The following is a 121,896-nucleotide window of genomic DNA, read 5'->3' on the forward strand; positions in this document are numbered from 1 at the left end:
TAAAATCCCACCAAGTGGGTGAATTGCTGTTTGTTTTTTCCAGACTTTGGTAAAGCATCCAGAAACCGAGACCGTCCTCTGTCTAGTCCAGACCTTTCGCACGTTGTCTAGATTTTCCAGATTAAAAAATATCTGCAATCACATTTGACTCTTTTGAGTTGGTTTGGAAAGCTAGTTTGTGCTAGTTTTATTGAAACAGTTACTTAGAGGCGAATGAACTGAAAAGTTTAAAGCTTCTTTAATCCAACATCATCATCATGAAACAGTTATTCAAAATGGCATCACTGATTTCACCGAAGAGATTGGGAGGCTAGACTGAGCTGGCTTTCTCAGAGCACCGATAAGCATGCTGGTTTCTACAAAATATGCAGTAAAGACATGAAGTGTCTAGGAGGATTGAAGGATTTTTTGAAGCATACTGCGACTTAGAAGCCCAGAAGCGACTGCTGTGATCACGATTGTTCTCGGAGTTGATCAGCACGAGGAGCCCATTAGTCATTTGCGAAACAATCCGTTCAGTTTGATTGCCAATGAATCAGGCAACTCACTTGGCTCTTTGCTTAAAAGAGATTGTACATCCTTTTTCATTATGAAGTGTATTTGCTATAGTTTTGCCTTTTGTTCTTCGGATGCGTGTAGTCATATTTCAGATGAGATTGAGCAAACCAATAGTTGTCTTAGCTGCAGTCCCTTGCGGACTAGTAAGTGTGATGAGATTTAGGAAATTTTTGAATTGAAACCCTTGAAATTGCTGCCCCCATGCGCGATTAGATGGCTTTCACTGGAAGCAGTGGCGCGAAGAGTGCTTAACAGATGAACCACTCCGAATCTACTTTGGATTTGTGAAACATAATCACCATGTTGAGAACGCCAAAGTAGTAGACTGATATTTATTTGACATTTTTGTCATACATACTCAAAGTGATTAACAACATGAAAAAGCTATTTCAAAGTAAGAGTCCTACTGATTTTTCATTCGAGCATTTCACGACTTTTCAGCACGGTATTGGATTTTTTTTTCACGAATGCGTTCATGCAAACGCTGAAAGTCTTGAATAAAGTTGCGTTTGATCGACAAAATTATGAAAGCTTGGAAAATGTGTAGATTCGGACAACGGCTGAACTACTCATTAAGGAGTACGTAATTGATGGAAAAATATCTGTTGACACTTTTTTATTGAAGAAAATGCATGAAGTTACAAAGCAGATCCTAAATAGAACGCTTACAGTGAAAAACTTATCAACTTGATGTTCAAAGAATTTTTTGCCGGCGCTCTGTAATCGCGTTTTTTCCACATAAAATAAACTCCCAAATTAATTTTGTACATTTTTAGCAGCCCTAAAAAAATTGGAGTATTGTCAGATACTTTCAGAAGTCTTTGGTTAAGGGAGTATTCTAGTCTAGAAATTTGAAAGAAATCAAAAATTGTTTTGCTTCATATTTCTGTAGTTTACGTATTCAAGAATATACCCTACAAAGGACTTATCGAATACTCCTAATATTTACCGAGTTAGAGCCATTTTAGTGATGATGAACTAGTTTTTCCAAACTGGTGTATATCGCAAATTCTACTGAACCGATTCATGTCGAATTCATAGGAATACAATCTGCATGCATCTCTCTATCGCATTAACCACTGAAAAATTATAATTTTTAAATTTCACTATTTTACCGCATTTTGTTTTTAAAACGGCCGCCATTTTGTCAAAAAAAGATGTTTTTGGCTTGTCCGAGGTTCATGCGATAGCGGTATCTTTACTGTTTCAGAATCTGTTCGATTTTTCTGTTTCAGATAACCAGAAGGGCTGGAATCTTATACGCCATGGCAAATCTTTTTTTGAACCCCATCACTTCATCAGCTTGTAGCTATTCTAGTTAAGAATATTTTTTCACCGTTCAATTTTCGTTTTATTGTTAAAAGATAGATGAACAAATAATGATATAATGGATAGTAAACATAATTTTCGTTGAATTTTTGCGGGGTTCGAAAAAACATCCGAAATTCGTGTATGAATAATACAAAAACTAGAAATAGATTTTTTAATTTAAAACATTGGCCATAGGGGTCTGAGGTATCACTGAATTCAGGAAAAGGGGTCTATTGCCCAAAATAGTTTGAGAACCCCTGATTTAAAGCAACTGTATTCTTCTGTTCCGCCTTTATCTTCAGAAATTGTTTCACGGCTAAACTAGTATTACATAAGCAATGTATGTTTCCAACTGTGTGCTCCCGTGGCCGAGTGGTTAGCGTCAAACCTAACATGCCGGGGGTTCGGGTTCGATTCCCGTTCTGGTCGGGGAAATTTTTCGTCAAAGAAATTTCCTCTGACTTGCACTGTGGTCACGCGTATTCTAGAGCTTGCCACTCAGAATGCATTCAAGGCGTGTTATTTGGCATAGAAATCTCAACAAATGAAAATGAACAACTAATGAAAATGACGCAAGTAATACTACGTTGAGACGGCGAAGTTCCTCTAGGAACGTTAGTGCCATATAAGAAGAAGAAGAAGAAGATGTTTCCAACTGCAATCATCAAATTCAATTCAGTGATTGCAAGATTTTTTACAGATTTTCAAATGGGCCTTTTCCAAACAACACAACCAAATGTAATCATATCGAACTCATCCAGGGATGCCAGATGACTGTGTTGTATATATTGACACGTCACGAAAAGTGTCTTCATATTGAACCAAAATGAGTAATTCAAAACAATCACTTTATTGGAAATATATGCTATATGCATTTAAAACTTTTCTTGATAAATCGTTGATTAGGTGAACAAACATTTCTCCCAATAAATCCATAATAACAAAACGTCTGGGTTATGAAACCATATGAACGAGAAATCAATGAATCAATGAAACCAAAGGATATATGAAACATATTCCATTTTGTTATGTTTTTTAATATTTTGGCACTGAACAAAGAGTATCGATTTATCAATTTCAAAAATGTTTGTTGATTTCTCAAAAAAAAAAAAAAGGGAATGAAGTCTCTCCAGTCTACCAAATAAAACATTTCAATGAAATTCGTGTACTGGAATAGGATATTTGCTCGTCTCGTTTTCTGGAATAGGGGCCTATGATCGCCAACACTTTTGAATATTTCGATAGAACTAATTTGATCATATTTCATCGAATTTCTTCACAATTTTGAATGAGGTAACCCTATTTGGGCGAATCCATTTGGCAGCTCCTAAAGACTCCTAAAGTTTCTACAGGCGTTCTCCTCAGAATTGAACCTGGTTCAGCTTTTATATTGCTGATTTTTCAAATAGTTTTATATGACATATTGTTGGATATGGGTACTTCCGGAACGGAACTCCAAATTATTTTGATTGGTTTATTTACTGGAGCCGCCTTTTAGTCTACCGTGAATTTACTCATGTTTCTGAACATGGTTTGTTTGCAAAAAAAATAGCTGACTCTCATCATTTACACTCATCTATTTGTGATTTAATTTTGCAGAGAGAATCTACGATGTTTACGATAACCTAACGCATGTGTTGAAGAAGTACCGACAGCTTATTCCATCGGCGCAGCAAGCTTCCACAAAGCCGCGGGTATCAGTGAACTCAACTACGGCACTGCAATCCAAAGTTTCAACGGAAACTTCCCAGTCAACAAACATAAGCGGATCCGACCCGCTTGACACTTTGTTCGATGTTTCTACCATTCCGTCAAGCAGCGAAGCACCCAGGAGTGCCTACGATGACCTGAGTGAAATATTCTCCACCACTGTTAGCACAGATGAGATTCAAAATGTAAAATCCGATTCGGCCAAATCGCTAATGTCAGCAATCAACACCGATACTATTTTGACCCCCTTGGTAATGAGCAGCCAGTCAAGTGCAATCGAGGCGCCTCGGGTGCCCACAGCTAACGCTCTGGATAAGTATAACGATGTACGACATCTACTGCGTAACATAAAGGGGAATGATCAGAATCAATCGAAGTAAGTATAATTCATCCTATTAATCTCATATCATGTTTCCTAGATAATCGTGTCGTGCAGAAATGTACCTACCAACGGAGAAATGAATAAAAAGTCTCCCAACACGAGCACCAATTCAACGCAAGTGAACGTCTCAACGACAGCGAAGTCAATTCCGGACCTTGATGTCATAGTGAACGGGATGAAGTCAACACTCCTCTCGCAACATTCTGACGAAATTCAAGACCAACAGTGCTGCGTCTCTTCCAGCGAAGAGGATGAAATAATGCTTAAACCCACGACCCCTGAGGAAGAAGAAACTCCCGAGTCATTAGCTCTAGCACCCACAGTGTCTTCTCCGGCAGTAGTTGTACCTAAGAAGGAGTTTAAATCTCTGGCAGAAATTGTTATCGATTTGGACAACATTCAACCCAGCAAGGAACCCTCGCGGACCGTTTTGGACGAAAAGGATGGTCTGCAAATAACGCTTAACTTCGCGAGCGATCATCCGAGGGCGGATGTGGCGGTGATAGTGATTTCCACTATCAATCAGGGACGCATCGGGATTCCCAGCTTCTATTTCGATGCTAGTGTACGAAAACCGGGTAAGCTACGACTACTGCCGGCGTCTGGTACAAGCCTACCAGGGACGAAGCCGTTCCGACCGCCAGCGGAAGGCATAACGCAGGTGCTGCTGCTGGCGAATCCTTCCGGCGAACCGGTCGATTTGACGTGCATTCTAACCTACTGTATCGGGGACGATCCGGATCCCATCAAGGAATCAATTGTTATGGAACGTATTCCATTTGTGAGAGAATAGAGATTGCGCTGGCATCTTAGTCGTATGATTAGTGTTTTGTTTGCATGTGAGGAACAGTTGGTCTGTGATGCGTTGAGTATGTTGTTTCGATTTCCTATCTGGCAGCTTCAAATAAAACTATTTTTGGCAGTTTTCCTCGAATAATAAAAAAATATGTTTTCACAATTAACCATTGAACTCTCAAATAGTGCAGGTGCTATTGAGCGGAAAACAAAACAAAAATTCTAGATCTTATCTCATTATTTTTTTTTCAAACAGTTTTATCCCCTAACGAAATGTAAACATAGATAAAATATAAAAATATTAGTAATATGCACTGAGAAAATAGTATTTATTATAAGAGAAAATTCCGCTGTCTTTATTTTCGCCGCTAATGAGGACTACATTCTGTCAGGTTACACAACCTTGTGACATCGATGCAAATTCGACCCTGACAATTTATTCCATTTCCGCACATGTCGTCTACACACATACTCGTTGCAATCGATACGATCATAGGACCCTATTCTATATGATGAGACGAGCAATTCGATCAGATCAAAATTCCATTACACGAATTTCAGTGAAATGTTTTGTTTGGTAGACTGGAAAGACTGATGTAATTTTTTCTCGGTATGATCAGTGATGTCAGATGTGAAGACATGTTTTTATTTTGAGAAAAACAACAAATATTTCTGAAATTGATCAATCGAGACTCTTTTCTCATAGCGAATTGTTTTTTTTTCAGTTTCAACCCCAGTTCCAAACTCACTGCTGTCAAAACGTTTTTTATTCACTCAGTTTCATCCTGGTTTCGCACTAAAGCCTGTCCATGTTGAATTTCGGACACCGAGATGATGCCAGTAAAACAAAAATTCACGTAATACAAACAAAACGATTGTTTATTTCAGTAAAATAGACTTATATCTAAAACAAGGAAAGCTTACTTCGATGTTAATTACGTTGTCTGTAAAATTCGCGAACTTTCTTGGGAACATCTGCCATTAGGTTCCGTACAGTAACCTCAGATATGCTGGCGGGAGCGCTTTTCCATCTCCTCTTGAAATCATTAATGCCATTCTCTTTCTTCTTAGTTTCGAATAGTTTTCGCTTAATCAGAGCCCAGTACTTTTCCACTGGACGAAGTTCTGGACAGTTCGGTGGATTTGGCACATATTTGACCTCATGAGCATTATACCATTCCAGGATGGATTTGCATAGTGACAAGAGGCGAAATCTGGCCAAAACAACGCTGGAGAGTCGTGGCTTCTTATGAATGGTAGCAACCGCTTCTGGAGACATTCCTTCTCGTAAACATCTTTGTTGATAGTGCCGGTAGAGACGAAAGATTTGGATTTTCGGCCACAACTGCATATGGCCTGCCAAACCTAGTACTTTTTGGTGAATTTAGACTGCTTCTTGGTCCGGAAACACTCAGCTACGGCATTCCTTCGCATTGCACTATAAAAAGCGAGACCCGGAATCTGTTTGAAGTCTTCGAGAACATAAGTTTCATCGTCCATTACAGTGCATGAACATTTTTGCAAAAACTGGGTGTAGAGCACCTTAGCACGGCTTTTTGCAGTGAAATTTTGCTTATCATCACGATTGGGCAGCTTTTTCACTTTGTACGCCTTCAGTCCATGCCTCTGCTTCACTTTTTGTACATATCATTTTGATTTTCCAACCTTTCGAGCCACATTTCTAACTGAAAGGCTGGAATGAACCACCTTTCGGTCCTTCTGTCGGGAGCATACTTTTCGATTTGTTCCGCTTCCAACCTTCCGATCCACAGTTAAGCGCTGGTCAAACGATTTGCACACACTAAACACGATACTCTTCGGCAGTTTTAGCTTTTTGGCGAGATCGCGTACCGACAGTGTTGGATTTTGCTATCGTTCGCGCAAAATGCGTTTGCGTACTTCCACTTGATTCGACGCCATTTTACCAAACTGAAGAAGAATGTAAACATGTTGGACATCGAAATAAACAGGAGGGTTTCAGCTGTCATGTAAGTGAAATATTTCACTGATTAGTGAAATATTTCATAAACAGCACTGAAAGAAAAGTGTCCGAAATTTAATGTGGACAGGCTTTAGGTTCAACCCTAGAGCTGTTGGGTTCGCACTGAAATGTTTCACGGGTTCGTACTCGGGTTCACCAATACAACTATACTGAAATGTCAAGTTCCGAGTATTGTTTTGTATGCTTTTTGTGCTATTGGAATTGTAATCCAATTCGGATTCTGATTTTGAAGAGTATATTCGCGTAGACGGCATTAAGCTTCGTGTGCTTTCATTGGGAAGTGAAAATAATTATGGATTTTCAGCTTTCAGCTTAAAATCAGCTTTCAGCTTCTAAAATAAAAATTATGAATAAAAATTTACTTTTACGTATCGAATATGTATTTTATGTGATGAAATATGAGGTTTTTTTTCGACATTGCAAAAACATGTTGAACGAAAACTGTGTCTGATGATGATTTTCTATTAACGGGTGTTAAACAAAAAATGAGAATTTTTTCAATACCTTTCAATAACTCAAATAAAGAGCGTAAAATTTTCTTTCTCCAAGAAAATTGCTCTTTGGGCTCCCTAGAAACAGTAGACGTGTTTGGTTTTGCTAGTTTGAATTTAGTCAAAGCAAAGATGGCGTCGAAACAGCACCTGTTCCGCGAACGCATTGTACGGTTCTACGAAACGCATTTCCAGCAAGGAAAAAAGTTCACGGTGGCACATTTTAAGGAAGAAAATGTACCTGTCAGTACGGTATATCGTATCCTGGGTTCCCTGAACGTAGAGCGGAAGGTCGGAAGTGGTCGTCCGGTGACGATAATGACGAAGCAGAGGAAGACATTGTTAAAGAAGCTGTTTGACAACAAGGACGCAACCAGCCTGCGTGATGCCGGTCGGAAATATGACTGCTCCCACGTATTGATCCATCGGACCCTCAAGATGGACGGAATCGTCTGCAGGAAGAAGACGAGGTCGCCGGAGTACACGGAGGAACAGATTGAGACGGTTGAATCAAAGTGTCGGTGGATGACCAAAAAATATCGCGGGACGTCTTTCGTTCTGGACGACGAAAGCTATTTTCCGCTGTCCAAAACGCATATTCCAGGAAATGATAATTACTACTCCAGCGACAAGTCATCCACACCGCCACTACCCCTATCTCTCGACCTGTCAAAAGCACTCAACCGTGCCTGGCGTTTTCCAATCCTCAAATCTCTCGAGGAATGGAGAATCAAAGGCGTATGGATCGATACGTACAAAGCTACCTTGATGACAGAAGATTTAGAGTTATTATCAACAACGGAGTATGATCCAGGCGAACGGTATTCCTCAAGGATCGGTTATTGCTCCTACAAGTTCTGTATGCAGTTCTGCTTCAGTAACTGTTCTGTATGCAATTCTGCTTCAGTAAGATTCCATCTAATGTTCATGTGTTACTATATGCAGTGGATATCACTTACATTTCCTTCCATTACTTCAAATCAGCGGTCAGGAGAAAACTTCAATTCGCTATCAACTCTGTTGCAGAACCCAACTTCTGCATATTAGCAACAATAGAAAAAGTTTAGCATGTAACCAAAACTCATGCTCAAACAAAACAATTGTAGCTAAAGGTACATATCTAAAGATTCCCGGGTTTATATTGATCATACGCTAAGCTTCAATCGCAATCATTAATAACATACCTATGAGGAGTGCTTCGGATGCCTTCAAATATAAAACTAGACAAACGGGAACGGAGCTCTAGATTCATAGAATATCTACCATGCAAGACGTTAACTGCTGGCGTTGACACAGGTAGTCATGTTGATAAGAAGCTATGTTTGTTAGGTTGTATTCAGGACTCCTTCTGGAGTGTTTATAACAAGTCCTATATATGCAGTGATGGCCGAATGTGGTCAGCTACCGTACAAGTGCTATTTGACGGTCTTTGTGATTACAAAAGCTGTGCAATGGCTAAGCCATTTGTTCTCCGAAGTTGTTCCGAAGTTGTTCTCCTGGTACTTCAACATTCCTTCCATAGCTACCTTACCCAGAACCAAATTTCCTAGGAATGAGGATGGTTCAACGCAGTGCCTTGCGGTGAATCAAACCGTTCACATCTGGATGGCCTAACAATCCCGTTCCACAATATCATACAAACCTTTCCCGCCTCATCATTGGACACACATCTTACCATTGTCCCAAATCATCAAACAAGTTCAACTGTGGTATAGCTCGATCCTTCCCTCACATAGAGTAGTGCGGGGCAGAGGTGCGCACGAGGCAAAAGTGCGCATTGGCCTTTTTGAAGCGAACGAGCATAAAAATTCGACAACAGTGTATTCGTTTGATACATTGTTACACCTGCAGCTCAAACATATGAACATGATACATTTCATGAAAGTGGCAAAAAGTTATGAGGTAAAAAGAGTTTTGCGATGTTTTGATCTATTTTGACGTAGGACTACGTCTAACCGGAAGATATAGGGGGTGAAATGGAAATCTAGGCACTGAACAAGTAGGAAAAAATGCAAGATTTGGAACGCTTATAACTCGAGCATTTCTAAATAGATCGCAAAGGTTTTTGCATCAATTGATAGGAAATATATTTACGCATCTATCATAACGAATAACATTTAATTTTTCTTGAGATAAAGAATTGAATAATTGTGAAATATCAAGCATTGTCCAAATGCAATAAGTGCCCATTTTTGATTGGTCCATTTTGTGCTCCTCAAATCGTACCGACCAAAACGGGCAACCAGAGCAGCAGCGAAATAGAATGAAGCACGATTGGAAAGGAAAAAGAAAAAAAAATGAACGAAACATTGGTCGCAGTCTCACACATGCGTAATTCTCGAGCCAGCCAGTCAGCTTAAAAATCCCCGCTCCGCTGCCGTAACGATCATTCTCATTCAAACCGTACACCACATCGGTTCGCATCACAACACATCAACAAACCAACCCAAGCAGCCATGTCTGGACATGGTAAAGGAGGAAAAGTGAAGGGAAAGGCAAAATCCCGCTCGAACCGTGTTGATCTGGAATTCCCCGCAAGGGTAGCTAGGCCGAGCGCGTTAGTACCAGTGCACCAGTCCACCTAGCCGGCGTTATATAGTTTCGGCCGCCGAAGTGATCGAGTTAACTGGCAAAGCTGCTCGCGACGATAAGAAAACCCGCTTTCGGAACAGAACACATTCGGTTCGGTGAACATCAAGACAACAACAGGCAGTTGCAGCGAGTGGCGAGTGGCAAACGCAATCGCAAAACGGCAGCTGGTAGCAGAAGAAAAAAGTTTGTTCTTTATACAATCTGCTTTGGTGGCAAATCCAGAACAAGGCGGCATTCGAGGGCATTCGAAATGGTTTTTTTCCAAAACCACGAGTACTAAGTTTTCTAAATTGGAACCATTCCATAAAACACGGCGCTTATCAGGGCCATTAAACCTTTCAAAAAAGAGTTTACGAAATACAGTTCAATGCTTTCTAAAATAATATCCAAAATAATAATAAAACACAAATTGATATTTCATAATTTGTTTGCCAGGATATGATGAGTATGTGAATTTGGCAGTTGTTCTGAGGTTATTGATTTTCACCAATTCTTAAATCGCTTCTAGATTGAAAGTACAGTAATTTACACTTATCTCGACATTTAGCTAATTGGACGGACCTGTGATGCGACATATTTAGTTGGACATTTTTGTAAACATAGAGTCCGGGGTCCAAATTATGACCCCACATTGAAAGTCGACACTGTACCACTGTCATCGCAAATGTTCAATTACAGGTTAAAATTACCTCCAATCCGACACTTAGTGGTGGTAATACGACGTGCCATTGAATGTAATTTACTGTAAAATATGTCACAAGCTGGATGGGAAGAAATTTTCCAACTGTGAAAGCTGTGGCGAGTGGCAAACGCAATCGCTAAACAGAAAGGTTTAGCCGAACAAGATGGGGATATCGAGTGATAACAAAAAAAAAACTCTTTAGATTGAAGATAATTTTGTGATCCAGAAAAGGACCCTTTTTAGCCTGCATGTGAATCCAACGAGCGAACAAATCGTAATGAATGTATTTTTTTGCCATCGCTGCCTTTTAACGCTCATTCGCTCGTCTCGTTGGACTCGCCCCTCTGGCTGAGTCTGCCGATTTGTCTCTATCCTGTGAGCGTGTACCGCTAGAGTATAAAACGCGCGGATCCCAAAAAAATATCTCATTTTCTTTCAAACCGTAAACCAGTGTGGTTGTACGGCATCGTTTAACATCGCATCACATCATAAAAAGAAAACAAGCAGCAACGTGGACGTGTGGACGTAACAAAGGAGGACATGTTGAGGGAAAGGCAAAGTCTCACTCGAACCGTGCAGGTCTCCAGTTCCCTGTTGGTCTCATTCACTGATTGCTCCGCAAGGGTAACTAGGCCGAACGGATTGGTGCCAGTATACCTAACAGCGATTATAGAGATAACTGATGATAACTGATGTTGAAAATTGACTGACGTTACATCTGCATTGCATAGAGAAATAACTAAGGAGCAACAAGATGAGCTATGTATTTCCTGCTGCTCTGTTCTTATTTTAAAGGACTTTAATCCGAAGGTCATCCGTCCCTGTATTTACTGTTGGTTTTTCAGAACGCTTATAGCTCGTTTATTTCTCGACAGATCGTAGAGTTCGTCTCCAAAATCTCAGTTCTTTTTCATTTTTATTTACTTTGTTTGCGGAGACTACAAATCTTACAATTCATTCGTCTCCGAAACCACAGCTTAATGTACGGTAATGTGCTCAATAGTGAATTATACGATAGTGAACGAGCTGATGACCACCTGTGCATTCCCTATCACAGCCATAAATTTTATTGTACGATATGTGTATACGCCGAAAGATGCCCGACGTTGAACATTTAATAAGTACAAAGCCTTCAGAAAAAAATCAAGAATCAAGTTTGTAAAAAAACGCAAAAACACAACACCAAAGGTTCTTTTCAGAACCCCCAACATGTTCATAAAGAGTAAACAGTAAACTAATCCATTTTTCAGGTAGATAGGTAGGAATTCACGTAGGAGAAGAAAATAAAACAATATATTTAAAATATATATTTAGCAAAAGCTGTCCCCTTTGTCCTACGTCACTCCGGTTATGTCACTGACATTACCCACCCGTCTTTTTTTCAATTTTGGGGATGACGCTTTACTTATCTAAAATAACTGGAAAGTTCGAAACTACACCGTCAAGGAAACCTTCATTCTATAGTAGATGATAGTGCGTATTCGTTTTTGTGAAAAAGTACAAGAGCTATTTCTAAAAACTCGATTAGTTCGAAAATTGCTTGTGGGGCAAAGGTGCGCAGTGGCTGTGGGGCAAAAGTTCGTACCAGCATTTTGCTCTCAAAAAAATTATAAAATGTTTTCAACTAAATTTTTAACGGGATCCACAAGAAGAGAACTGATTTGAAAAAATGCACTCCAGAATTGCTCGAAATGGCCCGACAGAGGCTTCGGGAGGGAGTCTCCAAGCGTCGGATTGCGGCAGACCTTGGTATGTTTGAATCAGCTCTGAGGAAGAGGCTCATATCAGTAAGTGATTTATGATTTGAATCTTCTTCTATTGACATTTCTACTTCTGCTGGGATGTGCCAGCGAGCACCTAGGGCGGTTCAGACCAGTATTTACGAGTGAGCAGTCTGACGATCTGGCGAACCATTGCAGAGCACTGGACAAAGCTTTCTATGATATGCTTTTCAAAGATTTGAGGCATCTGTCGTTTGTTTTTGCGGAAGCCACAACCTTCAGCACGAATTTAACCCTCCTGTACTCGTGTGCAAAATCATAACACGTATACTCGCGCACGGTGTCACAGACCGAAAATTGAACTTCTCTGTAATGTTGCCATTGTGTATTTTTCAGACTTTATTGGCATTTATTTGAAGGATTTGATTGAATGAAAAAATTCAAAAAAATATGTTTTTTCATCTTTATTATGTTTTAATAGTCATCTAATTCAGCCTTCTTTGAAGTAGAGTATTTTTTGATACTCCAACACAAATAACGAAATTCGAATTTTTCACTCTTATTAATTAAAAGTAAGCAACTGAATATAATTCATGGAAGTATAAAGAGCTATAACATAACATAAAAACGTATTAATCGGTTGTGGTTTCATTTGTGTAAGAATCAGAACATAGCATAACTGCATGCTCGAAACAAACATATTTTTTACATTTCATGCAGTTGTTGCGTATTTTTCGGGTCTTTTATCAAAGAGAAGAATGTATAACGACCTAGAATTACCAAATGATAAAGGTTCTGTATTCTTGGTAAACTAAGAATTATTGTCTTTTTTAGATGGGGCATGAAAAGATGATATAAAAGGATTTCTAGGAACTTCTCTTTCTTTTTCTTGTGTTCTTGTCAATATTGTCCATTATAAAAAGTCGCAGGAGGGTTGCGTCCGAAACACGACCGCATAGTTGACGCAGGATTCCGTTAGGATATCTGTGGATTTTGGATATGTTTCGAGAATTACATCGTTAAATCATTTGGTGGCCCTGAAAAGGGTTGGTTGTTGGGTATTGTTTGTTCACTCCACCAGTGTTTACCGACTGATGATGACAGGAGTATGGTAAACAGTCGTTGGGTGGTGCGTATTAGATAGAAGATACTGAAGTGGAAAGAGATAATGTAAACCGCTCTCTGAGGCCTTAGACGAGATGCATCCTGTGTTAAGTATGGATGAAATAAAGAAAAAAATACTCACCAATGTAATTTAAGATAATTACCAATACCGAACACAATTATCAATTTTTCTCATCAGTAAAAACATGTTATTTCAATATAGAGAAAACATATTTGAAATGGAAAAGATAATTTTGTTTTATAATATAATTATAAAAGGATTAACAACACCTATTACTATATGTAGAGCATATGGGAAATCACTTTTTCGAATATTTCTTCACTATTCACTATTCACACAACAAAACAGACAGTTAAACAGAACGACCCGTTCTCGAGCGGGAACACACCTTGGTTTTGATTTATGAAAATTGAAATAAATCGTTTCATATATCAAGTCATATTTAACATAACTGCTACCATATACAATTTCACAATTACACTTGTGCTTACCTTACTTGCAATACAAAAATGCCCCCGACTTGCATATATTTGCAAGGCCGATTTCCCTCGGGCACCTTGGTTTTGATGTCTCTGTTAGGGAACACATTTCGGTGGGAACAAAAGCTCCTATACTTTTATGTATTTGCAATATCGATTCCCTCCAGGCAGCTTGGTTTTGATGCCTCTGTTAGGGAACCGCTGCATGTGTCGTCAATTTCGACCAATTAGAAGCGGATATTTCCGTTATGATAGGGGTTGAGATTTTCCAACTGTTCGATAGTTAGTTTCATGACATATATTCTTTCATTCAATATAAAAAATTGTTATGGAGTGCCGAAATCGATTGACGCGAAAATTTCATCAATCCATGATGAAATGACTGAGCAATAAGCGTTTGAAATTGGACAATTTTCACGATGTTCTCGATTTTCGATTTTCAATTTGTATCCCAATATGTTCCCGAAAGACGTAATCCTACGTCAAAAAATATCCCCGAAAATGTAACTGTTAAAAATTAGCATAAGCCACCTATTAGTTTATAGTTTACTATTTACAATTATTCCACAAGTGTGGATATGTATGACCATTATATTTAGCGAATAACTATATGAAAGTCAAACATTTATATTTTTCTTTTGAACGTATGAATCTAACGACGAATAGTTAATATATGGATCCGGATATGAATCCGTTCAATCCAGTTACAAAAGAGGCTGAAATCAAATAAGAATAGTCAGGTAATGATCTTTTGCATTATATGCAAGAAATATTCCACGCCACTAACATTATTTTATACATTTCATTCAACAATATTCTAGAATATGAAAAAAGACACTTGTCCAAAAAAGTTACTCGCGTCGGTGTGTCAGACCGAAAGTGTTAAAAAAGTGGCACACGTCCCCATTGTACCAACACATGCGATACGCTAAACGATGACGAACGACGAATAACGAAGCTAGAGAGAATCGCAAAGTCGTAGTGTTGATGTTTTCTGAGAAATGAACGAATTATTGATTTCTCGTTCTGACAGACCAACGCGCGAGTATAGGAGCGTTAACCAAGTTGCAAAACTGGCAGGAAAGGATTGGGCTTCTAGCTTCATGAGGAACCATCGTCTGTCTCTTCGAACCCCAAAACAGCGCAACGAAGCAACAGCGCTCCAAGGCAAAGCGTCGGAATCCTCAAAACCAAAATCCAAGTTGAGGAAGAAAAATAGGAAGGAATAGGAAGAAAAACATTGGCTTCAAAATAATTCAAAATAAACTTCAAATGAAAATTGTTTTTATTTTCACCATGAAATTCAATAACGGTTATGTTTCGTTTATGTTTATGTTTCCACAATGAACTTCAAATAAACATTTTTTTTCAACAACGAGTTTCAAATAAATAGTGAAGGAAAATAAAAATGATTTGGTGTCCGTTTCTCACGATTTAACTCAAGAACGGAGCAACGCATTTAAACAGTCAGTATCAGGATTGATGCGTCTTAGTATACATCAGGTTTATATGTCGAAATAGAAATTATATACCGCGATACCGCGAGTACAGATCACGTACATAAAAATAATTTCTGTGGGAACTTGAGTGTTCGAAATGATTTATATCAATACAGTGGAACCCCCATTATCCGCGAATGGATGATCCGCTAACATAGCAAAGTTATAGAATTTCTCGGAGTTTGTCAGTGAGTGATAGGCTCGTGCACTTTTGTCTTGATCATGGCTTCCACATTATCAGACCACTGATGTATACGACCTTGTAGATGGATAGTTTAATGATTTCTGTATAAATAAAACATTGTTTTCACGCTGAAATGTATTTTTTTCGTGTTTGAAACCCATTTTTAGGCCATTATTGCGTTATCCGCGATTTTCATTATTCTAGCTAGCTAGCCAGATTATTTCGCGGATAATCGGGGCTCTACTGTATATCAATTGTGGGTAGGACGGAGTTCGTCGGGTCAGCCAGTTTGTTAATAAAAAGAATTCTGTTTACAATGTTGGACATTTTCAGGTATCTTATATTGGCAGTCTACAACCTCCCAAAAATTTCCAAGTGGTATGTTCGACCATAACACCCATCTCCACCCACAAAACATACATACAAACATACAAACATACAAACAAACATACAACAACAAGTGTATAGATCACGTTGGCCATGCTTCACTGTAAATTTTTCGTAAATTTGGAAAAATGTCGTCGAACGAAAAAGAGCGTCGTGAATTAATCCTGCGCACTCATTTCGAGAATCCGGAGTTGTCACATCGGGACATCGGTAAGATGCTGGGAATCGTCCAATCCACGGTCAGCAGAGTACTAAAACGATACTTCGAGAACCTAACCATCGACCGGAAGGTGAAGAACGGCAAAAATGGATGCTCCGTCAGTGAAAAGGATCACAAGCGCGTAGTTAAGCAGTTTAGACGTGATCCTAGAAGTTCGGTCCGGGATGTCGCCAATAAGCTGAATTTGTCAAGTTCATTCGTCGAGCGGACCAAGCAACGGGAGGGCCTGCGTACATACAAGGTTCAGAAGGCTCCTAACCGCGACGAAAGGCAAAACATGGTGGGTTACATCAAATTGCATCACGGAAAAAACGCTGTAGAAATTCGCCCAATAGACCGATCCTTTTGAAAATTTTAGACAGTAAAATAAAAACTACTAAACAACTTTTGGCATTTTCTTTTTATTCATACTTCGAGCCCAATCCCGTATGCTCGCACCTTTCTCTTTACCCCGTCCATAAGGTTCTGTACAACGTCAGGTTGTAGTTTTTTTTGAACAGAAATCCATTTTCTCTTGAAGTCCGCCTCCGATTTGACAACTTTTGGGTTCTTCCGGAGGGCCTGCTTCATAATCGCCCAATATTTCTCTATTGGGCGAAGCTCCGGCGCGTTGGGCGGGTTCATTTCCTTTGGCACGAAGGTGACCCCGTTGGCTTCGTACCACTCCAACACGTTCTTTGAATAGTGGCACGAAGCGAGATCCGGCCAGAAGATGGTCGGGCCCTCGTGCTGCTTCAATAGTGGTAGTAAGCGCTTCTGTAGGCACTCCTTAAGGTAAACCTGCCCGTTTACCGTGCCGGTCATCACGAAGGGGGCGCTCCGCTTTCCGCAATAGAAGATCGCTTGCCACACCATGTACTTTTTGGCAAACTTGGATAGTTTCTGCTTGCGAATCTCTTCCGGAACGCTGAATTTGTCCTCTGCGGAGAAGAACAACAGGCCCGGCAGCTGACGAAAGTCCGCTTTGACGTAGGTTTCGTCGTCCATTACCAGGCAATGCGGCTTCGTCAGCATTTCGGTGTACAGCTTCCGGGCTCGCGTCTTCCCCACCATGTTTTGCCTTTCGTCGCGGTTAGGAGCCTCCTGAACCTTGTATGTACGCAGGCCCTCCCGCTGCTTGGTCCGCTGGACGAATGAACTTGACAAATTCAGCTTATTGGCGACATCCCGGACCGAACTTCTCGGATCACGTCTAAACTGCTTAACTACGCGCTTGTGAACTTTTTCACTGACGGAGCATCCATTTTTGCCGTTCTTCACCTTCCGGTCGATGGTTAGGTTCTCGAAGTATCGTTTTAGTACTCTGCTGACCGTGGATTGGACGATTCCCAGCATCTTACCGATGTCCCGATGTGACAACTCCGGATTCTCAAAATGAGTGAACAGGATTAATTCACGACGCTCTTTTTCGTTCGACGACATTTTTCCAAATTTACGAAAAATTTACAGTGAAGCATGGCCAGCGTGATCTATACACTCTTATCTGATTATAAGCGAAAGCTGAAGATATAATTCCTAAAAATTAAATTTCTACAGCGTTTTTTCCGTGATGCAATTTGATGTGACACACCCTTTATGCACGTGGAAATTACCTTACCGTTTAACCCCTAAATTTGTATGTAGGGGTTTCTGGAGCCGGGGAGGGTTCTTATGATGGTTCGAGATCCCGACGAGCGTTGTTAGTCCATTTAATGCTTACGCTGACGAAATTGTTCGTTGTTCGAAAGTGGTAATATTTTCAGGGTAAAAACGCACTCCTATATTTTATAACAATATAAATTATATTGGGCCTAATTCTCCTGCGCGAATGGAATGTGACAGTAATGAACTCCTCAAAGTCACATGATCCAAGTCACCGTATCGCTGAAGGCGATTGGCATTACATGAGAGGTTCATTTTAGACTAAAATACCTAATGAACGAAAAATGGTAAAGTGTTCATTGGAATATATGACAAAGCTTGTGTTTTTTTGCAAAGGCTTTATGCATTCAATGTGTTTTATGAATATATATTCTTTTAATTTTAAAAAATTTCATTCCTTGTTACAAATATGTACAGGAAATTATTTCGTTTATCTTTATAATTTTTTTCCTCTTATTATAATTGCTGAAAAATGATATCACAGGGATAAGAAGATAAAAAAATATGTTTTGAAATCTGTTTTTCATAGTCCCTTTGCGTTAATATTATTGTATGTTATTTCAATTGTTTTGATTTTGTATTCATGTTTTGATTCCGCATTCATGGTTTGACTTAGTGTCCGGTGCTAATTCTGTAAAAATTTCGCTAAGTTTGGGTCAAAGCTTGACTATTATTTATAACATTGCAGTGAACATTATTTTATAGTCTCCTCACATAAAAGCCATCAAGGTAAGATATATTTATTGTCACCTTTCAACTATTTTCAAAAGCTAAACTTTATCCATAGACAATGAGCCGATAAAAACGATAAAGCTGTTAAGGATTTTGTAATGCTACTGTTCGAAACTGCGCTGTTATCGTCTGGATTCTCATTGGATGAGCTTGGTGTGAACGCATCTCGCATCTATCGTATGGTCAAGCTGGGTCTTGGAATCGATGAGGACGAAGCTATGAGCACAGATGATACTCCAGCCGCAACTACTTGTGAAAATGTTCCTTCACTAGTGGATGACATCGAGGATGCCTCACACATGGAAGAAGTTGATTAAGCATATACGATTTTCACCTACTGAAGTAGCTTTTCGTAGTTTTTGATAGTCTGATTTGTGTTTTTGGAGGAAGGAAACGGTATGCGGAATTGAGTTTCTCGTATCAGTTAGGGTCAACTATTGTAAACATACATTTTAATTTTGTTCCGCGTTACAGCGGCTGCAGAAGATGTACATTATTGTCATTAGTAATAACATACCAAATACTTGAACTGACTACATGTTAATAATAAATATAAATTATTTCAGAATGCACAGTTTTGTCCGAAAATTTTCACAATGTAGATGATGACTACATCTTTGAATCTGGTGTAGCAATTGCCCGTTAGGAACGGCGAATGATTAGAGATCGTTCAAATCCTTTGGAATTGTCTAATCCTATTTTTGGATTCCATTGCTCGTACTAGTCGATAACAAATGAGGGTACGACTTCAAAAGTCACAAAATGGCAAATTTTTCCACTGCAATCGCCCACGAGAATTGAGTGAGTGTTCATGAGAGTTCATTCAAGGTAAATATCTCACCACAGTCGCCTTCGGAAATTGAGTGAGGCTGTCACTTCTTATTCGCGCATCAGAATCCGCCCTATTTTATATAATGTCTTCATTTTACTATTTTTCTGTATCAAACATGTATTCCATGTAACGGAGAAAAAGGTTATTTGCAAGTGATTGAAAAATCTTGAACGAGCATTGTGTCCGAAAATAATGTGATACTATAATGACGAGTTTTTGTAGAAATACTAGTAAACGTAAGAAAACGTGAATGTTTGAATGTATAAAAAAAATCTTGGGCGGGACGAAGTTGGCTGAGTCAAACAACATTAAGTAGAAATTTTCATTCAAAATTTTATAATTTTACACTGTACTTGGTCCTTCTGATCTGGTAGAGAATAACTTACCTCTCAAGCACTAATATCGCCACCAGACGTCGACACTGTACATTTGTCATCGCAAATATAAACAAATCAGACCAGGGCTCGGCATAGTCATGGTCAACTGAGGATAGTCAGTTATCCTCCTTTTTTTTTTATTCGTATTTTTTTTTTTGAGACTTTCAGCCTCTTGGGCTGGTTCGTCTCAGCCGCCGGAAATGACTTTTGGCTTCTTCACGCAGTTTCTCCGCCAAAACGACTAAACAGTCAGTCGGGCGTTCAGTCGCTATCTCCCTCTACCGACTCGACTATATCATTTCATTCTTCACAGTCAAATTGTCTTCATTGCATTTTGAAGTGACTTCCCCCAAAACGAATTCGTTCTGCTATAAGAAGAACGCTCATTACAAATTTGATCAATTGAAATGTTTATTGCCTTGTTCAAATCTTATTACTGAAACTCAATGTTGACTCGTTCGATATTAATTTTTGCACTGATACAATGATGTACATGTCACATACAAAACAATAATTGACTTTTAACAGTCTATTACATTTACATTTACATTTACATTTATTCATCGAACAGAAAAGTCTACATGAATTTTATAATACATTCTTAATATTATACCATTGATCGAAGTCGATCAGTAAATACATTAACACTAACATTAAAATCAAATAAGTTATAAACTTCGTTAAAAATAGCACACATTGATCTGATTGGTTCGTTCTGGGCATATTCAGTTCTATAAAAGTTCAGCCCAAGGATTTGCCGAGGGCGAAGTTGTCTGGATGGGACGCTGAGGTTGATTCGTGAAAGTATGTTGGGGGTCGTCAATTTCTCCTAGCAGTAGATTCCCAACAAATATGGCTTTCTGGTGGTTTCTCCTTATCTTCAAGGTAGACATTCCAAGTAAACGACATCGACTCTCGTACGGCGGCAGATCGATTGGGTTGTTCCAGGGTAAAAACCGTAGTGCGTATCTAACGAATCTCGCTTGTACTGCTTCAATCCGCTTTATCCAGACTTCATGGTGGGGACTCCATACGACAGCTGCTGATTCACGCCGGAACGCACCAACGTATAGTACAAAGCTCGTAAACAGTAAGGATCACGAAACTCCTTTGAAACACGAAAGATGAAGCCTAGATTCCGGGTAGCCTTAGCGATGATGCTGGAGTAATGGTTCCGAAAAGTCAATTTGTAATCCAGCTCTACTCCTAGATCTCTTATGCTCGAGACTCTTTCCAGCGTTTCTCCGCAGATAGTATTGCATTGTATTGCAGACAGTTTGCGGGTGAAGGATATAATGGCACATTTCTTCACACTTATCACCAGATAATTTCTGTTGCACCAGTCTTCAAAGAGATCAAGATAACCCTGCAGTTGCTTACAGTCCTCTGCTGATCGTACTGTTGAGTAGATTTTTAGGTCATCTGCGTATATAATTTTACACCCTTGGGGGATAACAAAGCACACGTCGTTGAAAAAACAGAGAAAACAGAAGCGGTCCTAAATTACTCCCTTGAGGAACTCCAGAGCTGTTGGTAAAAAGGCATGACTCGTGACAACCAAGCTTTACGCGAAGACGGCAGTTAACAAGGTAGGACTTCAACCACTTGACAACCCGACCTTCGATTCCTAATCGTTCCACTTTTGCAAGTAGAATTCGGTGATTAACACGGTCAAACACATCCTTTAAATCGGTGTATATAGCATCAGTGTGATAACCATCATGCATACTTAATAAGCAATCAGATGTGAACTGTATCAGGTTAGTGGTAGTTGATCTTCCTGGGAAAAATCCATGCTGATCAGGGGATATATACGTTCTAGCGGTGTGTATCAGTAGGGGAAAAGGGGGGAATTTGGACCACCTAAGCAAATCGCCTAATATTTCCAAACCAATACGGTCTAAATAAAAAATGTCACATTGTATACTGAGCTACACTTGTTTTCTCTCAATCAATAATGTTTAATCATTATATCAAGCTTCAAACTACCAAATATATCATAAAATGAAAGAGACGATTTTTGGACATTAAAATTTGATGTAGGGTGATTTGGACCATCTGTGGGGTGATTTGGTCCAGTGTGTGTATCATCGAAAAAAACATTCTTATGTTTATTTAAAGTATTTAGAAATAATGTTACAATCAGTAACAGTGTTCTGGGATCGATACCAGGTGTCTTGGCCAGATTTCAGACCAGAAAAATAGGATTGGGACCATCTCGAATTATGCATGGATCTTTTCACTGTTGTTCGAGCATTTTCAAACACTGTCGATGATTGGTCAAAGAAAATCCGTTCTTGATGACCTGCGTTGGTCTTTCAAGCTCCTCCTTCTTCCAACGTTGTCTGCCCATCCTCTTTTTGTAATTTAGTGGCATCTGGAATCAATTAGACCAAAGAAAAGCCTCAAATCTGTAGGACCAATTCACCCCACAAAAACATGTCCATGTCACCCCACACAACATCCAAAAATTAAAATGCAATTAATTTCATTTATTGTTATCAAACTTACTGTTTCGCTGCATCAAATTGCTCCTCTTCTGTAGGAGAACAGAACTTTACTGCACAATACACGAAAAGTTTGTTTAATCAGCGGGAAAAACCTTAAAACCACGATCGGAAAACTCACATTTTTTGACAATAAAAGTGCTTGCTGTGTTAATGCTACCGTTTCCTTCAACCTGTCGAATTTTACCAAAGTTTTTTTACGTTAGTTATATACGGTTCAACAATAAAAGAAGATGACATTATAAAAAATCCAAGTTGAGCCATACTTTTTGAGATAATGGGGTGGTCCAAATCACCCCATATGTCCAACTCACCCCGTGTTACCCTATATTGTAAACTAGTATTTCCAACAGCTTTGAACAGGCACACAATGATGTAACTCCACGGTAGTTTTCGATGTTTCTCTTGTCTCCTTCTTTAAAAGTTGGGAACATGATAGAATCCTTCCATTTATCCGGAAAAACAGAGTCCGAAAGTGATTTATTGCAGATGAATCTCAGAGGCTCACAGACAGTTTCCGCATAACGTTTTAAAATGATTGCCGGTCCCGCTGAAACCGAGGACTTCATTTTTGTTAAGGCTGTAAGAACGTCCGAAACTGCAATGTCACCAATACGCAAGTTAAAGGCATTCACTGGTACGTTCCTCATAGCATTCCTGACTTCATCCTGACCCACTCTAGTTTCGTCAAATACGCTTGAAAAATGTTCAGCGAAAAATTACTCATGAAATACAGACATAACTTTAGTGGAAGAGCCATCGATAGTTCCAATCATAGAAACAAAAGCATAACCTTTTGCGTATTAGATATGATAATTTAGAAAAAACCATGCTGGTCTATGCGTGAACTTGAAGTGTTTATTGCCTCTTGAGAAGCCTATTTGCAAACAACCAAATTTAACAAGAGCATACAAACAGAAAACAAACGGCGCGTCGAAGATTTACAAAACAAAATGCAAACACGGACACCGTGTTCAAATTTATCATAGCACCTGATGCATGACAAACTCCAGTGTGTCACCAAACTTAAATTGGGCGTAAAAAATCTCACGGCAAGGTGCAAATCAAACACTGGTTCGCTCTTAGGCCCTACCGAAAGTGGGTACAAACAAACAGTAGCTGTAGCAGCCCATCAAGCTCAGGATTGCGTCCCGAAGACTTCATTAGCGCATGCATGTATCAAGTAAACTGATTAATTATTCATTGGCTAAACTAGGTGGCAGGAAGAAAAAAAAGCGAGAGTGTCAATCAAACAACACACTCCACAGTCTATCGAAGTACCGCCATCGCGTGCTATTTTGCATATGTGCGCGTTTGGAAAGATCGTTGTAAGAAAGCTACTGCTGCGGCGTCGGCTTCTCGCGTGGAGGTGTAAATTCGAAAAATTGATCGCATTAGACTTAAGCGTCGGATTATCTTGATAGATCTGATATATTTGAAAGGTACTCCTAGACTATTAGTAGAGTTGTTAAATCATGACAGACACGAACTGTAGAGAGAAGCACGTTACTAACATACATTTTTAAATGATGTATTTGATGCTCGAAATGAGCCAATGAATTTTTAAACACCTTCGATTGATTTAATAGGATATTCGTAAGCTTCTGAGACAGTATATGCCACTGCACCGTAACTCATTAGAATTTCAGGTTCGATGGACGCTCGGAGGAAGAATTCGATGAAGTCTTTTGAATTGCGATATGAATCTAACATTTATTTTTTATTTACAATCATTGCTTTTCGAATTTCGAATTGTATTGAGATTGTTTTTTGTGAAAATGAGAGACCATATGGCAATAGAACAGTGCTGTTCGAAATAATAGAAGTGCAAGTACGTGTTATTTTTTTTATCATTCCGTAACGCATGCAATAAAAATGAACTGATTCCGGTTGGCGATGAGAAAAAACCTACAAAAATATTTCAATGGAACAATTTTTCCTTGAATACTGCGTTTATGAGGCCTTCTACGAATATGTTCCATCTGCGATCGATGCTTTATACTGCCAGTTCCGCCTCGGAGCGAAGAAGTTGGATAACGTGAGCAGCGGCGTAGTGAGAGTAGATAGTGCCCCCGGCAAACTAAGAAAATGGCGCCCCAAAAAGTACCACTTTTTTCGATTTTGTCACTAGTTTTGAGACTATGATATTTTGTGAAAACTACTCACTTCTACCAATGTTCACTTTGAGCAGTTTAATCGTATTTAGAAGACTAGAAATATCATCACCAGCTTCGCTTATTCTATAGTCAAATACTTGCCTTGCGTGCTTTAGCTGAAGCAAAACGATCCACAATTCTATCTAAATCAAGGTATTAGCGATTTTTAGCGATTTTTTCCAATGAATTGCCAAGCCATTGAGTCGGCCTTGGCTTATTTTAGAAGATAATTTTGAATCAATTTAAGCTTGCTGAAACTGCGTTCGCACGATGTCAGGATCGACAGAATACCTGAGAATAATGTTCAAGGCGTCGAAGAGTTCAAGTCAGGTAATAGGTCCTTCATCTGCATCTTGAGCATTTCCAACTCTGATACAAGTTCCTCTGTTTCAACATCTGAAGAATACTTCCGCCCGAAATTTGACGCAACCTGCTTCAATTGATCCATGCTCATAGATGTTAGTCAGTCTCTCGTTATAAATGAAAAAATTGTAAGGGGTTGTATCTAGAACACGACCGCTTATTTTCGACGTAGAACTACGCAATTATATTATGCAATCCACTTGTTTACCACTTCGGATATTATTTTAGAATTCATCGAAATTTTTGTAAAAGATTATGTTCTTCGTAAATTTGATGACCGTCCTTTTACGTTCGATATGATGCCTCGGACTACCAAAATATGTGAACGGAAGAATTGCAAACGATTATTGTATTTTACATTTCCCTCTGAAATGATTGCACATCTCATGTTTATGTAGTTCTCGAACCGCGAAAGTTCATTCACCTCTAGTGTCTGAAATGACGATTTCATGTATATTTGCAAAACGGATTTTCACCGTAAATCGGGCCAATCAACCCTTGGCAGTTAGGGCGTTTAGATAACGCTTGACATTTCACAGTTATTCAATTGTTCATCTCATGAAAAATAACATTTTAATAATTGTGATAGACACGTAGAAATGTTCCCTATTGTTGCAAACATCTTTCCGATCTTGTTCGAGTTATAAGCATTCGAAATACGGTAGGGTTAGCACACAAATTGGCAGAAAAAAGTGTATGAAAAAAAATGAAGTTCTTCCAGTTTTCATGAATTTAAACCGTTTAGAGATTAACGAATTGTAATATATAGCATATCAAACAAATCTTGGAGAATTTCCGATTTGATTGGTATGCAAATCATGAGAATTCGTTCACAGTGAAAATAGTTATTAACGTTAACTATATTTCATAAAAACGTGACCTGTTTTCTGATTCGGCACCCTTCCTGAAAGACGTAGTTCTACGTCAAAATCTGATGCTATATCCGCTCTAGCAGGGTTGGCCAAACTTTTCACCATCACGTAGTGGAAATCAGGGTGAAACCGACACCCTAAGGATTTCCACAGATTTCCAAGATCTACCATGTGTCTTCGACTTCAAATTGGTCGATGTTAAGTCAGACCGGACCATGTAACATTTTTATGATTTCGAGAAAAACGAGTTTGAAGATCGGTGCTATAAGAGGCTGTCCACATACCACGTGAGCAACTTTAGAGGGGGTAGGGGTTATGAAGCTGTCCACGTTTGTCCACGATGAGGGGGTACAGATAATTTCCACGTGGACACATAAAATGATTTTTTTAAAAATACATTACGTCTGATCTGATCTTGTTCCTAATTTATTCAATCAATTCAGCAGTTACTGATACTGTGTAGAGAGGTCAGAATTGTTTTATTCGAAATGCTCGACATTGTTTTCTTAGTTGCAGGTCCCTATTCATTTTCTGTTTGCCATTCTTGTTGCAAATCGTGACAACAAGTTTGAATGGAAAAAATTTGGGAAAATTGACAAAAACCATCAGCTACTCGCAAAGTCGGTCTTTTCTCGAAGAGAGCCATGCTCTGTGTGTGGTGGTATTGGAGTAACGTGCGACCTCATGTCTCTTTGACATTCCGGTAAAAAAAATTTGGAATTTGGCTGGAATGCGCTTTTCCACTCACCATATTCACCGGATAGAGCACCTTCAGATTATTGCTTATTCAGACATGGGTCATGCGGACTCAATTGAATTTATTTTTCAAGTGTATTTTCCTTGAAAAAAAAATTTCTTGCAACTTTTTTCCCCATACTGTCTGTTTTTCCGATGCTGTCAAACGTTTCTCCTATAGAAGAAGCAAACGTTTTCATGACTCGGGCTCTGTTTATTTACCTTTTGTCACCGAACTAGAAATTAAATAAATATTTTAAATTGGGGAACTCATATATTTAAGTTGTTTTAATGAAAGAAAATAGTTCAAATAATATAATCCTAGTGTTCAGAATCATAAAAAAAAACATAAGAAAACATTTGGCTAGAAGTAAAATTGAATTACAATTAAGTTTAGATTTTTTTAGAAGTCAATAATACTGAAATTTCAGTATCAATCAAAATGTCTATTGTGCTTTTGTCATTTTAACGCTAGCATTAATTGATTAAAAAATGTAGCTCATTCATTTTATTTAATTCGATTATTTTTGCCTTTAATAGCAATTTTTTATCTATGTAGTGGATTATTATAAGAAAAGTAACACTTTTTCCCTTCTGATTATTGGACATCTTTTGACATTTCTATTTGATTCTTTTTGACAACCAATTTGATTCTATCCGCATGACGCAGATTCAGACCACTGCCCAATTCTTTCAAGCGCAAGAACTGCGACTCTTCGGATAGGATAAAAAAACACAATGATAGTTTTTGAACGAAAGATTGTAGAACAACCGGTAGAAAATATATATAAATAAGTTTTTCCTTGAAACCGGTGCGAGCTTGCCGACCAAACAAATACCTCCCAAGCAATTACACAGGAAAATCATTGGAGCACTACCCCCCAGCCTAGTTTTGTGTTCTGTAGAGGTGGGGTGTATCTTTGTTTCTAAGATGATACCAAAAAGCAAATATCAATTTCAAACTTATGGGGTGAGGAATCTGCGGATCAGCTGAGTGAATGAGCTCTGAAATTGGCCACTGATTGACGACTTTGAGATTAAGCGACAACTTGGGTGTTGAACGATCCAAAATTACATCACATTACGAAACTTTTACATAACTTGAACAGCGTGATGACAATTTTACAATTGCAACTATATCATCGCTTTCGAGCCAGCAATGCTGTTGGGAAATTGAATTCCTTGCAGAGAATGTGCGTGATGCAGTTTGTTTGAGAGTTGCAATGTAGAACGGCTCGACAAACATGTGAGCGAAGATATCGAAAACACTTACTGTAGCATTTTAGATTATCGACTAGAGTGAGTTAAAAGAAATTGTGTTTTGCGAACGTGGGATCTGATATTGCAATGATGGAAAAACGGGAGTTTCACGCAAACGAGTGTGGAGCAGTTCCCTGCAGACCATTTCGTAAATTCATAACGAAATGACTGAACAACTTTGAGATGCAGGATTCATACCCATTGACAGAAACAATTATAGTACGAGGGTCACTATTTATATTTCGGGAATTGGCAACACTGATGTCATGTGAGTCCATCTGACGGTTCCATCGTAAAGTTTGACACTTTTGACGATATACGAACTCAGAACATTTTGTCATACGGACGCTATTTGTTTATTTTATATTTAAATGAAAGTTTGGTCTCGGCAAAAAAATTGAACTGAATCGTGAACATTTTCGTGCGATGATTTTTTACGACTTTCGACGTGAATTATCACAACAAGAGTGCGTCAATCAACTTAATTTGATTTTTGGCGATGAAGCTCCATCAAAAACCACTGTGTATCGCTGGTATAGTGAATTCAATCGTGGTCGACGCTGTCTGACGAGTTTCGTGAAGGTCGTCCAAAATCGACTGTAGTGCCAGAAAAGATCGATGCTGTGCACGAAATGATTAAGCAAGATCGTCATGTAACCTATTGTGAGATTGAGGCATCCCTGAGCATTAGTTCCACCAGCATATATGCGATTTTACATGAACACTTAGTTGTGCGAAAATTATGTTCACGTTGGATCCCACATAATTTGACAATCGCTCAAAAAAAAGGCTCGTGTCGATTGGAATAAATGCTTTGAAAATTGGTTTAAGCGCATGCAATCGCAAAGCGCATGTGTATCGATCATCGTGGCGAGTACTTTGAAAAACAATAAAAATATATTCGCAGCTTAACTATTTGTTTTTGTTCCTATTCCCGAAATATAAATAGTGACCCTCGTATTTTTTATGTACAAAAGCTAGCCGAAGACAACATAAATGGAATTCGAAAAGAACTGAAGAGCGATAAAAAAAACTTCCCGGGTAATGTTTAAGAGGTAAAAAAATAAAGAACAAATCACTACTATGCCATTGGGCACCAAGGCACCATAAGGCTGAAAAATACCGATCACCTCTCTTCTAATGTAGCGCAAAACATACTCATAAAACATTACAAGTAATATAACCTCGGCCCGTGACTACTTCATTTTTTGAACATCATCAATCATATCTTTACTCATTGAACATCATCAAATATCTTATAGTAATCCTACGTCTGAATAGTTAGTCATGGTTCGGAAACAACCTTTTTTTTTGTTTAAAAAAACATAAAACAGGAAATAGAAATGAAATGATATTCAAACGCAATTCGATTATTTTCTTGAAAATAGAATTGTTCACGTGGACAAAAGGGGAGGGGTATAAGAAAAGTCCACGCTTGTCCACGGAGGGGGAGGGGAGGGAATGAAATCGTGCTTTTTTTGTCCACGTGGTATATGGTCAGCCCCTAAGGGGTTTTCATTGAGCGTTCAAAACAATTTCGATATATTATTCCTCCTGTATGCGTGATTTTCCAAATCTGATCAATGTGGAATGTAACTTACAAAATGTTTTACCTAATGTAAAATAACTCGAAGTTTTTAATTTTGCGAGTTGGTCCGCTCTGACTCAACACCGACCAATTGTTATAGAACCTCTCTTTAACTGTTCATGAACCATTCTACAGTATTTGTTGATCATTTTTGATAGAATAGAAAAATTGATGTTTTCAGGTGAAATAAATGGGAGTGCGGGTGAGATCGACAACCTGTCGGAAAAAACCGACACCATTGAAAAAACGAATGAAAACTTGTTACAATAATTTCAAAGTATCAGGAGTTTATCTACAAACTATGTGGACACTTTAAGATCCCAGCTTAGGTGAGCATCCACGTGAAATGTGCCGAAGGGCGTTGAACGAAGGGATACCATGAGCACTGTCAGGCATTTTTTTTGACATACCAGATTCTACGTTGGTTTTGGCTGTTTTATTAGTTCAGCTCTGTCGTTTTGTCTTTCGAATGTATACACGAGGCATCTACAAAAAGTAAGAACGCATTTTTCCTGTCTATGAAACACAAACCAGGTGTTGGTTTTACCCTGACCGAAAATATCGGTGTTACCCCGAATGGACTCAATATTTCAAAAAAATGTTTTTGAGAATTCATAAGCAACAACACCACCTATCGTCTCACAAACTACATTGAACAATGATCTACGATGGATTAAGCTTATAAAAGTATCGAATTTTCCATAATTTTAACTGAAGAAATCAGGGGGTGTCGGTTTTTCCCTGATTTCCCTACGCCTTCTTTTCAAAAGCAGACGGCGGACTACCAATACAATATGTTTTTTAAGTGACTGTTAATAAGTAGTAGTTTGATTGTAAAATGTTACGTAAAAGGTTGTTTCAGGTAACGAGAATAATGATTTCTTCTCAAAAACTGATTATTCATAATAACAATAGGCTCTTTTATTTCTTTATTTTTTATTTTAAATATATTTTATCCTGAATGTTTGTTTTGTATCTGATAAAACACTGGAAACATTAGGTTGTATATTTTAGTAAAGTTTTTCATATTTTTGTTCAAGTGTACTCTAATTTATTCGCAAACAGGGTGCCTGTTTCGATTGCATTCATAGTAGAATATTTATATTGTTTTCGGGTATAAGTAGAATATATCAGAAAAAAGTTTTCAAATATGCAACACATTTCCTCGCAAACCAAATTACAACAAGTACAGTAAATATGTTTTCGAAATTGAAATGCATTCGAAAACAAGAGTTTCATCTCTCTTGATTTTAAAAATATATCGCTATTAGAATTGAAGATTTCATTTTCAACTAATGCATTTTAATTTCATTGATATTTTTTCTATGTTGATTGCATCATGGATGGAAATAACATGAATTATATTATGTCGTCTATTTTTGAAATATCTTCAAATCTTTTGTCGAACTCATTTCGTAAAGATGAAATTTAATCTGTATAACTGTAATCTGTATAACGATCGTATTCATGTGTTAATCTGCTGATTTAGTCGCAATGTTTTCGAATTGCATCAAATTTTGTCTCCTAAATTGTTGTTATCAGTTTTTTCCTTGATGTTTCAAATTTAATTCCTTTTGCTTCGCTTGGATGACACAATGAAAAACGATCACCCACTTATAATAATTTATTTAGGATATGATTTTTTGACAGTTGTCATTAAATCTTAAAAAAAAACTTGGCACCTAAGGGTGTAATAATAAGAAAAATATTTGATTCACAATCCTCTTGCCCTGAATTTGCGTTTCTGTAACCTGATTTCCATACGTAGTTAATTATTTCCCGCCATATTTTTTCCCGCTCTCTTGATATTTCTCTTAGGTAAGGTAAGGCCATTTCATAATGGAAAGATATACGATCCAACAACAAGTCGAGATTATCAGATTTTACTACCGAAATTCGGAGTCAATGGCCTCAACTTTAAGAGAACTTTCCATCGAAAAATCATCTTCAGCGATGAGGCTCATTTCTGGCTGAATGGCTTCGTAAATAAGCAAAATATGCGTTATTGGTCAGGCAGCAATCCACACGTACTCCATGAGTCACCATTGCATCTCGGAAAAATTACGGTTTGGTGCGGTTTATGGTCCGGCGGCGTCATTAGGCCGCACTTCTCCCGTGATCAAGATCGGCACGTTACTGTGAATGGGAATCGCTACCGCTCAATGATAGCCGAATATTTTTGGCCTGAATTTGATTATATGGACTTGGACAATATGTGATTCCAACAGAACGGCGCCACAAACCACACAGCGAATTTAAAATTGATTTATTGAAAACCAAGTTTGGTGAGCGTGTTATCTCACGAAATGGCCTAGTCATTTGGCCGCCTCGGTCATGCGATTTGATGCCGTTAGACTATTTCCTGTGGGGCTACGTCAAGTCTAGTTTCTATCAATTAGTTTCTATTTATAATTGTGTCTCTTGACAGCGACTTTTTTAATCAAAGCAATTACTTCAGATTCATTGTTAAAATTTGCAAACAAAAATTCTCCTGATGCAACAAAACTCCTTTCCCCGTCTTCAAAAGGCTTCTCATGCTTTAAGAAAATTTCATTTATATCAAATGGTGCAATTGTGGCTGTTTTCTACTTCGATTTCGATCTCGAGAAAGCAAACTCTGCAAAACGTTCATTTGGAGTCAACGATACTTTCTTTTTATTTTAACATTTTTTGTGGAACGACTCCTTTTGTACATGACGAATTTTAGTAATGTGTAAATATCAGACAGGCGATCGATTAGGAACAACTACGCGGACGACCAGTCGCCCGCGGTTTACGCTTTGGTCACTCCTGCGCTATAGCTTCTCCTCGTTGTAGTGCTAAGAGGATTTTTCGTTGAAAAGTTACAGCCAAAAGTATGAGGTCACCTCAAGGGATATACGAGGGTCGTTCAAAAAATAAGTTTCAGTGCCTCAGAAATCGTGGAAAAATAAAGTAAGGACAAAAAAAAAACAAGGAGATTTTCGTAATCTAAAGTATGATTTTTTTGAAAATCGCAAAATCGCCCAAGGAATGAGTAAAGGAAATCGAGGTTTTTCGAAAAAAAATTTCGATGCCAAATGTTTTAAAATTGCATGAAACGTCGAGATCTAGTGTCATCTCGGAAAAAAAAATTGTCAAAAATCTACACTCTGGGACTTAGTTTTTTCTTCGAAACGTATGGTTTTGGGTACCAATAAAAATAGTTACCTCGATTTTTCATTCGGAACTAGTTGCGAAATGTTGATTTGCATGATAATATACCCTATACAAAATATTAGCTCATTCGAACTTCATTTATTAGTGTCGCAATTTTTCGAAAACCCCGATTTCCGGTGATTTTTCGGTTTTCAAAAAACAAAAATTTTAACGTCTGCAACATTTATTTGCAAAAAACTCAGACAGCCAATTTTCGCAAGCCCCCTTTGATGCCAACTTAGTATCACCAAGAGCGTTTTGCATGGACCAGAAGAGATGATAATCACTTGGAGCCAGGTTCGGACTATACGGTGGGTGCAATAGGACATCCCATCCGAGCACCCGTAGCTTCTGGCAGGTCATCAAAGATGTGTGAGGCCGAGCGTTGTCCTGGTGGAAAACAACACCATTCCTATTGATCATTTCTGGCCGCTTCTGGTCAATCGCCTGCTTCAAACGGTCAAGCTGCTCACAGTAGAGAACCGAGTTGAGGATCCGGCCATAGTTGAGCAGCTCATAGTGGATGATTCCCTTCCAATCCCACCAAACACACAGCAAAACCTTCCTTGTCGTCAATACGGGCTTGGCGACCCGATGCGACGATGTACAACACAATATATGTTTAAGTGTTGCCATATATTGACAATATACGACATTTCTTTTTCCCCAACCCAATATAATACGGTGAAAAAAATTGACATTGAAAATTCTTGGATTTTGGCGCCCCAAAAGGTCAGCACCCCCGGCAAATACTGGGTTTGCCGCCCGCACACTACGCTACTGAATGTGAGGTACTTTTTGTTCGCGGGATATATCCGATCCGTCATTTACAGCCAGTCTTCCATGTTTCACAAAAAACACTGCGTCCGGAATAAACATGTCCACGCTGCTGTTCACAGTTTTGTGTTTGAGTACAAACATGATTTTTTCGTACCTATGTTAGAAAATGTGACATGTTTGTATTCGTGGTATGTTTGGACATACGATGTTTAATCCCAATGTTTCACATGATGTTCGAACATGGTGTACAGTTTCTCTTGCATTTTCACCCCAAGCACCGGCAGTTCGTAGAGTAGAAGAAGCGAATCGGACACCACACCACCACCACTCAACGCGTGGTGTGTTGGTATGTTGACATGGAAAAAATGCTTTCCTTTCATGACAATGGGTGCTTCATCAAAAATATTGGGCAAATAAAATAAACCTCTTTTTCTGTTCTGAACAAAATAAACATCGATTGATATGAGAGTTTTTCACATTTGATATCATTATTTAGTGCACGCATCAATTTATATATTGAATTCATTTAACATTCGCTATTATTAGCTATTTGAGCGAGTACTAAAATTGAATTATTCAGCAGTGACATGTTAGGCGTGACGCTAACCACTCGACCACGGGAGCAACAATTTTGGCTAGATCTTTGAATACAAATGGCCAATACTGCTTGTTCGCGACGATCGCGACCCGAGCTATAAAACGAGCGGAGAAAAGGAGAAGAAAGGATGATGCAATCGCATGCACACATAGCATATGTAGTGCAGTGTAAGTGTAGCTTTTAGTTTTTTCCTTCATTCAGTTTGTGATAACATCGAGAAATTAATGGTGTGTTTTAGCCGCTGAAATTTCTCTGCTGGTTCTGCTGTGTGCCGCTGAAGGTTGCATCTAAAACTAATATTTGGGTATTTATTTTTTTGGTCAGCATTTGTACGACGTCGCCCGCTATGCAGTCGGCTCCCCAGACTTTAATTGCCAACATGCACGCAAAAAAAAAATAGAAAGCTTCTTTCTATTCAGAGAATGTTTTCTTTGAACGAAACCAAGGATTATTTAATCAGACTTGCAAAATGTGCATGAACGATCTATAAACTTTTACTTAGTCGCGGCAATACATACACACACTTTTTACAGATACACGGGCCGAAGGTTGTGCAGTCCACAGATGATTCAACAAGAGCCAAAGGTTGTACCGCTCATGACAACTCTACACGAGCTGATGATTGCGCCGGCTAGTGATCATTCTATCCTGGATTCCTCGAGTCGAAAAAGACGCACCACGCTAGATATGGGGTGCAGACTAGGGGGTCGTTGCTGATTAACGGTCAGCTGCATCCCAATAGGAAGTATCCCATGTCGGGCACACGTACAGAGCATTGAAGACTGCAACATCCCAATTATGAGAACACTTGTAATACTAACCTCGAGCCAACCGCGAGTAATCGGTTACATATTACTAACATAGTTGTAAGCAAACATTGTCAAAATATTGAACTCCCGGCCCCGTTAGGCTGACGCCATATGAGCCTTAATAAAAATATATATTTTGGTGCATGAACTTATAGCCTCTTAGTTCGTGCAATTTTTGAAATGCGAACTAAATTTTAAGTTCGTTTCTGTGAAAAAGTATTCTACGAAGAAATCTTTTGGAATGAATAATTTCTTTCCGTGTATGAAAAGAAACGAAACGAAAGCAATGAATACTGCGACATCGGGTGATATGTTTGTACATGATGTTCTTGAATTATAAACATCGTGTTTGCTTTCACATGTCTATGTTTGTGTATCATTGTTCGTGTTGGGGATAGACACTCAACACTAGCGAGAATCATGTTCGAATTCAATCAAAAACATGGAATTTTCACATCGCGTGGACATGTGTAAGTGTTTTTCGGAAGACTGTTTACAGCTATCTCTTCTTTCAAGAGAGAGGTAAAAACAGAGAACGGAAGCCGGATTACGCCGGAAGGTCAGAGCAATCAGCTGAACGATGAAGAGGTATCTGAAAAAAGTGGATAACCGTTTTACGCGGAAGAGGATGTAGCATATTGGCCGGGCCTGGCGCTGGTCCATTATGCTAAGAAATTGCTGGAGGAGATGGACCGGCTGAAGATAAGCATTGTATCGAAGATCATCAACCCTCACAACAGGGGGCCTTCGTAGCCTAATTGGTTACGTGTCCGCTACCAAACGAACGATCACGGGCTCATAACTCAGGGCCCTCAACTGACCATCTTTGCATGCGGAGTATACTCCAAAATAGATTAGTAGTCTATATCTATGAAAATGAATTCCTGTCTGTCTGATTCTTATGGACTCGGAAACTACTGAACCGATCGACATGGAAATTGGTATGTAGGATTTTTTTTGGGACCGGGAAAGGTTTTTACGATAGTTTGAGACCCCACCCCCCTCTCTAAGAGGGGGGTTGCCATACAAATGAAGCATAAATTTCTGTATAGCTCGAAAACTAATCAATCAAATGGAGCCAAATTTGGCATGTGAAGGTTTAAGGGGCACGAAACGTTTCTATGAAGAATAGACACTCCTCCCCCTTCTCTAAGAGGAGGCTGCCATACAAATGAGGCATAAATTTCTCCATAACTCAAGAACTAATTAAGCAAATAGACCCAAATTTGTTATGTGAAGGTTTTAGGGGACAATAAACGTTTCTATGATGAATAGATACTCCTCCCCTCCCCTCCCCTAAGGGGGGGATGCCATACAAATGAAACACAAATTTCTGTATAATTCGAAAACTAATCGAGCAAATGGAACCAAATTTGGCATGTGGAGGTTTTAAGGGTGCAATAAATGTTTCTATGGTGGTTACGTACCCCTTCCCTCCTCTCCAAGTGGAGGGCTGCCATACAAATGAAAAAAAAATCTGCATAACTCATGAACTAATCAATCAAACGGAAACAAAATTGGCATATGGAGAATTTAGGGGGCAATAATTGTTTATATGGTGGAGGGAAGGGTTCCCCTCTCTAAAGGCAAGGAGGCTGCCATACAAATGAAACACAAACTTCTACATAACTCGAGAACTAATCAAGCAAAGGAGCCAAATTTGGGATGTGAGGGTTTTTGGATACGAGGAATGTTTCTATGATGGTATGACACCCCTCTCTCCTCTGAAATGGAGAGGGAGTTCAGTAAAAATAATACACATACAACCAAACATATTCCAACCAAACATGACAACTGAAAATTTTCCGAAAACTCTGAAGGAAAATGGGAAAATAAAGAAAATTCAAATTCGCATATGTTCTACAATTGCATAGTGACAAACGTTGTTAGTCCATTTGATGTTTGCGCTAACGAAATTGATCTTTGTTCGAAAGTGGAAATGGATTTAAATGTGATAAAACGCACTCTTATATCTTCTTCTATCTATATAAAAAATGGATCACCGAATGTGTTGATAATAGCAAAACTCGAGAAAGGAATTGTCCGATTTAGGACTGTCATTGTTCTATCATATTTTCTGTGTCAAACATTTATTCCATGTAACGAAGAAACATGTTATTTTCAAGTGGTTGAAAAATCTTCGAAATTGTGTCTGAAAATAATCTGATATTATAATGAAGAGTTTTGGTAGAAGTACTAGGAAATTTATAGTAAAAGGTAAGAAAGCGTGAATGTGATAACGAAACATAAATTTTGTGCGGGACGAAGTTTGCCGGGCCAGCTAGTATTAGAATGTTTGTGCAACAATTCAATAAAAATCAGACCGAATTGTGTCAATCTCTATCATAACGCATAATTACTTTGGTTGCTAAACAATCACAAAATTCAATATCAACGGTTATCACCTGTGCTATCAATGCAATGATAGCGCCGATCGGTGCTGCTTCCGAGATGTTGCAAGTAAGCAGCGCGTATCATAGCATAGATAGGTCCAATCAAAAAACCCAAAGACAAAACTCTCGAATCTCTCGCTGGGATGCTGCTGAAGTGGAGGAGAACGGACAAAACGAAAAGCAAAAGGTGAACACATATCAAAATTCGGATAACTGCGGCATACATGGACTGGGTCCGTTCGTGCTCTGAGTCCGAGGTGCCGACACCGACGTCTCAGATACATCTTTTATTCGCTTTTCGGTAGCGTTGCGATACGGACGGTCGACGAAGAGCTGCGAGCGCGCTGCGTGCTGATTTGAATTTGACGCGTTTTCTTGGAATTTTGAAAATTTGCTTTTTTTTGCAATCGGCTTTTAAAAAAAATCAAAATCGCATGTTATACTGGGAGTGTTATCAGTGATGGAACAATTAACCCTGAAAATGAATCTATTCACAGCTATATGATATGTTGGATTGCTGCTAGAGTGCATGTTGTTACCTCGATAACGGAAAATTGTACCTTAACAACACACCGGATATTTGAAAGCGGCATTGAGGTGTTTCAAAATTTGGGGTTAATCAATGTGATAACTTCCTAAAACAGTAGTATGAAGTTACCAAATGTTGTAGTGTTTCTGGGTAGTGAATATATCGTGAAAATATTAAAATAAAATTCAAAGATTTGTGAGACGCGAAAGTGTAGTGTTTGTGGTGTACGAATAAAAATGGATATACAGAAATTGTTATATTGATACATCTGTTTTATACTATCGAATATTCGGCTGAAAAGTTCTGCCGTAACTATTAATCATTAATCAGCAGGTAAGATATACATCTACAACTTGTATACATTAATGAAAATTCACACGAATTTTCAACGCAATCAAAATAGCAATTGTAAACATATTTTTATCCGTTTTTTTATTGCTTCGCATTTCCAAGTATTGGAATGAGATCAATTGCTAAGTTTAGAGCACAATCAAATTAGACGTAAGCGATTGCACGTAATTGCGCGCTGTTTTGTTTCTAGCTTTTTGTTTTATGAAATAGTTTCGATAAGTTTACAACATACGGTGAAGTGACGTTCAAATCTTTTCAGAGATTTTTAGCCGATGGCTGGTTCATCTCTTAATCGTACAAATCTGTTATTACAAAACAAAATACTCATAGAAAACGCTGTCTGTGACGTTCTGTAGATCCTCTTACTAAAATTAGTTATACAATCGCTCCACACATCCCGGATCCTTGCGCAGCGTGGCTATTCTGAGTCAGGCATTTTCGAAACATAATTTAGCAGTTCAACCGGAAAGAACAAAGGTTTTGTTTATGATATGCTATGAAATCTCTTCATTAGTTGTGCCTGTGGGGATGAAGATTGATCTCCTATTGACACGTGATTTTTTTCGATACAATTTTTTAGTTTAATATTCTACTTTTCCTTCATTTTCTCTACGTCGTATAACTTGGTTATTTTTTATTATTATTGGTTGAGATGCTGCTGCCGGAATAACTCGTCGCTTGCGAGCCGGAAGAATTTTCTTGGACAAGAAAACAATATTGTTAATCACTGGGCACAGGAAATATTCCCATGTGGTGTTTTTTGCAATTTTTTGAATTTTGAAAATTTTTCCGCCGTCTTTTAGAGAGTACCTATACCCATAGCTAACAGCTCTATCATAAAAAAATTGAATCCCAAAGTTTTTCAGATACATCTTCCAACATACCCTAAACACGTCGCAAGAAAATCGGACACTTGCCTTAATCTCAAACGACCTATTAAATCGACTAAATCACTTCGAATCGGTTGCAACTAGTCTCATTTGTTTGTCTATCTCCAGTATATGGCTACTTTAAAATCTTCGCAATCGGCCGGTCAACGATCTTGGAAATCAAATGTTCAGTTGACGAACATGAGTTTCAGTTTTGGCTCTGAACATTCATGTATTGCTTTTAAACACCGTTTCCCGTACATATTTATACGTTTTATAATTTGTTATCAAGTTTCGCCGTTAAAATAGCATTATTTTTAAATTTTAGCAGTTTCGAGTTTTACATTGTTTTGAATTTATTTTACTGATTTTTTTTTGGCAAAGCTGGTAGAGATGAATTTCTCACGGTATGATTTTCGGCCGAACGGGTCGCTTTTGAAGCGTAAGTTTCAAGTGTGGTCTTTCCATACATCCAAAGTTACAATAAAATTGGTCAGGATGTTCTTCATATTTTGTATTTTGTATAAGACGCCACTGATTGACTGAAAATTTTGAATTGTACTTAACATTACTAGTTGTTCCATCGACCTTTCGCCTCCAAAGTTGCGGGTCGAAAAATGTATGAAGCAACACTAAACAGGTTGAGTTTCTTTTCATCAGAGAATATCACCTGCAATGGTGAATCAGATGTGATTCACATCGACGTTATTTTTAGACTCGCAACTTTGGAGGCGGAAGATCATTAGTTTGAGGATAACTTTCTCGGAGAGAGCTGATTCAGAGTGCTTTTCTACCAAACATAATGAACAGTCAGAAGTACAACGAAGCCCATCAAACATTGAATCATATAACTAACGTATCAGAACTTTCTTTCTGCGCCTAACTAGCATATACGAAGGCAGTCCGATAAGTACTTAGCCTACAAAAAAATACAAAAATTTTAGAAAAGTGACGATTTATTTCTCAACATAGTATCCTTTTAGCTCGATACACTTGACCCAACTTCTTTTATCCATCTGAAAATACGTTTTCTTGAGGTCTGCAAAGTAGGCCTCCGTGGCGGCGATGACCTCCTCATTCGACTCAAATTTCTGTCCGGCGAGTGACTTTTTCAAGTTTGGAAACAAAAAAAAGTCGCACGGGGCCAAATCTAGAGAATACGGTGGATGGGGCAGCAGTTCCTAGTGCAATTCGACCAATTTGGCCGTGTCGACGGCGGAATTTCAATTTTTTTCATTTTTCCATTTTTCCGCTTCCACACACGGTCGAAACAAAACTACGAGTCCGATTCGGCTGAAATTTTGACAGTAGCCGTTTACGAGAATGTACTACACGATAAGTAATCTCTCTCGCGATACTGACACCATCGGGCGATGAGGCTAAGTACTTATCGGACCGCCCTCGTACATGCAAAAGTGGAGGTGATCCCAGCAAACATTAAATCGTATAATTTACAAGTTTAGGACTTCAGGTTCTGTGTTGAATGGTATCATCTTAGAAATTTGAGTTCTATACTAGATTTATTTCACATTGTTTCACATTTTTATATCCAGCAAGAAGTTTTAGTTATTTACCCCTTTCGCCACAAGCGGATTTCCTATATCTCTAATAGTCATGTGCAGCAATAATTGCTAATCCTTTATTTAACCTGCTTCTAATCATTGTCCTTGCTTCGTACCTACCCAGTTAGCAGATCACGTTCGGTGTTACTTCTATGGTTGTATACCTGGCGATGGGTCCGAATGTAGGGATCTCAACTTACATATTCTAAGTCGTATATAAGGTGGTATATCTGAAATCATATAAAATGCGAAATACTCGATTTTACAAATTTAGTCGTAATTCTCTATAGCAAGTGTCGTTTACTGTCGTAAAATCTAACAAATCGACATCATATATGAATATCAGGCAGATGCAATCCGTGAGTCGCATAAGCGTATAATTTTAATTAATGTATTACTGCAAAAAATCGTATTACATGCTGTGGAAAATCTTTCAACGGTAAATCATAAGTATGCAGCCATTCCATGCCACACTGATATAGTGGTTTGAGATTTTCGTGAAAACTGGTATTTTTATTCCTTATCGCAAAATATTGTCTTTTTTATTTTTTTGTCGGGGTGCCCATTTCTATGGTGGCCCTAAAAAATCCATTTTTCCCCTTTTTTTCCCAAAATGACTATTTTCAAAAACTCATAACATTCGGACCACTGCTTCGATTCAGCTGATCGCATATCAAATCAGCATATCAAATTGAAGCCAATGAGCTAGCCTTTTTGAAAAAATAAATGCAAAAAAAAAATGTTTTTGATAATTTATTAGATTTGTTTTTTATAATTTTCATTTTCATTTTCAAGGGCGCTATATTTTTATTATAGCCCCCCGTTATAGAGGGGGTGGGGGGTGGAGTGTCAAACCACCATAGAAACATTTATTGCGTCCTAAAACCACCATATGCCTAATTTGGTTTCATTTGCTTGATTAATTCTCGAGTAATACAAAAAATTGTGTTTCATTTGTATGGCAGCCCCCCCTTAGAGAGGAGGAGGGGTCTCGAACTATCATAAGAACCTTCCCCGACCCCAAAAACCCCTACATACCAATTTCCATGTCGATCGGTTCAGTAGTTTCCGAGTCCACGAGAATCAGACAGACAGACAGAAATACATTTTGATATATATATATATATATATATATATATATATATATATATATATATATATATATATATATATATATATATCGCGTAAAATAAAATCACGTAGAAACATCGCGTAAAAAAGAATCCAGTGTATTGGATTTCACCGCATCAGAAAACTCATTCTTTCGTCCTAGAAATAAACACAGAAAAGTAACTCATATTGACACATACAGCAATACAGCTGGGTATGTGTTTGTCTCTTATGTATATATATATATATATATATATATATATATATATATATATATATATATATAGATAATTTTTCTACAAAACAGCACATCAGAAAACATTGTTCAGTAGATAGCATATCAAGAGTTCAAGAAGAATTAAATAGATCTTGTTTATTCTTCAAAATCTTTCAAATTATGTAACATTGCTCTTTCAAGTAAAAATAATTCCGACTAGTACGACACCCATTTCCAAATTTAATACGACCGCAAAGAGTTAAAATGTCGGTCACTAGAGACTGACGTTGGGCTTTCTTTAGAAAAACGAACACTGAACACTGGGATAGACGGTTACGAAATAGGGAAATATGAAAATAATTGTTTGTTTTCGAATATTTTACAATATGTAATTTTTTCTGGCTATTCTCTTTTCATACAATAAATATCTTTGGGAGCGGGGATCGACACTGATATTATGTAAATGCTCTTGATGCAGGCTGAATGAAAAGCGTAGTAAGAAAAATTCGGGGCTCAACGTGTCAATCATTTCTATATGAATTTCCTGATATTTTCACTAAAACTCAATCGGTAACCAGGAATGAGGTATTCCATAGCATCTCTTCCGTATCATATGTACGAGTTCTGATTGCTCAAGGATTATAGTTCAGATAGCATTGCGTGATGGCTGCTGCTCGATAATCCACACAACCAGAATTCGAATTCCATCAGAGTAATTTTGTTAACCATCACCACGACTCATTTTTAACATTTCCACCCCCTTTCCACTAAAAGTTTAGCGAATTATTCCTAACGTTGTATTTCAGTTGTCTCGTGATATTGATAAAATAATGCAACACTGTCTACATCCCTGTACAGATATTAAAGCCGTAATCCTACGTCAAAAACTTGAGAGAAATAATCGATGTCTCACAAATTTCCGGAAAAAAACAAATTTTCTATACAGACATAATTTTCGTTCAAAAAAATCGTGTTAAAATCGTTTACTATGATTCCATTGCAGAACATATGGTCGGTGTTAAATCAGACCGGACAATGACCACACTAATGTTTCAAATAGCCAGGTTTATGGCATACATTTATTTAGACCAGGGGTTTTCAAACGGTGCTCCGCGGGAAATATGTGCTCCGAGAAGTTATAGCAAATGCTCCCACTTGAAAACCCACCTTGAAAAAAAATAATCTTCAATTCAATTTCACTAGGAATATAGTGATTTATTTTGTTTTCTCTGGGTTAGAAGTCGTGTGACTGATACGCGTAACCAAAATAGAGTTGTCCTAAGTTGAGTAATGTCAATACAGATAGAATTTGTTTTATTGATGAAAACATGCCGGTGCTCCATCATATATTTTTGCTATAAAAAGTGCTCTGCCATAAAAAAAATCTGAAAACCCCTGATTTAGACTAATCAGCAATAACTGATAATACAGGGTAACTTCGATATAACGTACATTTTACCTTCAAAATTGTACGTTGTATCGAATTGTACGTTATATTGAAGCATAATAAAGAACTCAGGAACGTATCTTATATTACTTTATTGTATTGCAGAGTAAGGTTAATGAATAAATTCAACTAGTATTGTGAGTAAGGTTAATGAATAAATTCAACTAGAAGACGAAGCCAACCTTTCTCATGATGTTACCCTTCGTACTGTTGATCAAAGTTTGATTCATTAAGAATCCGGAATCACAAAACAGTTGTATTTCGGGATTGGTTAAAGGTACAAAACAAGCTTTGGTCTCAAAATACAGATAATTTATTGTTGTCAGAAAAAAAGATCAAAACATTATTCCTTTGAACTTTTAAAATGTGTACGTTATATCGAGGAAAAATGTACGTTATATTGAGTGACATTATATTGAGGGTACGTTATATCGAAGTTCCCCTGTACTATGCCATCAGAATGAACCAAGGGCAAACGACCATAGCGACTAGGGAGAAGCCACGTTTTTCTGCCAACCAGAAAATGGAAGAAATTTCAAATGAAATACACTGAATTCTTTTTTTTTATGCGACTAATGCTTGTACGCAAAAAAAATCGCCTGATTTCGAGAGAATCGCGTAAAATAAAATTGTCTTATCATCGATACGCGCTCATCACAACCACACTCGCACACCCTCTCGCAGAATTTCTTTTTTCTCTATCTCTTCCCAACGAAGCGACGGGAAGCAGTGCAAATATAGTCATCAAACAAAATCGCGTTATTTCGGGTAAATCGCGTAAAATAAAATCACGTAGAAACATCGCGTAAAAAAGAATCCAGTGTATTGGATTTCACCGCATCAGAAAACTCATTCTTTCGTCCTAGAAATAAACACAGAAAAGTAACTCATATTGACACACATTGTCAAATACAGCTGGGTATGTGTTTGTCTCTTACACATCTTTCATTTTGAGCCCCTCAATTAATAAACTTTTCATGATTGATTCCAAATCCAACTGTGACCTTTCATGCAAGTACTCTTTATTTTACTAATGGGTGTAAAGATCAAAATTTGATCAAATGAGAACGTAAAATGATTTTTTTTAATCAACCAATAAAATTATTTTTCTCTCTGTAGTTAACACGTTGAGCCCCGCGTCGATCCCTAGGGAGCTGACGTTGAACTTTTTGGAAGGAAAGCGCTAACTGATTGAGACTAACAGTCACAAAATCTATCTATATATATATATATATAAAAATGGAGTGATGTCTGTCTGTCTGTCTGATTCTTATAGACTCGGAAACTACTGAACCGATCGACATGAAAATTGGTATGTAGGGGTTTTTGGGGCCGGGGAAGGTTTTCGTGATATTTTGAGACCCCTCCCCCCTCTCTAAGGGGGGGCTGCCATACAAATGAAATACAAATTTCTGCATTACTCGGAAATTAACCAAGCAAACGAAACCAAAGTTGGTATGTGAAAGATTTAGGGTGCAATAAATGTTTATATGATGGTTAGACAGTCCTTCCCCCACTCAAAGGGGGGGGGGGGCTGCCATACAAATGAAACACAAATTTCTGCATTACTCGAGAATTAATCAAGCAAATGAAACCAAATTTGGCATGTGGAGGTTTTAGGATGCAATAAATATTTCTATGGTGATAAGATACTCCTTCCCCCTCTCTTAAAGGGGGCTGCCATACAAATGAAACACAATTTTTTGCATTACTCGGAAATTAATCAATCAAACGAAACCAAAGTTGGCATGTGAAAGTTTTAGGGTGCAATAAATGTTTCTATGATGGTTAGACAGTCCTTCCCCCACTCAAAGGGGGGGCTGCCATACAAATGAAACACAAATTTCTGCATTACTCGAGAATTAATCAAGCAAATGAAACCAAATTTGGCATGTGGAGGTTTTAGGATGCAATAAATGTTTCTATGGTGTTAAGATACTCCTTCCCCCTCTCTTAGAGGGGGCTGCCGTACAAATGAAACACAAATTTTTGCATTACCCGAGAATTAATCAAGCAAATTAAACCTAATTAGGCATATGGAAACTTTAGGGTGCAATGAATGTTTCTATGGTGGTTAGATACCCCTCACCCCTCTCTTAGGGGTGGCTGCCATACAAATAAAACACAAATTTCTGCATAATTAAGTAAATGGGCGGGACGAAGTTTGCCGGGTTAGCTAGTAAGAAAATAAATATATATCCTGAAGTACCCATATACCGCTCAGCTAAGACAATGTTTAACGTTTGTGTACTCTAAAAGTTACTGCTTACGCGTATGTAATGTTCTAAAATATGCTATATGCTTGGTTTTCGTTCCACTACTGATAAACATACGGATGAGAGCGTTCTGTATTCATATCATCTAAAATGATGGAAAACATTTCGCACCTTTTGGTCTTAATTTCAACATAATTTTCCTAATTCCGTTAATTGGTGTTCCTAATTCCAATAATCAAATTGTTATAATAATGAATCGTTTTGAATAGTAGATTGGATAATGTTTTGTGTTGTAAGCAAGTTAAATGATTCGAAATCAATAATCGAATGAATTACAACAGTAATATGTCGTTTATTTATTGGCAACACAGCTTGTGATGAAGATTTTTCACTGGATTTTCCAATAAGACCTGAGTAATTAACAGCATCAGGATCTAACGGATACAAACCACATTGCTGGAAACCGTGGATTAATGTCCATTGTAGGTTCGTCATACTTTCTACAGCTTTTGAGTGGTCGGAAATAGCTGACGTTCAGTAGGTAAGTGATTTGAGTGGAATTTTGTGGAAGACAAACCAGGATTATGTTTTTTTTCTTCGTGCATAGCAGCATCGTTTCATTAGAGACATATGACTTATGTACATTTTGAAAGAGAATTATAGGGAGCGATGTTTTCTGCTGGACAAACCAAGGCTAAATACATTCCGTTCTTGCTACGGCCCAGCTTTTGGTCAATCTCTGCCAGATATCTTTTGGCATCCTGAATTTGTACGGGTATAGCGTCAACATTGCCGCTAACCGCACGGCTGCGTTTCCACAAAACAGTGCAGTGTAAGATTCTCGATCGATGTTAACTACTTTTGGACAGCGCTTCTCCTTTGAAATACTCATAGACTTCGTGAAACCAGCTCCTTATTTGTTGCTTGGAAACGGCTGCACGATGCTTTGACAATACGCTTGGCACCCGTTTTAATATTTGTGGATGCCGTTTAATGAACCCATTGATCCATTTACCCATTTACCCGGTATCCCATTTTTGAACGGATTGGAACCAGCTGATTTTCTCACTTAATGTGCTACGCTTAACAGTAATCTCTTTGTCCCAACGGGGAATCCAGCTTTTGCTCTGGCTACCAGCCATTCAACTGTTCGTCTTTCTGTGGCATCGAGAACGGTTGCTTTGCCAGGACGTGGTCTGGAATATTTTTCCAAGACCTTCTCGCACAGTGTTGAATATTGTTGAATATACCGTGCAACTTGGCCGCCTTTCGAATGGGAAATTCGGCTCTCACCATTTCCATAGCGTCTGCTACTTTCAAGCGTTTCTGTCCGGCGTTCGTTTTGTTCATCGCAATATAGCAAATGAGATCTGTTGGGTGGAATAAAAAACAAGTAGAAATATTGCTGTTCTCGTACCGTCCATGTTTATTGATCCATGTGATAATCGATCGAATTTGTAATGAAAAGATGTGAAAAAATTAATAAACCAGCGCAGCGTACCTGTATCGTTCAGTTTTTATTACTTTCCGAAAATTTTCAATCATTCACACCCTGTAAATTAAGAAAAACTGCGGCCCTTAACCACTTTGCTAAGGAAAACAACAAATATGGCAAATGACAGATCGACGAACGATATTGGCTGAAATTTATACAGTTAAGCGTAACTAATAGTTTCCAATTTTTCGAATAGTTATAGTTTTGCGAGTGTACACAAATTTAGTTTATCAGAAGAAATAAGATAGCTAGTGAAAAAAACAGTATCTTATGTCAAGTGAGCGGAATTATGCACTGGCTGGTATAAGAGAGCTTCACGGTACACTCAGGTTTTTTTACGCGGGGAATACGTACCTCGTAAAAAACCGCGTTAATTGGAAAATCCGCGAAGAAAACCGCATAAATTCGAAAAACCGCGTAAAAAAACGCGTTAATTGGAAAACCATTTCACCTAATGATAGATATCAAATGGGACTATCCTTACGTAAAACTCAAGTAAAAAGTTGAGTGTTGCTCGCTTCCGAAAATCCGTAGTTTTTTTCCTGCAATTTCGTTGGTTACTGGAAGCTGTAGTTTTACTGTAGAAGCTGTAGGATTTACTCACGAATGAGGTCATCTGTTGTTGCTAGAAGATTTCCTTGTGATTTGTACACTCTACTGTCGATGCACGTACAGTACCACTGTTGGACCGTCCAGAGCTAAGTAGATAGGGAAAGACATTCACGAATCGCTGCCCGTAAAAAGCCCGTCCCGTTGTATAGCCCGGTGAGCTCCCCGTTACCCAACACCTAAAATCCACGTAAGAATCATGATAAGGTACGGCACTAATTTCCTTCATAAGCGCTAAGGTCCGTTAAAGCACTAATTACCGTCATATGCTCTGATGGAGGATAAAAGAGAAATGTGAGCCGAGGGAGAGATGTAATACTGCAAAAACCACGTAAATTGGGAAATCCGCGTAAAAAAACCGCGTTAATTGGGAAATTCACGTAAAAAAACGCGTTAATTGGAAAATCCGCGTAAAAAAACCTCGTAAAAACATGGGTGTATATGATATGTTTTCGATTTTTGTATAAAATGTGACTACTTTCTAGTCGAATTACTAAGTATCTTTGGAAGCTGGGACCGACACTGATATTGTACAAACGCTCTTAATGCGGGCTAAATGGAAAGCGCAGCGAAAAAAAACGAGGCTCAGCGTGTTAAATCTTAAAAATTATCGATCAAAAGTATTATTTTATAGCTAGACATTTATTCAATTATATAACGAAAGGTGACTACAACCCGAATGGAAGTTATGAACTGATCACTCTCGAATTTCAATTCCAAAATGGCATCGGAACACCATATTCCACTTCCACTGTTGAAGCACATTCGCCCAATACTCATATCGTGGAGGTTTTACATAATTTTTTTGGTCATTTAGAGCCATTATCAGCAAACCGAGAGACGAAACAAAATACGAAGGCGGCCCGATAAGAACTTAGCCTCTGTAACGGGAGGAAGGATATCGAAGACAAGGTGACGATACAACCTTCACTTAAGCGCCAGGCAAAATTATGTTCTTGCCATGAAGGAGCGAGATTTGTCTCAAAAGTTTCCCGTGCGCGACAGTGAGACCTCAGAGCGAGTTCCTGCCTACTATCTTCAACCCAAACTTGAATCGTCTTGGCGCTCATCAAGGAATAGAACTCTGAAAAGGCAACTGTTTCAACAAAAAAAATCAGGGATGGAAAGGTTTCCTTCGAAGGTTTTCCTCACTAGAGCCTATGCTACACGAACCGAAAATCGGTAAATTGAAGGGCCTCTCAACAGTCACAAACACAACAATTCAAATTATCAACGAAATATACAATATGTACAATGGTTCATATATCCAATTAAAAATTCGAATTCCCTATTTACAATTCTTTCCTTAATTCTACTACTTGCAAGTTTTGGGCATCCCTCGGTGGTCGAGACAAGTGCACTTGTTGATGCTGGCAGAATGGTGTCTTGGCTTAGCGTAACGCACGTGAGTGTTACTCCGGGTTGTCGTGCGGCTTCTCCGGGCTTATCGTGTGTGATTTCGGACTTATCACACGGCCTTTCAGGGTGCCGATATTCGAACCGGCCAAAGTATCGGGATTTCAAAACTCCCAGATTGGCACCTTCGCTTGAAGGAATTTCATCTTCAAGCGAAAACTCAATTAGGCCTTATTGTAAATTTATACTTTTCGTATAGTTACCTTAAATAATACGCCACTCAAAATAAAATCTATCTCTATAATTTTCTCGACTTTTCAAATTTCAAAAATTTCAATAATTATTCATTTTATACTTGCAAAATTTCTATCATCTTATAATCACTTTCTTTGTGTATGAACTTCTATTGTTTCCTACTAACTCAAAACGTAGATCCGTTCTTTAAGTCGGTTGAACTGAAAGAGACCTTTCAATCCTTTTCAAACCCAATATTGACCCATGGCGATCGACCCGAGAATCCCTTTCGTCAGCGATCACACAGACAACCGCATGTGGATTTAAATTGATGACAAAACCCTTCTGGCGTCTTTCGGTACGACAGGATAGAGACCGCGATCTAGTACCTCGTAAAAGTTGTATCGAAGTTATAGCGTTAGTCTACAGTTAATACTTTTTTTTAACCGTATTGTAAATGTATAACATCGTTACACCTCATCGCCCGATGGTGTCAGTATCGCAAGAGAGATTACTTATCGCGTAGTACATTCTCGTAAACGGCTTTCAGAAAAATGGAAAAAAAATGGAAATTCCGCCGTCGCCATGACACTACGAACTGCTGCCCCATCCACTGTATTCTCCAGATTTGGCCCCGTGCGAGTTTTTTCTGTTTCCAAACCTGAAAGAATTGTAAAGGGTTGTATGTAGAACATTTTCGACGTAGAACTACGCAATTATATTATGCAATCCACTTATTTACCACTTCGAATATTATTTCAGAATGCATTGAAATTTTCGAAATAACTTTTTAGTTTTTTTTATTGTTACTACTTCAGTAGTAAACATTTTCGTTTGAAATTCGAACAATTTCAAACTGGGAAGCCTGGCCTGGCAAACTGATAGCGAATAATAGCGATATCGATCAGAAACTATAATCACTTTTGCTCCTATGCTCCGCTTGGGTTGGAATCGAACCCCACATCATGTTAAATGCAATGACGATTTTCCCAGGCTTCTCAGTTTAAAAGTACGTTTTAGGGAAACATATTCCGGTCTACCCAACGACAAGCGAGTACAAAAGTACTCAACACCAAAAATACTCCTTACTTGCATGTATTTGCCAAGCGGATTCCTCCAGGCACATTAATTTTGAAGTCTGTGTTAGGAAAACACAGAATAACCCCGACTTGCATGTATATTTGCAAAGCGGATTTCCACAGGAACATCGATTTTGAAGTCTGTGTTGGGGAAACCGTAAATCGGACCAATCAAAACGTGGTGGGTAGGGCGTTTAGATAACGCTCGACGTTTTACAGTTATTCAATTGTTCATCTTATGAAAAATAACATTTTATTAATTGTGATAGACGCGTAGAATTATTTCCTATCAATTGATGCAAACATCTTTCCGCTCTATTAAGAAATGTTCGAGTTATAAGCATTCGAAATACGGGTTGGGTTAGCTCACAAATCGGCAGAAGAAATATATGGGAAAAGGGAAATTCTTCCAGTTTTCATAAATTCAAACCGTTTAGAGATTAGCGAATTATACAGCATATCAAACAAATCTTAGAGAATTACCGATTCGATTGGTATGCAATTCATGAGAATTCGTTAACAGTGAAAATAGTTAGTAACGTTAATTTTATTTCACAAAAACATGACCTGTTTTCTGATTTGGCACCCTTCCTAAAAGAAGTAGTTCTATGTCAAAAATACTCGCCGGACAGAAATTTGAGTCTAATGAGAAGGTAATCGCCGCCGCGGAGGCCTACTTTGCAGACCTCGAGAAAACATATTTTTCAGATGGATCAAAGAAGTTGGATCATCGCTGGGTCAAGTGTATCGAACTAAAACGAGGCTATGTTGAGAAATAAATCGCTTTTGTTTTTTTTTTGTAGGCTGAGTACGTATCGGACTGACCTTGTATATTCGACTTCAGCTCGTCATCTATGTTCACCAATTACCTAAGTAATTGGTAGTGTACTGAGAATACACTACTCAGTAGTGAACTGAGAATAAATTCGCTGCAGAATTGGGGGTTGGTTCAGGATTTAATTTGGCCCGTTTTCTCTTTTCATATACTCATTAACCACACCGACCAGTAAAAACACGGTGAAAAATCTTTACTATAAGTTTCGAGGCAAAAATCGCCAGACCATAATTGTTCTAGATGTTAAATAGCCGTTTCAATATAGGGGGTCGGATTGGAGCCACGTTTGTCAAATTTTGACACAAAAAATTATATGTTTGACACTATCAATTAGACTAAAAATCGGTACGCAATAGCTTAATGGTCTAGTTCCAGCTTACTTCGAATGGTGGGATTTCATAGTCATCAATCGAAAAGCTTGATTGTGCCGCTAATAAACATACAGCAGAGATATTAACACTCATATACTCGCGCATTGGTCTGTCAGACCGAGAAATCAATAATTCGTTCATTTCTCAGAAAATATCAACACTACGACTTTGCGATTCTCTTTAGCTTCGTTATTCGTCGTTCGTCATCGTTTAGCGTATCGCATGTGTTGGTAGAGAGGAGACGTTTGCCACTTTTTCAACACTTTCGGTCTGACACACCGACGCGAGTATAGGAGTAACTTTTTTGGACAAGTGCCTTTTTTAATATTCTAGCATATTGTTGAATGAAATGTATAACATTAATTTATATGGCGTGGAATATTTATTGCATATAATGCATAAGATCATTACCGGACTATTCTTATTTGATTTCAGTCCGTTTTGTAACTGGATTGAACGGATCCATATATTAACTATTCGTCGATATATTCTTCGTTAGATTCATACGTTCAAAAGCAAAATATTAATGTTTGACTTTCGTATTCGCTAAATATAATGGTCATACATATACACACTTGTGAAAGAATTTCACTTGTGGAATAATTGTAAACAGTAAACTATAAACTAATCGGTGGCTTATGCTAATTTTTAACAGTTACAGTTTCGGGGATATTTTTTTATAATGGACAATATCGACAAGAAAACTAGAAAAAGAAAAGGAAGTTTCTAGAAATCCTTTTATATCATCTTTTCATGCCCCATCTAAAAAAGGCATTAATTCTTAGTTAACCAAGAATACAGAGACAAAGAATATTAGAAATATGCAAACTTTATATTCCTGAGCCTTTATCATTTGGTAATTATCTAGAAGGTCGTTATACATTTTTCTCTTTGATAAAAAACCCGAAAAATACGCAACAACCCCATGAAATGTAAAAAAATATGTTTGTTTCGAGCATGCAGTTATACTATGTTCTGATTCTTACTCCAATGAAACCACAGTCGATTAATACGTTTTTATGTTGTTTCATAGCTCTTTATACTTCCATGAATTATATTCATTTGCTTACTTTTAATTTATAACAGTGAAACATTCGAATTTCGTTATTTGTGTTAGAGTATAAAAAATTACTCTGTTTTGAGGAGGCTAAATTACATGACTATTAAAGCATAATAAAGATGAAGAAAACATATTTTTTGGAGTTTTTTCATTCAATCATACCCTCTTCTTCAAATAAATGCCAATAAAGCCTGAAAAATACGCAATGGGAACATTACAGAGAAGTTCTATTTTCGGTCTGTGACACCGTGCGCGAGTATACGTGTTATGATATTGCACGCGAGTACAGGAGGGTTAAACAATTAGTAAGGCTTCGAAAAACAATGAGTCACCAGCAATTGCAGCGAGCTCATTTAGTCAATAAAATAACGCCTTGTTCACTCCTACGCGCAAGATGAAAAAATCGACCAATTAAAGGCTAACTTTTATATACCTCGCCACCATAAATATTGAATTGAACACTTTCGTGTACCTTCTCGCAACTTCATATCGACTTTGCAAATTGTACGCATAAAGTAGATGTGCGCATAATATCTTCACACGGTCTTACGTTTCCATGTTAGAACCGGCCAATAAGCGCGCGATCGTGTCGGGGCACACCTCCATACTATATACGAACGAATTATTCATTTAGTATCTCATGACGGTGTTTTCTCTGCTCGAAAGGTCCATTACTCATAGAGATGCAACAATACTAACAACAACCACACAATCCGACACGTTTTGTGCAATTGCCGTGTAAGCACCAAGGTCGCGAGAGTCGCGCGATACAAGGAAACTTGTCAGTTCGGATGAATGCGCGCTGTAAAAATACAAAACAACAAACGCTGACGACAGCCTTCATTCAGAAACATCCGATGTTTATTTGTTGTGGGTGGCGCTATAAAATTCCCAACTGATGATTAACAGCACGATGGGTACCGGGCTGTCTTCCAGTCCACAAACAGGTGACAAAATAGTTGGCGTCGGGTCAACTGATGACGATAGATCTTTCCCGAACTGTCCTTGATTTGTGTGCGGATTGTGTCCATTCACGCGCTTCTTCGGCTGACATGGCATATTTTGTCCAAAAAACGAAAATCATCCTGCTTTAGCAACAAGCTTGATGAATAAGCGCCGCTGTGGTTTCCTCGAGCCCCCGACAATCATCGACCACGTCACCGTTTGACATCATATATCGTACGATGTGAGCGGAGCCAGCGAGCGAAGTTTCCAATGTATAATTACGCGCACCACTAAAAACAGAAACGCGTTGGTACAACCGCCGACCAACTACACAAACAAGTTTTAAGATAAACAAGCAACGGTAGGTCTGCGCAAATACCACTTGTGCAAGCGCGCTACTCATTAAATCAGGTGCTAATTAGGGGTTAGGCTGCATCTTCCAATGGGATGGAATTCTTTGACTGCGCGCAGTCCATCTGATGGTCAGATGCAGGTGTCCTAACCAAGGGCTTAATGATGAAAGGCTTGTTTTGTCGTCTTTCATCCGTTGCAAGAGGCTCCACATCTAAGGATTCTACCGTTGGTATTGCACCAACACGTGGCGTTGGAGTTACTGTTCATATTGTTACCATAAAAACGGTCGCGTAATTGCATTCTTGCGGATATGGCCAGGTGAGTCGCACATGTACCTCATACGACTGATATGATAATGGCTCAAAATCATACGATTTTCCACCACAGGTAAATTTTGGCTACCCACACGCGCTCAGTTTGGTGTTTCATCAGAATTCGATCAGTTTCTCGTGAATTTCGTCGCGGAGAGCGAGGAAGGTAGAGAGATCGCGTCATTACCTTGCTCAAAAAAAGTTAAGACGTGGACCGATGGCGGTCGTATGATACAAGCCGAAGGCACGATCGGCAATTTTCGCGAATTTTCTTTCGTTGTGTTCGCCACATTGAAAGTCTATATAAAACTCTTTTGCTCCAACCTGGCAAGTGTTACATGTATTTTTGCCGCACGCCGGTCAAGTGAGTGAGACGTGGAGCGTGGAAAATCGTTGCATTTTTCGTAGCATAATCCGGAGTCGGATGTGCAACATCAATTGTTTCTAATTGTTGAAATAACTCCCCATCGGAAGTCACCTAGTGTGAAGTAATTATCCGTTTACCGTAGTGGTTGAAGTGCGTATCCGAATTAACGGTGAAAAATATGTTCTCTCTGTGTGTTTTTCAGATCCACCAAGCGCGAAAATACAGTGTGATAATGGGCGTTCTGAAAGTGAAAGTAAGAAATTTGCTAAACATGAAGTTTGAAGTCAGAATGCTCTCTCTGCTGACGATCGTGATCGTTGTTCTGAGCTCGGCTGATGCTTCCTTATCGACCTCACCCAACGGTTTTTCGAACGCAGATGAGTACAACAGTTCTCCTACGCGTCACAAACATCGACATCATCAACAGCAACAGCAGCACGAGCAGAAGTCTCGAAAGGATAATTTCATCCTAATCGACTATCTTAGCGATGGTGAGCAGGAAAAACGCATCAGTTGGAACGGGATAGCCGGCAAGCAGACAAACATCGGTGACATTGGGTAAGTCAAACGAATTCATTGACTCGCATGCACGCATGCATGCGACGACATTGAAATTGGGGAACGCCTGATTTCAAGTGAGCCCAGTTGTATGCATGTGTGTGGATGTATGTATGTGATGGGCAGGATGGGGAGATCAGCAATTTAATTGCTGACCAACGTTCAACCATTAGATAGAGGAAGCTATGGTTCGAATATGTGAGAAGTGTTTTTCGAAATGAGTACCTATATTAAGTGCTAATCATTAGATCTGGGAATGGAACTGAATTTAGTGCATGCAGTAGACCAAGGACGATGGATAGTGCTGACGAATTTCTCCTTGTTTTAATTGTTCGTGGCTGTGCAAATTGCTCTTGATATAGAGTTTTCAAGAAGGAAGGAGACTAATTCACAATGCTCTAAACTTGAAGAAGGTGGGCAAGTAGTTTGGAAAAAGTTTTTAATCGAACTCTAAATTATTGCGGTGTGTGTATGGGCTGGTGGTTCTGTACAATGGCTCTGAAGAACAAATGGATTATGTGCCTAAGTTTCTATAAAATGATGACCTTAAATTCACAATCGAATAAAGCCTGTGCATAATTTGACCTCACTATTTTAATTGCGATTGGATTTTACTCAATCTTTTTTGAATACAGTACAATCTAGCTCGAGAAGAAGAGATCTGAAGAAGGAAAACAGCCGCACGGCTATATCAGTGGTAGTGATCGTACGACAAATTGCTGCCTTAGCGCAGACATGATTTGTGTTGGCAATGTTTGCACAACACGTCTGCTGCATACTCCAATCGATCATCATTGATTTTAGCATTGCGCTCAAAGGTCGCACATGGAGATGCAGAAATGCGTGCTCAGTTAGCGGTTTCTATTTTGACACCATCCGAACAATTTCGCCAATTAGAGGGCTCCCAAGAAGCTAGCAAATATGTGTGCTATGCTATGTGGTTACTGTAGTCGACGGAATGTTGCTAGCATTGTACAATACTATTGCGAGAGATTCACCGCAATGTTCAGATTATGCAATTTCCAACCACGTAGTGAACCGACAACATCCTTCATGAGGCCTATCATGGATATAGAGACTGTATTCCATGTTCCTGAATCCAAATTACAGTCATCGATAGAAAGAGTGCTAGAAAGTTGCATTCAACATATTGGAGAAAAAAATTAATGAAATTGAAGACTTTTCGTTCGACATTAGACATCTAGTCATTTTTTCAGCTAAAATAGTGCGAAAAAAAGCAAAAAAATTGTCGAGGAATGCGAACCATGTAAAACAGCGTTCTTGAGGAACTGTATAGAAATGGCAGGACAAATCTTTGAGTTATATTTACAAACGTTCATTCAATGGAAAACGAGAAAAATCTAAAAGTTTTTATCGGAAAAATACTGGAAACATTTTAATTTCTGATTTCGAATCGTAATAAACACCGAAGAATTACTGGAGGATGGCTGATATCTTCATATATAAATGGATTTCTGTCTGTCGTTCTGATCGACATGAAAATTGGTATGTAGGGGTTTTTGGGTCCGGGGAAGGTTCTTATGATAGTTCGAGACCCCTCCCCCTCTCTCGTGAATAAACAGAATGCACTACAGAATAACGTAGCAAAACGTAACGTGACGTTACAATAAAGGTTTTGCATTGTGTTATTACCGGAGCTAAAAAGTGGATTTATTTTGGAAATCTCATACGCGCTACCCAAGTAACAATCATTATTAAGCATTAACTTGTAGCTGTTTTATAGCATAAATTCTGCACATTTAATGCCAAATGGTATTAAATGGGCAACAGTGTTTGTAACTCTCATATCAACATTATTAATGCATATAAACTTTGATGAAAATAAAAATCGCTAATGCCAATAAATCGAATACTGGATCGAAGGCTTGTTCCTTTTCTAAATAAACAAGCAAAAAACTTGTTTTTTTCTATGGTACCTTATATCTTGGGGCCTTTGCTCTTCGTTCCGTTCATCAACGACATTTGTAGCGCTGAAATCACCGAAATCGTTGTATGCAGAAGTTTTATTCGAGCAGTTCAAACGCTGGTAGACTGTTGTGCGCTGCAATCGGACATCGATATGATTCTGGAATGGTGCAGTTTGAACGTTTTCAATATCGGCAATAGCTGCGTGATTTCATTCAGTCGCTCACGAATACCGATTGTCTTCGACTACAAAATGGCAACAACTAGTTTGAAGCGTACGAATACCGTGCAGGATCTGGGATTCTAGTAGACAGTAAATTAAGGTTTACGGAACACATCGCTTCAGTCACTGCGAAAGCATATTCCATGCTAGGTAGGTTTCTTGAAGCGAAACACGAAGTTCTTCGATGATGTATGTTGTCTAAAAACGCTGTACTGCTCATTGGTGCGTAGTGTGTTAGAATACGGGGTACAAATCTGAGCTCCGTTCCACGTAGTCCACATGAAACGGATAGAACGAGTCGAAAAGCATTTTATTCGTTATGCTCTTCGGAATCTCAACTGGAGGGATAGGACCAACCTGCCAGCGTATGAAAGCCGTTGTATGCTGACTAACCTGTCAACACTAGCGGGCAGACGAGTACTTCTTCAACGACTAATCGTTTTTGATATCTTGACAGATTAATGTGCCGGTGAGAGATGTGTTGGCTCGGTTAGACCGTGATTACATGTCCCAAATATATGTTTTCCTTAAATCTATCGATGTTCGTGTGTGATTATCTTTATATCCATATACCCTCCATTTCTTCCTTTGTAAGTAATTGGTCCGCTTGCTATAAACAGGAGAATGAAATGTAAATTCACAATAGATGTACGAATAGATTTAAGAATTGAGTGTGTGTGATTATCAACATTGTAATAATTTCCTTATACCCCATCCTTTTCCTGAGAAAAATATGTCACCCTTCTAATCTCGAGTCCACCGCGAGTAATCGGTTTCCCACATTACTAACCATAGATTTAAGAAAATTGTTCATATATAGTTTTAAAAATATATTTAAGATTTCGGCTCCTTTAAACTTATGTAACTGAGCCTGTAAAAATAAACGAATTTATAAAAAAAAAAATCTTGACAGATCACATCGACTGCGCAGATATATTAGCGAAACTTCGCTGCAACACACCTCTTCGAGTGACGCGGCAATCACAATTTTTTCGCCGATCAAATCATCGCACCACCTATGGTATGAACAATCCACTGGACGGCTGTTGTAGCAAGTTCAACGAAGTGTCTGATTTGCTTGACTTCGATATATCGAAAAATGTGTTTAGGATTAGACTTAGTAGGTAAAACATCTGTACGATTTTTATGTCGAAGATAATAAATAAATAATATATAAGTATACTGTGCTTATGAAAAAAGTTACTGTAACATTTTAAGATCCCCATACTTCGCCTTCGCATGAAGTTCATCAAATCAAACAAATTTGCGGATCGAGAAGTACGTACACTTGGGAGATGTAATAAATTCAGAGGGAAATGTAAAATACATTGCTCGTTTAGCTCTTCTTCCGTTCAAATATTTTGGAAGGACACGAAAAATGAATGAAATGAACAAGGCATCATGTCATACGTTAGACTTGCAACGAAGAACGTTATCTACCACAACGCATGAATCGACTTAAATTGGGATTTGTTCGCAATTGAATTCAGAAATTATTACATTCAATTAAAATCACATTCAAATCACATGAAATCAATAATTTTAATCAGTACACTCAAATGATTATTAAGCCAGCGGTAGTCCTACGTCAACCTTGCGGTTATGTCTTAGGTATAACCCACTCATAGTTTTTTTTGCGATGTACTTTGACTGTCGATAAAAAGTGGTTTTACTACGCCAATCCCAGATGCAAGAAATCAAGAATAGACCCAAGGCAATCATCAACTCTACAGTTTAAATGGAATAGAGTAACAATAGTAACAGGCACAAACTCTTCCACGAGAACTTTCGGCCACACAATAGAAAAACCATCATGAAAATTCCGATATCTAAGTTTCCTGTCCACTTGTGGTACACACATCTTGAATTGAGTTTCTGAAGACCCGAAGACTCACTCAAAATATGAATATCAGTTATCTAAGAAATCCGCAATTTTTTCTGAATAGCTTTCACAGACGATTTCTTATTTCAAAAATGAATGACGCGCGTTTTCGATGTTTTCTGGAGATAATCCTAACTCCTAATAGAACTCCTAATTGAACGAATTGTATGAAAAACGACGCATCTTCTACGAGCTTCCGTCTTTTTCTTTTTCCATTGGAATGAATATTGCACGATAGTTAGCTACGATTATTTTTGCAATGGTAATAATATACAATGGAATCCATTTATAATGACATCGAAGGGAATTAACATAAGCGGACGTTATACAAGACGTTTTCTGAAAAAATGTCGGTCATTATAACAGAACATAATTTATTAAAAATGGGTCATAATAAGCGACATGTCACTGTAAAGGAAGTCATTATATCCGACTGTTTCAAATTTAAATGAAACACAACTTTGTTTTGCAACTACGTTATAATAAGCGGTTGGTCAATATAAAAGAAGCCATAATGAACGGATTCTACTGTATTCAAATTATACCTCGCGGCTACATTCTGTTTGTTTTCGAAACATTTTGAGGAGCACAAATTGAACTAATCACTAATCGCTAACTAATCACGTGGGATTTTCGAATAGATAATGATTGCCATTTTACAGTCATCCAATAGTTTGTTTCACGAAAAAAATAATTGATACGAAGAAATATTGCCTATCGATTGATGCAAAAATCTCTGCAATCTATCAAAAAATAGAATTAGAAGGGTACGGAATCTTCGTTAAAGTCGTTTGGGTTTTGTTTCTGTAAATTATACAAACCCGAATCACTTAAACCACGACCCAAATCGTAATGTAGAATAACATCTCGATCGATTACTGTATTGGAGGCAAAAACACAGAAACCGCAGAAACTTCACTAAACAGATCAGATACGAATATCAATTTAAATAGCGCATACATTAAAACTAATATTGAGGAGGTTACGTTGAAGAATAGAATAGAATCAAAACAATGAGATGATACAATTTGTTTGATCTCATTGAAAACGACGAACCAAAACTGCCATGGAATGGTGCATGACAAAAATAGGATCTCGTTGCGGCACGATGCTAAAATTAGCTAGCATGAGAATTAAATGTTGCATTACATCACAATCTTCATTGTGGAAGAATAAATGACATAAAGAAGTACAGCGCATCACCTCACCTGGCTTATTATCTGAGCCCCCAGCTCGCGACAGATGATTAAATCTGGTGTCGTATGTGATATGTGAAATATGATTGTCACGGCGTATAATGTGTTTATACGCATCGATGCAGATGGCTATTTCTAGAGAGTACGTGAGTGATAAGCGCGTACAGGCTGGGGTTGGACAAATTTCCAACCAAATTTAGTTCTGTTTTCAATCAAGATAATTTATTCACTGAAATATTAGAAACACACAGTGATTTTTTTTTTTCTAATTTTATCAAGAATAAATGAAAGATATGAAGTTACATCTTTCACCAATCTTTCAACTTCCCCTATACTCGCGCATACGGTCTGACTGACCGAGAATCAATGAGGTGGCTTAATGAAATGACTATTAAAACTGAATGAAGTTAAACAGGAATATTTTCTGGCGTTTTTTCATTCAATTATATCTTTTTCTTTAAATAAATACCAATAACGCCTAAAATTTCACAATAGCAATATTACAGAGACATGTACAATCTGTGAGTATACTAGTAACGATTTTGTGCGTGAGTACAGGAGGACTAATAATATAATGCTACTTAACAGAACAGTGAGACGAACAACTATGCTCGATTTAAAGCTAGTTAAAGATTATTTTGTCCAATTCTGCAAATCTGTCCCACCATCCACGGTGTCATTTGACTCCACCCGTTCATCCGGAAGCGAGCCCAGTGCCAGAGTTCACTTCGAAGAAATCTCAAAACAAACCAAAACAAGTTCTTGACTGCACTTCTCGTAATTCTACCGAAAGTACCCATCATTGATTCCGGGGCATATGCAAACAATTATCCACTCTTCAAAAGTGGAAAAATAAGACTCCTGACACCACATCGTCGCCGTCATGTATTTGCGAAAGTAATCATGAGGGGGAGAGAATCATAAATGTCACCAGCTCCGGCTTTTGTTCACCGGTACATCATCAAGTGGAAGAGCAAACTCTTTTCATTTGTGACCCCTCCCCATCGTTTAGTCCGTTGTTTTCGGTGCTTCCGCTGCCACTGCCGCAGTTACCTCTGTACAGAAATTCAGAGATGTTGAAGGCACGATGCTCCACAAGTGGCGAACCGTACAGAATTCTGAATGTTGTCATTAGCAGTATGCGACAGATTCCGGACCTATACTACCCAACTGAAGATATGTAAGTCTGTGATGTTTGTTTTGTTCATTTAATCACTGAAAGGCTTCGATAGAATGTCATTGTAGAACACGTGTTTCGGCTCATAGAAGAGTAAACAACGTGAAGGAATATGACGGATTGAAGAAAATGATTGTTCCACAAATTCATACTCATTGAAACAGATCGTATGTCAAGGATCAAAGTAATTTACATACTTGTATATTCATGTATCGCAGATTCACATTTTGCATTTATGCTACTTTGGGGCTAATTAAAGTTTGTCCTCTGATCTGAATCTTCATCATAATTCTATAACTAGGGATGTCGAACAAGAGGAGGCTTGCTATTTGTGAGGATGAAAGCCATTCGCCAAAAAAGCCAAAAAAAGCAAAAAAAAAAAATAAGTATTGGGTTGGAGAAAAAGAAATGTCGTATTGCTGATCGAAATTTGACGCTTTATTTAACATACTTAAAATTATCCAATTTAAGTCAAATATGCGCCGTTTTGTTCGCAAACTTGTTGCCATTTAGAAGCCAACTTAATTATTCCCCCCTTATAAACCCCCCCCCCTCCTTAATTGCAAAAAAAACTCAGTCAAACAGCCAGTTTTCGCAAGCTTCTTTTGAGGCCAACTTAGTATCACCAAGAGCGTTTTACATGGAGAGATGATAATCACTTGGAGCCTGGTCCGGACTATACGGTGGGTGTAATAGGACATCCCATCCGAGCTCCCGTAGCCTCTGGCGGGTCATCAAAGATGTGTGAGGCTGAGCGTTGTCCTGGTGAAAAACAACTCCATTCTTATTGATCATTTCTAGCCGCTTCTGGTCAATCGTCTGCTTTAAACGGTCAAGCTGCTCACAGTAGAGAACCGAGTTGAGGGTCTGGCCATAGTTGAGCAGCTCATAGGGAATGATTCCCTTCCAATCCCATCAAACACACAGCAAAACCTTCCTGACCGTCAATCCGGGCTTTGCGATGGTTTGGGCCGGCTCACCGCGCTTCGAACACGATTTTTTTCGCTTTAGGTTGTCGTACGTGATTCACTTTTCATCACCAGTCACAATCTTCTTTAAAAATGGGTCGAGTTCGTTCCGTTTCAGCAGTGCGTCGCAGGCGTTGATTCGGTCTAAAAGATTTTTTTGCGTCAACTCGTGTGGCACCCATACATCCAGCTTTTTATGGAATCCAATCTTCTGCAAATGGTTCCAAACGGTTGTATGGTCTATACCCAGTTCCTGGCCAATCGAGCGAGTGCTCACATGCCGGTCTACTTGGATGATTTCAACGATTTTATCGGTTTCCACGACGATTGGCCAACCAGTACGGGGTGTATCTTCGACAGCCACTACACCAGAACGAAATCGATCAAACCAACGCTCTGCTGTGCGAATTGTTACAGTATCGGGTCCATAAACTACACGAATTTTTTCGGCCGCCTTCGTTGCAGTTTTACCTCGCAGATAGTAAAAACGTAAAATATGGCGAATTTCTTGCTTGGTGGACTCCATCTTTGACGTGCTATAACTTGAGACTGAAAAGGACAATCACAACACTGTCAAAACGACACTTGTAGCACAGATTGTCGTCTTTAAATAGCCGTATAGTATGACCCGATGCGATAAGTACAACACAAGATATGTTTAAGTGTTGTCATATATTGACAATATACGACATTTCTTTTTCCCCAACCCAATATAAACCAAGCTTGAATTGGATTACATTACAGTACTGTTGAACAATAATTCCCGGTCTCACGTTGTCAAACTTGTCGAAACCTGCTTGGAAACATTCAAATGAAAATTACTACCTTACCCGCCTTATTTCTCAAATTATCGCGCCGTCTGAATGCATTTTCATAAAAAACAGTGAGAACTGAAAATTTAATTTAAACTTTGAAAATTTTATTTAAACCTTTAAGTTTAAATAAAATTTAAAAATTTTATTTAAACTTAAACTTTATTTAAACTAAACTCAATCGTTGTACCATCGTTGTGCCACGAATTAGATAATAACTCTTGGACTGAGAATTTGATTTTCCATTGTTTTAGAATTGTTTTTTTTTAAATCAAGTGCAGTCGTAAAAAGTGGCACTAACATAACTTCAATCTTCTTGAATTATAATGGATACTTTCTATGTATGTATAGAATCTTAAGCTGGCAACACTTTTCGATAGAGGCGCAAGTGATAACTGTCATGTTCTGTGTTATGTTTGGTTGACCAAGTCGTCATGAAGACATTGACTGCAGGGGTTGTGCAAATTATGGATCGTGTGTGTACCATTTTCACAATGCGTGACGACGCTCGGCGACGCTCGGCTACGGCGATTTATCTCCGTAGAACTATTTTGTGTGGATTTGGGAATGCGGATTTTTTCAACATGAACATCGATTTTTTTTTGTGTGGAACGGGAATCGATGTTCATCCCAAACTTCCAGAAGTCGCTATGAAAAGGATCGTGTCTGTACAACTTGATGGACCTGAGAATTCAGTAACTTCTCTTCAATCTTCCGACGACTGCGCAAAACGTACGATGACTATATTTACTCATGTGAACATTGTCCCGTGAAAGGACAGCCTTACGTCAGAAGTCGGTTGGCAATTAAAAGTAAATTTCAACCCATTCTAATTGTATGAACGATACGTGTTCTTACAATTAACCCTTCCATTACGGCAGTGTGCTCCGTCGATGTGCTACTCCTGTACGGAGCACTGCGCCGAAAAGTATGCACATTGCGCTGATGTGATCGAAGAACAGTATGAATTTCATGTCGTCTAAAGACGACGCTCGTACATACAGCTCGTCGCGCGGATATCGTCTATAGACGACGCTCGTTAAAAAGACTTAAAACGTCTCGCATCTCGTTGATTGTCGCGAATCTCTCTCGTGAAAAAATAATAATTGAGAATGAAAATTGAATTGTTCGATGTTTGCTATGTTCCGAACCACTTCGTAATTGTTAGTTTGGGTTTCCCAGTGAAACACAAAACTCCCTTCTTTAATTACCTCAAGTCGTATACACAATTTGATGGAGCGATAAGGGAACAACTTTCGGGGTTTTTGCGCGACCTCTTACCCGCTACCTCAGGCTACACTCACCAGTACTTTTTCCGAGAAGTTGGAGTTGAATGGCGTACAGTATATTTGCGAGCACTATCCAAACTCACAACCGTACATTTTTCTTATTCAAAATCGAAATTTATAGCAATTGGTGCCATCTCTTTCGACCGGCTACGTGTCGCACTGAACTGCTGTATGAGATACGTATATGGATTGAGTCGCCTTAATCAAGTCCTCTACAGAACATTTATGTGCACCGATCTTCTTGTTGAATCTATTAAATACACAGTCTCCTGGCGTAATTCGTCGAAACTTATCCAAACTTGTGGACGCCGCTTGTAGAACAGTCTCTGATACGTCAGTGAAGATTTAATCATCGTTTTAGGATAACACATAGCACAAATTGTATGGTGAATTAGAAATTTTCATTTCAACGATAAAACATGTGGATACTAGTCCGGTGTTTCGGAAATGGTAACTTTGTGCACAGCAAAACTTAGAATAGAAAAACTGGCAGCACAAACTCATTTTAATTCATAATTCTCCTTCCTTACCCTTTTTTCTTTCATCTTTCGATTTTCTCAGAATTTGCGAGGGCGGTCCGTTAAAGTACTTCGTGTAGTATATTCTCGTAAACGGCTACTGTCAAATTTCAGCCGAATCGGACTCGTAGTTTTGTTTTGACCGTGTGTGGGAGGTGGTGTGTCCGTGAATTTTTGAAAAATGAAAAAAAAAGGAAAATCCGCCGTCGCTACGGCCAAATGGGTCGAATTACACTACGAACTGCTGCATCCACCGTATTCTCCAGATTTGGGCCCATGTGACTTTTTTTTGTTTCCAAACTTGAAAAAGTCACTCGCCTGGCAGAAATTCGAGTCGAATGAGGAGGTCATCGCCGCCACGGAGGCCCACTTTGCAGACCTCGAGAAAACGTATTTTTCAGATGGATTAAAGAAGTTGGAGCATCGCTGGGTCAAATGTATCGAGCTTAAAAGAGACTATGTTGAGAAATAAATCGTTACTTTTGAAAGGAATCGTTTTTTTTCTGTAGGCTAAGTACTTATCGGACTGCCTTCGTACTTCAAGATTACCCAGAATCTTTCGATCGGACGAAGTTCTGAGGTGGTTGCAAGATTCCAGTCTTCCGAAACAATGTTGATATTATTTTCCGCATTCCACTTCTAAGCATCTTTTCCGTAATAGGCAGCATACGAAATCAAATCAAAACGTCGTCGTTAACTAAAGTTGTGGATTAATCGTGCTTGGGGAACGGGAAACACAAATTAATGCGATGGAATTGAGCCCTGAAACTCAAATAGAGACATATTCCAACAGACAGCGGATTTCAATCAGTATTTAGACCAGATCAAAGCAAAACAAGTGAAATTTTGAAAGTTCGTGATGATATCCATAGGACAATTGACAAAAAGGGTGTCGCGTTTCTGTTGTTTATTGATTTTCCGAAGGTCTCCAATTTGGTGTCGCGTGTGAAGTTGCTCTTGTTTGCATTTTTTCCCTTTTCACTGTTTTCATTTTCGCGCTATCCGGAATATCCCGAGGATCTGTACTTGGTTCTAGATAATTTAATATGTATAAAATTACTTAAATCTTGCAATCATGTAAAATTCATGTGTTTGCTGATTATGTGTATTATCATCGACGATTTACAACAGCAAATATGTTGAATACGGATACTAAAATTGAACCAATTGTTACTATCCCATATTATATACGAAACGGTCTTGTGTTCAAATCCTTGAATTAGTTTCAGCGTTCATGAGACAGATAAATTGTTCGTTTGAATTCAGAATAGACCATGTTGACTACATCGGGCGTTGCAGTAACGTAAAAGCATTTCTTCTTGCACTGTAGCTTTCATATGAATAAATAAATGAATGAATGAATGAATGAATAAATAAATAAATAAATAATGTAAATATGTCAAAAGTATGAAAAAGAAATCTTTTTACATGAAAAAACTTTTCCACGAATGATTTATAAGTGGGATAATTCACCTCCACGCTGTATTTACCAGACATTGTTCCTTCCAACTACTACTTTTTCCGATCGATGACTCATGGGTCGATTTTTGGAACGCATCAAAAGACGAGGAATTTTTACAATGCGGAATCCGTATACTGCCTGAAAGATGGGGGAAAGTTGTAGCTAACTTACTTTAATTTAAATTCATTGAACTATTTTTTTCTAAATAAAACACCAAAGTTACAAAAGACCCTCAGAACTATTTGTAACCCTCACGAATCAGTATTAATTGAATATGGAAAGGATCAGACATTCTTCCCGACATCGAACTATCAGATGTAAAGCAATTATGAAACAATCAACCGATGCTAGAAAGTGATAGATTTACGAGCACCGGCGCGAAAACACATCCCTAGCCTTTACCGACAATTGCATCCACACGCGACACGCACACACCGTCTTCTCCCTTCCCGCGCATTACAATGTTGTTCTTTTCAAGTACTCCGACGAATTCAGAATGTGTGTGGGACCGGGTGAAAATCACTTCTGACAAACGCGCCGGAATGAGGACATTAGGAAAATAATAATTTGCTGAAAGATGACTACTGCTGCTGTTCGCCAGCATAAAGTGTTATTATGTTCACAGCCTGTCTCCACTGGATGACGGTAATTTCCATTTGCGACTTTGTACGTGGCTCCGTAAATGAGGGCGAAAGTTCCCCTCTGAAACTTTTGTTTGCAATTTGATATGTGATATGAGAGCAGTATAGAGAGAGTAGCTCCCGAGAATGGATTAGGCATATTTACACTAAATTTGATTCGAAATAATTAAACTGACATTGAACGAATTTGTATCGGGAAGGGGAGTGGGGTGCATTCAGTGGCGGCAATAAAAACGTCGAGGGAATTGAGTTGTTTGTGGATTCACTTTCATGAGCGCAAAAAGCCGAACATGTCTCAAGAGGGACGCGGACAGAAGGGTGTACATTGGTGGGAAATCATGACCTACGACAACTGTTATAATAGCTTTTTCGACTGCATCTGTACAAACGCTCTTTGATGTCATCTGTTGGTTCCCTGAATGACCACTCGAAGGTTTATTTAATGGCACATGATCAGTATTTTTATGGCGTGCTTGTATGAATAACAAGCGATCGTCGCTTTTGTTTTAACGAACGCATTCTTAAGAAATATAAACACGTGTCTGGGGTCCACGTTCGACGAGGATTAAGGGGAATCGAATCGGCCGAACAGAAGCATAAACACAAAACAGTTCCGTCGAGGAATCTTGTTTATTATTTCAGCAGTTCTGATCGGACTCTTCAACCAGGCAATCGAAAAGCTGAAACAATTGTGATTGTATCTCTGTCACCCCCTCTCCGCTGCAAGAATTGATCCTCGCCGCCACGTTTTGCCTTAGTCAATTAATTAAATCATCGAGCGGCTGCTGCAAGTGTGTAGGCATAGCTCCAGAATGAAGTTGTTCACCGCCGCCAACCGACCAGAGCATCAGCAGCTCAATCAGTTCCATCGGATCACGTGTTGTGCTTAGGGGGAAAGATCAAAAGTAGACCAAGCGCACGTTCGGGATCACGGAATTCTCGCCTGCTTTCCCCCCTCATTTTCTTACGCAAATTGGAGATCATTATGTAAATTATGCTTCTTCTTTTGGAGATGCACCTCCGAGTGGAGACCCTCAAAGTCACGTTGTTTCTCCAAACATCGATAATTCACTGCCGGGGAAAGATCTCTGCTCGCTCCGTGTGTTTACGTCGAACTTTGGTTGAAGTTGTTGCAGAATATGCTTTGATTTTTGGGATTAATTAAATTTTCATTGCTTCCCCTGGACGAGAGGAAATTAATTAAGTTATCATTTGGTTTTTTTATTCGCTTTCGAAATCATCTCGCTCGGGAACTAATTGTGGGTATTCTCGGAGAGTTGCATTTGATGGACCGCACAGGATTCCGTGGAAGAATGTTTAGAGAAAAGGTAAGAAAACTAATATAATTAATACAGTCTCATCATTTTTATCGCCTATAATAGTCGAAAATTTATAATATTACAGCAATCAAATCTATTTGTTAGTCTATCAAATCCGTTCTTTATGTTACGCAATCTTGATGTTAGTTTGCGGGATAGTCAAGACTGACAAAGTAGTTTCGTGAAATCTTGACTCAGTTTCGCCCCCGCGTGCTCAAAAGGGTTCAATAAAAATGAACGGTCCAACAGATCGACCCGCTTTCTTCAGCGGTGAGGTTGACAAATGTAAGGTGCAGTTCGAGATGTCCGAATTTAAATAGCGCGTTATCGGACTGACAGTCAACCTACCGTCATCCGAGAGTTCGATAAATTTGATGGAAGATGATCAGATTACCCGGACACAGGCCGGTCAATTCCAATTAGTCAGTTTAGACTGGAGAAGGTGAACACATAAATCTATCGCAGTTCCGACCGGCATAGTTGGCATGCTGTTGATTGTCACGAGCCGCCCTCTTACGAACGGTGCACTGCATTTGGCTCCTATAAACTAGCGTAATTTATTACCCCACAAAAGCAGCAACATGACCGAATGTTTAAGATATTCAAATTCCAAACATGATGGTTTTTTTCTAAACGCGCGATTCAGTGCCGACAAAATTTATGGACTCCACATCCACAATTTGCCGGACATTGATTTTTTACAGTTGGCTTAATTGATTGATCTCGAGCAGTTTCAATTTTGCCTTTATTTTTGTTATGTTGGCGTCCCAGAGGCAGTGGCATCGTGCTGTGGCAAACGTGACCACCACCATGGGGAACGGTAATGCAAGGCGTGAGAGAGTAAAGAAGCATGCTTTTGAGACCATTTTTCGCCAACGTAAGCAAATTGTGCTCGTTTGTACTTCCACTCTCCGCTGCGTATGGGAAAGGAATTGTGTTACTTTCCTTCTGATTCATGAGCGGTTGCAGCGATTCGTAAAATTGGTTCAAACAGGCGAATTTCTGCTGACTTGGAGTCAATCACATAAGTATGCGACCCACGTGACGTTTTGATTGTTCGAAAGTCACTCAATGTGCTGGTGAAAGTACTGAGAAAGGCAACCAGTTCTGTCCAGTAATGACAGATAGAAAAATTGAATCGGAAGAACACGACTGAAATTGTTCTTGGTGTACTTGTTATACTGGGTAAAAGAATGTAATTCAAATTTAAAGAGTTGAATCCTTTTCATGTAATGAAAAGTCGCCAGCGTCGAAACCCCGAAACTGATCACTTAACAAAATACTACGTTTTCGGCCTGAAACAATAAAGTTTTTATTCATTCCACACAATTTAAAATAGTTTGTAAATTTCATCGCAAATTTTCATATGTTTTCATAGTAAGTAACATGTCTTCAAAATTGAGACATGTTTTCGAATTGATGTTTCTGGCCTTGCGTGATATGCTATTGAAAAATCCGACATGCATTTCAATACATTCAACATTGCATGAACAGTTCACCGTAAAAATAATATGTTCGCGATACATACTGTTAAATACTGTAAGGTGCGCAATTAAGAACTCAATTTTTTTCTTATAAGAATACATCTTTATTGTGAAAAAATGATCACATCCAAAAATCAATGAGAATATTGCCCATTACAATGCGAGACTGAGCGTTGTCTTGCTGTAGAATTACTTAACGTTTGCATTAAAAAAAATGACAAAAATTTCCGATTTTTCATGGGTTCACCTTCACATGTACTGACGAAGCTAATCATGCAGCATCATCATAGTAACCCATGAGTCAGCAGAAATAATCTGACAGCTCTATCAGTCGAACTCTAACCAGGATGGCGAAAACAGTGAAGCTACTCCGTTCAGAAGTGCGCGCGTTCAAAGAACGGTACACCGCCGCGTGAAAAACGGAATCGTGCGGCACTTTGTGGACGCCGGATATGCCCGTTCCGGCTTCTACAACATTTTGGTACTATTAGACAACAAACAGAGCATCGAAAGAAAGCCCGGTTCAGGACGGCCGAAGAGCCTGAGCTACAAGAAGCTCCGAAGGATGCTGAAGAGGAAGATCGAAGGAAAAGTGGCTACATCGCTGCGTGCGTTTGAGCGGGAGGTTGGTGCAACCGGCAAAACAGTGAATAAGTACCTGGCGAACATGAACATACATGTCAGGAAGCGGAAGTCCCCTGCACTGGTCACGGAGCTGCAGGCAATGACGCAGCGGCAGCGGCTGAGTAAGATGGTCAAGTCGATTTTCCCGGCGAATCGCGACGTGGCGGTGGTGATGGACGACGAGACTTATCTTACCCTGGATGGCAACGACTGGCAGGTCACTTCGTATTTTACTTCCCCCAGGAAGGAAGTGAGCTCCGAAGTGAGGTTTATTTCATACACCCCAAGAAGGTGCTGTTGTGGCTGACATTCAGCGAGAAGGGGATGTCAAAGCCGCACTTCTTTAGATCCGGGCTGGCCGTGAACGGGGAAATTTATAGTTTGAAGTGTCTGCCGGAAGTTGCGTCGTTCATCAAGAAATACCATAACTACGAAGACGCGGTGTTCTGGCCGGATCTGGCGTCGGCCCATTACGCGAAGAGATCGTTGTAGAAGAATGAATATCGATTTGGTACCCAAGTCGGCGAACCCGCCCATCGTTCCCCAGCTGCGATAATTTCTGGGCAAACCTGAAGCGTAAGATCTACTCCAACATTTTTGTCGCGAAAACTGAGAAGGAATTGATAAATAAAACGAAGAAAGAACTCAAAAACATGCCTACAAACATGTTTTCGTCCACCATGGCGAATGTTCCGGTTAACTGCCGGAAGGCCGCTCGCAAGGGCGTAGAATTTTTTTTGTAAGTAAGCTAATATAGTAACCTTCCATGGAAAATTCATCAAACTCAATTATCTGTCTTAGTTTTCATTTTTTTAATGCAAATGTTATTGTGGCGTATTGTAGCTTATAATACAACTTTCGCAACAACCTAGAAACATGACCGGGTAGTCCCCACGACTTTCTTTTTTTTTCGGACTACTATGGAACTATTAGTATGATCATTTAGCTTAATTTGCATTCTATTCTTCCAGAACAACTTTGTCTTCGAAAACTGCTCAAGGTATTTTTATACTGTCCATAGAATTGTAGAATATTACCTAATATTATACGGCTTTTGAATCATATAAATTTATATATTTCACATATAGAATCTGCTCATGTCAACCTGATTCTGGGTTGAGAGAAAAAAGATCTCGCAGCATTATCCAAAATAATTATTCATTCAGTTCACGCTTCAAGTGGAATAAACACGCTTTTTAAATAAAAATTATGATTGAAAATTTATTTCACGTATCGGATATGTTTTACACTTATTCCACTTGATAGAGAAATTTTTCGCAAATTGTGAAAATTATCAAACAAAACTGTATCTGATAATTATTTTATACTAAAATCAAGAGTTTTTGTTGAAATATCATGAAATGTACAGACAAATGGTTGAGTAAGAATCAAGACTACTCGTTTTAAGCATTCAAAAACATCAAGTAATCATTTTCATCAACATATAACGATTGGAAACTGCCTACGAGTGTGTTAATCTGATAGAGCATCTTTCCTTCAAGCCAACTTCAACAATTTAAGAAATGTCGTCACTGTACTTTCGATAACGCGAATCACAAGAGCGAACCGGCAAGCTTTGGCTGTATTTATTACGGATAATTTCAGAAAAATCAGGAAAAATTTTGTCAGGATATCAGGAAACGTACCAAAAGGTCTGGGAAATCCTGGAAAATCAGAAAGGTTGGCATCTCTGGTTTTGAAGTTATTTTTTTTAAAGTTGAAAAAAAAGTCTGAATTTCAAAAACTTTCTTACTTAAAAATTATAAGACCTACAAAATGTCCGTTACTGAATGAAATGTAGGAAATTATTTGAGTTTTCAGTTAAAAATACCAATATTTTTTTTAAAATGAATTTCATTGAAAAAAAAGTTTTCTAAATTAAAATTCATTTTCCTCAAAAATAAGTTTTTTTAAATTCAGAAAAAATAGATATGAATAGCTCTTACAATTTTCAACATAGTTATCTATACATCAGAATGGCACTTGGGAACTTTTACACGAGGAGAGTTTTCCTAACAAAAAAAACTTTTTCATGTTTTCTTTGAAAAATTACTATTAATGTTTAACTCGTAACATTTTTATGTATGAATTACCACGATTTACAAGTTCTGTAAACTTTTTTTCTATTTAGAAACATGTCAAGAACATATCAATCGTGAGAATTTACGCAAAAAAATGTTACGAGTAAAACATTATTTTTTAAGAGTCTCCAAACAAAAATGCCATATGTTTCAGAAACTATTAAAGATAGAAAGTTGATGTCATCGACCAAAGTTCATATTTTAATAAGATCTAAAACTTTGTCAAATACACTATATATCACTATCTTGACTGTAAACAAAATTAGGATCAGTTGTATTTTTTCGAAGAAAACATGAAAAAGTTGTTGTGGGTGACTTGTTGGAAATCGTAAGGACTATTCATATATTTCTTTTTAGAATTTAAAAAAAATACGTTTTTAAAAAAAATTATTTCAATTTTGTCTGTCTTTTTTCTTTTAGACTTAATTCAGGGGTGTGTTTTTGAAACCTTCTCGTTTCAGACATTCTCTTATCCCACTTTTTTATTTTTTTTGTGACTGTTATCTACGAAGTGAGGATTTTTCTAACAAGACTTTTTTTATGCCAGAAATTGGACATCGAAAGAAGAGCACTTCTACATGAAAAGAGCTTTTCAAACAACAACTTTTTCAGGTTTTTTTTCGAAAAATTACTACTATTATTAAACTGGTAATATTTTGTGTGTAATTTCTCGCGATTGACATGTTCTGCCAACTTTTCTCTATTTAGAAACATGCCAATTCCGAGAATTTACACAAAAAAATGTTACGAGCAAAACATTAGTTTTTCAAGAGTCTCCATGCAAAAATGCCTATATTTCAAATACTATAAGAGTTTAATGTTGGCTTCTTTGGCAAAATTCCACATTTCAATGGTATCTATAATACTCTATATTTTAATGTAATCTAAAGTTCACGTTCATGAAAAAAATGAATTTTCATTAAAAAAAATCAGCGTAATTTTTTTATACATTTTTTGATGAAAATTTAAACAATCCTTTAATTTTATCTTTGAAAAAAAAAAAGGTAGGTCTCATAGTTTTTGAGTTAGACATTTGGTAAAAAACTTTAGATAAAATATTGACCCTTTTCAATTTCTGATTTTTTTTGGGATTTCAAGTATGCAACGTTACTTCTATGACCATTGTCTTTACATCCACAACGTTTCACCACAAACTGGTGCTACCAACTTATAAGACGACAAAAGTACTAGCAAGTGTTCTCAAGCGATTGAACAATAAAAAAGAGGGAAACCAAATGTTATGAGACGTTACTTGAGAATTTTTGCCTAGAGAACATCCTCCAATGCATTCCTTCGGAGTTGCATTTCGTCCGAAACCATTATTTCGTTCGAGTTATAGTTTTGTATTCTATATTTCGAACGTTTTTTTTCCCATTTAAGAAGCAGAACGAACGAAACGCAAAAAAACAACCCGAACGGAATACAGAATGGAACTTTATCAAGTCGATCGAAATATTTGGAATCGATCAAAGTACAGAATAGGGGTGATTCACTGTGCGCTGTTTTCATCGAATTAGGATGATAATTTTTCATCGCATTCGAAACAGAAAACTATCATGTGATCTATCGGGGATTTTTCGGTTTTCCATTAGTTTTTTAGCCAAGTCATGTGTAGTAGGATTGTCCTGAAGGTTCATGACATCTAGCAAAAAATCAAAAGCTTCATTTTTATAGGTAGACATACTTTTTTGAACTATACATGTACCGTGCTGTTCCTTAATTTCTCGTCATCTTTCATGCAGCTTGAAAATGACATCCTCCCAGAGCGTGTTTGCTTTCTTGTCGAAAAACTGTTCAAGATGCTATTCATGCTGTGTATATAGTCGAAGTTCATAACTGCTAAATACTTTCACAGGGTCCTAGCCAAGTGATAATCTGAAGACACAATATCTAGTGAGTACGACCGGTAGAGCAGCAAATCCCAGCCAAACTCATTTTTGTCGAATTGTCAGAGACGTGAGGTCTGGCATTGTCATAGTGGAACACGACGCCTTTTCTTTTGATTGATTCTGGACATTTATTCTGAATCGCCACCTTTACCTTGTCCAGTTACGAGCAGTAATTGGTGGAAATTATCAACAAGTTCCACATAACACAGGAAGGTTTTTCACTACCACCAGACACAGAACAAGAATTTCTTCGAACTTTGAGGGTTGCTAATGGTGATTCATTTTGCTTATCCCAGGATTTTTTTTTCGCTTCACATAATCTGTTTCACTCTTGTTCTCTTATACTCTTGTTACAATGCATTACGAAAGAATTTCCCTCAAAAAAAGGGTCGTGCAAGCGCAAAATTTGTCTTTTGATTGATTTGGTAAGATGTATGACACATTTAAAAAAAAAATGCATTTTGTGTATTTCTTTGTAGACAAACCTAGCTAGAGAGCCTGTATTATAAGTACATTTTTAAGAATGGCCGGTAACCATTTATAATTCGATGGAAAACATATTTGTTTGTAAAATTTGACAGAAAATTGGACCAGAATAAATTGCTCTATGGCAGGTTCCATTTAAGGTTCAACAGTTGATTTGTTAAAAAAGGCGAGGGCGCGTTTTGGTTGTGCGATTTCGAATTTCATCATCATTGAAACAAACTTTTTTTTTCAATTTGAACATGACATTGGAAGATACATTGAAACAATTTACGTGTCTAATGAAAGATACTGCCAAAATACATGAAATTTGAATGTTTATTAATCTAGAATAAACCGTAATAACCGGCATCGCTTTTTCCATCATTTATTGTTCCTCCCAGTCAATCACTTTCCGCTTTTAATGAACCACGTGTGTATTCATTCAATCGGATGGGAAGGGAGATAGTAAGAATCAAAAATTACCAAGATTATAATCCTCGCCCCGGTCTTCCGCGAAACACAGCCTATTGAAAACAATCAAGGACGAATCTGGAATACATCAGTGAGCAAAAAAGGCTGCCCCGTCGAATTCCATCAAGTGTTGAAATGTTTATTTGTGCGACTCAGCCGAAACCGCAACTATAGAAGTGCACCAAACGAACCAACTTAGAATAAATCCGATTAGGTTGTCCCTTTTTACATTTTAGATTCCCTATCCCACATCATCTCATGAATACTCACCACATGGGGACAAATGGCATCGTTCTGCTTTGGCGAACGCCAGGACCAGGGTGAGTGGCTGGGAGTAAGCAGGATAGAAAGTGGGTATCGACGAAACCACTTCCACAAATAACAGTTTCGAGATACGTACTTCATCGGTTTTCACGTTCACGCGTCGCTCGTGCCGAAACCCGCCACATACGAACTGACGTCGAGCTCCGAAGTCCATCTCAAAACCGACTTGGCGAAAACGGAAGAGCTTGCAAAAAAAAGCGGTTGAACCACCAATATATGTATGATGAAACAGTGCTCAATTGCCTTGAACTCTTTATTTTTCGGCTGCCGTTTCTTCCACGCATTGTGAGGTAAAAAGTTCATCAACGGTCAATGCATTATACGCTATTTATGGAATGGTTGTTTGACATAGATGGTGTGCATAATTGCGACCCACGTTTTATTCGCTGTTTAGTTTTGTTAATGTTCCACGGGTATTCGCAGGATTCCGATGTTCTCACATGTTGCTCGACTGTCTGAATCCTTACCACAACCTGGGAGAGCAGAAATATGTCACACTGCACAGTGTGAGAGCGGGATAAAAAAAACTCATGCAAAAAAAACATAAGACAAAACGAAGAAGAATCGAAGGCATTCCACCGATCGTACGATCGCGTGGTGGCAATGCAACAGTAGTAAATAAAACAAAAAAGTGTAACGTCACGATGGATCGTACGATACACCGAAAGTGGTCCCAAAGCAGAATCGAAATAAAAGTTGCTTAGCCATGACGGTCCAACGGCCGAACGGACGCACCTTTTTCTTCCTCTGACTTCTTCTAATTATAGAAACATAACAATTTTTGCCAATCTCTAAAAATAGAGACAGCAAGCAAAGACTAACAGTTGAGCGAAGATTTTTTGAATTTGAATTTGACAAATGTTTATGTGTCTGTGTCTATTATGGATTACGGTGGGCGTAAAACATGATTAAACTGTTTTGTTTTTCAAACTGGAGTTCGCACCTACGAAAATACATCATTTTTACTACTTTTAAATAGGTTACAGCGGGGTGTCACATTGTTTTCGCGCGAACATAAATTACCGGCGTGCGCAACAGGTTTGCCGAAATATTTATGCTCTTGCATTCGCTTGGGGAATGGGTGCATGATGAAGCATAAAACCGACTGCGGCAATTTGAACGCGGCGCTTCCAACGGTTCTAATCCAGATCATTAACCGACGGCCAAGCGTCTGTGGAAAAGTCACGTGCATTTCTGTAAACGAAAGGATCACTATTTACGAATTTATTGCCTCATCATCATAATGTGTGCGAGATGATGCTGCTGCTACTGCTGCTATGCCTCCCAGAAGCCACAGTGGGCAAACGATCATCTCAACGGCCGGTACGAATTTATCAGGCTAATTTACTGCAACCCGTCCGCGAACTGACAACAGTCGAAAATCCAAACCGCACCGCTAAGTGTTTCGTCTAAACATATCAACCCGACGCTGGGCACGATCCTCAACTTGTTTTCTAAATGTGTCGACGAAGCCACAATAAAACGAAACGAAACTTGACACTAATTTGCAATTTTACGACGGTGGTATCATTTCAGCAGCAGCGTGTGGTTGGGTATGCTATTGAGGGGTCTCGTCTTGGGTTTCTTGTCTTTGGAAACACGAGATGGTGAAATATACAGTCCTGATTTGCGGAGAGTTGCAGTCGGTTTCGGAGGTTCAGAACCGGCTGCTGAGTACATTCTAGATCAGCGGTTTTCAGCCCTGTTGTAGTGAAGTTTCAACTCATTGTTGGTCTACATTGTATGAATCATTTTACACGATGAGTATAACGTTACTTGCAATTCTGATTTCTATTCATTCATAGTGCTTTCAAGAGTAGACAAAACATTATGGAAAATAATGAGGAAATTTAATAATTTAACAAAAGTGAAAGTACTCGAATTTTATTATACACCACACAATCGAGAAGCCCTTTCGACTTCTCTTGGAGTAAGGTGTTACTCCTTACAACTCACATAGCCACAAACGCATAAAAACAAAAAGTGCGAGCCGATCATCCAATAAGCATTCTCAGAACCTTTGACTAGCACCCGTACAATTTGCAATGATTGTTGAATTTAACAAATCTTTCATCGATCGGAAAAGATGTGGAGGCGATCTGGTGAGTGGTAACATCCTTGCCTCTCACGCTGAAGGTCACGAGTTGAATTCTCACTCCCGATATTCTTCCAAAAATGTGGAAGTAAAGTGACGAGCCAGCCAAAAGTGTTGAAAGTCACTATAACACAGAAAAAAAACGATCGAAAAAATCGAAAAAACTAAACGTATCAATATGAAATTTTGCAGTTGTTTGGAGAATACATCAGACTAAAAAGGTAGTGGGAAGGGTGGTAAAGACGGAAACCCTAAGTAAAAGTTGATTTTGTTTCGTGAATTTCATACAAAATATAAAGCTATCTCACCACAAATTGATAGTCTACGTATCTTTTTATAATGAAATTTGTCTCTGAGGCAGAAATTTTGAAGAATGGATGTATCCGCCATCTTTGAAAAAATAAGATTGAGTCGGGAAAGACGGACACTTGGCGGGGAAGACGGACACCTGGGGTGGGAAAGATGGACACTAATCAAAAACACAAGTTTATGTACTCAATAAGTTTTGGAGGTCTCTAAATAGGCCTTAAAAATGATCGAATAAAAAGACTAGACTAAAATCACCTAGAAGAGCTTGTAATTTTTCTCATTTTTTCATGTCTAAAATAACTTCCGGTATTCGGAATGACAAATTCGGATTACGTTTCAGAAACCGCTCTGCAGATTCGTCCATGATATGTGGTTGCACTTGCAAACGTAGTTAGTGGACATCTGTTGATAAAAGAAGGAGAAGATAATCAAATTGTTTTCAAAAAAAAATCTTTGTCTTTTTGTCGGTACTCATTCTCATTCTCATTTCAATCCTCATCTTTGTTCTCATTCTCATCATATTCATTCCCAGCATCCTCATCCTCATCCTCATTATCTTTCTCATTCATTCAACTGAAACTAGCTGGGACGAAAGCGTAAGAAGCGAAGAAATTTTTGGAAATAATTTTAATGTATTCCGGCACGACCGCAACTTATCGTTATCTCAGAAGAAGTCTGGAGGAGGTTCTATATATTATATATAGCTGGCGAACTACACATATTTGCTACCGTGTATTTCCCACCCGAACACACAAATAAAAAGTCGTATGAATTATTTTTTCAAACGGCAAATTGAACTACAGAAAAACTAGAGCCAGAAGTGAAATTGCATATCTATGGCGACTTCAATCAAAATAAACTAGACTTCATTCCCGATAACGTTAATGAATCTACTTCCAGTCGTCGGGGAAAATGAAACTCTTCATTATATATTTGACGAAATTGCACATCTCGGTCTTAATCAAATAATTCACGTAAAAAATTCCCAAAATTATTATTTAGACCTATTATTTACTAACACCACCGACGACTTTTGTGTGAATGAGTCTATGACTCCCCTTCGGAAAAATGAAAAAAAATCACACAGCAATTGAATACTCAATCTTTGTACATAACAGACAATTGCCCATCGACTGGGAGTAAGAAGAAGTACCGGAATACAACAAGACGAACTTCGAAGCAATCAAATGTAGCCTACAAGCCATAGAATGGCATACTTTATTAAACAGCGAACGAGATGTCAACTTATCCGTACATATTTTTCACGAAATTCTGAATAACATAATATCAGAATTTGTGCCGAAGAAAAGAAGACGAAGAAGTTCAACCAGCAAATATCGTATTTGGTATGACGCTCTAATGAGAAATTTAAAGAATAGAAAACAAAAAGCACACGAAAAATACAAAATAGACAAAAGTAATCAAAATTTGCTGGAATATCAGAATATTTCCAAAGAACTAAATTTTGTCATTAAAAGTGCACACGAAGAGTATAATAGAAAGGTCGAAACAGAAGTCAAATGTCCCAAGAAATTCCTTAATTACGTAAAGTCTACGCTCAAAAGCAATAACTTTCCATCGCAGATGTATATCGATGTAGGGAATTCTTCGAACGAAATTTATAATCTCTTTGCAAATTTCTTTCAGGAAGTATATACCACATTTTCCGGAGAAAATCGCGATCGGGACTACTTATCATTTTTACCGGAATATCCAAATGACATATCGGAAAACTATCTTTCAGTCTCACTCTCACTATCATTCTCATTACCAATATCATTCTGAATCTCATTCTCACACACCAAAAAAAAAAAGACGTCGAGAGGTGATTTAGGTTTTCATTTTTAAATCGAACCTGAAAACCGAGAACATGTAAAGCCCAAATATTCATGGCGCTTTTTTATCCCATTTGTTTCCCATTTCAGCTGTAACAGAGCCGGATTCTAATATGTACACGATTAATTACATGTTTTATCGTATCTATGAATTGAATCTTATACAGTAGCCAGTAGGCGTAAGAGTATTCCTTCTCTTCTTTAATTGTTCAGTTACACCACCGGACAGCGGAGACAGTTGATATGATCATTGTTGTATTATTTATAGCACAACAGCTCGACGTTTCTTGCAGAGCAGAGCAGTTGTATGGATGAACCGATCCTCATTCGACCGTGGATCGATCTCCATCACTGATGATTGTACGTGGACGTAGTTACTCTAGACCAACACAAAGATGGGCAATTGAGGGCCCTATGTTTTGAACTCACGATCGATCGTTTAGTAAGCGAACGTGCAACCAATGTGGCTACATAGACCCCCTTCATGGCGCTTAAATGCTTTTTTAAGCTTAAGCTTTTTTTTTACATTTTCCACTTTTAACAAGCCTCATCTTCCCTTATTTCGTGTTATAGGGCGGTTCAAATATAATAAAATAACGTATAGAATAAGTACCCCATCAACCTAAACATGAAATTCTATAGCCAACTATTTAAATTAACTGTCTTATCAACACTGTCCTTCATAACAACACTACATGTTCATTGATCTATATCGATCTATGGCACTTGCTTCCGTAGCAAAATCTGTGTTTAGTTCCATTCTCAAAACCAATATTTTTCCATAATTTTTAAAGATTTTTGCACAATTTCAATGAGTATAATTAGATGTACGAATGCTTTTTTTGTGAAATTCGAGAGTTTGTTGTAATAAACATCCTGAAAAAAGATGAAAGACCACTGAAGAACCGTGATTTGTATTGTCCGTCATTGAACTAACATAGTTTTTCCTAAGAATTCACAAATCGGTTTGAAATAGTCTGCATAGTCAGTCTCGATCATCTTACCAATTCTTCTCGATTTTGACCCGTATCTTAATCAATGAATGTCGTCACATCGTCGTACCTGATCCGTACCTGCTTTGATATTACTAACGGCACAGGCCTTGATTAATTGATTGATTTTTATTTCTATTATAGAGGTTTTAATCTATAAAATCGATTCGCCTCTAGTCTTGAAAAAGGCCTGCTAGAAGTTCAATCAATGACATGTTCTGATATTGAATCCACAATGGTTTGCTTAATGAACGGACGCAAAACCGTTGTAGCTACGGAGAACGTATTTTCAGTTAAAAAGGTCATATAGTTTTGTTTTTACACATAAATTTATGGCCTTATAAAAACTTTACTTTAAAGTTACTGTTTAAGGTTTATTTCTGAATTTTCTCCCAAAAATGCGATATAAACAAAATCTTTTCCATCAGCCAAACTTAAGCCCTCCAATCGGTCTACAATTTGTTCTTTGACACTCCATTGTGATCTCTCTTACTTCCGCTGTAATTTTGTTTTAAGTACTTTAACACACCACGAATTCCACTTCGCGCTGTCCGCGCTGGCAATCGGAGATTAATATTACTTGTTTGAAATTAAATTGCCGTAGGAGTAAGAGGGGCATCAATGTGGTGTCATAGGAAGAATTGTAGAGCGATAAGAGAGCATTAATTTGATATATACAAACAAAAAGTAAAATGCCTGAAGGTTAAAGTTGATACGAAAATCCATAATTTTTTCTTTGATGCTGAAATTCGTTGTTCTATAAAAAGAACTTCACACAGTCTCAAATGAGTAGCTTCATCTTTGGATTTTTCTTGAGTTGTAAATTCTTACGTACGCAACAATGTTTGGGCAATTTTGTTCTAGACGAAATATACCAGAGATTCGTCTGTCGGCAGTAGAAGCATAACTGAACTACCATAACTACCGAAGTTATTATCACGCAAAAATATAGCTTGTATTTTAAGATATGATATGATGACCATTAAAACAAACACATTGAATATATCTTGCTTTATTTTTCTCTTTTCCACCCATAGTAAATCACTCAGCTTGTGGCAAATGTCCGACGGTAGGAGCTTCGTCCAGATGATCTACACCAGTGACGGCCAGCTGATGGATTGCGAGTATGTTCGCCAGAAGAAGCTTATCGCAAGCTTCCGCGATCGTTTTTACAGCGAAATTGAACAGGCGCGTGCGCGCAACTTCACCTCGCCATATGTTGTTTCGAAAAATCGACACTCATTAGTTTCGGATCATGACTTCCGAGAATTCCTCGAAAATGGCATCGTTACGTCGGAAATGGACGATCTCACCTATAATGTTCAGGAATTCTCCACAGGACGATCACAGGCACAATCTGTGGATGCTTTTGGACTGCGCAATTTGACATACATCCCGTTGGAACATGAGGCTGATATACCAGAAGAGTTTCGAAAGCTGTTGGACTATCGAAGACTGAAGCATCAGTGCGATCTGAGACACCTGCAAATGCGTGACATCGCCCATGGACTGCAGAGCAGTGACCCTCAAGAGCAACAGAGTGCAGGAGAAAGCCTCCAAAGGTACTTTGATATCTGATTAGTGTATGAATGTTTCCACTGAATTAACATATCTGTATCCCAAGCTAACCCTTTATTGTGCATCATACAAGAACACATCATGAAATCACCTGCTCGATTCTTAGCATGTTTATACAAAATCACCTCACGAACTGTCTCTCTCCAATGCACGCACACTTTTTGGCACGTTTCCGAGTCCAACTTCCAACTTGGAAAGGTTTCGCACACAAAATCACAGTTTCCTCGCTTGTCATCCCCTTGCAGTCACTGGTCATGTAGCAACATATCCGGGCAGAACTGAACTCTAACCCACCCAGAGGGCGCTAGCAGTAGGCTGGATGGCTCCTATTTATGTGCAACGAATAGCCAGTTTGCCAATACATATGTATCTATTCGGCGTCTTGTGCGCAGAAGTGGCGATACGCGACATGATCCACGATGTTGCACGACAAAAAAAAACAACGTTTTGTTCATTGCATCATTTGTTGTGAGACAATCTCTCGATAGGGTTAATCATACCCTTCAGAAGCATCTAAAATTCCCGCTATTAGTTCGATACAAAGAAATCCGATCGACGGTTTGTTCGCGCGTTTTTGTCTACCCTGACAGACCATTTTGTAAATTACATCTCTTCCCTTCTTTTTTTTCGTGTTATGAATAAGTTTTATCCCGTTGAACTTTTTCCTCTTATCATTTATGTTATTTTCTCGTTTTTCTCCACTCGTTTTCTTCCTTTTTCGATCACATCAAGGCACAAGCGAGCCATTGCCGATTGGTTCCTGTCCCCCAATACTAAATGGTGTGGCAAGGGCCACTCCGCGGAACGATACCATCAGTTGGGAGGCGCGTCACGGGCGGATATGTGCTGCCGGCAGCATGACTACTGTAAATTGAATATTCCCGGTATGACTACCAAGTGGAATCTGTTTAACTATCGCCCGTACACGATCAGCCATTGTAGCTGTGATCAAAGGTTAGTTTTTCCCCTTCAGCTAGAAATTGTTCTCCGAAAACAGGAAACAATTTGAAACATAATGTACAAGATTGAAAGAACCAAGCCAGGCTAATTGTAACACATAGACACGAAGGCTGCTGACTGGCCGGAGGATTTCTGTGTTCATATTCGGGACACAAACAGAACGAGGTAAGCGAACGTGTTGAAGTGTGGTGCGCGCATTAGAGAAAGTGATGGCGATGAATTTTAAGTCGAAAGATTACAAGATTTATGTAAATACCTGTGTTGAGAGCCGGCATGCGTACAAAATTTCATGTTCTTGTTCTTTGCTCGTCCGTCTGGGAGAAGAAGAATTGTCCATTTACCCGTTGTCGTTGTCCTTCTCAGTAGTGTGTTGTAAATCCTTAAATCCCTACATTTAACACAAAACGAACATAAAAAACCATCAAAACAACACCTTTCCGTTCTGCTTCCTACTATCATTCGATCGGTCCAGAGAGCGCCGGGACCTGTCCGGTATGCTTCGAGTGCCGGGCACCAAGTGGTGCGGTAAAGGATGGAGCGCGCGCAACTACGTCGAAATGGGCGGACTGTCGAAGGCGGATCGCTGCTGCCGACAGCACGATCTGTCCTGTCCCTTTTGGATCCTAGGCTTCGAGACGAAGTACGGTGTGTTCAACTGGCGGGTAAACACGCTGATGCACTGCAGCTGCGACGAGAGGTAACGTACTTTTGATTGATTTGCGTGGTTCGCTGTTTGATTCTATAGATTTTTTGGTTCGTTTTCGGTTCTAACACCCCATCAATCAACGCCTTTCATTGCACCAGTAGTGATCTATAATTCGGTCGATTTAATTCCCCAAACGAAAGGCTTTCAGGAGCTGATGTTGTATCGTTATATAATGCCGTGTTGAGGGTAGCAATTGTATGCTTCGATCGACATTTACCCCTTTGGGTATCAATTTTGATGCGCTGAAAAAAATAGTAACAATTCTGCATTCTTTGGAAAAGTAGTGATATTTGAAAATATGGAAGTAATCAAATATGCTGTAACTTATTTTGCATTTTTCGGCTTATGCAAGGCATTTGACGTTGATGAAAATTACTTTCAAGGATTGCATTTGGGTTGAAAAGATGTAAACGACGCAAAGCATGCCGGAAGCCCGAGCACGTCAACAACTGAAATCGAATATAAGTAATACGTGGGTATACAAAAATCGTGATACGTGAACAGGTCTTGTAGATAGAGTGGTCCACTCTATCCCATTCCATGAAGCATTGCCATAGCCATAGCTGGTTTTGCTCCAGCACTACGAAGGGACTTCTCTAGAGATAGGCAATAGACAAAAATCGAAGATGAACCAAAACACGTGCAGTCGTTAAAAATTAACTGAACATTCAAAGTAGCCGTACTTGTATGTTGTGAGAAACATGAGTACTAACATAATGCCACAAAAAATTTAGAATAGTATATACGTAGCCCGCGTAAATTCGAAAGTCGCGATACTTTTTGAATAGACCTCGTATTTGTCATTTACCATTGGTGCTGTGGTTTTCACCCACTTTATTGGGCTGTTTAGCTTTCTACAGACAACACATTGATTATATCTGCAACTTAGTGAACGACCAATGTTGCCACTGCTGGGAATTGATGTTCGAATCATTGGATTATTCTGTAAAAATAAAGACATAAACAACCTAATGTTGCACTTGATATTCTCTTCCAAAATTTAACCGACTTTGATTTTCATATAGTTTTATTTTTTGTCAATCTTTTAGTCAAAAAATAATTAGACACTTCATCATTAAATGATGAGTGTCATTAAAAAAATTAGTAAATTTACTTTGAACACATTAGAATCAAGTTAAATACTGATTCTTCCTTCCTGTTGGCGTTTTGCATAGTTGCGATTGTCCCATCAATTTTAAATTTAATCTTATTTCGTCGAATCCTTTGCTATTAATACGTTCGTCGCCCAACGCGACATTTTTGAGTTTCTTGCAAGGCCCTACTCGCGAATAAATTATAAAATGGAGATCAAACTCAGTTTATAGACAACTTTTACATGATCTAGCAATATTTTTCTTAATTTGAAGACGAATTATATCGAATCGTATTATATGGGTTTCGCAAAAAACTGCAGTACAAACCATCCGTACTATAAATTAACTAGCTGACCCGGCAGACTTCGTCCCGCCCAAAATTTGTTTTTCGTTATCAATACCTTCAAACATTCACGTTTTCTTACTATGAGCAGATTCATGGGTCCAATCGCAGAACTGTTCATTGATTGATCTTCCAATCGACCCCGTTGAATTTACCTTTTACTATAAAATTCCTAGTATTTCTAACAAAACTCATCATCATTTAGAAATGGCGTTTGCCCCCTCAAACGTCCACATGCCAATTTTGGTTCAGCTTGCTTGATTAGTTCTTGAATTTTGCAGAAATGTATGTAGATGTACGCTTCACCCTCCCCCCCTCAGAGAGAGGGGAGGAGTGTCTATTCACCATGGAAATGTTTCGTGACAAATTTGGCTACATTTGCTTGATTAGTTTTCGAATTATGCAGTAATTTATCTTTCATTTGTATGGCAGCTCCCTCTTAGAGAGGGGGGTGGAGTGTCTAACCACCGTGAAAACATTTATTGCACTCTAAAACCTCCACATGCCAAATTTGATTTCATTTGCTTGATTAATTCTCGAGTAATGCAGAAATTTGTGTTTCATTTGTATGGCAGCTCCCCCTTAGAGAGGGGGGTGGAGAGTCTAACCACCATAGAATCATTTATTGCACCCTAAAACCTCAATATGCCAAATTTCATTTCATTTGCTTGATTAATTCCCGAGTATTTAATGCAGAAATTTGTATTTAATTTGTATGGCAACCACATCCAATGGCTTCTTGAGTCACATACAATTGACCCGCGATCCGTTGTTGTTGCTTCTGAGTGTCTTTTTCGTCCAAAAGGGATCATTATTCGATTCATGATTATTTATGAACTACACAGATCGTGATCTGTACAAACTGCGAGTAACAATAAATCCTCTCCCTTTCTGATAAAGCTATTCTTTTGGCAATCCTAAGTTGAACAATCGCTAGAATGAATGTATATCAGATAAACGATTGAGCCTTTCCACTCATTTTGTGTAGATGAAATTTGCTTCGCGAAAGTGAATGTCTCTTTGGGCCGGTCACTAAACTTGACACTCCGAGCACGTTTTCTTTGATAAAAATAAAGAATTTCGTTCTGAACTGTGTAAGCAGTTCAGATGAACTGTTGCCCAATAGAAAAGAACGACCGTTCGTTCACTTTTTTTGGTGAACTAATTTATTTGGACAGTTCATGAACGTTTTGCCCATCTCTAAACAGAGGCATTAACACCAAGGTGCCCGGGGGAAATCGAGATTGCAAATATATGCAAGTCGGGGGCATTTTTATATTGCAAGGTGAGTGATACGATAAAATTTAAATTTGGAACTTTAATGTTGATTGCTTCGTGAAATTTCATATCAATGATCGATCGTGTATTATGAAACATTTAGCACAAGTGTAAGTGTAAAATTGTATGGTGGCAGTTGTGTTGAAATTAACATGAAATATGAAACGGTTTATTTGACTTTTCATAAATAAAAACCAATAAGTGTTCTCGCTCGAGAACGGGGCGTCCGGTTTAAGCTATCTGTTTTGTTGTGTTCCTTTATCACCCAAGAAAAGTCCATAAGGCGAGAAAATTTGGAAAAGTGATTTCCCATATGTTCTACATATCGTATTAGGTGCTGTTAGTCCAATTAAAATTTGCATTTAGTTGAATAAACACTCATAAAGTCAAAATTATCAAATAAAATTACTTTTTCCATTTCAATTATGTTTTCTCTATAATAAAGTAACATGTTTTTACTGATGAGAAAAATTGATAATTGTGTTCGGTATTGATAATTATTTTATATTACATTGGTGAGTTTTTTTTCCTTTATTTCATCCATACAGAACACAGAAGACATCTCGTCTAGAGTCACAGAGGGCGGTTTTCGCCATATCTCATTCCACTTCGTCATCTTCTGTCGTGATACGCACCATCCAAAGACTAATTACCATCCTTCTGTTATCATCCCTCGGTTGTAAACATTGGTGGAGCGAACAAACAATACCCAACAACCAAACAAAACGGCCTTTTTTAGGGCCACCAAATTATTATCAAAGAGTTTAACGATGTAATTCTTCAAACTTATCCAAAATCACCATGCAACAGATAGGCTAACGGAATCCTATGTCAACTAGACGGTCGTGCCTCGGACACAACCCTCCTTTGATTTTTTATCGAAAGTCATCTGTCATACCTTGTATATGCTGTAAACAGATTTGAATTTGGTGATTTCGTGATTTTTCAAGATAACTTTTAAGTCGAACTTCGAAAAAAACATTTCAATTTCCCCCGGTGTAAAAAAATGACAATAACGAGTTTGCGAAGAGGATTGATTTTTTGTTTTACAAAGGCTTTAAATTATGATGTTCATATTCCACTAGCCAAGAAAAAGGCAATTATAAGATGGAGGATCGTGAAAGTTCAGTATCGTTCGCACAGTAAGCAGATGTTCAAAAAAATCGACCGCGAAGAGTCCAGATTTTGGGTAATAATCGTTTAAATCTCCCCCATTTCCGTCTTATTTTCAATTTCGTGGATTTGCCCCCAGTATTAAATTTAATCAAATTAAATTAAATTAAATTAAATATATCACATGGACCCACGTCCAAACTATAACGAATCATACCATTTTACCAAATATTCGAAATAATTTATTCAGTGTCTTCAGATATAATTAATCTTTCTAGATAGACATCAAGCGAGCAACCCAGCGCTGAACATACCTGTTTCGGTTTACGAGCGAGGAGCGCATTGAAAATCAATTTTCAAATCACTTTGAGTGGGCAATCGGTATCAAAATTACAGGCTTCCGTATATCACTTCTGCCGGCTTTGATTCGGAAACCTTAGGAAGCTCCCCCACTGGGAAGATTGCTCTCCGGAGATATGATCGATCATAATACTTTTCTTGAATGACAAGTCATTCTCACGTTCGGTTTGAGGCTCAAATCCAAGTTTCTAGTAGCACTCACAAATCGCTTCATGCAACGAGCCAACGCATTCCGTAAATTAAACGGCGCCTCGTTAGATTGATTCCAGGATTAGCCTTGAGAGCTCCAAATCAATGGCATCTCTATTCCCAACGCCTGTGTCCTTCCTACATCACATAATGTGCAGGTCTTAAACGGTTTGCCGGGTGAAGTGTTTCGTAAGCAAACAATGTCCGTCCCATGCTGGTAGCAGTGGGCAGTGGTAAAAGCGAAATAAAAGCCAATCGTGCGTAGGAAAGCCTTCCGAAATCGGTACCTACGACGCACGATGCTTTCCTAGCGTGTTTCATCCGTTCGTTCGTTCGAGATATAAACAGCGACGTGTGAACCGAGAAAGGACGCACAAGGGTCCATCCAACGCATACAACAAACCACTCGGCATGCCCAAACTGGGCCAGTTTGCCAGCCGACAGAGGTGATAATTTACGTTATTATATTTACACGCTCTCTCACTTCGTTCTCGGGGTTGATTTTCCCGGAATCGGCATCTTTGCGTCTGTTGCCTAAGGGTGAGAGCGCATTAGTTACGCTACTCTAATGCCTCTTATGTTGTGCAAGACGCTCCGTAACGAATCAAATGCAGCATCCCCCTTTTTTCGGGATGGAATGGAGAATTGGGCGAATAATGTGTATGGCGATTGGACGGCACCGATTTTCGCCAGATCCTTTTGATTTGATGCTTATTAATTGGCACACTTTGACGTACGTCAGCTCGATAACCTGTAAATAATTGACCGCAATCCGATGTTAATTGCGGCGGCCGGTGGTACATGTCATGCTCGTCGATGTCGTACTTAGCTTTCGATCCCAAACGCCACCCGAATGTGCCGTAAAATAATTACAGAAACAGAACCAATAAAACGCCCGATATTAATTACGTTCGGTGTATCGTTCCGACTGGCTAGTAATAATGAGATAAACGTGTACGAGAAGTATAATTCAACTCAAACATTCCCACCACCGCGCGGACACAGATTGAAAACGGTTCGAGGCCACGGGGCAAGCGTTAAACGAAACAACAGAACAACTCATCGCTTTCGTCTGATTGCCAGTCATAAATTATCATAAAGGAGCAGTCATAAAAGCGCTACATACTGTGACAAACGCATCGGTTGAAGACGGTTCGATAGAGGCATCGTATCAGTTCAATCGGCATGTCTTCACTTTTGACTGATTGCGGAAACGAAGAAACACCTGAGATACAGGAGAACAAAAGCCACACGGAAAAAAATGCGTCGCCCGAAGAAAGCAAAGAGTAATGCTGTACCATCAATTGTCTCAGAACAACCCAACCGTATGTAGACATAGAGGTGGACCATCCCGGTGGCAACAGTCACGTGGTTATGCTTCACTAGAAGAAAACAAAAACACGCTGTCTCACATGAGGTTTCGGCAAGATTGTGTCAGAACACTATTTCGCTGCGAGAGTATCAAATTATTAAACGATTACACTGATTAAAGGGTGTGTCACATCAAATTGCATCACGGAAAAAACGCTGTAGAAATTTAATTTTTAGGAATTATATCTTCAGCTTTCGCTTATAATCAGATAAGAGTGTATAGATCACGTTGACCATGCTTTACTGTCAATTTTTCGTAAATTTGGAAAAATGTCGTCGAACGAAAAAGAGCGTCGTGAATTAATCCTGCGCACTCATTTCGAGAATCCGGAGTTGTCACATCGGGACATCGGTAAGATGCTGGGAATCGTCCAATCCACGGTCAGCAGAGTACTAAAACAATACTTCGAGAACCTAACCATCGACCGGAAGGTGAAGAACGGCAAAAATGGATGCTCCGTCAGTGAAAAAGATCACAAGCGCGTAGTTAAGCAGTTTAGACGTGATCCGAGAAGTTCGGTCCGGGATGTCGCCAATAAGCTGAATTTGTCAAGTTCATTCGTCCAGCGGACCAAGCAGCGGGAGGGCCTGCGTACATACAAGGTGAAGAAGGATCCTAACCGCGACGAAAGGCAAAACATGGTGGGGAAGACGCGAGCCCGGAAGCTGTACACCAAAATGCTGACGAAGCCGCATTGCCTGGTAATGGACGACGAAACCTACGTCAAAGCGGACTTTCGTCAGCTGCCGGGCCTGTTGTTCTTCTCCGCAGAGGACAAATTCAGCGTTCCGGAGGAGATTCGCAAGCAGAAACTATCCAAGTTTGCCAAAAAGTACATGGTGTGGCAAGCGATCTGCTCTTGCGGAAAGCGGAGCGCCCCCTTCGTGATGACCGGCACGGTAAACGGGCAGGTTTACCTTAAGGAGTGCCTACAGAAGCGCTTACTACCACTATTGAAGCAGCACGAGGGCCCGACCATCTTCTGGCCGGATCTCGCTTCGTGCCACTATTCAAAGGACGTGTTGGACTGGTACGAAGCCAACGGGGTCACCTTCGTGCCAAAGGAAATGGACCCGCCCAACGCGCCGGAGCTTCGCCCAATAGAGAAATATTGGGCGATTATGAAGCAGGCCCTCCGGAAGAACCCAAAAGTTGTCAAATCGGAGGCGGACTTCAAGAGAAAATAGATTTCTGTTCAAAAAAAAACTACAACCTGACGTTGTACAGAACCTTATGGACGGGGTAAAGGGGAAGGTGCGAGCATACGGGCTTGGGCTCGAAGTATGAATAAAAAGAAAATGCCAAAAGTTGTTTAATAGTTTTTATTTTACTGTCTAAAATTTTCAAAAGGATCGGTCTACTGGGCGAATTTCTACAGCGTTTTTTCCGTGATGCAATTTGATGTGACACACCCTTTAGACAAGCGTTCTTATGAGGAGCTATCCTGTGGAGAATTGGTACTAATTTGTTAAGCTCGCATGACGATCCGATGATGATAAGCATCGTGGCACACAAAAAGAAATGAATACGAAATAGAATTAGACATGAGATAAAAACGTCATCAGAACCGAGAAAGTGAATTGGCTCCACCATGATATTGTGGGAATTTAAGAGACCACCTTGTCATATCTATAGAAAGCCGGGTGCTTCAATTGTCAGTAGGCAAGCTCTATCTGTTGGTGAAATTGGATCTGTTCTCGTTAGTTACAGCGTACGAAATATATTGTGGTGACCAGCTGGATAAATAGACATAGCTCCTGAGAGATCGGACCTGATTTTATCGCTTTCTGCCATTCTTCGGGTCGAGAGCATTATTGAGTGTCTCAATTTGCTACGGTGTCTCTGCGTTTGATGTCCGTAAAATATGGGCTGCTCTGTTTTGATGGAGCGATGCATGCAGAATTGCACACTTATTGTTAGTGCTTCTTACACTTTTTTTTTCGTTGGTTTCGCTTCCCCCGCCAATCGAAACACAGAAAGAAATACGAGACATCTGCTGCAGAAATTTCAATGGAGAGAGAAATTGTTCTGTTTTGGGTAACTTCTTCCCACTGGCACAAGATCCATTTGATTGATAATTTGGAGAATAGGCAAAGTCATGCTTGATGGGATTACAGTTCGTTTTAATTGAATCTGCGAAAAGTGGCGCGTTGGGTGGAATGGTGTAAAATTTCATCAATTCTCCTTTTTTGGTACCAATATTGATAGATTTTTCCATACAAGGACGATTCGATTCTTAAGCGTATTGTAAGGTAATTGTATCAGTAAAAATATGTGCTGTTTCTGAATATAAAACTATTCCATGTCGAATTATCCGAAAAAACAGCCAATATTGATCCGACCCTTCGTATATTATTATGATACTCCCTATCAGAGGAGGCGCCTCTATGACATGGTTATTCTGCGATTCTCGTAGAAGAGGTAATTGTAAGTGAGGAAAATCAAAAAGCGGGATTCACTATGGTAAGTCATGCAATTATACAAACGCGGATTCTCAACTAATCGATACAAAAAGATTCCGAAAATCATATATATTTCAACATGCGACGGCAGAGTATATCAAAGGGCGACCTGATAAGGTCGTCGGGAAAGCAACCCTACACAAAAATATAACTAAACTAAATATAACCTAGACCTAGACATATCGATTGGCTTGTGCCATTCGATTTTTATCAATGACTAGCTGACCCCGCAAGCTGACCCCGTTATCAAATCCATGTTTCCTTACTGAGCACACTTTCATGGGTTCAATCGCAGAACTGTTCATTGATTGATCTTCTAATCTACCCTTTAAAATTATTTTTTACTATAAAATTTCAGTACTTCTACCAAAACTCGACATTATAATATCATATTAGAACCGTGGCTTGCGGCAGTGCGGAAGAAATATATGTTTCCCATGCTGCTTTTTAAGCGGTTTTATTTAGCTGTTTGTATGTTTGTAAATTTTGACGGATTACATATTTTTTCGAAACCCCATGAATATGGGTATCTAATGAAATGGATTGACTAGTAGGACACAGATATTTATGTAAAATGGAAATCCAAGATGGCGGCCGTTACAAAATGGCAGACAACAAATTTCGTCAAAGCCCCATCAATATGGGTATCAAATGAAGGGAATGACCAGTAGAACACAGTTATTTATGAAAAATGCAAATCCAAAATGGCCGCCACCACAAAATGGCTGACTACATTTCTTCTGAAAACCCCATCGTATGGGTATCAGATGAAAGGGCTTGAGTAGTAGAGCACAGTTATTTATGATAAATCCAACTCCAAAATGGCCCATTACTTTTTTATGGTACTCCCGCATATGAGTATCGAATGAAATTATTTGACTAATATAATACAGTTAATCATGAACAAATTCTATTCGAAACATTTTAAAAATGTTAGGGATATAAAACGGGAAGAAAACTGTGTAGCTACCTGAAACTGCTATACTCTCTCGACTGATAATTCGACATGATCAACATTATATGGATCAAGAGAAATCAGTTCTAGTGATTATAGAAAAGCTTTGTAATGAATTGATTTCGGAGCTGATTAAGTGATTCACAAATCTAACCAATACTGCTAGATCCTCGCTTCAAGCAGAAAGGTTTTCGGGATAACAGAAAGTACAACTATGCACACCAGTCGTTGATAAGGATGCTAAAAATTATATCCATAGAATACACGCCTACGAACCTACCACAAATCGTTGGTGATGAAGCGCGGTCATCTCTATGGGAGGAGTTTGATGCATTGATTGTCAATCATCGATCCTCACATGATCCAAAAGTCGCTGCAATATCTATTGCAGATAAATATTCAGTGGGACCACATTTGCTGAGAATAAGCGACCCTTTGCTTTGGTGGAATGGAAAGAAATCTATCTCTCCGCGGCTCTCTTCTCGAGTAATGCACTTATTCTCGAGTAATGCAGAAATGTGTGTTTCATTTGTATGGCAGACGCCCCTTAGAGAGGGGGGAGGGGTCTCGAACTATCATGAGAACCTTCCCCGGCCCCAAAAACCCCTACAATTTTCATGTTTTCATGTCGATCGGTTCGGTAGTTTCCGAGTCCATAAGAATCAGACAGAAATCCATTTATATATATATATATATATATATATATATATATATAGATTTGGGCATGAGACGGGTCGCCGCGAAATTCATCCCAAAATTGCTGAATTTCGACCAAAAACAGCCTCGCATGAACATTGCTAATAAGCTGTTGGACTCTGTCCGCGACGACTCAAATTTGCTCCAGAGTGTCAAAACTGGAGACGAACCGTGGGTTTATGGTAATGACATGGAAACCAAAGCTCAATCGTCTCAATGGAAGCTGCCGCACGAACCAAGAACGCTAAGTTCGGTCGAATGTGAAAGTTTTGCAGTTTTCTTCGATTGCAGGGTGCAGGTGGTGCATCATGAGTTCTTGTCACAGGGTACAATGGTCAATTAGGAATATTACCTGCATGGTATGCGCAATTCGCGAGAAGCAATCCGCCAGAAACGCCCGTGGAAGAACAAAAATTTGCTTTTGCACCACGATAACTCCCCTGCTCACACATCGTTGCTTGTGCACAACTTTTTGTGGTCTTGGCCACTAATGACCCAGATCTGGCTCCCTGTTACCTTCTCTTGTCCCCGAAACTGAAGAGGCCCATGAAAGAACGACGCTACGCTACGATTGAAGAGATAAAGACGGTATCGGGGTATCGAGGAGTTGAACAAGATAAAAAATGATTTTTTGAAGTGCTTCAAAGATTGGAAAAAACGTTGGCACAAGTGTATACTATCTCATGGAGATTACTTTGAAGGGAACAAAATAGATATTCATGAATAAATGAATAATTTAAAAAAAAACACAAAATTTGCGATACTTTTTCAACACTTAGAAACCGTAGAACAGTAGAAACTTTACATTAATTTCATTATATTAAATTGATTACATCTCAAGAAAGGTTAGTCCTAGGATAAAACATTATACATAGTTTTTCATGTAAAATTGCGTGCAGATTCTATTTTTTGACGTAGTACTAGATAGGAAAAGATTTCAAATGCATATTAAGCAGAATTGTTCTTACGATATATGTTAAAATATATACCATTAGACGCAAAATTTATCCAGCATTTTTTAAGCACAAACATCAACAGTGGAAACAGTAAAACAAGTGGGCAATAATAGAGGTGTGTTTTGCGAGCGAATACAAAAGTAAGTCATGTATTATGCATTCTTTCTTTCAACTTGGTTACCGCGAATGTTGCATGTATCACAAAATTGTGTGCAACAATTCGTTCTATCAAACAAATTTGACATCCAGTCAATGTGTAGGTATAAGATGATGTAGATGGTGCACTCAGGAAAATCCTTGAAAACTATCTAATAACTTCTGGTAAACATTTGTAGAATAGAATTTGTAGAATTTTTTACATATTACCTACCGTATGTAAATTGAATGTCAGATGGAATACAAGGATATACCTATAATTTGTTCGGTAAAAAATGACTATAGATTGGTAGCATTGGTAGTTAGTAAAATGGCTGCAGTTCCATAAAAAATCATTATTTCAAGGATATTGTCATGGCCCACAGTGTCAGTGTGTGTGACGTGAAATATAGTCTTCAAACGAACATAATGTTCACCGAAAAAGCTACTGCTCTCGATGACTTAGAATAAGACTAATGATAAGAGTAAGACAATAGCAAGAGATCACAATATCATAGCTATCCATTGAAAAGCTTCATGATTTCATGTGTATTTTGCCTCAAAATATTACCAAATCGTAAGTATTCTCAACGTTTATTTGTTTTTCCCCATAAACTATATATTCAATGTATTCAATGACGATACTTAAAAAACAAAACAACTGTTCCGAACAATCACAGTCCTACGTGAAATTTCTGTCCGTGTCCCTAGGCTCAGACCTTTCTACTTTTATTTATTTTTTTATAAATGATCAAAATTGCGCAAAGTATTCAAATTTCATAAATTTTAAAATTCATATCATCATTTCGGTAAGTCCGATACGGCACCATTATGCGTCAAACTTTGTTAAATTAAAGGGTAAATTTTTTTTTTATTTCTTTTTGATGTTTTATCTAGGCTTATTAGCATTTTAGCTGTGACACAACCGGGTTTTAATCGTGTACTGCCATACAAATGAAGCATACATTTCTGCATAAATCAAGACCTAATCAAGCAAACTGAACCACATTTGGCCTGTGGAGGGTTTAGGGGAAAGGAAACATTTCTAAGGTGGTTCAACACTCCTACCTTTCTGAAGAGGGGAGGGGGGGAAGTCTGCCATAGAAATGAAACATTATTACAATTTTACGGTGTATTTGAAATGTTATCAAAATGAAATTCCAAGATAATTATTTTTGTTTAAATCTAGGTCATGCGGAGCCAAGCAAATTTATTTTTCAAGTGCATTTGGATTGAACAAAAAATTCTTATTACTTTTTTCCCTATTAATCATATGACAGTGTCAAATATTTCTCCGATCAAAGGAACAAACGTTTTCGTGGCTCAGACATTCTTTGTTTACTTTTTTGAACGAACAAGAATTTCACCCAAGAATGAGTATCCTTCTGTAGAAATTTTATATTACTTTGTGACGTCAAGTTCCTGCTATATGCAACTGAGAGACGAAGTCGTTCGGTAGCCGGCGATGGTAAATTGAGAGGGTTACGCAATGTTGAATAATAATAGTGTTGGAACAAATATATAATAGCCTGTAACCAAGTGTATCAACGCAAAACCACTGTGCGTGACGTCAGCAAGGAGGAAGACCGTTGCCTGCTCACTAACTGGAACGAGACTATATGATAGAAATTTCGAATGTTTGAAACCGACGGGGCTTAAATTGCAATATTTCCTTTCTCCTCAGTGTCCGTAGAACGGGAACTGCTTTTCGTTCTCATTTCGAACAAGCTATATACGCAAGCACAACCGCTGTCATCAGCAATAGGAAAAAAAGAAAGCCAGAAATACTAACTTTCCTTACACCGGGTTGAGGTTACCCCAATTTCCGGTGATTTTTCGGTTTAAAAAAACTTAAATTTTAACGTCTGCGACAAAAATAAATGAAGTTTGAATGAGGTAATGTTTAGCAAAAGGTATACTATCGTCCAAATCAACATTTCGCAGCAAGTTCCGAATGAAAAATCGAGATAACTATTTTTATTGGCACCCAAAACCATATGTTTCGTCTCGTAGTCCAAAAAAGTCCCAGCGTGTTGATTTTTGACAAAATTTTTGTTTTCGAGATGTAACTAGATCTCGACGTTTTGTGCAATTAAAAGGAAATCGGGTTTTTCGAAAAAAAAATTTTGATGCCAAATATTTTACATCAAAATTTTATTTTTTTTTGGAATATCCCGATTTCCTTTACTCCCCCCTTGGGTGATTTTTCGATTTTCAAAATTTAAACTTCCGATTGAGCTGATATTTTGCATAGGGTGTTTTTTCGAGGTGGAGAACATTTTATATTGAGTAACTTTTTGAAATTTTAGGGTCGATTTTTTCCCACACATTCATTGGCTTCCTAGTCTACATATTATCATCAGAGCGACTTTAACGAAAAGCGTCACTAGCACTATTGTTCTTCACATCCCTATCCAAGACATTCAAAAATTGTTCCAACATAATTTGAGACAAAACACGACATGAAACAATGTACCCACGTGATTGTCGTGTCTTGCATCTATGTCATGTTTTCATCGCCAACAGTCATGATGAAAAGACGACGATTCCTTTGGACAAACTCCCTCCCACACAAAGTAGTAGTATCCATCCACCAGTACAACGAGTAAAGGCAAGACGCCAAGCAGGTATGTGAACAATAAAAATGTCAGCAACACGACCCTTCTGCTTAGGGTTGATGAAGCACCGCTAATACTAGAACTGTTATTTTTATTGCGACGCTAACTGACACCGTTTATTTTCCCAGAATGAAACGTTAACGGTGAACATTCCGGTCCTTTAAGAAGTATTGAAGCTGTCGGCGAAAAGTATTTTAAATCGCGAATTATCTGCCGATATTTTAATTTAAACTCACTGAGCCAGAATGTGATTATCCATGAATTGAATCGTCGTCAGCGTGAGCCCTCAAACTTCGGCTGCCATATCCCTTCACTAAAGTGTAAGTTCTTCAACTTTTGCCATCATTCTTTCGCCGATCGGTGCCGACAGTGGTGCGAATGGCAGTTTTATGACACACCGCCACCGAATTGCAGCAGCAACTGGATGTCGACATTTCAAGATTTCGCACTTGTTCTTCGGGATCGGCGACAGGGTCAGGCCGCTGAACAAGGACATAAAAATAACTGCAACGTAAAAAGGGAGGGTACAATCGTGGAACAGATTCGTAATGTGCGAAACGAAGAAAAATCTCGTATCAATTTCGCAACCATGATGTTTAATGTCTTCATTATCGCGATTTATTTTTTATCTATTGATGGGAAATACAAGTTGTTTTGAACGGGTTCGATTTTCATTAATATTTTAATTTCGTTTCAGCTAGCTTTTTGGTTCTTTCAATCATTTTAACAATGTAAACAATATTAATATGAAGATTGCAATATAAATAATCATCTAATTTTTTCGACAGATTCCGCACGTGCCTAAAGATGGCCGACTCGAGCGACGCCAACATGGTCGGCAAACTGTTCTTCAACATTGTGCAATCCAAGTGTTTCGTGCTGAAGCCGGAAACCGTCTGCACCAAGCATTCCTGGTGGGGCAAGTGCGAGAAGAAAGTAAGACGGAAGCGGGCACACATTCGTGATAATAGGAAATACTAAAGGAGCTTGGTTTAGCTTTAGGAGAGTTTAGGAGCGTCTCCGTTTGGAGTATGGAGACCACAAAACTGTATTAATTTTTGGATCGATACCAAAAGGACACAGTGTTGCCAACAATATGGGATAACCAGATGACTGCATGTTGATAAGGCATTATAATGCTGTTATTTATTTGCTAGAGCGATAAGTTTATTTATTGATAGCGCTAGATTGATGCCCATGGCATCAGAGCAACGAACTCCTTAAACAAAGATTCCTATTAATTTGTAAGTATCGTTAGAAACGTCGAAACTTTTGGTTTTTTTGTATGGTGAAGTCGAAAAAACGGATGTCCAACTATCATTAGTTGAAAAAAGTTCTGAAAATTGGAGTACTTTAGGGTTTTACAAAATTTACAAGGCTTGGCATGTACTTCGACAGAAATTAGGCTCGGAAGTGTAAAGTCCATGACAAGCAACCTAAATCTCACAACAATTAGAGTAGCAATGTAAATATTTCAACTATTTTCGTGAATCCAACCGCTATTTATTCGAACATAAGTTCTAAATCTCCCACTGCCGATCCCAGTTGATTGGCTTCATACTCAATGGAACATTTGAATGCAATCCTTGGATCACATTATTTCGTTCGCATTCAAGAATCATGATCAAATAAATCGCATGTACTCATCCTCAATGTATAGCTGTAAATAAAGCACAGGTATTTTTTATTTCAATTTTACAATCTAGATTATTAGTAGGAAAAGTTAGAACACTTAAATAGTCTCAGCGAGGTGATAAATGCTGTAACCGAACCATGTGTACTTGAACGAGTTTGTAAGTGTTAGTTCTGGATATGAGGGTTGGAATGAGTGACGGTGTGAATTTAATCTTAAGCTTGAACTGTATTTGGATGCAAGATTCGAGATATGTAATGAGATAGATGTACTTGGAAAAACTGTAAATTTCATTCAGCCAGTTGTTCAAACAAGTTTGTAAATAAAGTTAACTGAAACTGTAGCTAAACTTCCGTATTGTGTATTGTATTTAGATATTAATTATAATTGTCGTTCTCTCTCGTTCTACCTCCTAATAGAGGTAATTGATTTTGTTGGATGCCGAAAATTCTTAAAATCATCCGCATATGCAGTCTTTATCCAAACGGGTTGGTGTTCAGTGTCGACCCAGCTATAGAAAGATATAATTTCATACTACACTGCACTGTTTCAAAACACGAACACACAAAACCATATTTCCAATACATGCTTATAGTTTGTACAGAGGCGACATCGGTTGACCGAAGCGATGAAGATGCTGTTTGAAACTAGATTCTTACCATGCACAGGGTGTTCAATAAGTTCAAACACAACTTTTCATAGTTGTGTAATTGCGCGCCATGTACATTCTATGTATTGGTATTGGTGTCAGCTTTAGCCTCATACATAGGCTAACCGACGCGTACGGTGTCGACTTGCTATTAATTGTTGTTTGTTTACCGCGCACGATGAAGAAGTACCGCGACGTCGCAGTGAAGTTGTTTGCGACAGGTGAGCGACCCGGTCATATATTCCGGCGGTTGAGATCCCACGGGGTGAAGCGGAGTTTCATCTATACCACCATCGGTCGGTACCGGGAGACGGGCTCGGCCAAGGACCGTGCGAGATCAAGGTGGTAAGGGAGTGAGTTCGTCGAAAAACGAACCGCTCGATCCGGAAAACCGCAGCTGACCTGGATGTGTCGATAGGGACGCCCACACCATCATGACGAAGGACCTGGGATACAACCCGTACAAGAAATGTAAGGTTCATGGGGTAACGTAGGCTACAACGAAGAAGAGGCTGGACAGAGGCAAACTGATACTTTTGCGGCACGCAGGTCAGGAGTTCGTAAACAGCCGCACATTATCCAAAATGATCGACTGGGGTGCCGACGTTGTCCAGCATCCCCCCGTCCCACATAAACATCCCACGGTTCCAGAGCACCGCATCGTTGATGGTTTGGGGTCGTATTCATGCTCCCTGGCGTTTATTGAGGAAAAACGTGGAAATCAACGCCACGTACCATAAGACCGATCTTCTGGAGAAGGCTGTGACCCCGATACTTCGGGACCTCTGCGGGAAGGATCATTACGTCTTTCAACAGGACGGAGTACCGGTCCACACGGCGAATATCGTCCAAGCGTGATGTTCCAACTAATATGTTGTAAAGGTTCGAACTTATTGAGCACCCTGTAATATGTTACCAACGATGAGAGTATCGGTATTAGCCTGCACGTCTATCTGTCGTTCGCTGCGTTCGCGTGAACATCGACACTACTCTCATAGTTTTGCGTATTAATTGTAAGCTCTTACGTTTATAGCATTTGTTGTGATGACAATGGGGTTAGTATTTGCTTCAGATGATACTTTTCTATACGCGTTTTCGACCATGAGTTTCTGGCAAGAGATATTTAACTTCCTTCGATTGCGATGAGGCTTCAGAGCTGCAACCCAGACAGGGCTTCCACACCTCAGTATAAACAACAATACATTGGGCAGAAGACGTCTTTTGTCATCACTAGGTCCAGGAAATAGATTCAGAAAAAAAACCCTTAGGATTCGGCATAACGAAGAGGTATGATAATCACTTCATTCGAATGATAAAATGTCTAAGAGATATATTCTTGTTACTTATTGACCCGAAAACTTGTTCCAATAGCATACAAATTGCTTTGAAAACAGGCTATTGAAATAACACAAGTCTGTACCTGCCTATATCTTATATAGTTATATAGCATTTTTTGGAGGAACTCGATACGACTCTGCAATGACTGCACCTTCACGAAAGAAAAAGAGAAAGAGAGAGAGGGAAAAAGAGTGGAAGGGAGAGAAAGAGGGGGGAGATAGAGAGAGAGAAAGAGAGAAAATGATAGAGACAGAGAAAGAAAGAAAGAGATACGAGACGTTTGCATGTTGTAGGAAGCTATTGGGATCCCCAATGCTGTACCGAGTAGATACCTCAACTTCTAGCCGCAGTAATCTCTGAAGAAATACCTGAGACTCATCAAAGACGGGGGATCAGCCCTCTGTTCTTGCCCAAATCCAATAATATTTCAACCAAAGAAGGTTAGCTGACAGCAGATACAATGATGAACACGATCGACGGTCATGATAATGGGTCAAAGAACTCGATACCTTCGTACAGGACAAACCCAACTTGCACATGGAGATCATTTCTGTGATATTCCGTAAAACACCGAACACATCTTCCACACAAACTGTATAACACTCCAAAAACATCTCAATTTTCGCACGCATCCGTCAGAACTCTCTTTGTTTACATATCACCTGAGCTACACTACAATTCAGGATACCACATCGTTCACTGAAAGCAACAATAGTAAGAATGGAATGCAATCTAATCCAAAGCGCTTAGAAGTATATCCTAAGGTGGGTCAATATGGCAAAATCGCTCTGCAGCCATCTTGAAACCATAATGTGCTTTGTTTGTGAACGAAAAACAAGTGCAAGGTTTGTCAACTCTATTAAATACTAAAGCATCAATTCGTTTTTTTCTGAACGCAAAACGTTTATTTTTATCGCAAAATATTGATCTTGGGCTGAACCTGATTCAATATTGTGAATCATTAGAATTTATTATAACTACAAGCTGGCCTTGGGCTTCTAATTTTCGCAATTCGAAATTCATATTTTCTGCTTTACTAGCAGCTACCGAGAATATCGAATGTTCTCTTGTCAACACTATATGGCTGTTTTTACTTACCACGAAAAAAAAAACATCTAAAATGAACCACCACTTCCTGAAACACACCCAGTAGCGTAGTGTGCGGGTGGCAAACCCGGCATTTGCTGCGGGCGCTGACCCTTTGGGGCGCCAAAATCCAAGAATTTTCAATAGCAATTTTTCCCCCGTATTATATTTCATCTTTCAATTGAGTAATAACACATCCCTGATGAGTAGATTTTACACTCTGTGAGGTTATTTCATCAGGTGAGCAAAAGTTTTCAAAGTGGTGACGAAAGAACAATGCGTGCGCTAAAAAGTTTTGCAAGAGTACTTCGCGGATAAGGTTCTGTCACATCGTGTCATCGAAAAAAGCTGGGAATCGCGAACGTTGTCTGCTGTCATAAAAAAAACGCTGCTGTCATTCCAAAAACGACTGAATATTGACCGGAAGCGAAGATCCGGAAAAATAGCAAGGAGAACGATCACAAAAACGTGTTAAGGCGAATTTCGCATTCACGATGAACCGCAGTATGCGTTACGATTAGTTCTCCTTTACTACGCATAGAGAATGAAAGGGAAAATAACTTAGCCTATAAATAGGGAACTGAGATCAGGCTCAGTCTCTCTTTCAACACCATCGGTGATCCACTACGTAGCAGCAGCAGAAATAAATTCCGTGTGAATTATCATAAGTGTTTGTGAAGTTAAACGCGTTCTTTTATTTCGTTCGGCACACACGGGTCGCCGCGGGTTCTAGCACCCAGTTAACCTGGGAAAAGTCCGAAACATTTTGGGTCCTTCGAGCCGGATCGCTCAGATCCGTGGGACTGCGTTTTCGCCGTGTTCGAATAGTGTTCGCGTTACCTTCATCTAGGTGGAAAAATCGTTAAATTCCACAAACGAGTATAAAATATCGAACGTATTTCTCGATATCGCGTGTTTGTTGCGCAGCGAATATAAGACGCACTTCCGGTGTCCTTTGCGTCCACAAGAATATTTCAGGCGCGCCTATAGTGAAGTGAAATATATTGCTGATTCTGTCACGGGATACCCAAAGAGGATTGTCCATCGACTGGAGCAACACGGAGGGTGTCAATCACGAGAATTATACTCAGCTAAGTTTAAAGAGCGATTGTGTGCGTGTGAGATCGAGTGGTTGAGGTGGCTTAGCTTTGATGATACGCAAGCCATAGAAGAGCATCATTTCCATCATACTGAAAATAATTTAACGAAACAATAGATCCATACAAACGAATTGAGACTAGGCGACATTGGATCAAGTGAAGCTGTGCTGGAAGGTTTTGAGTTTCTCCGGTTGAATAGGGCTAGGTGCCGCACAATTTGATGATTGCCTTTCATCATCGATCATTTGCGATTCACATCAATTCGTTCGGAAGCTTGAGGTCTCGGGTGGGATAGTATATTATCATACACCAATTAAGTTTGTGATCTGTAGTTTTGTGGTGGAACGTGGAACAATGCCATCCACCGATTCGAGACAACTTGCAAAGCAAGAACGCCAGATAAGAGCATCATTGGAGAATTTAGAGGAATTCCTATCTAACTACCTGGAGGAAAGAGATGGAGAATCGGTTGAATTCAGATTAAAAAGGTTAGATGAAATATTTGAGAAGTTTTGTGATGTGAGGTTACAAATCGAACTTCTCACAGATGACACCGTAGTCGAAAAGGCAATGGACGACGATGAACATTCGAGTCAATTGTTAGAAGAGATTGAATCGAATAATGCTATAGTTTATAAAAAGTTAGAAAATTATTATTTTCGATTGAAAGAATCACTTATGAAAAAATGTAATACGTGTAAATTGAAAGATTCTGTTCAGCGCTCGGCACCTACTGATATTATACAGCCGTCTCGGACGAAATATCCAGAGCTTACACTTCCCACGTTTTCTGGAAAGCTTTCAGAGTGGATTAACTTTCGAGATAATTTCAAATCATTGATACACGATTACAACCAATTGAATACGATGGATAAATTTAATTATTTGCGAGCATCGTTGAAAGATGAAGCGCTGTTCCAAATAAATCAAATTCAGGTTATAGCGGCAAATTATACACTCGCTTGGAGTATTCTCGAAGCGAAATACGAGAATCATAAATTGATTGCTCAGGAACATTTCAGGACATTATTTAATGTGCCTCCAATGAAGTGTGAGAATTTCCAAGGATTGAATTCTCTTTTGACCACATTCAAAGTTCAACTTCAGCAGCTAGAAAAGTTGGGTGAGAGAACGGAAAACTGGAGCACACTTTTAGCATTTATTCTGTCGCAAAAATTAGATGATGATACTCTCCGCCATTGGGAAACACACTACAGCTCGAAAAATATACCAAGTTACAGTGCGATGATCGAATTTTTGGATAAACATTGTGCAATTTTACAATCAACGTCCACTCATAAGAGTATTGGTGTGAGAGAACATTACAATAGTCCTGCGATACACACCGCTGTATCATCAAGTGAAGGTTGTGTGGTTTGTGATGTAAGATCACATACGGTGGACCAATGTCGTCGGTTCGATAAAATGAGAATCATCGATAGGAAAGCGCTCGTGAGGAAACATGGACTGTGTTTCAATTGTTTAGTGCCTGGGCACTATGCGACAGAGTGTTCAGAAGAGATGTGTAGCAAGTGTGGACAGCGTCATCATTATTTACTTCATCCACATATGGTCAACTACGAATTCAATGGTGATTCTACTACAGATAATGCTCGTACCCAATGGAGTCCTCGACGACCTCAAGCCGCGAATTTGCATTTGCAGTCTCAGCTATCAAATGTTCAGACACAATCCCGGATGATCAATACTCAACCGTACCCACAATATACACCAGTTTCAAATAATACGTTGCCACAAGAACGCTTGTCACCTTCCACTACCACACCAACTGCTATCTACCACACCGCTACATTGTACAATACTCAAGAGGATCACACCACTGCGATATTATCAACTGCAATAGTTAGACTTAGTGATCGCAAAGGAAACACAATTCTTGCTCGCGCCTTGTTGGACAACGGATCTTAAATTTGTTTGATCTCCGAGAATATTTCACGAAAACTTGACTTCAAACGTTGTCGAGAAAATTTACCTGTTAAAGGAGTTGGAGAGTCACTAACAATAGCTAAACAAGCTCTTATAGCAAAGGTTCATTCACAAGTGTCTGCATTTACTACAACGGAGATCAAATTCTTCGTACTACCGCGCATTACTATGAACTTACCACAACATAGTTTCAATATAAATTCGTGGAGTTTACCAAAAGGAGTGTGTCTCACTGATCCTTGTTTCAATCACTGCAATACAGTCGATGTAATATTGGGAGTGACGGTTTTCTATCAATTGTTGTTGAATGAGCAGATGAAGCTTGACCAACACGGTCCTATTTTGAGGAATACACATTTAGGTTGGATCGTTACAGGAGAGTTATCTCAAGACTCAGCGAACTGTTCCAGTCCTAGAGGAGCTACTGTTTTGACGGAGGAAAATCACGAGCAACCTGCATGGAGTGCAGAACTTTCGGAGTTGTATTCCTGTTGTATGATGAGTTGTTCATCGATTGATAAATCGACATGCGATAAAGTGTTCGAGGAGAGCATCTCACGAGATCGAGATGATAAATTCCGTGTAAGATTACCCAATGAAGAAGTTGCAATAATTGAAGGAGCAAGTACACATGTTCGAAAAGGGATGCCAGACATTTTTAAAGATGATGGAGAAATACATGACATCGATAAATTGAACTCTCCCATTGAATCATTAGATTCGAGCAGGACGCCAGCAATTAATAAATTTTGGTTCAATTTCGGGTCATCACAACCACATCGTAGCGCATCGTCGAAAGTTGCGTGTCATTTTTGTTCGCTTATAACAATAATAGCGATGGTATTACTTCAAATCCTTTCGAAACAAAGGTACTCACGGGATGAACCTATTGGCGGTCGTTCACTCACACAAATTACAGAGCCAAGCGTCTGTGAAGCTTCGAAAAATAGATTCAGCAAATGGCAGAGAGTAATAATGTTCTTTCGCGTGATCTGGAAACGCTGGCTAACGCCGAATCGGTCACATCCACTCAAGCATGACACGTGTACCAAGCAGAAACATAGCGTTTCCATTGGAACAATGGATCCATTGAAGGATGATAAGGTTCCTCATCTTAGACGCTATTTCGGGTTCATCATGAAAATTCATCCAGACTCCGAAGGGAATATACGATTCGTCTCAGAGTCAGTATCAGCTTTGCAGTAAATTCACAACGTTTAAAGTTATTCGCAATTTCATAAATTAAGTATTTCAGCCCCCGTTGGGGCACTTTTGGCAACCTACGGTTTTCCAGCCGTAGAGACCAGGGGGCCAACATTAAAGTTACGTTCAACCCTACTAGTTTGTTTCCGGAGCCTACTGCTTTCTCTTCTCCGACAGGGTTGTGAATATCAACTACCTCCTTGGGTTTCTAGCCCAGCACTACAACACATTGACGTCTAACAGGCTGCAGATTGTTGCTGGTTGGACAACCAATTCAAATCAACCTACGCAGATAAGTATAGCCCCCATAAGGGGCACTATTGGTAATTAACGGTTGTAAGAACGCCGTGAATGCCAGGGGGCGAATTTTAAGTTATGTTGCCTCTATTCAGTATGAGTTCGGAACCCAATCGTTTTTTGTTTCCAACAGGACCATAACTACCATTGCCTCTGGATTCACAGCACTTTCGTATTTCACATCACCCAGAATGGATGTTCGTCACCAACATGAGATTCATCATCAGTATGAGATGGCCCCGGTGGGGCATTTTGACAAATAACGGCATCTTCGGCCGTGTATGTCAGGGGCCGAAGCATAAGTTACGTAGATTCTTCGGAAGAAATTTCTGCAGTTCAAACGTTTCTCTTTCGACAGAACAATTGTTGCAATCATCTGTCAGCGGGTGGCATGCGAAGAAACACCAAACGAATTCATTGAGCATCAGCCTTCCCAGGTGGACCGGAAAATCGGCTTTCGAGGCACATCATGTGTTTGCCACATTCCCCGATCAGGGATCATAGAAAAGACGACGAACGATCACGTGTGAAATAAATCGTTGTTCGACGCTGTTTATGAAATCCAATAATAGAAAAATTGTAATAATTTGTAACTATTGTAAACATTTAGCTAGGAGGTTCATAATTATGTTAGGAATTACTCATTAGAAGAATTATTAATTTGTTTATGTTGAGTGAACTCAAGGCGGGCGGTATGTTAAGGCGAATTTCGCATTCACGATGAACCGCAGTATGCGTTACGATTAGTTCTCCTTTACTACGCATAGAGAATGAAAGGGAAAATAAGTTAGCCTATAAATAGGGAACTGAGATCAGGCTCAGTCTCTCTTTTATCACCATCGGTGATCCACTACGTAGCAGCAGCAGAAATAAATTCCGTGTGAATTATCATAAGTGTTTGTGAAGTTAAACGCGTTCTTTTATTTCGTTCGGCACACACGGGTCACCGCGGGTTCTAGCACCCAGTTAACCTGGAAAAAGTCCGAAACAACGTGGTTGAGACCTTTAAACTGAAACCTAACGCCTCAGTTCGACATGTTGCTAAAAAATTGCATGTGAGCAAGGTTTTCGTGCAGAATATCAAATTCTAGCTACGTACGTTTAAGGTTCAGAAGTCCCCAAACCGTGACGAGAAACAGAATACGGTTGCAAAAAGCCATGCCCGGAAGTTGTACGATCGGGAGTTAACGAAAACACGCTGCTGCGTAATGGATGACGAGACATAAGTGAAGGCGGACTTCAACCAGATTCCAGGAAACCTGTGTGTGATTGCCAAAGATAAGTTGGATGTCCCCGAGAACCTTCGGACACAGGGAATGTTGAAGTTCGCCAAGAAGTTTTTTATTTGGCAAGCGATTTGTACTTGCGGAAAGCGGAGTACACCTTTGGTTACCGCAAGCACCATAAATGGACAGGTGTACTTGGTGCCAAAACTAACTTTAATTGTTTCTTTTTGCTCCCTAAAAACTTGGTGATAATTGGATAAAAACTTGAATTTTGAGATTGAATTTTGTGTGTGCGGATTTTAAACGGCTTTAAGCTGCATTATAAAACACATACTGTGCATACAGTTGAAACAGCGTGGAAAAGCTATAGCGAATATATCATCAGTTTTTCATTTATAACGGGAGAAGGAGTAACACATCTGGGAGCATGAATCAATTGAAGGTCAAAGACGGAAGTATTCTTCAGACATTGATACAGAGTGGAAGAGGTGAAGGTGTTCAAGACGCAGATGAAGGACTTATTCCCTAACCTGAAGTCGACGCCTTTAGGCATTTTTAACATTATTCTCACATATTCTCTCGAAGCAGTTTATCATATCATCGAGACGGTGCTACGATTTTTCCTGACGTTTCCAATTACAGTGACATCGTGCGAACGCAGTTTCAGCAAGCTTAAATTGATTAAAAATTATCTGCGTTCTACAATAATCCAAACAAAAGACCGACTCAATGGCTTGACAATTCTTTCGACCGAGAAAGAATCACTCGAAGACCTTGCTTTAGATGTTTTTTTTATCCCTTTTGTTTATTTTAGGCTCATTAGCATTTTAGCTGTAACAGAGCCGAATTTCAATCGTGTACATGTCACATGTTTATCATATCTATAATTAGCACATTACACAGTTGCCATGTTTTCGGCGTCAGAGTACTCCCTTCTATACCATTACATATGGTACACATTTACACAGTTGCCATATAGGCGTAAGAGTTTTCGTTCTGTTCTTCCATTATCCAGTTAGACCGGACAGCGGAGACAGTTGATTGATCATTGTTGAGTTATTTATAGAACAGCAGCCCGATGTGTCTTGCAGAGCAGAGCAGTTGTATGGATGAATCGATCTTGTTTCGACCGTGGATCGATCTCCATCGCTGATGACTGTTGCGTGGACGTAGTTATTCTGTAACAACACAAAGATGGTCAATGAGGGCCCTGAGATTTGAACTCACGATCGATCGCTTACTAAGCGAACGCGCAACCAATGTGTCTACGGAGACCCCCATGCTTTAGATGTTATTGTGGTTCATTTTGCTTCAGCTATAGCACGCAAGGCAAACATTTGACAAGAGAAAAAGCTGGTAATGATATTTCTTGCCTTCTAAATACAAATAAACTGCTCATAGTGAACATTGGTATAAGTGAGTAGTTTTCTCAAAATATCACAATCTCAAAACTAGTAAAAAATCGGAAAAAGTGGTATTTTTTGGGGCGCCATTTTCATAGTTTGCCGAGGGCACTGTCTACCTTTTCTATGCCGCTGAACACACCACTTCCTTCTTGCGCAATTTTATCATGGTAGGATCGCCAATGTGATATTCCGTAAAACACCGAACACATCTTTCATGCAAACCGTATAATACTTCAAAAATATCAAACTGTTTGCACGCATCCGTCAAGAGCTATCTTTGTTTACATATCATCTGAGCTACAATTGCTACAATTCAGGGTACCACAATGTCCAGAAGGTCGTGTCTGAGATCCATCTTGGGCTGTACTAGAAAATAGCATGACGAACTAGTCCGAACGGCAAGCACTCGCCGAAGCGTTGCAGAGAACTCCAACCGAGAGACAGGTGAGCCAAAGATTCCTCGAAATCGTTCGGAAAAAAGGAAAAAGGGTTCGCAAGTAGAAGAAGAGCAGCTCAAAATGGAAGGAAATGGAAAGAGAGAGAGAAGATAGAAAAAGCGAAAAATAAAGATACTGAAAAGGAAAAGAAGTAAAGAAGGTAGCAGCCGAAAGACAAGAAATCTAATTTTCGGCAGGCGAAGGCGATGCACGTCGAAGCTAAGGGTGATGTTTCATATGTTGGCCTCTTTAAAACGATGCGAGAGGACCCTGGTTCTAACGAATTTTACGAGAATGTGGAGAAGTCCGGGTGCACCCAGAATGGCGAAACGCTGTTCGAACTAATTTTTTGCAGGTGTAGTATTAACAGGTGATTGGCTTTAATTCGATATGTCGATCATCTGAATCGGTTTAGTAGTTCAAAAGTTATGAATTTTTGAAGTCATTTTTGGAAAAAAGGGAAAAAGTTGATTTTTCGGACAACCCTAAAATGGAAATGGTCAGCCTACTGAAAAAATAAAAAAATACTGGTCTAATGTTTTGCGATAAAGAACAAAACTACCACTACCTAGAATGAAGGACTGTAGGATTTTTTTTATGCAACTTCATTTTTTGGGTTTTGACTGCCTAAATTTTCTCAGGGACCACTGTGTGTCGCCACGATGTTTAACCAAATCTTTTGATCTCAAAATAGCGTTCATCGTATCGTTGCTAAGCAGATAACGAAGCTTCTTTTTGTTCTGATTATGTTCCGAAAAAAAAGCGCTCGACAGTTGTAGGAACGTTACAAACAAGGCATCGAAGCGCCGAAAATACGATTTCCGTTAAGGCGTCGTGCTCCCCCCACCTACGTAACGCAATTTCCTATCTCTAATACACAGAAAGTAACGCAACCTCGACCCCCCTCCCCCCCTTATCGCGTTACGTAATTTGTGCACGACGCCTAATACGTTTTGCGCATCCAATTTCGACTACTAGATCTGAGCAATCAATTTTTATCAAGCGCATTACGGAATTCGAAACCCTAATCTCACCATCCGATGCGAATCCTTTCAGACAATCCTAGTAAATAATTCCGTCCTTATGAAACTGATCAATTATTCCATTGTAAATGCTTTTATGATCAGCAGCACCAAACGATACTGCGGCGTAAAAGTCATCATGTACCTTAATGTAGCTATGTTCAAATGTAAGAAATTTCACACGTGGAAAAAATCTGTAACAATCTGTACTTTTTGACAAAAATCTGTACTCTGTACCGTACAAAAAATAACGAAAAAATCTGTACCTTTCCAGATAAATCTGCACGTGTGGCAACACTGCTCGTAACCCTTAGCGCGAAAGGTATGGATGTTACAACTACACCAGATCGCCTCCCCCATATCAGCTGTCTCCGCTGTTCGGTCTAACAGAAGGAACACTCTTACGCCTAAATTCCAGTACACGAGTTCATTGAAATGTTTTATTTGGTAGACTGGAGAGACTTCCGTTAGTTTTTCTCGGTATGATCAGTGATGTCAGATGAGAAGACATGTTTTTGTTTTGAGAAAAACAAGAAACAGTTATAAAATTGTTCAATCGATACTCTTTTCTCAGTGCCAAAATATTTAAAAAACATAACAAAAAGGAATAAGTTTCATATATTTTTTTGGTTTCATTGATATTTTTCTTCGAGCATATGGTTTCATCACTCAGACGTTTTGTTATAATGGATTTATTGGGGGCAATGTTTGTTCACCTAATCAACGATTTATCAAGAAAAATTTTAAATCTATATATATGCATTTCCAATAAAGTAGTTGTTTTGAATTACTCATTTTCGTTCAATATGTGAAGACCCTTTTCGTGCCGTGTTAATATATTCAAAACAGTTATCTAGCATCCCTGGATATGAGTTCAATGTTTACATTTGGTTGTGTTGTTTGGAAGAGGCCCATTTGAAATTCTGTAAAATCTTGCAATTACTGAATTGAATTTGATGGTTGCAGTTGAAAACATACATTGCTTATGCAATACTAGTTTAGCCGTGAAACTGTTTTTGAAGATAAAGGCGGAACAGAAGAATACCGATGCTTTCAATCGACAAGGTGAAAAAACACATCAAACAAACTAGACGATTCGACTGATTCATGACGAGCGCGGCCAAACGGTCGTCGAGCCAGACGAGCTACTCGTCTGTTTTTAGTCGAGTTCGGCTTCTGGAATATGAAAACAAACGAGACGAGCGCTCGTCTCCTCGTCTCGTTTTCTGGAATAGGGCCCTATATCATGCAGCACCTTTCGCAGAACGGTAACAGAAAATCCGAAATCGACTGTGTTGGCGGCAACTATAGCAGTCGCATTAGAACGAATGTTAACTTTAGGGCCCTTTTCGAGCTCGACTAAAAACAGACGAATCGCTCGTCTGGCTCGACGACCATTTGGCCGCACTCGTCGATGAATCAGTCGAATCGTCTAGTTTGTTTGATGTGTTTGTTCACCTTGTTGATTAAAAGCATCGGTATTCTTCTGCTCCGCCTTTATCTTCAAAAATTGTTTCACGGCTAAACTAGTATTGCATAAGCAATGTATGTTTTCAACTGCAACCATCAAATTCAGTTCAGTAATTGCTAGATTTTACAGATTTTCTAACTCCAGTCTACCAAATAAAACATTTTAATGAAACTCGTGTACTAGAATGGGATATTTTGCTCGTCTCGACAGTGACTGAAGCCGAGACGAGACGAATTGCTCGTCTCGTTTTATGGAATATTGCCCATAATTTGTGGTTTGTGGTGATGTTTTTGGGAGCATTGGAGATGTAAGAGATACAGAAAAAACTACTTGGATATTCGATAAATTATTTAAATTAACAGTCCTTGGTGTAGTCCTACGTATCTCCGGTTATATTCCCGACTTTATCATTCCCATTATTTTTTAACAGTTTGCCATTGAAAACAGACAGCAGTAATAATTAATGGTTTCGGGTTCTTTTTGCTACTAAGGCTCTTACGACCCGTTTGATGTTCGGTTTAGTTCATATAACAAAAGATTTTTCTAGGGCCACCAGCCTAGATGCGAATAAACTACAAAGTTTAAAGCCTCTTAAAAACAAAGAAGAAGAAGAAGAAGGGCCACCAATTTGGAACATTGAATGAGTTAAAATTACTGATTTCTGAATATTTACAAAAACACTTCAAAACCTCTTTGCACAGACTCTTAAATTTTTTTCGTTAAGGACAATATTATCGATGAACATAAAAAAAAATCTCGGTAAAAAATGGATTAATTTTGCACGATCCAGATGTCGCTACCAAAGACTCAATTTTTGAAAAGTACCCGAATAATAATAATGCGTTAAATGGACATTAATTTGAAACTGATTGTATAGTACTGTTTTCATGGGTAAGTACAGGACAAGCTGCCGATAACAATTATCAACAAAGTTCATTTTACGAAATCGACTAAAACAAAAATAATGAAAATAATATAAGTTATGAAATTTTATGACAATTCGCATATTTTAAATAAGAATTTCTCAAAATTTTCCACCGAAAAACCACAGCTAATTTCAGTTTGTGATGCTGTTATTTCATGATATTACACTTTTTTATTGAGTTATATAGTATTGATGCATGTTACATAATTTGTAGGTATCATATTTTGTGTAGTAGTGCGTAGATACAACATTATTCAATCTACACAAGCATTGCACAGCTGAGAATCAATGTAAAAAAATCATGAAAGAACAGAACCAAACGCTAAAGCATTGAAGTAACTGGTAAATACTGTGGCATGGAAATGTTATTTGTTTCCGATTTGCTTGCCATCGAAAGTCGATCAGGCAAGGTTCCTTAGGAATGTGTTCAAACAAAAAGCACAGTGTAATATTTAGTTTGTGTAGTATATTAGAATTCGTCTATTTATAGGGAGGGTGCAACGTTTCAATAAATTAACTTATGTTACCTTTTATACGCGCTGTATTTCAAACAGTTTGACCTCAGTATCATACCAAATGGCTGGATCCACGTTCCTGTTAACAAACCATAACGACCATAGAGAAAAATGTACAGAAGTGGAACTTTTCCCGGAACATACCTTAAGTAGATAACGCCCCACATGTATGTTCGGAACCAAGCCGTAGTGCCACTGTTTGCTTGATACTTCCGGATGAGAATAGGATGTGGAACCGGTAGTAAGCCAACCAGTGTTCCATGTTGAAGAAATTTCAAAATCTCCGACTCATCAGTCAATCCCTTGTCAATGCAGATTTTCTCAACCTGTGGCACGAGAACTTGAAGAAGTCGCATAATAGTTTGAAGGGGCAGTTTCGAGCGCCAGGATTGCACCCATTCGGGTGCGGGCTGCCATATCTTGGACTGCGAGTTGTGGCCGGATGCTGGTGTAACGCGAATACTGCCACGCTATAGAGAAGAAAATTGAATGTAAAATGTTATTTTGCAACAATGATCGCGAAATACCTGTGCAACAGATCTCTTGATTGGGGACGGCAGCTCTTTGCTGGGTGATCCTTTGGGGGAACCTGCCTTGACAACCGTACCAACCGAAGCATTTACATTTTCCACTGATGGTGTAGCTGTAACTTCTCCCAGAGGATGAGCGGATTCACGCTCAGTCATTTGGGCAATATTAGGGGTATCCAGAAGGGTGGCTTTTAATGTTCCAGGTTCAGCGGGTAAGGCCGGTCTCGAGCCTTCCATAGATTCTTCTACTATTTCACTACGGCTGTCTTCTTCGTCCGAATGTTTGATGTCAATTGATAAGTTCTCAGTTCTTATAGTTATATCTTCCTCGCTTTCATCACCAGCACCAGCAGCCGGTGGCAGCACATCTGTGGGTTCTTTATCTCGGCTGATATGCCTTGTAGCATGACTAGAATTGTTTAGTTTCCCACCTTTCTTATTGTTCATACATCGTGCTATGCCTGCCGAATCAGTTGGTAAGTTAGCTAACGCATGGAACACTTGTCTTTTGCGAATGATTGTGTACACCAAGTTGGAATTCCCATCAAATTGATACTGAATTATGTTGTTGAATATTTCCAACAGGAAAAACACCAGATGATGATTTGAAGGGGCCGAGTAAAGGAACCATGGTGTGCTGAATGCTTCCAAAAGGTGAAGCAATTTGATGCTCGCGACCATCGAAAGTGTCTTCAAGTATGGTGATACATTTACGAGAATCGTGAGTAGGCAATCGAACAGGGGCTGCAGACGCTGGTGTCCCGTTGCAATGATCTTGTGGAACACAGTGATCAGCAGGTCGGCATGTGTCCCGGTAAACACGGGAATGTCCATTGGAACGGTTGCGGTGTACGGTTTATTGAGGCGAACGCCAAAATTGCGCTCACCAGACAACAACAGCAGAATGAATACGCCAATGTGCATCAGACCAACGCGAGCTGTTGTACAAGGATTGGTGATCTTGTTATTAACTGTTCATATTCTAGGTTGTTCAATAAATTTGTCATTCGAAAAGCAAATATGGTTATATCGTTCGAGATTATGTCATCCAACATAATATTTTTTTAATGTATAGATCCCATTCTTGGAATGAGAATCCGACAAAAATTGGATAAACTGGATAAGTGTGTTGTCTGGATAAAAAAATGTTTTTTTTCTGCAAACCAGGTATTTTCTCATTGCTTTTTATCAAAATTCAATAAATCCTTTCTGAATCTATATCCGAATGTACACATTTAAATGGTGAGTTTTGGGGTGAAACTGACTTTGAGTAGGATCAAGATATTACCGAATTCTGCATCGCAAAATGTTGGTCTTGATTAGCTCTAGAGGTCGCCCGAAGACAATTTTGATGCAGATTTTTAAATATAAAAGTTAAAGAAAAAAGCAAACGAAAGACAAATTTCTGCGTGATTCGAAAACTATTCAAGCAAATGGAACCAAATTTTTCATACGAATGTTTAGAGGACGAGGTGGTAGATTGTCATAGAAATGGAACACAAATTTCTGCATAACTCGAGAACTAATCAAGTTGCCATACAAATGAAACACAAATTACAAGGGACACTCAAACACAAACTTCTGCATAGCTCGAGAACTAATCAAGCACAATTTGGGATGTGAGGGTTTTTGAGTACGAGAAATGTTTCTATGATGGTATGACACTCCTCCCTCCTCTGGAATGGAGAGGGGGTTCCATAAAAATATTACATATATTTCAACCAAAAATATTCCAACCAAACATGACAATTGAAAATTTTCGCAAAACTCTGAAGGAAAAAGGGAAAGTTAAATTCCGATATGTTCTACGCACGATGAAACGCACTCCTACATTTTCTTCTATCTATACCAATAAAAAAGTATCGCCGAATGTATTGATAAGAGCAGAACTAGAGAAAGGAATTGTCCGATTTAGAGCTGTCTTTATTCTATCATATTTTCTGTATAAAACATTTATTCCATGTAACGGAGGAACATGTTATTTGCAAGTGGTTGAAAAATCTTGAACGAGAATTATGTCTGAAAATAATCTGATATTATGATGATGAGTTTTGTTAGAAATACTAGGAATTTTATAGTAAAAGGTACATAGTATTTAAGAAAACGTGAATGTTTGAAGGCATTGATAACAAAAAACAAATTTTGGGCAGGACGAAGTTTGCCGGGTCAGCTAGTTATGAATAAAAAGAAAGAAAATTTCTACTTCAAGTTGTTAGATTACCTAAAACATGCAGTACTGGCACTTACTTATCCATTTGTCTATGATATATCCAGTTTGTTCCACAAACAATTACCATTATAATGTAAAATCATCATCAGAGTTTTTTTTTTCATTTAAATTGTTTCTGCAATTTCGAAAAAACCCTCTTATTTCATCACATAATTTTTTTTTTTCATAATTTTTATTTTCAAAGCATGTTTATTCCACCTGATAACCCATTATCATTTTCGCCAACCAATGAAAGCACACGGAGCTTAATGCCGTCCACACGAATATACTCTCAGAATATTGAAATCAGAATCCGAATTGGATTCTGATTCCAATAATATAAAAGCAAAAGCAGCAGCTTTTCCATTTTCATAGTCTTTGTTTTTAGATTTTCCAAAACAATGATCGGAACTTGACAGTTCAATATAGTTGTATTGGTGAACCCGTGAAACACCTCAGTCTTAACCCTTCAGTTTTCGGGTTGAAGAACTAGTGCAAAACTAGGTTGAAACTGAGTGAATAAAAAAAATTTTGACAGCAGTTAGGTTTAAACTTAATAAAAACGAATTCCCTATTATTCACTCAGCTTCAACCTAGTTTTGCACTAGTTCTTCAACCCGAAAACTGATGGGTTCACACTGAGATGTTTCACGGGTTCGCACTCGAGTCCACCAATAAACTATACTAAACTGTTAAGTTGTGAGTATTGTTTTGAAAAATCTGAAAGTAAAAGCTATGAAAATGAAAATTTTGCTGCTTTTATTGTCGTATTATTGGAATCGGAATCTAATGTTGTAGGGTATATTCGCGTTAACGGTATTAGGGGTAGTGGGGGTATAGTGGTCACCTGCTTGTTTGGTAGTATAACTATTGACTATTGACACCGTATTGATAGTCATCTTATGTTTGAAGAATTTCATGACTTCTGAGTCACCCTGTACTACAGTGGAGCTGTCGCGTGTCAAGATATAAAAAAAAACAAAAAACCCTCTCTCGGTAGCCATTCGGCCGTAGATTGGTGCGCTTAGAATCTAAGGAATTTCTAGTGATATTTTGTTTATTTGACCTGATATTTGATAACAATTTGGACGACTGTTTACATATTCTAGGAGAGGTGAACAGATAGTTCAATTTCAATTTCAGCGATTATTTCGCATTTCGTTGTTTGTGGGGCAAAGTAGTCAGTGGAAAATTACTACTGAGAATGTTCTTTTTTCAAAAGCTGATAAGAGGGGAATGAACTGCAAAGTTTAAAGCCTCTTAAAAACAAATAATCAATCAATCGAAAGCTGATATACCTTATCACCTTCTGCTCCTAAAGGGGTCCCTTTTGTGGTTTTGACCCAGGAAAAATATGCCACCCCAACCAAAACCAAGCCTCATTTTGAAAAACGTTTTGTGTTTTCTTCTACGTTTTTGTACGTATGAGAAAATTTAAATTACGATTCTAGGTGAATAGGCCTAGCTCATTTCATACATATACCCACCATTTCATTAATGATTTAAACAAATTTGGCCAAGAAAACACGCATAAATCCATCTCTTCTAGCGTGATATGTGCGAGTAACCACTTTACCTACCCACCAAAAAATTTTTCGATTTTTTAACATTTTTTCTAATAATGAAAAATGTACTATTTTCAATTTTCATAATACTTGAACTACAATAAGTTGAGCTACAATATAATTCGAAGAACAAGGATTCTAGAATGTGGACACAGGAAATGAGCATGTTCCTTAGGGTGACCACATTCCTCCCAGTTCCCCTTAACATCGCGTGCTTTCATTAGATGGCAAAACTGGTTACGGATTTCCAGATGGAATAATTATGCTATAAAAATGAAAATTATGCATAAAAGTTTACTTTCACGTATCGAATATGTGTCTGATAATGATTTTCTATTATATTGATAAGACTTCGTGGAAATAACAAGACAATTATAGATAAATAGTAAAGTAATTGTCAGAATTGCATGTGTTCAGTAATCAAAAACTTGAAGTAGAAATTTTCATTCAAATTTATACAATTTAAAACTGCATTCGGCCCTGCTAATCTGACTGAATAATTTCCCTCCAAAGCAGGAATGTCGCCATTAGATGTCGACAATATACATTTGCCGTCGCGAACGAATTCGCTATTGTTTATTGGCAAACAAGTATTCCGTGTCATCCAGTCTGAGTCATTTTTACTCATTGAGCAACCATCGGGAGCGCTATTTGCAATTTCCGCAAGAAGACGCTGGTTATGCAAGAATAATACTAATGGCGATGCCAATTCTCCAGCCGTACTATCTGAGAACAGTACTGTGTAGCACTTTTTCTCCGAGGTCGCGTTTGAAGTATGGACGTATTTTTTCGTCAGATGGTGCTAAAACCACTTCCTTCGTTGAAACAAGTCTTATGAGAGGATTCGTCCACGTTGAACACACGAGTAGGATGTTCTAAGACGTTACTGATATCTGCTTGTCGAATGTAATCATCTACCTCTTGGGACCACTTCCGAATTTTATGCTCCGTAATAACGCTTGATGTCGGGTTGGCGACTCAGGAGCCATTTACTTGCATCTAGGAACACCCCCCTTAAATGGGTTCTTCCTGTTGACGGTTCGCAGAAAATGTGCCATAGAAGTTTTCAAACGTTTCTTGTCAATCGGAAACCCGGCTCAGGATACCTCGATTCCCCACTGGACGATGCTTTCTTCCTCTTCTTTCCAGGGCATTTGGTGTTTTACAGGGCGTCTCACGTTACCATTCAATTTCCGTTGTGCACGGAGAGTACTCCCCGGGATTCCTTAATATTTTGCTGCTCGGCGTTTTGAAATACCTCATTTTTTCGGAGAATTTTTGGGTGATAACAAAGACAAAAGAACAATCTAACTATTCAACAGTATCAATACGCACAATCAATAGTCAATTGGGGTATCTGGTCTAAAAAAGCAGAATTAGGTGGAGTTATGGTATTTTAAATATAAAAACATTTTTTTTTGGATTGTATATAATCGTGTCTATACAATTTATAATTATGTCCGATCTGTATATGTCTCAGACAAAAACATAGGTGGGGATATTTTCTCTTAATTTGTGTATTCGTAATCAAAATCCATCCATTAACTGAAGAGATATTAACGTTCAAAATCTTTCACTTTTTCCACCCGAAGGTTTTACGTTAGCCCTACGTGAGGTTAGGCGTAGCCCTACGTCAAAAGCTAACATATTTACATTAAACATTGCACAACACACAATAAAATAATTAATAATAGTAGATAAAAATTTAAGAAAATATCCTAATAGCACCGTCTCTTATCGACCGACATTGAACTTATTGAACAACCAAAAATAAATCCATCACAACTTACATTGATCGGCTCGAGAATCGTTCAAATGATACAGGATGGGCACGAGAATGTCTAGCACATCACTGCTTTTAAGTACAAAGTACAGAAATTTCTAAAACGACAAATATTTTTAATTAGCTAATTTCGTTTTTCCTTCTCTGATTTCTGTTTTTCGAGCTTCACTGACTATTAGTCTGAACAGCCTGGATTATCCTCAGCAGAAACACATACTCACCTTATTATAATCGCAAATTTTCCAGAAAAACACCAGCAGTTCCTGATGACAGTGAAGCCTTTTAGTTGAGTTGGGCAAATAGCTCTGAACCAAGGGATTGTTCAGAAGACGTGTCACGCCTTTCAGTATGAACTGAAAATCGTCGTCTCTGTGGATGCGTGACAAATAATTGATGAAGAGATTGTCGGCAATGGTTGTATCATCGTGTGAATACGAAGCAGATTGCGTCGGCGAGTTACCGGTAATGTCATGATCCAAGGTGACGATTAGAATCTGTAGACAAACTTCCACCAGCGGCTCCAAGGTGTCAGTGAAAAGCAAATGATTATACGGGACACCAATGCCGACTGGATCATAGGCGCAGACGGTGTTCAGAAGAGATGTGAACAATGGTAAAGCGTGGCGATTTTCCGCACTCGTAAATTGAACAATCCATTTGTTCGGCTCGTCGCTCATTGTTGGAACGCGGTACATCGTCTCGCTGAAACATGTTAACAGTAGTTTAAGTAATTCGGTACGCCGTGAGTCCATGTTGCCATTTCGAGGGGGAGATTGAGCAAAGCCAACTCCGGCCTCCCAGATATACTCGCAGCTGTCGATCGAGTTCAGCTCCTCTGCCTTCTCAGGACCTGATTTTCTAAGACCAACGACGGTAAAATCTGGACAGAATAGCAAATCACATATCGCATTGAGTAAACTTTGTGCCAGAGGGGTGGCGTTGTCGTCTTTGTCATTGCCAGACGGAAGTGAGGACCAAAAGAAATCCTTCCACTGGGCATCCTCGAATATGTATGGTAAAATCCGATTCAGCAAACGCACACAATTAAGTACGGTCTGCTGTTCCCCTTGGGTCCGGCAGCTATTGTCGACCGCTCGCACCAGTCTTTCTGTTGCTTTGTAGCATAATGTAGCTAGGTTTGCGGGCATCACATCTCGCACTTTCCGTATTTCGTTAGATGGTATCAACGCAAAAACATCCTGAACAGAAGTACTGTGTTCGCACCAAAACTGCTCCCAAAATACGTCATCACTTGCATCGATCGGCTGAAACAAAAACAAATGAAAAACAATCCCAACATATGGTAAGTTTGCCACATAATCAATAATTCAGAAAAACGCAATCTTCTTGAAGTGCATCTTGCACGTATAACTTCAACCTGAACAAAGATATTTAAATCCTAATTCTAGGTCAAATTACGATAGTCTTAATAGAAGTACGAAAACTGCGCTTCAATTTTCCTTAAATTGCCGAACAAACCTGACTTTTGCTAGTGAGCTGTACGATAGCTTTACGGAAGTTCAATTTAGTATCAGCGTTTCCCATATTCCTCTTCTTTTGTGAATGCTGCTTCGGGTGCAAAAGGAAAGGTTTTGAAAGTAAAACCTAATTCCTACAATACTTGAACTGAATTCATTTATTGCACCAGATTTTGCTACAAAATCGAACGCAACCAGATGACAACATAAAGAACTGAACTTGTTTTTGACAATTACAATTTTATGGAGAGCCTGCAGTAAAGAGATACTCTGGTAATCGAGGTTGATATAACCAATAAAGAAGGGAAAAAACACTTAATTACAATCAAGATGGTGGAGTTAACAGGTGGCTCGTAATTTACACTATTTAGAAAAGACGTATGAGGAACGGCAAGACGAAAAGTTTGGATTTGTTTATATTATTACTTATGTTGGTATGGTTACA

The 121,896-nt window shown here is 38.7% G+C and overlaps 3 protein-coding genes across 11 annotated transcripts in view; 2 read left to right on the forward strand and 1 right to left on the reverse strand.

Annotated features, from left to right (window-relative positions):
• Window positions 1-5,079, forward strand: part of LOC129771771 (ADP-ribosylation factor-binding protein GGA2) — a 9,516-nt gene extending 4,437 nt beyond the window's left edge. Inside the window, exons 5-6 of one of the 2 annotated variants that reach the window (XM_055775791.1) lie at window positions 3,469-3,955; window positions 4,016-5,079. In XM_055775791.1, the coding sequence (XP_055631766.1) occupies window positions 3,469-3,955; window positions 4,016-4,754 (1,226 nt within the window). In that variant the 3' untranslated portion in view covers window positions 4,755-5,079. Of the gene's footprint in view, window positions 1-3,468; window positions 3,956-3,998 lie in introns of both variants that reach the window. The other variant, XM_055775792.1, reaches the window with a different exon arrangement.
• A 32,192-nt stretch (window positions 5,080-37,271) lies between these two features.
• LOC129771772 (uncharacterized) lies at window positions 37,272-99,617 on the forward strand. 4 transcript variants are annotated; one of them, XM_055775796.1, is made up of 7 exons: window positions 53,712-53,916; window positions 53,986-54,397; window positions 54,479-54,834; window positions 81,854-82,378; window positions 83,127-83,348; window positions 83,827-84,051; window positions 98,420-99,617. In XM_055775796.1, exons 3-7 carry the CDS (start codon window positions 54,509-54,511, stop codon window positions 98,610-98,612), a joined length of 1,491 nt encoding a protein of 496 aa, XP_055631771.1. In that variant the 5' UTR covers window positions 53,712-53,916; window positions 53,986-54,397; window positions 54,479-54,508; the 3' UTR covers window positions 98,613-99,617. The 4 variants fall into 4 exon arrangements, with proteins under 4 accessions (XP_055631769.1, XP_055631768.1, XP_055631771.1 ...); XM_055775793.1 differs by lacking the exon at window positions 83,127-83,348 and having other exon boundaries at window positions 53,709-53,916; XM_055775795.1 differs by lacking the exon at window positions 83,827-84,051 and having other exon boundaries at window positions 53,725-53,916.
• Window positions 40,482-121,682, reverse strand: LOC129771770 (protein HID1). 5 transcript variants are annotated; one of them, XM_055775790.1, is made up of 7 exons: window positions 121,453-121,682; window positions 120,195-121,238; window positions 119,981-120,071; window positions 114,414-115,354; window positions 114,031-114,356; window positions 113,899-113,965; window positions 40,482-40,500 (listed from the first exon to the last, which is right to left on the reverse strand). In XM_055775790.1, the coding sequence occupies exons 1-6, from the start codon at window positions 121,516-121,518 to the stop codon at window positions 113,902-113,904; spliced, it is 2,532 nt and encodes an 843-aa protein (XP_055631765.1). In that variant the 5' UTR covers window positions 121,519-121,682; the 3' UTR covers window positions 40,482-40,500; window positions 113,899-113,901. The 5 variants fall into 5 exon arrangements, with proteins under 5 accessions (XP_055631765.1, XP_055631762.1, XP_055631764.1 ...); XM_055775787.1 differs by lacking the exon at window positions 40,482-40,500 and adding an exon at window positions 66,407-66,425; XM_055775789.1 differs by lacking the exon at window positions 40,482-40,500 and adding an exon at window positions 76,040-76,058.
• Between the last annotated feature and the right edge of the window lie 214 nt (window positions 121,683-121,896).

This window comes from Toxorhynchites rutilus, chromosome 2 (genome assembly GCF_029784135.1).
Source record: "Toxorhynchites rutilus septentrionalis strain SRP chromosome 2, ASM2978413v1, whole genome shotgun sequence".
In the NCBI taxonomy this organism is placed as follows: Eukaryota; Metazoa; Arthropoda; class Insecta; order Diptera; family Culicidae; genus Toxorhynchites; species Toxorhynchites rutilus.

Coding starts and splice junctions, on each gene's coding strand:
- LOC129771772 (XM_055775796.1), top strand. CDS start 54,509: ATGGGCGTTCTGAAAGTGAAAGTAAGAAATTTGCTAAACATGAAGTTT. Junction 82,379..83,126: donor GCAGGAGAAAGCCTCCAAAG/GTACTTTGATAT, acceptor GATCACATCAAG/GCACAAGCGAGCCATTGCCG. Junction 83,349..83,826: donor CATTGTAGCTGTGATCAAAG/GTTAGTTTTTCC, acceptor CGATCGGTCCAG/AGAGCGCCGGGACCTGTCCG.
- LOC129771770 (XM_055775790.1), bottom strand. CDS start 121,518: ATGGGAAACGCTGATACTAAATTGAACTTCCGTAAAGCTATCGTACAG. Junction 120,072..120,194: donor AAATTTGCGATTATAATAAG/GTGAGTATGTGT, acceptor TTGTCGTTTTAG/AAATTTCTGTACTTTGTACT. Junction 114,357..114,413: donor TCAAGAGATCTGTTGCACAG/GTATTTCGCGAT, acceptor TCTTCTCTATAG/CGTGGCAGTATTCGCGTTAC.